The sequence below is a fragment of the Mercenaria mercenaria genome, chromosome 4 (genome assembly GCF_021730395.1).
Source record: "Mercenaria mercenaria strain notata chromosome 4, MADL_Memer_1, whole genome shotgun sequence".
In the NCBI taxonomy this organism is placed as follows: domain Eukaryota; kingdom Metazoa; phylum Mollusca; class Bivalvia; order Venerida; family Veneridae; genus Mercenaria; species Mercenaria mercenaria.
The window spans coordinates 94,782,264-94,892,960 of NC_069364.1; the positions used below are offsets into that span (position 1 = coordinate 94,782,264).

Below are 110,697 nucleotides of genomic sequence, written 5' to 3' on the forward strand. Positions count from 1 at the left end.
AAGGCAGTCGGATTTAGACAAAGAGAGCCATTTAAATTTAGTTACTACCATATTTTATTGTAAATATACGAAAAGCAAAACTATTGAAAATCCAATGTCCCATGTTGATCTTCCGCGATCGCTATAAACACTGTCAAAATAATGTTATGGCAATTTTAAACACAAATTTCATAATAAAATTTAACGAAACCGAGAAAAAGGCCGACGTGAAAGTATTGGAAATCGTCCGATGTGTGACAAATGAAAATGCGAGTTGTCAAAACACTTTCAATAAATATTAGAATTCGGTATCAAATTTACGGAAATCTAAAATCATCAAGTTACATCGCGCGACCCTTTCGAGTGTAATATTTGATCAATGAACAGTGTAAACAGAAATGAACGGATGCCCAATTTTTTCATTATACATATTTTTTTGTTTTCCGTTTTACAGGAGTGTATGAACTTGTTTGATCGCGTGCGGACTGAAAAGAAATTATTTTGACTAGGAACGCATAATTAAAATAGAAACGTAACGCAATGTAGTAATTTTCGTGTTAAAATATTTGTTTGGTCAAATTACTATTCAAAAGAAGTAAAACAAATTTATTCACTGCTTCCTTTGATTTTTATTTTAGAGAAATAAGTACATACAAATAAAATTTCATAACTGTTGAGCAAAAACAATTTTTAAAATTAAAACGTTGACAGTTCAAACTTTACTTGATTTCAGAAACAATATACGATAGAATAAAAACAGACTGATTTTGAAGCAAAAAGTATAAAAAGTAGCAATTAAAGCAGAGAATAATAAAATAAACCTTGATCTGATAAGCCCTGGATATCACAATGAGAATTTATAGGACTAGCAAGTGAATAAAAAAATTAACTTTTTCAAAATTTCGAGCCCATACAGGGATGTTTAAGCAATAAAAAAGTGAATTCTTAATGGGAAGTAGGATATTAGACTATGTAGTGCTATCATGTTTGTGCTTCCATGTAGTTATTGCGGAGTTCAAGGGGACAAACAGGGCCGAGGAACAAGGTCAGTACACATTTGTTTAAATGATAATAATAATAATAATCTTCATCATCATCGTCATCATCACTATCATGTCGTTGTTGTCGTAATTGCGATCGTTGTCGTCGTGGTCATCATCATTATCATTATCATCATCGTTGTCGTTATTTCTTCGTAATCATCATGGTAACAATTATGATTAAAATAATAATAATAATTAATAATGATAAGACCATCTTCGTCGTCGACATTATCATCATCACCATCATCATCATCATCATCATCGCAGCCACCATAAACATCATACTCTTCATATTAATTACTGTTGTTGTTGTCGTCGTTAGCCTTTCGTGTACTAAAATGTTCAAAAGTGTAGCGTATAACGCAAAAGATATTCAAAGCTTGCATCTTTTTCATTTTATTAACAAGTATTAAAATAAACCTACACAGGGGTCAGTATATAGGTTTATATAATTTCTAAATACAAGAAAACGCAAGCTTTATGATTAACCTTGAAAGCAATATCATATTTTTCTAAAGTATCTTTTCGCTTTTATTGCTTAATTGAGATTGTTTGGCCATTTTAGAAGACTAAAATGGATGTTGTTCAATGAGCTGGCAGCGAAAATCAAGAAAAATAAACAAAAGTATCAAATAAGTTACATTCTTACTATCTTCACATTAAATAGTCTGCAAACAAAAGTAAAGTGGAAGCTGTACGTTACGTCAAAATGAACAATCAGAACACCATACTCGTAAGAGCTGTTAACATGCACCCTGTGCAAAATTTGCGTAGGGCATACTTTGCGCAAATAGCTGGGTCTAGCGCGTGTTAATCACATTTGCGCGTACGCGAATTTTGCGATGGTGTGTTTTTGTCATGTGAACCAAAAATAAAAATATACCGTGCGCATAATTTACGTTTAGAAATTTTATTTGGGATTCAGTTTTAATACATTCGATTTAAAAAGAACTTTATAATATTGAAAATTCTACTATAGAACATGTTATCATTTTATTGTTTTACTTCCATTTATTGAAACAAAAAATGATAAAAATTTGAAGTCTAGCTTCACGTGTAGTCTTGTCAAATTAACTCAATCAAATGATACTGAAGAGAACAGTTATATATGTTTAAATTACATATTAGGACTATTCAGCTGATTTTTTTCAAATTTTTAAAAAGAATTTAGGATCTTCGGTATTTGCTTTGTAGGGTTGGGTTGCCTGGAACGCAGGTTTTTAAAAAGCCTAATTTAAAATGATATACCACACCACACCATTCACTTGGAAATCAGTTTTATTAAAAGACTGTTTTAAAACTAAACGTTTGTTTAATGTGACGTTTATCTGCCAGCCAATAGGTACGGAAGTTTAAAGATGACCCTTTACATAAGTTATGTCGATTAACTGCAAAATTTCTGTCTGAATAACCAGCTTTATGTTAATAGTACTCGTGGCATTATTATTAAGTCAGGAGGCTTCAATGTTACCTATTTTTACTTGTTGTTTCCATCTCCATGGCAACAATATCAATATCATCATCCTGTCACTCGTTTTCTGTTCAACTTGACCCCACCCTCCCCTGTCGTAACTTTTGTAAATGAAAATCAGATAAAAGAAAAAAAACACAACAACGAAAATTGTCCTTACAGGAGTGCCTAATTTTCCCCGTTTATTGATATAATTGATGCAAAAAGTCATTTTTAAATTATCCTTCATTTTTCATTTTTCTTTTTGACTGGTTTTCTAATTTACCTTAAACGAAGCTTTCTATGTACAGAAAATACAATATGTCAAAATAAAATGTTAATTGGTAAAATTGGGAGTTATTATGTAAAACACACTTTGTTTAACAATATACTTTTTTACAATTGACATACCACATACAAAAGGTCTGGGTGGATTAAACATACAAGAATAAGTCGGTTCGTCCTAACCACTTTAGACTGAAAGGGGCATGCGTGACAAAGCAATAGCTGACAGACAGACAAAACAGTTGTTTGGAAGAATCTGTTTTTAAATAGATTTAAACAGATTTATTTTAAACTACCCTATTAAAATTTGCTACCTGAAGTAAATACCGTCTAAATAAACTTTTTTTTTTATCTTTCTCGATAATCCAGTCAGTGAGGATTTCCTAGTATAACGTATAGTTTTGGAATGGATTTATGTTAGTTTCGGTTTGGCTAAATATTTGCATGTAGTTTGGGCATGACTTTTTTTTATTTGCAAAGATCTTGACAGCATCAATTCATTCTGTATGCCCTTAGTCTGCAAAATGTCCTGTTACTATAAGACCGATCACATTTTAGGAAAGTTTATAATTGAAACAGTCGGCAAAACTAGCGCACATTATCATATTTTTAAACAGATAAAATCTGCGGATCAAATAAGTCACAGTTTACAAAATTTTGCGGTCGAATCACTTTCATATCGAAGAAAGATCGCCACACGCCCTTTTCCTAATTATGGTCTAAAGTACAAAGCAATACACAAAAAAGCATGATATGTATAGTATACATTCTATTCGAAACGACCGTAACATCTGCCGAAGTTCAGTCAGCCTTTTTCATATTTTTTTGAACGGAACCTTTTTTTCTCTTTTTAGGATTTATCAGGGTTTTTTGTTTTACTGCAGTGATTATCAAACTTTGAAATTAATTCAGTAAAGAAAAAAAAATAATGATAACAACGATTTTTCCGACACTGTTTCTGACCAGTGGCTTTTAAATGCATTTAGTTTTTTTCCGTAATTACAACTTCTTGGTGATGAAGTTATTATACCGTTACTATAGTACAAGTCTTTGGCTGATCTCATACATTTGATTTAACCCATTGCAACCATAATGCTTTTGAAATTTACTGCTGTTTTGTACTTTTTAAACCGAAGAATGGTTAATAACAGCAGTCCTTTAAGAAAGAAACATGATTCTCTTTTATTAACGAAGCTATTGTTGAAACTAAGGTCTCTCAAATTTCTTTTTCGCTTGATAAAGTTAAAAGAAACTGAGTCCTGTTTAAACAACTATCGTTACACTGAATATGTCTCCAAAAGGTACGGTGGCATATTTAGAACTTGAAGAAAAATAGAATAATTAACGTAACTGATGTTTTGCAAATGTTAAATTCTTAAACTTGATATTTTTGACATTTAGCTGTGCGCTTAAGTCGAGCTTGACAGAAGTCGGAGGCAGTGTGTTACTTTGTCTTCTTTATATTTAATAAGTTTCTTGAATGTTATTTAAGAAATAATGTATAGAAAAACTGTGTTTTAACGTTATTAATACACGGAAAGAGGTTATACGTTCGCGGAATAATTTCACGAGGGCGTAGCACGAGTGAATTATTCTGGCGGCGTATTACCGATTTTGAGTGTATTAATTCAAGTAAAACACGATTTTGCTGTATATTATTTCGATTCTGATATGCTCTTAATCTAAAACAGTAGATAAGATATAGCAGCGCTCTTTCCTTGTCGCAACAAAAACATTGACGTCATCGCACGTTAAGGAGGTAGGTTACCTTTATATTTGTATGTGCGCATGTCCAACCGGAAGCTAGCGTGACGATTTACGACGACGTTTACGACAAACTAAATGTCTTTGTATATTCATTCTTCTGAAAACAAATCATAGACCTGTCTTCGATCTGACGCTTTATGGTTTAATAATGCAGAAATAATGAATAAATTGCCGCAGAAACGCTTCAAAACAATGTTGCCTTAAAATGACGTCATTGACGTCATGACGTTACGTGTCAGTTACCGCGCAAAATTAACAGCTTTTATCTTGAAAGTACGTAATTCTGTGCATTTTCTTTATTCAAACTATTTTCAAATAACCATTATTTGCTGAAATATTTTTTATGAGTCTTTTGCTCTGAATAATAATCAATATTTTGCTTCTTTTATGTAGTTGTATTGAAATGTTATGCGGAATGTAAGAAAATGGATGATGGTAACAAATGTTATTTGGAATATAGTTGGGTGAGAGGTTACTTGTTACGGCCATTTTCAAATAAAAATCTAGCAGTTTGATTTGTAATACCTATTTTACAGGTTCCGTTGATAATTTGTTACTTATATACTAAAACTAAGATCTAAAATTGTTCAAATTTCAGTAGAAAATTGTGGTTTCTTGAATTGAATTGATGTTACCATGGAAACGAAGCCCGTGACCTATGTATCTGAATGTAAAATTCAAAAGCGTTGACACTAGTCTATTTAAGAAACACAGCTTCGGCTTTTTATTTTCATTTCAACAATATCCATGAGAATAATAGTAGCATGCTGAACGATTTTTCCATGAAAAATGCCAGACGAGGGGTACTGCTGTAAGTATTCTAAGCTTAGACATTTGTTTGAATAAATGCAGATAACACGAAAATATAACTTACGTTAGAAATAATATGTTTTAAAGCTACATCAACTAGAAAGATAATCTTATTCAATATTATTTTATAAGAAATTACGACAAAAAGCAAGATATAAGCCATTTTAAACATCTCTGTTGCCATGGTTACTTTAAACTTTAAGAAAAATAGTGTACCATGTATAGTGCTTGGTATTTTGCTAATAATATTACCCAAATATTCCATGTTGGTCATTAACAGAATGGCACTGAAGCCGTCGAAAACCCTATTTTTATACATAGTTGTTTAAAACTGAGAGAAAATGCGTTACCATGGAAACACGAGCCCCGCGACATATACATTTTAAGCTTATCTTAGAAAGCTAACGTGCATACTAGTAAAATTATAGATTATGTTGACTTCTACGGATATCAATGAAACTAAAATACACCGAAAAGTGTTAAATATCCGTATTTTCCTTCTTCTTTCAATACGAAATACCTTTGGATGGTCATGTTCTTCAAACCCGGATAAAAAATGAACTTGAAGGGACAGAGACAAACGAAACTGAGATTTTAGCAGTTAAAACTTCATATTACACGAAATACAAAAAGATGCTGCGGTTCAACTAATCTGAATTTACCCTTGTAACAAGGTAACCTACCTCCTTAACGTGACGTTATTTTAGCGTAAGCGTGTTTTAACTGAAACAACGTATTAGAATGTTGCTTAATTACAATATATTGCTCGAAACCACGACATTAGATAAGACTTTGATATAGAAAACAAAAAGACAAGGTTTGTCAGAATTATTTTGTTGATCATACAGGCATGGCTCGAAATGCCAAATTTGCTATTCGCCATGATTACTACTTAAAGCATTATTTATTAGTTTTTTTTTCTAATTTGTCGAATTTGATTTAAACCTCAATTTCATAGCATCATGATATATACAATGAAAATGGTAAGGATTTTGCTGGACCGATTTTTAAAATTTAATCTCTCAAAGAACCACAGTTCGAAGTTGATTACATGACACTTGTTCAGAATTATTTCGCCTGCAACTTTATTGCTATTATATTTAAAAATAAATTAAACTTCAAGTCTTCCAAGTCCGCAGAAAAAAATACGTAAAAGCGTTACTTCCGGTGTAATAAAACACATTTTTTTTTCAGTTTGTATAGCAGTAATTCGGTCAAAGATGTGCTTCCGTTGTGTAGTCGAAAAAAATCCCTAATAAATAGATCCTAATTTTTACATTTTCGCACATTTGCGCGTAAACCGGGGCCAAAAAGGCATTATTTCACTCTTGGAATGTATTCTACATAAAATAAGACACCTTTTCATGCTTATATTCGCATGTTTTCGAGTTGTTTACTTGAAAGCAAAAGTAGGGTGTTTATTCTGCGGACCGCTTTCTGAAATGAGTCAAGATGAGGGTGACTTGCATTTCACTGCATATTATTCAACATCCCCTTTTCTTTTCGTTTTCTTGGAGCAAACATATGGATATCCTGTGGAAAACAGGTCTACGACGGAGTGAAAAATTAGAAACTCGGAAGTAGCTGAATTTTATATTAAACAAAGAACAATTTCTTTTATTGGTATATAGCTTCGAGGATTTTAGACAGAAGAAAATTGAAGAAAATGATTGCGGACACGCAGATATTTTGTTAAGATACACCTGGTTTACAACAATTAATTTGATACACTTTTTCTCTAAGAAAATGGTGAAATATACAAAATTCTGTAGACGCATGTATGTAAAACATTGGGATACATGTTGGACATTTTTGCGTAACTTATCTTACTGCAGTGCGCCCCGCCCCAATCATCAGCACAAACGCACATAAAAAGACATGATTTAGTTTACAGAAGAGCGGAAGGTGACTGTTTGAAGACTTCTAAAAGTTCAAACATGATAAAATTGGTGTACAAATATTTGTATTTCCGAATTAAATTACATGTATAGATTTTCTATATTTCTAGTAACTCGCGCAATTTCAGTCAATTCCTGGCCTCTTCAAATGTATACAACAAAAATGTAATTAAATCGTTCCCATTTTACAATGTGAAATTAAACGTCAATGGGGTAATCAGCTAAACATAGATCCCGCTATTTGTTTTCTATTGTAAAGGAATGTAACGTTTTAAAGTAAACTGATAACATTCCATAATAATAACTGCAAACTACATTGATCATATTGCTATTACATTTACGCCATCTCAATAGTATGGGAAAATATCACTATAATTTAAGTTCACCTCATGCCGTAGATATTTTACTTTAGTTGTGAGGATAGGTCTGAGCTTACTAACATTTCAAAAATTTCTTTTGCGTTTTAATTAGGACAGCATAATTACTTTAAAACCGAAACTTGCTATTTTAGGGCAGTACAATAGAATGATGTAGTTAAACAGAAGTACAAAGTACAAATGTCCAATAGGTAAAGCCGCGCCCTCTTAAACCGAACCATTCAGTTTTGCACATATACAAAGCAAAGAACAAATAGGGGCTTCACCTTGGAACGGTCAGCGGTAAAACACAACTGGGGAGATTACTTTGTGTGTACCAAACCTCTCTCATACCACAGATGGAAGTAACGTATCTAGGATACAGTATGGGTCTTTTTGGCATTTTTTTTCTCAGAAAACATTGTCATTATAATAAATTTAAGTGTATATGGCTCATGGACCCGGCATACAGTATCCTAGATACGAAACTTTCGCCTGTGTCTCATACATCCCATTATTTTCCAAATGAATTAGGATAAAACACGATCAGCAGGGTATATGTATGGATGAGTGCGCACAAAATGCATAGAAAACAACAACAAAGAATGAGGGAAAAACGAAACAAATAATTAATGACAGTTGCGTTCAGATGCAATAATTAAAAATATTCACTAGTGTACTCTCCAAATTTACAGGGCAGTTCAAATAGAAGTCGTCACTCATATCACATATAAATTACTTAACAGGTAGTCACAAAAGGCACGGTATGTGAAACACAGTCGAAACCTTCATGACTTTTCAGTGTTTGATCTTTGCAAAGTGACAGCATAGTATAAGACAAGACAAGACAAGACAAGACAAGACAAGACATGACAAGACAATTTTATTGCAAATCATATAGGCTTAAAAGCCCATCACGACATAAATATTACATAATACAAGACATACAGCAAACAGTGGTGAACATCACGATATAATAGTTACTGATAAAGAATTATATAACATGAAGACGAGCGACATAGAAGACAAAATCACAACCAAAATACACACACAAACAAACAAACAAAAACGGAGAAGGTCATCATGTACATGTACTATTATATTTTATGCAATAAGTACCGTCAATGTTTCACAAAAGCATAGATTACCGCTCCTGGTTACATAGGCAGTTCTGCCATATAGGATTCTCTTCAAACTGTGAAATATTTAAAGGTAGTCTTTTATATTCAGGGCCAATTGTATGGAATTGTTTGCTAATAGAAATCAAAACCTCATTTTTAATTTCCATGTTTTAAATTTAACTGTATAAAATGGATCGATGGATGAATGCATTTTAATGCTAACTACATTTCATGTCTTTTGTTTTATGCATGTATAATTTCTTTGATTTCTGTTAAATATGTATTACTAGGATCATAATACTGTTCATTCCAGTCCTAAGAGGGCCCCATGGAAGATTAGCTTTGCTAAATGGTTCTAGTCCTAAGAGGGCCCCATGGAAGATTAGCTTTGTTAAATGGTTCTAGTCCAAAGAGGGCCCCATGGAAGATTAGCTTTGTTAAATTGTTCTAGTCTAAGAGGGCCCCATGGAAGATTAGCTTTGCTAAATGGGTTACCCTCTATAAATAAGAAATTTACTTACTTACTTATTTACTTACTTACTTACTTCTTAAATGGCTAAATTACTTTTAATCGAACATATATTATTCGTAATGATAAGGGAAAGAGAGAGAGAGAGAGAGAGAGAGAGAGAGAGAGAGAAAGAAACACCTGGGTTCTATTTTCTGAAAATGTTAATTTCAACTTTCGTTTACATTTTCGCAAAACGTTTTGGAGCCATTTTTCTTTCATAAAAAGACTGAATTATAGATCGCTATAATGAAACACGCCGCCACACGCTTCCATATTTGTTTATAGAATTTTAGGAAATGCGATAATTCTGCTCACGCCCACGCGAAAAGCATTTTTAAACGTGTTGTTCAATGAGAAATTTTACATTAACGGTGTAGTTATTCTTAAATTCCATTTTTTTTTTTGGTGGAAGAAATTAGTTTTTCCAAATGTATCTGGTGTCATATTTTGGGAAGAAATATAATAAAAAAGAAACATGAAATATCTGTTTCGCGTTCGATTATTTTGAACCATTTAAAAATGCGACACACGAGCAGAGTGTTGTCTTATCTATGTCTAAAACTTATTTTGGCGTTTGAATAGTTTAAGGAATTCATTTTTTTTTGCGATGTTCGAAACAGTCTTTTCTTTAAGTCCGTTCGTTTAGAATTCAGTTACATATCATTGAATTGCGGTCAATGTAACTGATATCCTCACCTTTTTATTTGAAGTGGTAGACTACTTTAGCGACTATCCTGTTATTTGCGGCGTTCAAGTTCTACAAATGTACACTCATGATAAGGTCACGAAGGTATTTTGGTGGTCAAATTCAATACTTAAATAGTGTAAGTGTCATGTCTAAATACTAGCCGTGCGATGCAACAGTAGATATATTAACTAAGTAAATATTTCAGATTCTTTTATTAATTTACATTACATCAATTTATTTACATGTATAATATTTGCACCGCACATTTTCGACTCTTTAGCTCCCTTAATATAAAAGCGAAACCCTACGGAGCTTTTAATAAGAACAATATTCAAACAGTCGTAGTTATTAACCTTGGGCGGTGACTTCTGAGGATAAAGCCACAATTTCAAGCATCAATTTAAATATCTTTTGACATCTTTCCTTATGATGGGTGTCGTCACGGTTTACCGTTTCCGTAATATGAAACTAAAATATCTGAGATGGAAACAAACAATTGACTGAAGCATTTTAAAACATTATGTGCTTTGAGGGACAGCCTGGCCAATCAGACTTCATTTATATAGATGACTTTTCAGATTGAAGACTCCCTATAGGTAAGACACACATTAACGAACGCAAGAATAAATGAATATTTTTTCATGCGCAGCATCTCATCTCTTAATATCGTTAACGAAGTTTTGAACGCGACGGCACATATTAATTAATATGATTTCTTGCATACCAGACGGGGATTTCCGGTATTTTTACCGGTGCTGGAAAAATCCATCTTACACCGTGTAAGATGACTCACGTGCTTTAAATGACGTATTACGAACTACATATATGTAGAAGATTTATGTAGTTATTTATACTTTATTTCGAAAAACGGAATAAAAATCCAATACCTTGACAGTTCCTCTTTGTTCCTGATAGTATATTTCTCGATTCGAAATACGTTATTTTATCAAATATTCATAACGTTACGCTGGAACTGATAAAACAAAACCGGAACTAAACATTGTTGTTTGTCTTTGAAACGTCATGACGTCTTTCCTTTTTACGGACGTTGATTTCCCGCGCTTTGTTTAAATACACTGCTATAAGAAATAGTTCTAAAAAGAAAGCCGTTCGACTGATTTTATTTTTATTATTATATCTTGATATCGGTATGCAAGAAAAAGATTCTGTCACTGGTTATAGGTGCAGATGGAAATATCCGGCTCTCGGGTAACTGTTTAGGCGGTAACTCGGTAGGAACCTCTTTACCGCCTAAACAGTTACCCTCGAGGCCGGAAATTCCCATCTGCACATATAACCAGTGAAAGAATCTTATAATCTCAAAAGAAATCATACATCCTATCAATTTTACTCCTGATATGAAATTTACATGTAGATATGGGAACTATTGACGTTTGGGGTTCTATTGAGGCTCCTGAAATGACGCAATTTGTACTACGGGTTCATGTTTTTTTAGGCCTTTCAAGCCGCTTTCAGTTTCTATAATCTTAATTATTAATACATGTCCTTAAATTTCGAATGCTTAAAATGTATGGATAGTTACAGATATTATTCTGTAAACGTATAAAATGGACTAAAACATGTTACGGCATTACAGATGATAGTCCTGTAGTTTGTGGACTTGTGTGAGAAATCTGTAAGAAAGACAGAATGATTTATTAAAGAAAAAGCGAAAGATGTCTCTGTTAGAACCACAATTTCATATGTATGTAACGTCCAGTCAGATGGGATAGAAATGTTGAGTTACAGAAAACGAACGAGTTATCTGTCATTTCCTTACAAGAACTTGGCTTCTAAGATCATTTTTTTTCCCCAATAATGTTTGGCAATAACCTTGTGTCATGTGTTTGCCTCTAACATGCCATAAAATATCACAGTTTTGCAAAAATATTGACCGCGATTTATTACTCTGTGCTGTAATTATACTAAGAGTTCAGATTAAACTTAACTTTTCATGGTAGAGTCTATTTTACATCCCATTTCGACCCTGGACGGGGGTGGGGACGGGAGGCGTAATTACAAGGTTACAAGGGGCTCTGAGGGCATGCCCACTTGGATGAATCTTTTGTTTTGAAAATATATACTGTTATTCCTCAAACTTAATATTTGATGTAATGTCATCTCTTAGAACAACAACAAAAAAAAAAAAAAAAAAAAAAGAAAAAAAGAAAAAAAAGAAAAGTGATTTCACCAAACCATAAACATTCACATTCCGGATCTTCCATACATTTTTAAAATTGAACTATCCATCTACTTATTAATCTAATTCATTAATAAACTGAGTCGTAATATGACAAAGGTCATTTGTTATTTTGAATACAGAAGTAGGACCGAAATGAACAAAGGCCGAAATGTCTCTAGTTACTTAACTCTGAGCCCTCGCAAATATTATTGAAACCAGTAAGAAACTTTAAGGTTCAACATTTGTTTTTATTGATATTTTGTTGACCATATTGTTTTATGGAATAAATTTACTACCTTTAAATTGTTACACAGGCAATAATTGAGACAAGGCTATTTTTTTGCTTTACTTTTCAGTCTGTTTGTTAATGATTTAGGGCCACTGATTGGTGTATCTGTTAGGAGCGAAAAGATATAATTTCAGCTTATGGCAGATGGTACTTCTTTTTCGTTAGAAAATGGGAAAGATTTAGAGTTCATGCTGAATATGTTTAATAACAATAGTATGGCTGTGGATTCATGTAAAGGTTTAATAACAATAGCATGGCTGTGGATTCATGTAAAGGTTTAATAACAATAGCATGGCTGTGGATTCATGTAAAGGTTTAATAACAATAGTATGGCTGTGGATTCATGTAAAGGTTTAATAACAATAGTAGGGCTGTGGATTCATGTAAAGGTTTAATAACAATAGTAGGGCTGTGGATTCATGTAAAGGTCACATTGCCCATTTTAGACGAGTCAGTCATCAAAACTCCTTTCAATGACAAAAGAAAAATCTCGAAATCTCTGCATTTTGCTTAGTATTACTTATACTTTCTTTGGTATCATATCTCCTTGTTTATGCAAAATATTACCAAGTTTGAAGCAGTTAACACTTGAACGTACGACTATAGCCATTTTGTACGCGGATTTGATCACAGTTGGCAAGATAAATTACAAAAATTATCTTCTGCCTTCTTAGTCAAACTATTTGATTATAAAAGAAATACGCCTGGATTTAAAGGCACCAATTAAGGTAGTAATATACATATCTGGAGCTGCAGTGTGGTTATCTACTACTGAAAAGTTAACTTTATCTTTTTTTTTTTTTTTTTTTTTTTTTTTTTTTTTTTTTTTTTTGTTATCAGGGGAAGTAAATCACCTGTAACTTCTTCATTTGAATTATGAAAGTTACTTCCCTTGCCTAAGTCATAATTTATACGAACGAAAGTTGAGCATTCTGTTCTACAGATTCTCCATTTTTCTTTTGATTGGTAACCCAACTCTGTAATATATCTACAGTATTGCAGATAATGTAGTCATATTTGGTAATTTAAGTGTATATAGTTTGAGAGGATGGTGCTAATCAGTTTATGCCTGATCTGATCAGGGGTAATAATTGATATTTTACATCCAGTCTTTAAGTTGTGCATTTTTGTGCCAATTTTGCAATCACTTTTTTATGTAAATTTCTTATGGCAGTTTTTAGGCTTGCTCGGGTTAGATAGTTAAGTCAGGATTAGCACCATCAGCTCAAGTTTTTAAACTTAATTACTAGAGCAATTGTATATCATAGGTTTACTAAATATGTGAATATTGATAGTCTCTTATAATTCTGCTGAAGAATGGTCTTGCAAATTTTTTTAAAGTGTATAAACTATGGGTTTTTTTATGATTGTATAATGTATGCAAGAATGAGACTTTAATAAAGAATATATATATATAATTAAGCAACGTTTAAGAATGAGTCTCGTACGATTCGCCATAACATAAGTCTTGCGGTTACCTGCGCGTGTTCAAACATTATGATCTTTTTCTCAACATTATTCTAGAATCCGAGAAGCCTGCTGTATCATTGATAGAACGCTGTACTTAAATGCAACATGGCTTATGCAAACTCCTACACTGCTGATAAACCTTGCTCAAATAGCTAAAAAAAATCTGGAAAGCGGAAAACAACTTTTGTACAAACATAAAAGTCCGCAAATTTATGGTGAATTAATAATTCTCCCATATCTTATTTCTAGGCCAGCACAATAAATAGATAAATAAATAGTTCACGTGATAGCAGATGCAGCATCAAAAATTGTTTTTAAATGTGGGAAGCATCACTTAATTTCCTTTGTAAGCTGTACAATAGTCAGAAAAAATAAAGTTTCTTATGTTCTACTACGGTTTCAAAAATATATATGAGCCGTGCCATGAGAAAACCAACATAGTGGGTTTGCGACCAGCATGGATCCAGACCAGCCTGCGCATCCGCGCAGTCTGGTCAGGATCCATGCTGTTCGCTACAGTTTCTCGATTCAATAGGCTTTAAAGCGAACAGCATGAGCCTGACCAACTGCGCGATGCGCAGGCTGGTCTGGATCCATGCTGGTCGCAAACCCATTATGTTGGTTTTCTCATGGCTCGGCTCATATATACAGTACATTGTATATTCCGTATTTCTTCAGCTGTGACATGACAGATATTGTTGTTTTTATCTCCATGGTAACAATATCAATATCATTCGCATGTCACCTATTTCCGGGGTGAATTTGCCCCTTCAAATGACAATCAGATAAAAGTATAGAAAGAAACAAAAACCGTAACAACGTAAGTCATTCGGACAGAATGGGTAGGCAGAATTTTAATCAAACCTTTGATCGCTATAATTTGAGTTCTTTTCACTTAAGAGTTTTTCTTTCTGTAGGAATTTTTAATTTACCATAAAAACAATGTTTTCTATGCGAAGAAAATACAATACGTCCAAACTGAAATCTTAATTGTTAAATTAGAAGCGATTAGTACTTCAAACGTTGTTTAAGCATTATCAGTTTTACAACTGTCATACCATACAAAAGATCTTGGTGGGTTCACTTTAATGTGTCTGCATGTGCTATTATGTAATGCATGATAAAATAAGTCCTTGGCTGATAGCAATCTGTGAGCAAATCATTTATTTCAATTATCTTTTTTTTCTGTCAATTATTTCCTTAAATGTAAATATGGTATCTATGTAAATCTTGACTTGTTTGTTTTGGTCTTTGATAATCTGATCATTCATCATAGGTTATCATAGTCCCATTACTTATTAACGCAACCATTATTGAATTCAAAGTCTCAACTATCTTTAAAATATCGTTTCAAACGGGTTAAGTGGAGAAAACTTTTTTTACTAGAGGAGAACTATCAAATTTCTAAATGATATACATATATACCACGTAGAGATACAGCTGCTTTACTTTGAATAATTTAATTAAACCCGGTTTTATTTAAACAAATGGCGAAATAATAAAAAAAATCAATAGATCTGTAAAAGATTTGCTGTGTGTTGAAATGTTTCCGTAACTAGTCTGACAACATCCTCTTCTCACTGCACACACTGAGCCTCCACGGCCGAGTGGTAAAAGTCGCCGACTTCGATTTGTCCCTCACCGATGGGGGTTCGAGCCTCACACGGGGCGTTGAATTAATGTTAGGAAGCCATCCAGCTGGCTTAAGATAGTGTCTGTGTGTGTGTGTAAGGGTGTGTGTGTGTGGGGGGGGGGGGGGGGGGGGGGGTAACGTCTTTTTCAACAATTTTTCAGTCATATAAACGACGGTGTCTACTTGTAGCAGTGAGCACAATGCCCAACTTCATGGTGCTGCCTCACTGGAATATCACGCCGTAGACACGTGGCATGATACCCCACCCAGTCACATTATACTGACACCGGGCTGACCAGTCCTAGCACTACCCTCTTAATGCTGAGCGCCAAGCGAGAGTAGAATACGCTTATCTAGTACACACATATTTTACAACTGTCACTTTCTGTAATGACGACGCTGGCCCCGCGGAGATCGAGCCACACGACCTCCCGCACTTGAAGCGGACGCTCTACCACTAGGCTACCGAGGCGGTTGGCTTACGGAAGGCTGGTGGTTCTACTCAGGTGCTCGCCCATGATGAAATGCACGGACGGGCAATTGAGGTTATCCTTCACCATCAAAGCTGGAAAATCGACATATGACCTAGATTTGTGTCAGTGCGACGTTAAACCCAACAAAAACAAAACTAAAATCAGTATATACAGAGAAGAACTCCAAATTCTCTTTCTAACAGAGTTGCGAAGTCATTGAGCTAGTTTAATTTACAGAACATCAGAGAGCTAGAAGTGAACGATTCGAGAAATTTACAACAGTTCAAACATCATGAAAGCTGGAGCAAATATTTGGTTTCCAAATTTAATTTAATGTATAGATTTTTTCATATTTCTAACTCGCACTGTTCAATCGATACGTAGCCACTCATACTTATCTAAATTACGTTGAGAATCAAGAAGTTCAATGCGTTAATTGGCTGAATCCCACTACTTGTTATCTGTTGTTAAGTAAAGTAACGTTTTAATTAATAGCGGTAATTTTAATCTAAAACAATTATAATCGTAAAACCACGAACGTACAAAGAGGTTTCTATATTTGAACATCATCCTTACAACACCATCTTAAACTTTTATTGCAAAAATGTCGTTGCAGTTAAGGAAACCCATGCTAATTTTCCTGAAGGTACATTTTGTCATATCTAGACTTATTACGTAAACTTACTTGCATTGCAATGCTTGTATTATTCGTTCATGCTTTCGCAGCTTCCTATAGCATGCTGATTAAGTTCAGCACAATAAGATGGAGACATATTTCGTACAGCAAATACAATACTTGACCCACAATCCTACATGCTACCAGCAAAGATAACGTTATATTTTTATTGATTATTATCCCCCGCCGATGAAATCGGGAGGGGGGTATTGAAATAGCGTTGTCCGTCCGTCAGTCCGTCCGTCCGTCCGCAGCCATTTCTCAGTAACTACTTGGTAGAATTTCATGAAACTTGAAATAAACATGAATCAACATACTGCGATGATGCCCGTCAAGTTTTTTTTATTGGTCAATTTCCCTCAGAGTTATTGCCCTTGATTTAATAAAAAATGTCCGTCTGCAGCTATTTCTCAGTAACTAACAGGTAGAATTTCATCAAATTTGAAATAGACATGAACCAAGATACTGTGCTGATGCCCGTCAAGTTTTTTTTTTGATAGGTCAATTTCCGTCAGAGTTATTGCCCTTGATTTAATGAAAAATGTCCGTCTGCAGCCATTTCTCAGTAACTAGCAGGTAGAATTTCATCAAACTTGAAACAGACATGAACCAAGATACTGCGACGATGCCCTTCAAGGTTTTTTTCGATTGGTCAATTTTCCATATAGTTATTGCCCTTTAATTGTTTAAAAATCCACAGATCTGTACATAACAAACCAACCAATTGGAAGAATTTCATTAAACTTCTTTCATTCTTTTCCATGAACATTTATTATAAACATGTGATGTTGTGTACCTACACCTGGTCACCACCTTACCTTGGTCCCCCCAACCCCCCCTCCCCCACCCACATTTTTTTTTTATTTATTTTTTTTAATTTTTCATTTTTCATTTTCTATCAATATTTATAATCAACATGTAAACTGTTGTATCCTCCCCCCCCCCCCCCCCCAACCAGCCCCACCCAAACAAACCATTCATTTTCTTTTAATTTGATTTTGACTAATGAAATTATTTGCTTCTTGGTAACATTCTTAACTTTTTGCTGGATATATTTTTTGCCGTTCCTCAACTCTGACCCTTTCGGCGGGGGATTCCAATTCATCGAATTTGCTTGTTTTCAATGTGTTGGCAAGTAATTAGAGCAAAGGCAAAGTAAGACCATTAATCGAAAGAAAGGATCACTGTGGGACATCTCTGGGAAGTTAAGAAACCCATGTAGGTGTCGATAAAAATATACTCGACAGGTGAATCCCTAATATGCGTAGTGGCGTCAAAAACACGAAATATATTCACAAAAATGCTCGTGCGAAATATATAAAAAACTAACATGAAGTTGCGTTTTTAAATTTTGTAGATATTTAATAAACCTGAAGTAATTTCATAATATAACTGAACACGAACTCTTAACATTTAGGAATCGCCGGAAAAACGTTACTTTTAAAGAAAAGTTTCTACCTATAAATAGCCTACATGTTCTTTATTGCAATGTCAGTCTTTCTCTGTTGGTGTTTGCTAGGTCACCGGTGCGTTTATGTGCAGCATTTTCTTTTCAAATGTATATTGTGTCGTATGTTACGGAGAAATATAACAACTTTACGCATGCGATGTTCCCTCAAGAACGCTATTTCACACAAGACCCGTTTACCATGACCTCACACATAATGTTAAACATCGACTGTCTTGGTGTAAAGTTCAATTAATTTAAGGGTCTGTTTGATCGTAAACCAACCATACCTTTCATGATCCCGTCACTCCTCATCTATGTCCAATGTGATACTTATGTCTCGCTTTTGTAATCAAGAGGATAGTCTATTGTTACGACTATCCTATAATTTACCGCTTAAAAGAACTGCAAATATGTACAGATCATATGTCACGAAGGTGTTTGGCAAACACCTATTTTGTTCAAATACCTACTTTATGTTTTGAAAATCATTATAAGTCAATATTCAAATAGTATCACTGATATATCCAAATACTAGCAAGGCGGTGCAGCATTAGATATACCAAGTGAGCAAATATTTTAGATTTTATTACTAATTAAATTTACATCAGCATATTTACATATATAATATTAGCACTGCCCATTCTTGACTTATTAGTTCACTTCAAACGTACAAAGTAAAACGCTACCAAGTCTGTATGAAAACAGTCGTTGTTATTAACATAACACTTCTGAATTTGGGCGGTTATAAGCCAAATTTCAACCTTTTAAAAGGCAAATTTCGACATAATATGACTGAGTTCTGTAGCGGAGAAAATGCCAGACAATGTGCGACAGAGTACTCTTTAGATTACAAGTTCGTTTAGACTTATAAACGATATAATTCGTTCTACACAACTCAACCGGGTACAAACTGTTACGTATTTCAGTGCTCGGAGTAAGTCATGCAGATCGGCATTTTTCACTGTATCCATTTATGAGTTCAAATTATCACTTTTAGGTATATTAACTTCGCATAATAACCACTTGAATTTTAGTGCGAAATAAATAGTAAGAAATGTCATTAATGTTTTTGTGCCTTTTACACTTAATAAAGCTTCCGTTCATCAAAATCCTTGGCGGCTGAGGTCTCTCTACTGTATGGGGAACCACTGCTTAAGAGGTTGGCTGGTTCCCTTGCTGACAATATGTTTTAAAAAAGACTTTTTTTTGAAAAAAAAGTTTTTCCTTACTATTGCAGTTACCTGCACAATGAACGAGATACAAATAAGTATGGTAGGCGACAAAACGAAATGTGCTATAAAGCGGCACGTGTGCCAGCGCGACATAACAAATGTGCCCTAAATAAGTCTAGGCTTAACTGTTGAAGAAAAGGTGTTTGATTATCTCCCCTTAATGAATCGGCACTATTTGCCAAAGATCTGGAATCCACGATATTTTGTGTAAAACTGAATGATGCCATTTAGTGTCGTTAGTACAGATGTTCGCGATTGTCAGCGACTGGGCGAGTTAATATCCCAGTAACTACAACTGATACTGAACAAAAATTCACACAGTTCTTCATCATGTTGACGTATATTCAATGAATAATGACAGGGACTGACAGCGAGTTAGTAGCCTATCTTAAGGACACGTCACGGCTGAGATAGTTTAGCATTATTACAATACACAGTCGGTATTGAAATTGTGTTTCCAATACATGTGCTCATTAGATAAATCCTCAATATCTATGTGAAAATAAGGGATGTGTTTTGTATGATTGCAACACTGTGAGTTGCTCTAATTACTGACAAATGACTGAAACAATAGGAATTCGTACGAGAGATGGATAGACAAAACGAAAGTGAGGTAACAGTATATTCATTTATTGTTTTAATGTATGAGTTGTAAGCTACAATAAATTTATGAAAATCAAACTGGAAGTTTTAGTGTGTACCTTACTTTACATTCCACATTCATAGCTCTATTTGTGCTTGAAATTGCTTTGTTGAGCTCACCGACGTCACATATGAATGTCTATTGTTTTAGTTTATTGTCTGTTATAAAGGTATCAAATCTCAATATTAAGATATAAGAATTGTTCCTTTCTGGTAGACAAAGGAAACTATTTGGTTGAATCATAATATAACGGTTTTTGGAAAGAACTGAATATTCTTTGGTTTTTGTTATTCACCGGAAATTCAAAACGTGACATCACCTTAACAACTACACATATCATAACTTTAAATGAAACTTCACACATTTGTTCGCAATGATGATACCAAATGAATGACGTATAGGTTCCACAACACATGGTCCGAGGGTCAACACCCTTGACTTGTCAACCCAGATGTTTAGGGTTCGAATCCCGGTCCAGGTACTGGAAATTTCTGAGATGCTCTTGGGTGTCTCCCACCTAAGAGACCAGTGCTTGTTCTTCTCCGGAAAGATAGCTTTGCATGTATCGGTCTTTTCGCAAAGAGCTGGTCTAAATTAGCTGGACAGGCCTGTATGTAAAGTTTTACACTCTCTGTTTTGGGAGCTTTCTCTTCCTCTTTTCTTCTGGTCCAATCGCTACACGTGTCTGTGCTAGTAGAGGATGAATTTGGCTGCCTTTAAAAGCGCCTTTGAACGAGTACTTAGTATATGATGAAAAAAGGGCTCTTGAATACATTTTGTTATTTTGTTATTCATATCTAGAAGTCGAGGGGGAATATAGAAATGCTTGTGAGTCCATCTGTCTGTCTGCTCCCAACACACCAACTAACGGAAAAGCGAATGAATATTGTTTATTGTAATTTTAATTACTTTTGTTCCTTGATATTTTCACTGAGTATCCTACCAACGTTACTTCCCCAAATTTCCACCATATCCCGCCCCCTAATTCTTTTACTTTTAGTTTGATGCGTTTCTTCTTGATATTATCTGTTAGTATCCCGTCCCCCACCTCCCCCACTAAAAATCTTTTACATATAGTTTCATGTGTTTCTTGATAATGTCTCTTAATATCCATTCACTTCACCCCACATTACTCCCTCCGTAATTTTGTTGTTTTGGCTTCAGTTTAGCTTTTTAGTATCTTCATACTGTTAATGTTACTCGTTGTATCCATTTGCCGCCCATCCCCAATACACTTATGCATACCACCCCTCCCCTTTCCTTCCCCCAACAAATACAACACTTCTTGGTTTCTGTCACTTTTGTTTCATGGTATAGATCCGTGTTGCTTGTAATAAACTTTCACCCCACCTCCCTGCACTCATGCTTATCCCCGGCGAAGAGGGTATGATAATGGTTTCTAACTGTCCATCCATCGTTCATGCATCTGTTTGTGCGTTTATAGTATTTTTGTACGAAGCATCGGTCTAAAACCGACTTTGTTTAAACTTCAAATAATGATAGAGGATGTTGAGAGGAAGGGTTGTCCATAAATCATAACATTACCTTACTTACGTTTTGAATTGTCTCCCTTTATTTGATTTATTCCGGGGCATAATTCCAAAACTAGCAGAGGGATTTTATTAAAATGAGAGATGTTATTGCGTGATAGTGCACTGTACAAGAAATACAACTCTATAATGCTCTGTATTGCGGACTGTTTTTAGCTCACCTGAGCAATGCTCAGGTGAGTTTTTCTGATCGCTCGATGTCCGGCGTCCGTCGTCTGTCTGTCGTCTATCTGTCTGTCAACATTTAGCTTGTGTATGCGATAGAGGCTGTATTTTTCAACTGATCTTCATGAAGATTGGTCAGAATGATTACCTTGATGAAATCTAGGCCGAGTTCGAAAATTGGTTATCTGGGTTCAAAAACTAGGTCACTAGGTCAAAACAAAGAAAAACCTTGTGTATGCGATAGGGACTGTTTTTTTCAACTGATCTTCATGAAATTTGGTCAGATTGATTACCTTGATAAAATCTAGGCCGAGTTTGAAAGTGGGTCATCTGGGGTCAAAAACTAAGTCACTAGGTCAAATCAAAGAAAAACCTTGTGTATGCGATAGAGGCTGTATTTGTCAATTAATCTTCATGAATTTTGGTCAGAATGATTTCCTTGATGAAATCTAGGCCGAGTTCAAAAATGGGTCATCTGGGGTCAAAAACTAGGTCACTAGGTCAAATCAAAGAAAAACCTTGCGTATGCGATAGAGGCTGTATTTTTCTATTAATCTTTATGAATTTTGGTCAGAATGATTAATTTGATGACATCTAGGCCGAGCACGAAAACGGGTTATCTGGGGGTCAAAAACTAGGTCACTAGGTCAAATTAAAGAAAAACCTTGTGTATGCGATAGAGGCTGTATTTTTCAATTAATCTTCATGAATTTTGGTCAGAATGATTTCCTTGATGAAATCTAGATAAAGCTCGAATATGGGTCCTCTGGGATCAAAAAATAGGTCACTAGGTCAAATCAAAGGAAAAGCTTGTATATGCAATAGAGGCTGTATTTTTCAATTGATCTTCCTGAAATTAAGTCCAACATGATAACCTTAATGAAATATAGGCCGAGTTTGAAAATGGGTCATCTTGGGTCAAAAAGTAGGTCACTAGGTCAAATCAAAGAAAAACCTTGTGTATGCGATAGAGGCTGTATTTTTCAACTGATCTTCATGAAATTTGGTCAGAATGATAGTCTTGATGAAATCTAGGTCAAGTTCGAATATGGGTCTCGTACTCTGGGGTCAAAAATTAGGTCACAGGTCGAATCACAGAGAATACTTATTTAAACTCAAGATTTTTGCTCCAATTTTAATGATAATTGGTCAGAATATTTTTTTCCATGAAATCACTAGGTCAGACATGTTTACACTGTTATGGTGTGTTTCTCAGGTGAGCGACCTAGGGCCATCTTGGCCCTCTTGTTATTATATCCATCCATTTGATTCACTTGTAGCACTTTTGTCAGGAGCATAACTGGTGACACACATTGATAGAGGGCAGCGTACACAAATTACAACTCATTATCTTGCTTATGTTTTTGAATTATCTCCCCCTCATTAAATCTACTTTTCCAGATATAACTCATTAAATGCTAAAGGGAGTTTTCCTAACTGCATATTAAGGTGGAAGGCATTGGAAAAATGCAGTGTACAAGAATCTTTTGTACGTTTTGAATTATATCCCTTTATCTAATTTACTCTAAACACTTTTGTTAGTAACTTTTGATTCCAAAATTATGAAAAGCAATCTACATATATATTTTCATAAAACGACAGAAGACTGTAAGAGGACGAGCAGTATGCAAGAAACAACTCTATATTGCTTACTGTTTGAAATACCTCCCAATAGTAAATATACTTAAAATATTTGAAGTTTAATTTCATGAGCATAGCGAAAAACAGTTAAAGAACTGCAGTTTGTAAAAACCATAACACTTCCGTACATGTACACATTAAATGATAACACTCTTTCTCCTCTTTATTTACCTGTATACCTTCACCCATTTTACAGCCCAACCCCCATTTAAGTATTTCATTTTGATATATTTTTATTTTCACGTTATTGTATTTGTCAGTACTGTTTCTCATTCAACCGCTCAATCCCCAACATCACACACTCAAACAAACCCAGAATGTGCTCTTATTAAACATCTCATCTTTGTTTCGAGCGCCGTTGTTTGCAAACATCTCTTTTTATGACTATTTAGCTCTACAATCATAAGCGAAACTCGTTTGTCCGTTTTATGAAAAAAATGGCATGGTCTTAACTCTTGGAGAGTTTTTTAATTTAAAAATTAGTAAAACAACTAATTTTAATATTTTTCCATAATATATAGTCAGTCAGTAATTAAGTTTCAAAGGTTTCTTAACAAATATAGGATTAAATTCCCGATACCTAAATAATTTCTCTTTTATTGTTGTTGTACAATCGGGTGGCCAGTGCCGTTAATAAAGTTATGCTTTAGTTATTCAATTTGCTGGATTTAATTTAATACCAATACAATCATATTATTTAACAAGTTTATTTCTAATTTGTAGAATCCTACATCGTTCAAAAAGTGTGGAAAAATCGACGATTGCTAGAAACGAGCACCATCTCAAATACATCTCAGGATGGCTCATCGACCCCGAGCGAAACATCAACTGCGGACATACCTACAACAACATACATTATATCAACGACAGAAACAGCAACAACTACAAGCCTGACATCAACAGTAGACAAACCAATAACAACAGACATAATATCGACTACAGACAGAGTTACCATAACAGAGATTGGATCAACAGAAGTAAAATCAACCAGTGGCTCATCAACGACAACAGATTTACAGACAACACCACCTGTGATGTACACAACAACACCACAGTTTGTGTATAGCAATCCAACTCAATCAGCTACATTAATATCATCTATAACGTCTGAAATTACAACTATAGAGACACCGTTAACAAAAACATCAACATCCGAAGCTACAGATAGTGCAACAACTCCCATTTCTTCACCAGCAGTTTCAACTACAGATACTATTAGCTCTAACAGCGAGTCGACAACAGCTCCAGCAGCATCAACCACTGAGGAGGCTACCACGATATCTTCAACTACTGAAACAACGACGAGAATTACTTCTGAGAAACCAACATCTCAACCGAGTACCTCCTCGTCTACGCAGGAACTAACAACAAGCGATGGTTCAACTACTGAAGTGTCGACAAATGCTGCATCGACACTTTCGACGTCAGCGACTCTTACTACAGAGGCAACGAGTTCCACAACAACCTCTGATATAACGACAGAAGTCACAACCACATCGGCCACAACCACTGATATAACGACAGAAGGGACAACCACACCGGCCACAACCACTGCCACTGTTTCAGGTACTGGGGCTGGAAGCCCTACCAGTGAGTTGTCAACAACTAAAGCAGCATCAACAACTGAGGAATCTACCACAATACCTTCAACTACTGAAACAACGACTGGAATTACTCCTGAGGAACCAACATCTCAACCGGGTATCTCCTCGTCAACGCAGGAACCAACAACAAGCGATGGTTCAACTACTGAACCGTCGACAAGTGGTGCATCGACACTTTCGACGTCAGCGACTCTTACTACAGAGCCAACGAGTTCCACAACAACCTCTGATATAACGACAGAAGTCACAACCATCATCGGCACAACATGATATAACGACAGAAGGACAAACAACACCGGCCACAATCACTGCAACTGTTTCAGGTACTCGACTGGAAGCCCAAACCAGTGAGTGTCCACAACTAAAGCAGCATCAACCACTGAGGAATCTACCACAATACCTTCAACTACTGAAACAACGACTGGAATTACTCCTGAGGAACCAACGTACCAACCGAGTACCTCCTCCTCAACGCAGGAACAACAACAACGATGGTTCAACTACTGAACGTCGACAAGTGTGCATCGACACTTTCGACGTCAGCGACTCTTACTACAGAGCCAACGAGTTCCACAACAACCTCTGATATAACGACAGAAGTCACAACACACGCACACCACGATAACACAGAAGGAACCAACCGCACAACCACTCCCACTGTTTCAAGTACTGCTGCTGGAAGCCCTACCAGTGAGTTGTCACAACTAAAGCAGCATCAACACTGAGGAATCTACCACAATACCTTCAACTACTGAAACAACGACTGGAATTACTCCTGAGGAACCAACATCCAACCGAGTACTCCTCGTCAACGCAGGAACCAACAACAAGCGATGGTTCAACTAACTGAACCGTCGACAAGTGGTGCATCGACACTTTCGACGTCAGCGACTCTTACTACAGAGCCAACGATTCCCAACAACCTCTGATAAACGACAGAAGTCACAACCTACGCCAAACAACCATTGATATAACGACAGAAGGGACCACCACACCGGCCACAACAACTGCAACTGTTTCAAGTACAGCTACTGGAAGCCCTACCAGTGAGTTGTCCACAACTAAAGCAGCATCAACCACTGAGGAATCTACCACAATACCTTCAACTACTGAAACAACGACTGGAATTACTTCCTGAGGAACCAACATCCAACCGAGTACCTCCTCTCAACGCAGGAACAACAACAAGCGATGGTTCAACTACTGAAGCCGTCGACAAGTGGTGCATCGACACTTTCGACGTCAGCGACTCTTACTACAGAGCCAACGACTTCAACAACAACCTCAGATATAACGACAGAAGTCAAAACCCCATCGGCCACAACCACTGATATAACGACAGAAGGACACCACACCGGCCACAACCACTGCACTGTTTCAGTACTGCTGCTGGAAGCCTACCAGTGAGTTGTCACAACTAAAGCAGCATCAACCACTGAGGAATCTACCACATACCTTCAACTACTGAAACAACGACTGGAATTACTCCTGAGGAACCAACATCCAACCGAGTACCTCCTCGTCAACGCAGGAACCAACAACAAGCGATGTTCAACTACGAACCGTCGACAAGTGGCATCGACACTTTCGACGTCAGCGACTCTTACTACAGAGCAACGAGTTCCACAACAACTCTGATATAACGACAGAAGTCACAACCACACGCAACAACCATGATATAACACAGAAGGGACCACCACACCGGCCACAACCACTGCAACTGTTTCAAGTACGCTCTGGAAGCCCTACCAGTGAGTTGTCCACAACTAAAGCAGCATCAACCACTGAGGAATCTACCACAATACCTTCACACTGAAACAACGACTGGAATTACTCCTGAGGAACCAACATCCAACCGAGTACCTCCTCTCAACGCAGGAACCAACAACAAGCGATGGTTCAACTACTGAACGTCGACAAGTGGTGCATCGACACTTTCGACGTCAGCGACTCTTACTACAGAGCCAACGAGTTCCACAACAACTCTGATATAACGACAGAAGTCACAACCTTCGCAACAACCACTGATATAACGACAGAAGGCAACCACACCGCCACAACCACTGCAACTGTTTTCAGTACTGCTACTGGAAGCCCAACCAGTGAGTCGTCCACAACTATAGCAGCATCAACCACTGAGGAATCTACCACAATACCTTCAACTACTGAAACAACGACGGGAATTACTTCTGAGGAACCAAGATCTCAACCGAGTACCTCCTCGTCAACGCAGGAACTACCAACAAGCGATGATTCAACTACTGAAGCGTCGACAAATGCTGCATCAACACTTTCGACGTCAGCGACTCTCACTACAGAGCCAACGAGTTCCACAACAACCTCTGATATAACGACAGAAGTCACAACCACATCGGCCACAACCACTGATATAACGACAGAAGGGAGAACCACACCGGCCACAACCACTGCAACTGTTTCAAGTAGTGCTGCTGGAAGCCCTACCAGTGAGTTGTCTACAACTAAAGCAGCATCAACAACTGAGGAATCTACCACAATACCTTCAACTACTGAAACAACGACTGGAATTACTCCTGAGGAAACAACATCTCAACCGAGTATCTCCTCGTCAACGCAGGAACCAACAACAAGCGATGGTTCAACTACTGAACCGTCGACAAGTGGTGCATCGACACTTTCGACGTCAGCGACTCTTACTACAGAGCCAACGACTTCTTCAACAACCTCTGATATAACGACAGAAGTCACAACCTCATCGGCAACAACCACTGATATAACGACAGAAGGTAAAACAACACCGGCCACAACCACTGCAACTGTTTCAAGTACTGCTACTGGTAGCCCTACCAGTGAGATGTCCAAAACTAAAGCAGAATCAACCACTGAAGAATCTACCACAATACCTTCAACTACTGAAACAACGACTGGAATTACTCCTGAGGAACCAACATCCCAACCGAGTACCTCCTCGTCAACGCAGGAACGAACAACAAGCAATGGTTCAACTACTGAACCGTCGACAAGTGGTGCTTCGACACTTTCGACGTCAGCGAGTCTTACTACAGAGCCAATGACTTCCACAACAACCTCTGATATAACGACAGAAGTCACAACCACAGCCGCAACAACCACTGATATAACGACAGAAGGGAAAACCACACCGGCCACAACCACTGCAACTGTTTTAAGTACTGCTACTGGAAGCCCTACCAGTGTGTTGTCCACAACTAAGGCAGCATCAACCACTGAGGAATCTCCCACAATAAATTCAACTACTGAAACAACGATTGGAATTACACCTGAGGAACCAATATCCCAACCGAGTACCTCCTCCTCAGCGCAGGAACCAACAACAAGCGATGGTTCAACAACTGAACCGTCGACAAGTGGTGGATCGACACTTTCGACGTCAGCGACTCTTACTACAGAGGCAACGAATTCCGCAACAACCTCCATATCCGCAACAACCACTCATATAACGACAGAAGGGACAACCACACCGGCCACAACCACTGCAACTGTTTCAAGTACTGCTACTGGAAGCTCAACCAGTGAGTTGTCCACAACTATAGCAGCATCAACCACTGAGGAATCTACCACAATACCCTCAACTACTGAAACAACGACGGGAATTACTTCTGAGGAACCAAGATCTCAACCGAGTACCCCTCGTCAACGCAGGAACTACAACAAGCGATGTTCAACTACTGAAGTTCGACAAATGCTGCATCAACACTTTCGACGTCAGCGACTCTACTACAGAGCAACGTTCACAACAACCTCTGATATAACGACAGAAGTCACAACCCCATCGGCCACAACCACTGATATAACGACAGAAGGAACCACCACACCGGCCACAACCACTGCCACTGTTTCAAGTATGCTGCTGGAAGCCCTACCAGTGAGTTGTCTACAACTAAAGCAGCATCAACACTGAGGAATCTACCAAATACCTTCAACTACTGAAACAACGACTGGAATTACTCCTGAGGAACCAACATCCAACCGAGTACTCCTCGTCAACGCAGGAACCAACAACAAGCGATGGTTCAACTACTGAACCGTGACAAGTGTTGCATCGACACTTTCGACGTCAGCGACTCTTACTACAGAGCCAGACTTCTCAACAACCTCTGATATAACGACAGAAGTCACAACCACCGCAACAACCATTGATATAACAACAGAAGGACACACACCGGCCACAACCACTGCAACTGTTCAAGTACTGCTACTGGAGCCCTACCAGTGAGTGTCCACAACTAAAGCAGATCAACCACTGAGAATCTACCACAATCCTTCAACTCTGAAACAACGACTGGAATTACTCCTGAGGAACAACATCCAACCGAGTACCTCCTCTCAACGCAGGAACAACAACAAGCATGGTTCAACTACTGAACCGTCGACAAGTGGTGCATCGACACTTTCGACGTCAGCGACTCTTACTACAGAGCCAAGAGTTCCACAACAAGCTCTGATATAACGACAGAAGTCACAACCATTTCCGCAACAACCACTGATATAACGACAGAAGGGACAACCACACCGGCCACAACCACTGCAACTATTTTCAGTACTGCTACTGGAAGCCCAACCAGTGAGTCGTCCACAACTATAGCAGCATCAACCACTGAGGAATCTACCACAATACCTTCAACTACTGAAACAACGACGAATTACTCTAGAACCAAATCCAACCGAGTACCTCCTCGTCAACGCAGGAACACAACAAGCGATGTTCAACACTGAACGTCGACAATGTGCATCACACTTTCGACGTCAGCGACTCTACTACAGAGCCAACGATTCCAAAACCCAACCTCCAACATCGGCACAACCACTGATATAACGACAGAAGGGAAACCACACCGGCCACAACCACTGCAACTGTTTCAAGTATGCTCTGGAAGCCACCAGTGAGTTGTCACAACTAAGCAGCATCAACACTGAGGAATCTACCACAATACCTCAACTACTGAAACAACGACTGGAATTACTCTGAGGAAACAACATCTCAACCGAGTACCCTCGTCAACGCAGGAACAACAACAAGCGATGTTCAACTACTGAACCTCGACAATGTGCATCGACACTTTCGACGTCAGCGACTCTTACTACAGAGCCAACGACTTCTCAACAACCTCTGATATAACGACAGAAGTCACAACCCATCGGCAACAACCACTGATATAACGACAGAAGGAAACAACACGGCCACAACCACTGCACTGTTTCAAGTACAGCTACTGGAAGCCCTACCAGTGAGTTGTCCACAACTAAGCAGCATCAACCACTAGGAATCTACCAAATACCTTCAACTACTGAAACAACGACTGGAATTACTCCTGAGGAACCAACATCCCACCGAGTACCTCCCTCAACGCAGGAACCAAAACAACAAGCGATGGTTCAACTACTGAACCGTCGACAAGTGGTGCATCGACACTTTCGACGTCAGCGACTCTTACTACAGAGCCAACGAGTTCCACAACAACCTCTGATATAACGACAGAAGTCACAACCACATCCGCAACAACCACTGATATAACGACAGAAGGGACAACCACACCGGCCACAACCACTGCAACTGTTTCAAGTACTGCTACTGGAAGCCCTACCAGTGAGTTGTCCACAACTAAAGCAGCATCAACCACATGAGGAATCTACCACAATACCTTCAACTACTGAAACAACGACGGAATTACTCCTGAGGAACCAACATCCCAACCGAGTTACTTCCTCCTCAACGCAGGAACAAACAACAAGCGATGGTTCAACTACTGAACCGTCGACAAGTGGTGCATGACACTTTCGACGTCAGCGACTCTTACTACAGAGCCAACGAGTTCCACAACAACCTCTGATATAACGACAGAAGTCACAACCACATCGGGAACAACCACTGATATAACGACAGAAGGGACCACCACACGGCCACAACCACTGCAACTGTTTCAAGTATCTGCTACTGAAGCCCTACCAGTGATTGTCCACAACTAAAGCAGCATCAACCACTGAGGAATCTACCACAATACCTTCAACTACTGAAACAACGACTGGAATTACTCCTGAGGAACCAACATCCCAACCGAGTACCTCCTCGTCAACGCAGGAACCAACAACAAGCGATGGTTCAACTACTGAACCGTCGACAAGTGGTGCATCGACACTTTCGACGTCAGCGACTCTTACTACAGAGCCAACGAGTTCCACAACAACCTCTGATATAACGACAGAAGTCACAACCACACGCCCACAACCACTGATATAACGACAGAAGGACAACCACACCGGCCACAACCACTGCAACTGTTCAAGTACTGTACTGTAAACCCTACCAGTGAGTTGTCAACAACTAAAGCAGCGATCAACCACTGAAGGAATCTACCACAATACCTTCAACTACTGAAACAACGACTGGAATTACTCCTGAGGAACCAACATCCCAACCGAGTACCTCCTCCTCAACGCAGGAACCAACAACAAGCGATGGTTCAACAACTGAACCGTCGACAAGTGGTGCATCGACACTTTCGACGTCAGCGACTCTTACTACAGAGCCAACGAGTTCCACAACAACCTCTGATATAACGACAGAAGTCACAACCACATCGGCCACAACCACTGATATAACGACAGAAGGGAAAACCACACCGGCCACAACCACTGCAACTGTTTCAAGTACTGCTACTGGAAGCTCAACCAGTCAGTCGTCCACAACTATAGCAGCATCAACCACTGAGGAATCTACCACAATACCTTCAACTACTGAAACAACGACGGGAATTTCTTCTGAGGAACCAACATCTCAACCGAGTACCTCCTCGTCAACGCAGGAACCAACAACAAGCGATGGTCAACACTGAACCGTCGACAAGTGTGCATTGACACTTCCCGACGTCAGCGACTCTTACTACAGAGCCAACGATTCAACAACAACCTCTGATATAACGACAGAAGTCACAACCACATCGGCCACAAACACTGATATAACGACAGAAGGGACAACCACACCGGCCACAACCACTGCCACTGTTTCAAGTACTGCTGCTGGAAGCCCTACCAGTGAGTTGTCCACAACTAAAGCAGCATCAACCACTGAGGAATCTACCACAATACCTTCAACTACTGAAACAACGACTGGAATTACTCCTGAGGAACCAACATCCCAACCGAGTACCTCCTCCTCAACGCAGGAACAAACAACAAGCGATGGTTCAACTACTGAACCGTCGACAAGTGGTGCATCGACACTTTCGACGTCAGCGACTCTTACTACAGAGCCAACGAGTTCCACAACAACCTCTGATATAACGACAGAAGTCACAACCACATCGGCAACAACCACTGATATAACGACAGAAGGGACAACCACACCGGCCACAACCACTGCAACTGTTTCAAGTACTGCTACTGGAAGCCCTACCAGTGAGTTGTCCACAACTAAAGCAGCATCAACCACTGAGGAATCTACCACAATACCTTCAACTACTGAAACAACGACTGGAATTACTCCTGAGGAACCAACATCCCAACCGAGTACCTCCTCCTCAACGCAGGAACAACAACAAGCGATGGTTCAACTACTGAACGTCGACAATGGTGCATCACACTTTCGACGTCAGCGACTCTTACTACAGAGCCAACGAGTTCCACAACAACCTCTGATATAACGACAGAAGTCACAACCACATCCGCAACAACCACTGATATAACGACAGAAGGGACAACCACACCGGCCACAACCACTGCAACTGTTTCAAGTACTGCTACTGGAAGCCCTACCAGTGAGTTGTCCACAACTAAAGCAGCATCAACCACTGAGGAATCTACCACAATACCTTCAACTACTGAAACAACGACTGGAATTACTCCTGAGGAACCAACATCCCAACCGAGTACCTCCTCCTCAACGCAGGAACAAACAACAAGCGATGGTTCAACTACTGAACCGTCGACAAGTGGTGCATCGACACTTTCGACGTCAGCGACTCTTACTACAGAGCCAACGAGTTCCACAACAACCTCTGATATAACGACAGAAGTCACAACCACATCGGCCACAACCACTGATATAACGACAGAAGGGACAACCACACCGGCCACAACCACTGCAACTGTTTCAAGTACTGCTCCTACAAGCTCAACCAGTGAGTTGTCCACAACTGAAGCAGCATCAACCACTAAGGAATCTACCACAATACCTTCAACTACTGAAACAACGACGGGAATTACTCCTAAGGAACCTACATCCCAACCGAGTACCTCCTCTTCAACGCAGGAACAAACAACAAGCGATGGTTCAACTACTGAACCGTCGACAAGTGGTGCATTGACACTTTCGACGTCAGCGACTCTTACTACAGAGCCAACGAGTTCAACAACAACCTCTGATATAACGACAGAAGTCACAACCACATCGGGAACAACCACTGATATAACGACAGAAGGGACAACCACACCGGCCACAACCACTGCAACTGTTTCAAGTACTGCTGCTGGAAGCCCTACCAGTGAGTTGTCTACAACTAAAGCAGCATCAACCACTGAGGAATCTACCACAATACCTTCAACTACTGAAACAACGACGGGAATTACTCCTGAGGAACCAACATCCCAACCGAGTACTTCCTCCTCAACGCAGGAACAAACAACAAGCGATGGTTCAACTACTGAACCGTCGACAAGTGGTGCATTGACAGTTTCGACGTCAGCGACTCTTACTACAGAGCCAACGAGTTCCACAACAACCTCTGATATAACGACAGAAGTCAGAACCACATCGGCCACAACCACTGATATAACGACAGAAGGGACCACCACACCGGCCACAACCACTGCAACTGTTTCAAGTACTGCTACTGGAAGCCCTACCAGTGAGTTGTCCACAACTAAAGCAGCATCAACCACTGAGGAATCTACCACAATACCTTCAACTACTGAAACAACGACTGGAATTACTCCTGAGGAACCAACATCCCAACCTAGTTTCTCCTCGTCAACGCAGGAACCAACAACAAGCGATGGTTCAACTACTGAACCGTCGACAAGTGGTGCATCGACACTTTCGACGTCAGCGACTCTTACTACAGAGCCAACGAGTTCCGCAACGACCTCTGATATAACGACAGAAGTCACAACCACAGCCGCAACATCCACTGATATAACGACAGAAGGGACAACCACACCGGCCACAACCACTGCAACTCTTTCAAGTACTGCTACTGTAAACCCTACCAGTGAGTTGTCCACAACTAAAGCAGCATCAACCACTGAGGAATCTACCACAATACCTTCAACTACTGAAACAACGACTGGAATTACTCCTGAGGAACCAACATCCCAACCGAGTACCTCCTCTTCAACGCAGGAACCAACAACAAGCGATGGTTCAACAACTGAACCGTCGACAAGTGGTGCATCGACACTTTCGACGTCAGCGACTCTTACTACAGAGCCAACGAGTTCCACAACAACCTCTGATATAACGACAGAAGTCACAACCACATCGGCCACAACCACTGATATAACGACAGAAGGGACAACCACACCGGCCACAACCACTGCAACTGTTTCAAGTACTGCTACTGAAACTCAACCAGTAGTCGTCCACAACTAAAGCAGCATCAACCACTGAGGAACTACACAATACCTCACTACTGAAACAACGCGATTTCCTGAGAACCACATCAACCGAGTACCTCCTCTCAACGCAGACACAACAAGCATGTCAACTACTGAACTCGACATGTCACCTCGACTCCACTCTCTACAGCCAAGTCACAACAACTCTGATATAACGACAGAGTCACACCCATCGACACACTGATATAACGACAGAAGGGACAACCACCGGCCACAACCACTGCCTTTTCAAGTATCTCTAACCACCTTGTCCAATAAGCGCATCAACCACAGGAATCTACACAATACCTACTACTGAAACAACGACGAATTCTCCTAGGAACATCCAACCGAGTACCTCTCAACGCAGAACAACAACAGCGATGTTCAACATGAACCGTCGACAATGGTCATTGCCTTTCGACTCCGACTCTACTACAACCACGATTCAACAACACCTCTATAACGACAGAATCACACCATCGACAACCACATAACGACAGAAGGACAACCACACGCCACAACACTGCAACTGTTCAGACTGCCAACACATGAGTTGTCACAACTAGCGCATCACCACAAGAATCTACACAATACTTAACACTGAACACGACGATTACCCTAGAACAACTCCAACCGATACTCCCTCACCAGAACAACACAAGCGATGGTTCAACTACTGACCGTCGACAAGTGTGCTACATTTCGCTCCGACTCTTACTACAAGCCAACGATTCCACAACACCCTGATATAACGAAGAAGTCCAACCACATCGCAACACCATGATATAACACAAAGGACACACACGCCACAACACTGCAATGTTTCAGTACGCTACTGGAAGCTACCATGATTCCAAACTAAAGCAGCATCACCACAGAATCTACCACAAACCTTCACTACGAAACACCGAATACCTAGGAACCAACATCCCAACCGATACTCCTCTCAACGCAGAACAACAAACGATGGTCAACACTGAACCGTCGACAGTGTGACGACATTCGACGTCACGACTCTACTACGACACGAGTCCCACACCTCGATATAACGCAGAAGTCACAACCACGCCAACACTGATATAACACAGAGGACAACCCACGCCACAACACTGCAACTTAGTACTTACGAACCACCAGAGTCCACAACTAAGCAGCACAACCTAGAATCTACCACAAACCTTCACACTAACACAGAATTACTCTGAGGACAACACAACGATACCTCTCTCAACCAGAACACAACGAGTTCAACACTGAACGTCGACATGTGCATCACTTCGACTCAGCGACTCTTACACAGAGCACGATTCCCAACAACTCGAATAACGACAAAGTCACAACCACATCGCCACACCACGAATAACGACAGAAGAACCACACCGCACACACGCACTTTTCAATTGCCGGAAGCCCAGTGTGTCACACTAGCACATCAACATGAGATACACATACTCACACTGAACAACGACGAATCTGAGACAACATCAACCGGTACCTCCTCTCAACGCAGACAACAACAAGAGCAACAATAACGCGACATGTGATACATTCGACTCAGCGACTCTTACTACGACCAACGATCACACACCTTGATAAACGCGAGTCAACCACATCGCCACACACTGTAACGACGAGACACCACACGCCACAACCACTGCACTGTTTCAGTATGCTCTGAACCACCATGATTGTCCACTAGCCATCAACACGAGAATCTACACAATACCTTCAACTACTGAAACAACGACGGATCTCCTGAGGAACCAACATCCCAACATCTCCTCCACGCAGGAACACAACACGATGGTCAACACTGAACCGTCGACAATGGTGCATGACCTCGACTCAGCGACTCTTATACGAGCAACGATTCAACCTCGATAACGACGAAGCACAACCACACGAACACACTATATAACACAGAGGACAACCACGCACAACCACGCAACTTCAAGACGCTACTAACCACATGGTTCCACAACAAGCAGCATCAACCACTAGGAATCACCACAATACCTTCAACTACTGAAACAACGATGGAATTACTCCGAGAACCAACTCCAACCGATACACCCTCAACGCAGAACAACAAAACTGATGTTCAACACTAACCGTCACAATTCGACGAACTTCACACCTCGCAACTCTAACTCACAGAGCCAACGATTCCACAACAACCACTGATAATAACGACAGAAGTCACAACCATCACGCTACAACACTGTATAAACACAGAAGGAACCACACCGGCCACAACACTGCAACTGAATTCAATACCTTACTGAATGCCAACCAGGATTCTCCTACAACTAACACATCAACCACTGAACGAGACAATACACAGCTTCAACTACTGAAACAACGACGGAATTATCTGATGACCAACATCTAACCGAGTACTCCCTCGTCAATCCAGAACCAACAAAAGCATGGTCAACAACTGAACGCACAATGTGATCAACACTCGACGTCAGCGACTCTTACACAGAGCAACGAGTCACACAACCTCAGATATAACGACAGAATCAACCACATCACCTGACAACCATGATTAACGACGAAGGACAACACACCGGCCACAACCACTGCAACGTTTATATCTTCTGAAAGCTAAACCAAGGATGTTTCAAACTAAACAGCATAAGCCTGGAGAATCTACCACAAACCTTCACTACTGAAACAACGACTGGAATTTCCTGAGGAACCAAATCCAACCAGTAACCCTCCGCAAGCAGGAAAACAACAAGCAATGGATTCCAACTACGAACCTCGACAAGCTGCTTTCAGCACTTCTGAAGCACACTTTATCACAGCCAACGATCAACACAACTCTAATAAACGTACACGAACACACGGCAATTACCAAACCTGATATAACCACAGAAGGACACCACACCGGCCACAACCACTGCATGTTTCAAGTACTCTGAACTGACCCAAGTGATTGTCTCACTAAGCACTTAACCAAGGAATCTACCACAAACCTCAACTATGAAAACGATGAATTACTCCTGAGAACCAACTCCAACCGAACCTCCTCCTAACGCAGGAACAAACAACAAGCCGAGTCAACTACTGAACGTCGCAAGATGTGCATGACACTTTCACGTCAGCGACTTTATACAGACCACGATTCACAACAACCTCTAATACGACAGAACACAACCACATCCGGAACAACCATGATATAACACAGAAGGACCACCACACGGCCACAACACTGCAAACTGTTTCAGTACATGCTACTGAAGCCTACCATGAGTTGTCCACAACGAAGCAGCACAACAACCTGGAATTACCACAATACTTTCAACTACTGAACAACGATGGAATACCTGAGGAACCAACCAACCAGACCTCCTCCTCAACGCAGGAACCAACAACAGCGATGTTAACACTAAACCCGACAAGTGGTGCATCGAACTTTCACGTCAACAACTCTTACTACAAGCTACGAGATTCCACAACAACCTCGATATAACTACAGAAGTCACAACCACACGCATCACCAGTATAACGACAGAAGGGCACACACCGGCCCAACACTCAACGTTATAAGTACAACTCTGAAGACCACCAGTGAGTCGTCCACAACTAAACACATCAACCACGAGGAATCTACCACAAACCTTCAACTACTGAAACACGACGGATTACTCTGAGACCAACCCAACCGAGTACCTCCTCAACGCAGAAACCACAACAACATGATTCAACACTGAACCGACAAGTGTGATCGAGACACTTCGACGTCAGCACTCTTACTACAGAGCCAACAGTCCACTCAACTCTGATATACGACAGAAGTCACAACCATTCACGCACAACCACAGATTAACGACCAGAAGGACAAACCACAACGGCACACCACATGCCACTGTTTAAGACGTGCTGGAAGCCACACCACATGAGTTTCAATAAGCAGCATCAACCACGAGAATCTACCACAATACCTTCAACTATCGAAACAAACCACTGGAATTACATCGAGGAATCCAACATCCCAACCGAGTACCCCTCTCAACGCAGGAACCACAACGATGTCAACTACTGAACGCGACAAGTGTGCATCAACTTTCGACGTCAGCGGACTTACTAACAGAAAACGATTCCACAACAACCTCTGATATACAAACAGAATCACAAACAATCGGCAAACACTATAACGACAGAAGCAACCAACACCGGCCACAAACCACTACAACGTTCAAGACTGCTACTGGAACCTACCATGATTGTCCACAACTAAAGAGCATCAACCTTGAGAGATCTACACATACGTACAACACTAAACAACACTGAATATAACCAGGAACCAACATCCCAACCGATACCCTCTCAACGCAGGAACCAACAACAGCGAGGTTCAACACTGAACCGTCGACAAGTGCTGACACACTTCGACGTCACGACTCTACTACAGAGAACAGAGTTCAACAACAACCTATATAAGCAGAAGCACAACAAATCGGCCACAACACTCTAAACGACAGAAGGACCCCAACCGGCCACAACAACTGCAAGTTTTCAATAACTGCACTGAAGCCCACCAGAGTCGTCACACAACAGCACAATCAACCACTGATACCACAAACCGTCAACTACGAAACAACGACGGAATTACTCGAGGAACCAACATCCAACCAGTCCCTCGTCAACGCAGGAACTAACACAAGCGATGGCCCAACACTGAACCGTCGACAAATGAGCATCACACTTTCGACGTCAGCGACTCTTACTACAGAGCAACGAGTTCCACAACAACCTCTGATAAACGACAGAAGTCACAACCACACCGCAACAACCACTGATATAACGAGAGAAGGGACAACCACACCGGCCACAACCACTGCAACTGTTTCAAGTACTGCTACTGGAAACCCTACAAGTGAGTTGTCCACAACTAAAGCAGCATCAACCACTGAGGAATCTACCACAATACCTTCAACTACTGAAACAACGACTGGAATTATACCTGAGGAACCAACATCTCCAACCGAGTACCTCCTCTCAACGCAGAACCAACAACAAGCGATGGTTCAACAACTGAACCGTCGACAATGTGCATCACACTTTCGACGTCAGCGACTCTTACTACAGAGCTAACGAGTTTCACAACAACCTCTGATATAACGCAGAAGTCACAACCACACGGCCACAACCACTGATATAACGAGAGAAGGGACAAAAACACCGGCCACAACCACTGCAACTGTTTCAAGTACTGCTACTGAAAGCCCTACCAGTGCCACAACTATAGCAGCATCAACCACTGAGGAATCTACCACAATACCTTCAACTACTGAAACAACGACGGGAATTTCTTCTGAGGAACCAACATCTCAACCTAGTTTCTCCTCGTCAACGCAGGAACTAACAACAAGCGATGGCTCAACTACTGAACCGTCGACAAATGCTGCTATCAACACTTCGACGTCAGCGACTCTTACTACAGAGCAACGACTTCCACAACAACCTCTGATATAACGACAGAATCACAACCACATCGGCCACAACCATGATATAACGACAGAAGGACAACCACACCGGCCACAACACTGCACGTTTCAAGTACTGCTCTGGAAGCCCTACCAGTGAGTTTTCTACAACTAAAGCTGCATCAACCACTGAGGAATCTATCACATTAACTTCAACTACTGAAACAACGGCTAGAATTACTCCTGAGGAACCAACATTCCAACCGAGTACCTCCTCCTCAACGCAGGAACGAACAACAAGCGATGGTTCAACTAATGAACCGTCGACAAGTGGTTCATCGACATTTTCGACGTCAGCGAATCTTACTGCAGAGCCAACGAGTTCAACAACAACCTCTGATATAACGACAGAAGTCACAACCACATCGGCCACAACCACTGATATAACGACAGAAGGGACAACCACACCGGCCACAACAACTGCAACTGTTTCAAGTACTGCTGCTGCAAGCCCTAAAGGTGAGTTGTCCACTACTAAAGCAGCATCAACCACTGAGGAATCTACCACAATACCTTCAACTACTGAAACAACGACGGGAATTACTCCTGAGGAGCCAACATCTCAACCGAGTACTCCTCGTCAACGCAGGAACTAACAACAAGCGATGGTTCAACTACTGAACGTCGACAAGTGTCATCGACACTTTCAACGTCACGATTTACTACAGAGCCAACGACTCTCAACAACACTCTGATATAACGACAGAAGTCACAACCACATCGGCCACAACCACTGATATAACGACCGAAGGTAAAACAACACCGGCCACAACCACGGTAACATTTTCAAGTACAGCTACTGGAAGCTCAGCCAGTGAGTCGTCCACATCTAGAGCAGCATCAACCACTGAGGAATCTACCACAATACCTTCAACTACTGAAACAACGACTGGAATTACTCCTGAGGAATCAACATCTCAACCGAGTACCTCTTTGTCAACGCAAGAACCAACAACAAGCGATGGTTCAACTACTGAACCTTCGACAAGTGGTGGATCGACACTTTCGACGTCAGCGACTCTTACTACAGAGCCAACGAGTTCCACAGCAACCTCTGATATAACGACAGAAGTTCACAACCAATCCGCACAACCACTATATAACGACGAAGGACAACCACAACCGACCACAACCACTGCAACTGTTTCAAGTACAGCTACTGGAAGCCCACAGTGAGTTGTCCACAACTAAGGCAGCATCAACCACTGAGGAATCTACCACAATACCTTCAACTACTGAAACAACAACGGGAATTACTCCTGAGGAACTAACATCCCAACCGAGTACCTCCTCGTCAACGCAGGAACGAACAACAAGCGATGGTTCAACTAATGAAATATCGACAAGTGGTGCATCGACACTTTCGACGTCAGCGACTCTTACTACAGAGCCAACGAGTTCCACAACAACCTCTGATATAACGACAGAAGTCACAACCACAGCCGCAACAACCACTGATATAACAACAGAAGGGACAACCACACCGGCCACAACCACTGCAACTGTTTCAAGTATTGCTACTGGAAGCCCTACCAGTGCGTTGTCCACAACTAAAGCAGCATCAACCACTGAGGAATCTACCACGATTCCTTCAACTACTGAAACAACGACGGGAATTACTTCTGAGGAACCAACATCTCAACCGAGTACCTCCTCCACAACGCAGGAACCATCAACAAGCGATGGTTCAACTACTGAACCGTTGACAAGTGGTGGATCGACACTTTCGACGTCAGCGACTCTTACTACAGAGCCAACGAGTTCCACAACAACCTCTGATATAACTCAAGCATTATCGACTACAACTGAACTGCCATCAATTACAACTGGAGATCCATCTACTGTTGAAATATCATCTACTACAGCTTCAATAACATCAACTACAACTACCCTACCAGCAACTACAAGTAAAGCTCCAAGTACAACTGAAACACCATCTTCTACATTGTCAGCAACTACAACTGTCTTACCAGCAACTACAACTGAAGTTTCATCGACTCTGACTGAAGGACCGTCGACTTCAACTGAAATACCATCTACTACAGACGTAGCAACGTCAACTGGAACAAAGGCGTCATCAACTACATCTTCCCTACCAGCAACTACAACTGACTCACCATCAACTACAACTTCCATACCAGCAACTACAACTGACTCACCATCAACTACAACTTCCATACCAGCAACTACAACTGACTCACCATCAACTACAACTTCCATACCAGCAACTACAACTGACTCACCATCAACTACAACTTCCATACCAGCAACTACAACTGACTCACCATCAACTACAACTTCCCTGTCCTCAACAGCAACAGACTCACCATCAACTACATCTTCCCTACCAGCAACTACAACTGACTCACCATCAACTACAACTTCCATACCAGCAACTACAACTGACTCACCATCAACTACAACTTCTATACCAGCAACTACAACTGACTCACCACCAACTACAACTTCCATACCAGCAGCTACAAGTGACTCACCATCTACTACAACTTCCCTGTCAGCAACAACAACAGACTTACCTAAATCTACAACTTTCCTTCCAGGAACTTCAACAGTGGCACCAGCAACCACAACTTTTAGTGCTACATCAGAACCGCCGAGCACTCAGTTGTCAACATCTAATGTGACAACTGGAACAACAACCCAGTCAGTTACGTCCGTCGTTTCACTTATATCTGACTTTAACAAATCTAATGACGAAAACTCTCTTTCGGGTAAGTTTTAATGTAATAATTATTATTATTATTCGATATACAAGTCATTTTCCAAGATATATTGATGCTAGGAAGTGTAGCTTTTTTTAAAATTTTGATCTTTTAGCCACATAATTGTTGTTGCGTCCGTGAAGTCCGCTGGCATTGTGGCAATCACTTTTCATTTAGATCTTTCAGCCACTGTAGTTGTTATTTCTTGGAGTATTTGTGCGTATAGACCACAAATGATTTATGTGACAGTCATTTTAAGTTTTGATATCTTTCAGCCACACTATTATTGTTTCTGTTGAGACTACTTGCAAATATATTTTTCTCCGACAGTCATTTTAAATTTTGGTATATTTCAGCCACACAAGGTTTTGTTATTTTTGTTGAGACTGCTTGCGCATAGACCACAAATTGTGATATATTTCAGCCACACTAGTTGTTATTTCTGTGGAGTCTACTTGCGCATAGACTATTATGATACAGTCATGTTAAACCTTGATCTTTCAACAACACCAGTTATTGTTATTTCTGTGGAGTCTACATGCGCATAAACAATTATGTTACAGTTATTTTAAATTTGACCTTTTATCCGCACCAGTTATTGTTATTTCTGTGGAGTTTACATGCGCATAGATTATTATGTTACAGTCATTTTATATTTTGATCTTTCAGCCACACCAGTTATTGTTATTTCTGTGGAGTCTACATGCGCATAGACTATTATGTTACAGTCATTTTAAATTTTGATCTTTCAACCACACCAGTTATTGTTATTTCTGTGGAGTCTACTTGCGCATAGGTTATTATTTGTTATTATTACATGAGTACCTATAAATAGTAACAAATTTGTGCTGAAAATTCTCCCATTATCGCACTGCGTTATTTTCATATTATCACATTATCATAATAAGCCCCGGGGCCATTATCGATAATGGCCCTGGCGTTAGCGCGGGAAATTAACGTCTGTAAACAGAAATGACATCATAGCGTTTCATGGAGGTAAAACAGCGAATATTTCCGTTTTATTTTATCATCTTGAGCGTAATATCGTGTATTCTTCGTGAAATAACGTATTTTTATCCCTAAATTATGCAATAAGCAAGAAAGTACAACTATCCAGATATTTGATTTTATACAGTAAATAGACTCTTGTACAAATAATATAGAAACTGAAAAGCTGAAATTTATTGTGCCAGAAGCTGCAAGTACCCATAAAAATTACACAAAAAAACATTTCTTACTATATTATAGGTAAACATGTAATAAACAGGTAAATACATGGGAGAGCGGTGCCTTTGAGTGATAATGGCCCTGGAAGAAGATAATAGCCCTCGGGCTAAAGCCCTCGGGCTATTATCACCTTGCCAGGGCCATTATCACTCAAAAGCACCGCTCTCCCATTTATTAACCTATACGTCATTTTAAATTTTGATCTTTCAACAACACCAGTTATTGTTATTTCTGTGGAGTTTACATGCGCAAGATTATTATTTTACAGTCATTTTATATTTGATCTTTCAACCACACCAGTTATTGTTATTTCTGTGGAGTCTACATGCGCATAGACTATTATGTTACAGTCATTTTATATTTTGATCTTTCAACCACACCAGTTATTGTTATTTCTGTGGAGTCTACTTGCGCATAGGTTATTATTTGTTAGTCACGTTTTATTTTGATCTTTCAGCCACACTAGTTGTGATTATTTCTGTTGGATCTACTGGCGCTGTGACTATTGTAGCAGTCACTATTTTAGTCTATTGGTACAAGATGAAATTTCTCAACAAAGTCCGAAATGTAAGTTTCATTTTTTTTACAAATATGTGTATGATGCTACAGAATCATTGGTTGCAAAGCTTAAAAGGCCTTGTCGTGTTGCTACTGGTTAAGGTGTTTACAATCTAGAGTTTCAAGTCTTCTTTACAGAAGAATTTCGCCGAATCTCGTAGTATTGGAATTCAGTGTGTTTAGCACCTAAAAAACTATTGTCATAAGCCGTTGTCGTATGTAATAATATCAAAATATTATTAAGAGATAAAGAACAAAGTTGTCCTCTAGACAGGTTGTCTACTAGAGATTTTTTAGAAACCCATGCCAGGACATTACAGTATTAAATTGTTTGAAATAAAAAACGGTAATGTCTAGATCTATAATGAAAATTAATCGTAAATTAATGTAAATAGTACTTAGGTTGCTCTTTTATTACCACGACAACCAAAGATGTTCGTGCATTTTTTTTCTTGCTTGCTGAAATGGTCACGAAATGACCTAAACTTGTTCATGTCTTTTTTAGCTTAACGACAATCTTGAAATGACCGTTGCTTTGCACGATTTTTATTTATCAATTTTTATTTTGGTAAAACAAAAAGTTATGCTTATTTCGCAAGAAATGACAGAAACGAACTTGATTTGATATGCAAATTGTTTAGCAAAAAATAAAAAAATGAGCAAATAAATTGCCACTTTACAAACTTAACATCTATTAATTCGATTCTGTGTTTTCACTACAATTTGTCTGAAGCTATTTTCATTGGCTATCCAGTTGGTTAAAGGTCCAATACTAAGGAAAGTGAACATTTTAATTTCTTTTAAAAAGCACAGAAACTTTTTCATTTTATTGGAAAATGAAAGTTGGTATGTAGAAATTCGAAATAAATCGCAGTATATGTACAATTATTTTTCTATGAAGAATGGAGAAAGTTAAAAAGACCTGGGGGTCATTTTGTCGATTCATTGAAATTTCAACATAATACACATACATTTCTTTGAGTTCCAAAGACCTTCTGTAAATTTTGACCTGCCAATCTTCATTATTTAGTGTCTTGCAGAAGTCTATGCACTGGCTATGAAAAAAATTGCCAACTCACTTTCCCTTAGTAATGGACCTTTAAAAAACGAATGTATAAATACAAACAGAGTAATTTGCTGAAGCCATAAAATGTTTGAATCTAAATTTTCATTTTCAGAAAATAATGACACGTTTGGACAACACTATTAAATGTAAATAAAACATAACTCCATATTTGCTAACTGAGTACCGACCCGTAAACCGTTATTTCTTATAAGTACATGGAAAGACAAAAGAGAAGTTTGTTAAGATCAGGCATTTCTGATATTCCCATTACAGATAAATATCAACAATGCTGACCATGCTAGTGTAGAATCCGGTAGCAGGGCGTCATCTGCGTCTTCCCGAAGAGAGGCGTGGTCCCCAGACTCATGTGTAAGACAGAGCACCGCATGGGTGGAATATCCTACTTCAAGTAACTGCTGAAATTAAGGCTCAAGACGATCTCATAATTGTTCACGTACACTCTAGAATATCTTGTTGCGTCCCTTTCATGACAAGCAGCAACTAGCGGCAAACACGTACGACCGCATAGATCTTCTGTCTTGGGTGTAGCTTTGCTTTACAGAGTGGAAAACTCGACGGTTGTAGTTCATTTCTTTCGAGTATATTTTGCAACTTAGCGCAATTGCTTTTAATTTTAGATAATTAAGATACTTAAGAAATAGAGAGTTTTTACCAGAATGATAAGTGTGTTCAGAGTAGATAGTATGTAAAGATACCCTAAGCAAATAGAAAACGAGCTAGCCTCAGAAATGGATGTTCAGTGTTATAAGTTGGTATTAGATATCTTAGCTAATGCGAGAAATGTGTTAGAAAGAGTGTTTCGAATCAGACATTTGTAATGATACACGATAAGAGAGTTTGTATCTTGGATAAGAGAGTTTGTATTCAGTATTAGATAGTCAGTATTAGATACCTTAAGCTTTTGAAAGAATGAGAGATTTTGTATATCAGAAAGGTATGTGAATTCAATATAAGATATTTATTAACACACAACTTAAGAGAGGGCTTGTGTTGAGTCAGATATTGATTATTAGACGCACTGAGCAAATGAAAGAAAGAAAGATTGTGTTCATTGTTAGATATCTGAATCGAGACCTTTATCAGAAAGATGTTGTTCGGTGTTTGATATTCATTTATACTTTGAGTGTGTTCTGTAGTTGCTTCAGTCTGTGCTGGCATAGATATTTAGCTATAACACACTGCTTTGAACGTTGATTAAATCTGGAATATTCATACCAAATTATTTCGCTGTCATTTTCGAATATTAATATCGGACAAGAACGAAAAGATTTATTTATAACATATATATTTCTTCTGTCTTGATAATTTTCGTATTGGAAGAGATCCATAAACGACACAAAATCTTATTACTTTGGGAAATAATTGACGGTCTTCGTGTCCGAATGGTTAAGGTCGCTGACTTCATATCCCTTGCCCCTCATTGATGTGGGTTCGAGTCTCACTCGGGGCATTGAACTCGTCATGTGAGGAAGTCATCCAGCTGGCTTATGGAAGGTCGGTGGTCCTACCCAGGTGCCCGCTCGTAATGAAATAATGCACGGAGGGGCACCTGGGGTCTTCCTTCACCATCAAAGCTGAAAAGTCGCCATATGACCTATAATTGTGTCGGTGCGACGTTAAACCAAACAAAAAAACTTTTGGAAATAAAGGTTGCAAAATGATACAAATATTTCCTCCCAGTTCATTTGTTTCTCATGTGAACGATACTCTAAAGCATATAGTTTTCGGAATTATAAGATGAAAAAATGGGTTTAATGTTGAAGAAGTTTAGAGCTCATTGTTGTTTGATTTATAAGGAATAACTTACGTTTTTAGTTACTTGTTGTTGTTGTTTTTATCTTGTAATATTTATAACATAGCAAGATATTGTTATTTGTTTTCAAAATATAAAATGTTTTTATCGTATACAGCGAACAGCCGTCCATTCTGATGATATGCATTTAAAAGCTTTAACTGCATACCAGGTGCTCAGATTTGAAATTCTGCTTTTTTATAGAATTTGTTATAATTTCTAACTGTTCCGTATAAAGTAAAATTACGCAACACTGTATACTGGCAGAGTTTGCCTCATTGCATTGTTAAATGAGTGTGCACCTTTATGTCTGTATGACACTATTTAAACACATGTATATTATCGTGCGTAACGCTTTTCACGAAAAGTCATTGGTTGGTCATTTTGAGCATCAATTATGATAAAAAGTTTGTTTTATTAGGTTTTTTATCACGCTTAAATTCACATGCACACTGACTCATCCACTTTGATACAATAGTAAAAATCAAAACACATTTGCGTATATTATATTGGTGTAGTTACTATGATATTGATTTCTCTGATTGCATAGAGACCGTTATTCAACATTTGTTCAGCCGCGCCAACAGAAAGTTCTGAAAATGCAACAAAAATTAGAATAAAACGTGTGTCTGCTTTTTGTTTTAACTGATGTGCCTCTTGCTATATATATTTATGTTTATAATACAACTGTGACTTTATACATGTCTCATAATATAGTTATGATATCTTGCTATGACATTGATTTATTAATGTTGATCATATAAAAAGGCCATTTGACAATATATTTTTGCAAGACAGAATAAATCTCATAATACACTGCTGTAAAAGGCCTTACATGTGTGCACCTCAAACCAGTCATATGTATTTTGTTTTACAATTTCCGTCCTTGCTTGCTTTATAGCGCTGCAAACCGTCCAGGTATTATTTTACATGTAATTTGCAAATAAGTTTTGATGAAATGTTATAAACAGTCTGTTCTGGGTAACTCCGTGGTTAATGCTATTTATAGATAGAAATATAATATATAACAATTGCACTTTATATAGAAATAATAAATCACCCAGCTCTGATATCACTATACTTAGACTTCTTTTTGTCTATGATTTATATAAACGGTGCTTTAAAAGTGAAAAAGTGTCAATATAGTGTATCAATAGCAAATGAATGAGATTATTTTATGAGCTAAGATACTTACATATCAAAATAGGTATCGAAGTCTCTCTAGCTCCAAATGTTATCACTTCATTTCTGATTATCTTGCAAAACAACGGAAACAACCTTTCGTTGAAATATATACCGGAATCGGAAATGTTATCCCAAAATGGACTGAATCTATAAATAGTTACAATATGCTTATAGTAAAAGATTGTGATTATTATGACGATGTGATATTGTGTTGATCACAAATAAAGTAACTGTGATAAGTCAGACGGTGTTCTTTTATCTTTACATTTCCTTTGCTTTCAGGAAACATCCGGGTACTTTATACATTCAGATTAAAGGAGTTTTTCATATAAGAGTGATAAATTTTATCGTTCTTTTTATAATATATGGAACTCTACGACACTTCACTCCATTTGTCAAGAACAGCGCGACAAAACTGTACGTTTAATCATATAAAATATGTTAAGTTTCATAAGTTCAAGTTATAGGAACATACATCATTTTTGCTTTGAAAAATAATTCTTAGGTATAAATCTCAAAGGTGAAGATAGAAAAAGGTCAAATTTTCAAAATGTAAAAAATGCTTCATATGCGAGATTATCAAGGTCATTGCTGCTGGAGTTACGTATAAGCATAAATAATTCTACTCGCATAATCAACAACTCTACGTACTTTATATTATTTTCTAAAGCCCGCAAGTGTCATCAGCAATAGGAAAATGACATTTAATAAGTTTAACATCTCACTGGTATGTGTTTACCTATATACATGTACGATTATAACGAAAATGTCGAAATCACCGTAATACGGTGAATAATTCGATGACTGGATATAATATGATAATCTATTTTGCAGCATTTATCATCAAAATATTTGAATGGTGAAATTTGTTGGTTCTAGAATAATTATACATAAATCGAGGTCCCAATTAGATGCTTTTGAACAAACCACCGGGAGCTTCTGAAATTCGAGCATCTTCTGTGTATTGCATTATCCTCAAAAAATCTAAAATGACAAACAGTATTCTGGTCTTGTTGTCGATATCATATAGGATGACAGATAAAACTGGACTGGTCGACAAAAAATTAAGAGTGAACATGAGAACAAAAAAACAAATTAAGCGATATTATTGAGTGGGGCATTGGCATAATTAATATAGGCAAGGGCGTCATATCTGTAGCTATGTCTCATGCTTACATGCCTACCGAGAAAAAGAATCATTTAATTTCGTAAGTACAAAATTTCGTTGTTTTGACCAAAACAGTTATGGCTATACCTTTGGGATATGAATTCGTGGAACAAAAGAACCCAGTTGGGGAATCACCTTGAATTGTTCAGTGGAAGATTAAACATGCTAACTGTGCATAAAGCCACACTCTTTTTTCTCACCATTTTCCAAACAATTTGTCACTGTACACAAATTTTGTCCCCGCCAGGTGAATCCCGAACAAACGCAATGGTAACAAATGATTCGATATATAAAACACAAAGACAATTTTCATGTAAGTATAATATAATAAAAACAAGCGAACCAAGTAAGCATGCACTCATACCTTTTCAAAAGCAGCTTAGACCTGTAGTGGGCTTTATATCATCACCTGTCCAGCCAGAAACAATCAGCGTTGCGTTAAACTGTAAAAGCGCCGAAAACCAAACGCGCTGTATGTCTCAAAGTCGGGCCGTAACCACTTTTAATGAAATGAGCCGTGCCATGAGAAAACCAACATGCTGTTCACTTTCAAAGCATATAGCAATTAGAGAAACCGTTAGCGAACAGCATGGATCCTGACCAGACGGCGCGGATGCGCAGGCTGGTCTGGATCCTTGCTGGTCGCAAACCCACTATGTTTGTTTTCTCATGGCACGGCTCAAATTTGTTTTAAGGATTACCATAACCGTAAACGGCATCCTCATAAAAGTAAGGTAGTGATAAACCTTGTCGCAGAAATTTGTTTAGATTTCTATTGTCGCCTTACCCTTTAAGTTCTGATAAAAAAAATTAACAAAATGTCGTAAAATAATTGTTGCTACATTCAAAAACTTTAGGTACCAAAGTAGAAATATTATTAAAAGGTGCACGCATTTTTAGTTTCAATTTCAAGTAAAAATATTGCAAATTCTAAAGAACGGCCAAATAATGTGCTAGCCTCAAGAATTTTATAGTTGGACACCACGATTGAAGTCGAGCTGGCTATTTGTGCTAGACAGAGGTCTACAGGAATATTATGGGACCCCCACAGAAAAACTGTAGTAGAGCTCTCCACAGAAAAACTGTGGAAAAACAACCCATAAACTTGTGGAAGAACGCTCCACAGAAAAACTGCTGAAAAACATCCCCATAAAATTGCGGAAGAACGCTCCACAAAAAAACTGCTGAAAAACATTCCTATAAATTTGTGGAAGAACGTTCCACAGAAAAATTGTGAGCACATTTGGGAAAACATAAGTAATGCCATTAAACACATTAGCAGATAATGAACTGACAGAAGAAAACAATAAAATTACGAAAAGTAGCATTAAACTTGCGTTTTCTTGAATAAGATACGGCTTAATGTAAGCCACAATGCCAGCTTCCTGCGTTGCTAAGCGACTTTGCACCATGTCGATAAAGATGAAGAAAACGCAAAAAAATCTCTTAGACAAAAACATTGATAAAAAGAGTTATAGCTACATTTACATGGATTTACTCAGCAGACTTACTTGATAAAGTATTTACCACATCATATGCGTTCGTAATTTAAAAACAGAAAAGTAAAATAAAGGAATAAAGGAATAAAGGAGTGTTAACGTAAGTCACGAAAACTGAATACATTTGACAGTGATCATATATACGGCTTCAAAAGTGAAAGACGGGTAAAAATGCTGGTATAATGTGTAATGTGTGGTTGTCGTCTTGTGAATATAACCTGAGACAAAGTCAACTTCATGCTTTGTTGCCACCCAGTAAAAGCTGCAGAACAGAACGAAGAACGAGTCAAAGGAATACAATTACAATATAATATGCTTATAAAAGGATTTTTGTCCGGGCTGAAGGGGGATGGTGGTAGGGGAGGGGGAACTTCTTTACACACAGTGTGGGTAAAATTACCCAGTTGGAAAAAAAAGCAAGAAGAAAACAACAACAAAAAACATCAACAACGTTTAACAGAGTACATCATGGAAAATAAGTTCGTGAAGGTAACACTTATCATAAAAATGGCATATGAGATTAGCTTCAAACCATTTTGGATATTTTTAATTTTGCATGCTCATGAATACTCTAGTAATTAAACAGATTAAAATTTGATAAACACTTTTACAATATACGTCGCCCAGTTAGCTCAGACAGTGTAAGAATAGTAAAACATGAAATACGATGAAATTTTATCTAGTATTGGTGAATTCGGACTTTACCAAAAGGGAATACTTGCATTGTTGTGTTTCCCGTCCCTCAGCATCGGAAGTTTTTGCATGATGTTGATTGCAGTTCTGTTTACACCTAATCACAGGTAATTCTTATAGAATCGTAAAACATACGACAATAATCCTCAAAAATAAAAGAAAGCTTTAATAACTGATTAGATAATCAATAAATTCACATAATGTAAAAGGTAAAAAGATTACAATTGAATTACGTACTGTTTACATACGATTAGGTAATTAATAAATTCACATAATGTAAAAGGTAAAAAGATTACAATTTAATTACGTACTGTAATTTACATACGAAAAGCTTATGAAAATATTTGTATATAACAACGTAACACTTTCCAACTTGTGATCATATCAAATGTGTTTTATGTGGTTGCGTCCTAGTTTAAACTCCGATGAAGATAGCTTGACCCGAAGATAAGTCAGGAGTCAGATGCATTTGTTTTCAACTTGCTACGTGTCCCTATCGTTTAATGGGTAATGTGTTTCGATTTATATGTTGGTTGTGTAGCTCCCTGCCACCTCCCTTTTACGTCCCGTTTTGCATAACTCCCTTTGTAGCCCCATCCCTTCTCCAAACATTTTTAAAATCAATTTCATGGCTATTTGAATCACTCCGTCTCCGACTTTTACCTCTACAGGCTTTGTGGATGACCTATTTTGCGGTATGCGGCTCTGGCTGTGTGTACTGTGCGCTAAATGCCCATAGTTTTAATTGGAGTCAACTAAGATAGTCCTTTAACCCTCGTAGCCATTTGGACTGCCTAGGAAAATTTATTGGGAATCTTACAATATTTTGACCTATGGCATTAAACTCTGACCATATATGATTTTGAATGAGGCTTGACCTTAGTCGTCACGGTATATGGGTTTCTCTTTTCCACTGAGAGTTAAGTATGTTTTATTACAACGAGACATGAGGTCATGTGGACACAACTTCTTAACCTTTATCCTGCTGGTGGCAAATGATTTTGCCTTGGCGGCCAGTGCAGTCTTATCATGGTCTGCACTTTCAGAGAACACCCCTTTGAATAATAAGTGGTATTGTCCAAACTGAATGATGGAACAGTCTATTTTAGAAAATTAGCAGGGTAAAGGTTAAACAATGCTGATCTCGGCCACTGATAGGTAGCAAATACGTATATTTTCGCCAAAATGGTAAAGCTTCGGAATTCACCACGAAAGCTCGGCCGGAAAAATGTGTTCTTAGATAAATTCTTGAACCATTTCAGTATAATAATATCTTCAATTGAACAGTCTTCAATAATCGGATATTATTATTTGAATAGCAAACTTTAAACAAGACGGATAACAATGGTTGGATAGCAATGGTAGGTTAGCGAAAGAAAGGAAGTATATCCTATCATCGAACAATCGCTATCCTACCGTACTACTACCATGCTACTGTTCAGCCATCACGCTTTGGGTGATGACAGGACATAAATAATATGACTTTGTAGTTAGTAGATCAAATCTATAAGAAGTTGGTTGAAACCAAAAGACCAAAATACCAAATGTAAGGATGTATTTTGGGACTGTGTCAACATTGTTTTATAACATTGGAGTCACTTTTAATGTATGTAAATATAGCTTATAAGAATGAGAATCATAAAACAATACATTTTTTTTTTATTTTCTTGTGGATACGCAAAAAAAACCCGTCTCTGCCTAATGTCATCAGTGCTATATAATGGTTGTACGTCAATGTATTATAACGTCACATCACGTTTTGTAATTTACAATTATTTACGGACCACTTACCACGACACTTTGGTGCCGTAACTAGTTTTTACAATTTCAGAGTAAACATAAACTTACCAAGAAAGTGTATCGTGAAAGCATCTTTTTGTTTTATTTTCTTATAGATGCAAGATTCCGTCTTTGCCCAATGACACATACGCGATTCAAAATCCACATCATGCCCAACTTGTCAACGAGACAATACCGCCATCCAATGACCCGACACTTGTGTACGACAAATGCCACATATATAATACTACAGGAATCTCATTTGATCCAGACTACCAACAAGCCAATACCAGCAAAACTGAGTGCAATAAATGGGTGTATGACCAAACTGTATTTACCAACACATTCACTTCGCAGGTAGTACGACATAAAAATAATATTTATCTATTTAATTTAACAGAAAACATTTTGTCTGTAGTCAATGGAAGTTTGCACTGACTGACAAACGACATTTGTTTTATTTTATGAACAACTTTCATCGAATATCAAGTCTTTTGTAAATTACTTAGGACCGCTTGTTAAAATGAGCGTTTAAGTCATCTATGACGCTAAGGTTTAATCTAAAGATAGGGACTGGATCAATTTACCGACTTGTTTGGACTTTTGGCTACAACATACTTAGGGAATCGTTAAATTACGTTTTCGCATCATTTGTCCTGTTGAAGGATCTGTGATATATCTCCAGCCCGCCCCCACTGGAAGAGACATATTGTTTTTGCCCCGTCCATCCGTCACCGTCACACTCGATTTCCGATCGATAACTGGAGAATCATTTCATCAAGAACCTTCAAACTTCATAAGGTGAAAGGGCTTACGGAGTAGATGACCGCAGTTGTTTTCATCAAAGTTCAAGCTCACAGAGGCCTGAACATGGAAAACAGTTTCCGATCCATAACTTGAGAACCACTTGACCCAGAACGTTGAAACTCCACGGGATGATTGGACACGCCTAGTAGATGACCCCTATTGATCTTTGTGCCATTTTTTTAGCAGTCAAGGTCACAGGGGCCAGAACATGGAAAACCGTTTCCAATCCATAACTTGAGAACCACTTGTCCCAGAACATTGAAACCTCAAGGGGTGATGGAGTAGATGATCCCTATTGCATTTCAGCCACTGAGCCAACCACCAGTGTCTCTTTGACTTTCGCTTCTGTCCCCTATTGACTTCTTACGTATTACTACTATGCTTTGGGGGAGACATGTGCTTTTCTACAAAAGCATCTTCCAGTTTCCATATTGTCTATAATTCTTACTTAGAATGTACTATTGAAATTATCGTCAGCTGAATTATTCATTCTCTATGATATCTTGCTTTTTTTCTTATATTTATTAACCAACAGTTACATGACTTTCGATTTTTAAAAATAATCTTTATTCGTACACGTGCATTTGTTTTTGCTTGATAAGCGATTAAGCCTGATAAGAATTGTTGCAAATACCACTAACTCAAGTTTTGTACACCCTCTTTCTGATTTTGATTCATATTAAATCGAATTTCAGCTTAATCTTGTCTGCGGAGATTCACTTAAAACCTCTCATATAATGATGATCTTCTACTTCGGCTTTCTTGTTGGTGATATAATCCTAAGTATGTTATCTGACTCGTAAGTATTATTGTAGTATTTATCAAGCACCTCGTCACTGTTACTCTTTAAATAAGTTTCATATGATATTTCTTCTTCAGTGTCATACTGGTTTCTTTCAGCATTACCTGATAGGCAAACACCAAATTTAGTCTGACTAGAAAAAAAAATTAACACAGATGACTAAATGTAATTTAGTAATTGTTCCTACTACATTTTTACACTTCATTATTGAATTGCCTGCTTACACCTAAAGCATTACATAAATGATTTTTGAAAGATTTTTTTTCAAATATCAAAGGTATCTACTATTTAAAGATTGTTTATTTTTAGCCAGTGATTAATGTTTTGAATGTATTTCAGAAAAGGCCGAAAGAAGACAATATACCTCGCTATGTTTATTACACTGGTAACTTCCATATCAGTAACGTTTGCACCGGAGTTCTATTCCTTCACTATACTCATGTTTGTGGTAGGAGGAAGTGCTCATGGGGCCTTCCTATCTATATCAGTTTTTTTGTAATTCTCTTTTGTAATAGATTTCTATTGTGAAATGTTAATTTCTTTGCCCTGTATAGATTCAGAGTAGTAATTTCACATAAGTTCCCCTTTGTTCATTGTTTTATTAACTTCCTTTAAGTGCTGTATCCGCAGACGTAGAAGTATCAATGACTCCATGACATTATTCCTGCTTCTTGTTATTAACCACAAGTTTCCCGTAGCTAGATATCAAATTGTTTTGTTTTACAAACAAAAAAAAAAAAAAAAACACAACATATTGCGAAAATGTTGACTAAAATATTCTCCGATGTGTACTTAATGCTTACACAACAAGGGTCGTAGGAGATTTATCAATGCATTAGCAAGTTATCCGATAAGCATGTATATTATATGACAATATATTGAGTATACGGACTATTTGCTGGCAGTCTGACTATTGACACGTCATATATACCGACCGTCAAAAGTCATACTCAGGGTTAAAAACCAAACGCCATGCCATTGTTTATTTTAATCACAAAATTTGTATACTCTTTTTTTCTCAACCCAAGGTAACCGCGAGTGTTAAAAATAAATTTAAAACCACATTAAATCATGCAATTCATTGCGTTATAAGGTCACACTGACTCATGGATAGTCGTACATGTATACACTTAGATATGAATTTTGAAATAAATAGGATATATGGCGACTCTCCGGCTCTTAATGGTGCAGGAATATCCCAGTTGCTTCTTCGGGAATTATTTCAGGCATGGGCTGGTACTCAGATAGAACCACCGACCCTGTCAACAACCCTAACCAATCGGCAACGGATGCTTTCTGTAGGAAGATCCTTTCGAAAAAGACCGCAACCAAGCAAAATAATAGCAGACTCGGGTTTGACGGTGTCTATTCACGAATGGCAATGAAAAGCGCCATACCTTTCAAATCTCCTAGCACCCGCTTTATAAATACTTGAATGGTCTCCATCAACAAAAAGGACATACTTTAACGTTTTCAACATCATTAATGTTATTTTATGAACTGAGTAGACTTCGATAATAGTGAACTAACGAAAACAAATCTAGAATGGTTACAAGTAATCAACTCTCAATTTCTAAACTTACCATGTCATCAAATTACCTCGCTTTTCATTAGATAAGATACAGATTTGGGGATATCATATCTTTATAATGACTACAGACAAAGAAAAAAAAACCCATTTCATTTACAAATCAAACCTTTTGACGATAGAGAACACCAATATCGGTTGCAACGGTAAAATTAGGTCTAAAAGTAGAGCGGAATTTTTTAAGGTTAGTATTGCAAAAAAAAAAAAAAAAAAAAAAACAACCCTGATCTTTCGAGTCGTGTGATTATTTCAAATAAATTTTGATTACTACATCCATATGATTTATGTACACTATCTGCAGACTGATGTTAAGATGTGAATTAGTAAACTACCGCTTTGTTCGTTAGTAATGGTAAACAATGAAGTTTTAGCTGTACCTTGTTTGTTTTACAGTTACATGTTACATTTGAACTTATTTCTTGGATCGACTTTGACTCCCTCAACCTTAGTTTGTTATTCTACACTGTTCTTGTAGATAACATCTTTTTACATACATAATTAATTAGATTTTTTCTTATACATATCAAATAAAATTTCAGTCCTCAGGAAAACACAGCAGTAAACTTCTTAGCATTTTGACTATAACTAATTTACTAAATGTTATTGTTTATTTTTCAATTCCCTGTTAGTATGATAGGTAAAGCGCTAGCAGTTGAAAATTAATGTTCTGGTTAAAGGCTCGACGTCTGACGATTGAATTTGTTATACTTTTTATGTCTGCACAGGGTTTTTACTGACTTTTGTTATCCCCTATATTATATTCTCATATGCTAGGTACGGAAATGGTAGGACCTTCCAAGAGGCTTTGGGCGATTATGATAACACAGATAACTGTTTGTAGTGGCGGTTGTTACGTGGCTGTTGCAGCCTTTGCTGGATGATCGTGGACAGTATTAAACCTTTCTTGTGCCATACCTTGTGTAATTTACCTGTCTTACTGGTGGTAAGAGTTGTTGTCTGTGGCACTTAGATTTATCTTTGTCCGTACGTTTGTCCATCCGAATATATATCTCAAAAAGTATTTCATATAAAGTCAACATCATGAAATTGTTATTCAGGATGTGAAATTGCACACTTTGGATGTTTTAGGGGATTTAACCCAGCAAGAACACAGTTATGACCATTTACAAAACATATGAATAAAGATCCCAAAAGTTTGTGTCTCCCGTACATAAAAAAGTATTTGGCGCAGGGTCATGAAACCTATACTTTTTATTCAACTTGTAAAGTTGTACAGCAGCCTCCATGACAGAGTGTTGCAGTTGTGTAGAGGCCTCTGTGGCAGAGTGTGGTAAAGGTCGCAAGCTTTGAATCACTTGTAACTCATCGATATGGATCCGAACCCTCGCTTGGGGAGTAGAATTTCTTCATATGAGGAAGTCATCAAGCTGACTTATGGAAGGCCAGTGGTTCTACTCGGGTACCCACTTGTGCAAGAATCAATGCAAGAAGGGGCACTTGGGGTCTTTCTCCGCCATCAGAAAGCTGGAAAATTCGACATATGACCTTAATTTTGTCGGTGTGACACTAACCCTACCCCAACCCCTAAAATGTACAAAAGTTAAGTTGTGCACCTATGGTTTGGTTTAGGATTTCACTCCGCTAGACCAATTATGATTTTACTCCAACACATAAGTCAAGGGCATAAAAGTTTATGTCCCACGTATTGTTAACAAGGTTAACAAGTGGCTGTACAGTTACAGTATGTGGGGGAACCAGTGTCCTATGGACACATACATCTAGTTTTGTCTTTCTGATGTTAGCTTTGGTTGTTGTTTTATATAACCATTGTAATGCCATGTTCAGTACAAAAATAAACATTTTGTTAAAATGGCAAATGTTTTTGATAATCATCCACAGTGATTGCTTTCGTTAATTATTAAAGTTATCTTCCCAAAGTCCAGTTTTTCACTCGTCATATTGATCTTTTTGCATACTCTTATGACGACAGATAGCCTTACATGAATCATAATAATATTTCATTTACATAATGTTTTTTTCGAACATGGTTTCCATTTTGCAGGCCATCTTAGATTTTGTGGCTAACGGTCAAGTAAATTGATGATTAGCGTTTCCTTTTACCTTATACACCAATGTCAAACACTTTGTAAAGAAGAATATCAGATCACTCGGACAATAGTTATATAAGCATAGCCAATTAGACCAAGAAATGATATTGTTTCCGATGTAGATAACTAAGTATTTGAAAATAGTAACCATACCAAAGTATCAAAAACTGTAATATGTTTGTATTTTCTTATCCTGAAAAACACCAAACCATTTTTACCGAAAAGCATTTTGTTTGTTGTATTTATACCATTCTTACGACTCGATCTTGATTTTCTGAACAGGCTAATTCCAGAATCACCTAGATGGCTTATCAGTAAGGAAAGGGAGAGAGAAGCTGAAGTAATTATCCGGAAGACAGCAAAGGTTAACAAAACACAGGTACCTGAGAACATGCATTTTACAAAGGGTGACATCCCACGCCAGCCAGAGGGGAAACTGTGGCATGTATTTGTCAGTCCAATTCTGCTTAGACGCACCTTGATTCTAGCGTTTAATTGGTAAGACTATAATGAAAGTGGAAAACCTGCCCATATACGAAGGTTCAACTTGATTAAACCTTGGTATATTAGAAATCAAGAATGAATGTATCAGTTATATTAAATACAATTTAGAATAAAGAGTGCTTTATTCTGAAACGCCGTGAATGAATCCAGTTTTTAAAAATGAGAAATATCGTTCTCCTTTCTTTTCATTTTGTTTCGCAGAGTTATTCAGACTTAAAATTGAATGCAATATAACTACATACTAATATAGAGCAAGTGACATTTATAAGAATTTGGAAACTCGTTGAAGAATCTTATAATACGAATGCTAGCATCAAACTGCAAGAGGTAAATTTGTTTGTGCAGGATGATTGTGTCTATGACATATTACGGGGTCACGATGAACGCGGCGAACATGGGTGGACACTTCTTTCTGAACTTCTTTCTCATGGGATTGGTGGAAATACCAGGGGTTATCCTCTGTATAGTTATCCTCGACAAACTAGGTCGGCGGTGGTCGAATGCCGGCACTATGATTTTAGGTGGAATAGCATGTCTTGCGACCATACCCACTGTTGTACTTGGAGGAGACGGTACTTGTTTTTGTTTAGTTTGATTTCCCGACGTTTTGCAATAGAATTTAGTTTAAAAGTTATGCTTGGCGCTAGTTATTCTTTCCGGTGCTACTGTATTTTGTACTGTTTGACCTGTTTTTCGAAAGTAGTAGATAACTTTCCAAAATGAATACATTTCAAGAGTTGCAAAACTTGTTGCTTCGGACGTACGCTTAGCCATGAGAAAGCGCACATCGCTAGTAGTTAAACACTGTATCTGTAGCGTTTTGTGCAACAATAAGTTATAATTAGTTACTTAGAATTCGTCATGTTATTTGAATTTTAAATGTATTACCGTCGTATATTTCAAATATTTTCAGTTGCCTGTGCTCAATAACGTGGTTCATTTTATTATAGAACTATGTAATTTGCGTTCCTAAGCAATTATAAATGTTAATTTCATCTGGTAAGAGACTTTTACCAGAACTTTTATTAGAATAAGGAAGCGGTTTTTTAGGGAATGTTGGGGCATGCTCCTTGATTTCTTTTTGCCTTTTTCGGCCATGCATTTTGACTAGGAGAAATGTGTATCATAATGGTTTTAAAAAGTAAAAATAATTATAAATATCTTACTCAGCCAGTCTTATAATATACATGTATATGATAAAAGGCACATTACTGTAGGAAATATCTAATCGGATATACATGTATAAGGAATGCCCCGGTAGTTAAAATGTAACAAAAATGTTTTAAAAATGTATATATTATTAGGTTCTGAGGTTAAAAGTCTTATATCATCACCCGGAACTACGTCAAAAACACTTTCCAAATTCTCTTTTAGAGCTCCAGCCGCTGATAATCACTTTAGCGTTAATTGGAAAGGCTGCAGCAACGGCAGCATTTGCTACTATTTATATGTTCACCGCAGAATTGGTACCAACTATTGTTAGAAACTCATCAATGGGCACGTGCTCATGTGCTGCACGAGTTGGCGCAATGATAGCACCATATATCGCCAAATCCGTAAGTTGGTCAAGTGTCATTTTTGGTTTGTAAAATTGTTTGAAGTAAATATTATGAAACATGTAAATATATTTAGGTACCTAAAAAAGAAGCGGTATTAAAAGCTGATATGGTGATGTGAAAATGACTATGAAAGTGCATTTTGAACCCAAGCCGTGTTCGAGCCGATAAAAATAATACATTTATATCCATTATGCTTTACGAAACCAAGGAAACGTTTATTTAGATAACTGTTAAATGAAAATCACTCTTATTTAGATTTTAGTCCATCAAAACAATATATCCGAGAGTGTATAGGCGATGTGTAACATATGACTTTGATTGAGCAACAATGTCTCTGCCCATTTTACACTGATACTTGGACTTCTCTTAAGTGATTCAAATTCCAATGGTATTACCGGAGGGACCGCAGTAATCAAAGTTGTGCAAATAACGTTAACGCCTTATATTTGTTGTCATTAACGAATTCAAACATACAATCTCATCATGCAGATACATATCACTCAATAATAATATAGGAGATTAAGAATTGTAAAATGTTACACCATTAGTGCGTGATTAACCCGCAAAACGCCATGTTCATTATTACGTTCTGGCATCAACCGTTTTCGTTTCAACAGTGTATCTTCTTTTAATCGAAGTGATGTAAATGAAATTTCAGGGAGAAATGATTGGAGGTAACTTTGGGATGATTGAGCCATTGGTCGTGTTTGGAGCTCTTTCCATTCTAGCTGGACTACTTTTGTTGCTTTTGCCAGAAACGTTGAATAAAAAACTTCCAGATACCATTGCAGAGGGTGAACAATTCGGCAGGTATGATATACATATCACAACTCAGCATTTATTGCTGGAGATGGTCGACACGAAAAGCATGATAATTTTGTGACTTGTCTAGCTTGAAAGAAGTACTCTTTTTAAAATGCGTACGTAGTTTAAACTGTGGTTTTTCTAAATGACATTTATGAATAGATATTTATAAAATGCCGGTTGATGTGTACAAAATTATTTATTACACCAGATCTGTATAAACCCATTTTTTATGATAAACACGGTCAAAGGTGCTTTGACATATTAAGGCACCCACTCAAGGCTCCAATTCAGTCTCTACCAGTACAGGCGGAGAGTGATCTGACCAGAGGGACATGACGACGAGAGATCACCCGCCCCCCCCCCCTCCCTCACCTCCAAAAAAAAAGAGAGAAATATAAGATATAAGCATGTCCGGCTAACTTAGCGTAGCTATTTTTGAATTAACTGCAACGTGTCCAGTGTATAGAACCGATACAAGGGAAGTCTTCTTTCATGGGAAGAACCAGTACTGGCATCTTAGCTGGATGTGAGACATTTAAGTGTCCTGGACCGGGAATCGAACCCGGACATTTAGATTGAAAGAGAGGAATATAACCAGAAGACCAGCACCCCGCCAATCAGAATACTGCAAAAACAGGTAGTTATTTAAAAGTAAAGATACGTTTTGTTCATGGCTTTTACCTGTTTTGAAATATATGACTAAATAAAAACGATTAGTAAGATATATTCTTATACTATTGCATCATTATTTCAGAATTACTGAGCTGACGGAAATGGAGGTGCCTCTGGCGAAGAATTTGTAGTTAATTAATACATACGAATGTACCGATTGCGTCCAAAATGCATTCTGTATAATGGCATAGTTAATTGTTAATGGTTGTATATCTAGCAACTAGTTTATTGAACAATAACACATATGTAGTCATGTCTTGTACAGTTTCTTAGGAAAACAAGAAATATCTTTAAAAAAGATGGTCTGCGAATTGTAATAAGACAAGAAGTATAAGGTTTTCATATCATTTGTGGTATTCTATCATCTATCTAACATTTTGCAAATATCGAAACTAAGCACGACACTTTAACAATTTAAATGGCTCTCTTTTAAATTTTCTTAAAGGTTTCGTGGGGGTGCAATTTTGTTTCGTTTTTTTTCTACGACGAATAATTACGGCAGTAAATTGATTTTCAGCAGGTTTTTTTAAATTATATTTATAAAACTTACTTATCATTTTAGATATATCAATATTCTTGATAAATATTCTGAGCGAAACATAGCTTTAAAACTGTTAACAGCGTCATTAAGGATAAACGATTTGTCTGACATTTCACTCTCTTCCAATCAGACAGAGTGTTGCATAAATCTTTAATTTTGATAAATTATCTATAATGCTTTATCAAGTAATCTGATTTGCAAACTTAAGTCACGTGACATGGGTTAGTCGTTCTTAGGCGACGTTTGCCGAAAAAGAGTTATATACACTTCTCGGTGCTATAGAGAGTGTAAAACTACTAATGTTAGAAACTATTACTGTCTAACGTATAACTTTTCTTTATGAACCAAGTCCAACAGAAAGTAATATGATCTGGTTCGTTTGAAATTAGCTATACACTAAATGTGTATTTAACGTTTCCTATCAAAATATTATTTGGCTATATTTAAATATACCTTTCACCGACTTACCAAAATGGTGTCTGAAGCATAAAATAAGAATAAATGCCACGATCCAAGAACAGCGACCACCACAAACCGTAACCCTGTATATGTTATGTATTGTATTGAGGGCCTCAATATTACGATGTAGTTAGTTTTGTCTCAACTCTGAAAATTAAATCCATGTTAGATAGTATACTTAACAAGTGTTTTATATTAGACCAAACGCCAATCTTACTGTCCAAAACAGATGATCTCCATGTTATGAAAGTCACACTAACTGGATTCATTTATTTCATGCAGATACTGTTCTAAATACGTTAAATTGACATATTTATAATTTGTTTGTTAGCCTAGAGTTAAGCGCCGCAAATCAGAGGTAGAGGACGAAAGATTTTTAACCAAACCATCATGGAGAAAATACGCATCGCCCGGGGATCTCAGTCACGTCCCTGCGATCCTTAGATCTGCGCTCTCACTATTGAGCTAAACGGGCAGGTCCGTTGTACTTCTATATCATGTTGCAAGATAAATTGTATTAAGCTGACAGATAAGTACTCCTGAGTTTACACAGTTCAAAAGTGACGTCGGTAGCTTAGTCGGTGCATTGTCCTTATTTGTCTTGAAACAGAGTCGACATTGTTCTCTATGTAACATGCCGTTCAGGGACATGCCGTTCAACATGCCGTTCGGTAACATACCGTTCAACATGCCGTTCAGTGACATGCCGTTCAACATGCCGTTCGGTAACATACCGTTCAACACGCAATTCGGTAACATGCCGTTCAACATGCCGTTCGGTAACATACAGTTCAACATGCCGTTCAGTAACATGCCGTTTAACACGCCGTTCGGTAATATACCGTTCAACATGCCGTTCAGTAACATGCCGTTTAACACGCCGTTCGGTAACATACCGTTCAACATGCCGTTCAGTAACATGTCGTTTATTAATAAGCCGTTCATTAATAAGCCGTTCTGTTAAACAATAGTCCGATAACAATAACATTGAACTGTCATCAAAGAATTTAAAGGATGCATCGTTGTTAGGCTAAAATTGCATTTACCAAATTAAACTATGTGACGTACATGATATTTACCAAAGAAACAATAGTACAGTAACTATAACAGTACTACAAGGTGTGACACAGCGAAATGGCGATCGACTTAAGGTAGTTCTGCACGTTTGAAAAACCGGAAGTGATGGCGTAACGTCACTTATCCGGAAAACGTAGAATAATGCCTGGATTCGGCGTACGGAAACGAAAATCAGTTTATGAATTAAGGGCAACCTGTGAATAAATGTATTAAAATGGCACTGTTACTTTCTTTCTAAAGTTAAAATATGATATTAAATATAACACGTTAAATAATTCAAAATAATGTCTTAAAATTAGCTTGAAATAGGCGGTTCACTTTAATCGTAGCCAAATATCTCAAAAATAAGCACACGGACCTATACATTTTATTTCACCATATTATAGGCCATATATTTAATTATGACTGTGAGAAGTTTCATTAAAATCTACATTGTAGAAATATTTCTATTCGCGAAAATGTTTTGAAAATTGCGTTTTTCCCATAGACTCCCATTATGAAAACTTGCGTGAGGTCGAAATTTTTCAAATCAGTCTAGCAAAAACTCAAGCACACGGACCTATACATTTTATTTCACCATATTATAGGCCATATATTTAATTATGACTGTGAGAAGTTTCATTAAAATCTACATTGTAGAAATATTTCTATTCGCGAAAATGTTTTGAAAATTGCGTTTTTCCCATAGACTCCCATTATGAAAACTTGCGTGAGGTCGAAATTTTTCAAATCAGTCTAGCAAAAACTCAAGCACACGACCCTATCTTTTTCATTTGCTCAATTTTCTCAGTATATTCCGAAGTTTTGAAAAATCAGAGTTTAATCAAATTCTACATTGTAGAAAAAATTTCGATCCTAACGTGCAGAACTACCTTAAAAGAAGTATACTTATATAACAGGTACCCCTTGCATAGGATCCTTGTTTGATAAAAAAGCCAAACACTATTTTACGGTTTAAGATTTTTGTGGAACTACCTTATTTAAAGAATTTGACAACCCGGTTTTGTTAATTGACTAAAATTTAAAATGGATATTTAATGATATAATAGAACCGAGCCAAGATTTTCTTCGGAAAACAAATTTTCGCAATGACGTATGTTTTCAATTATTTATACCATATATGTGAAAAAACAAATTTTCGTATTGACGTATGTTTTCAATTATTTATACCATATATGTGAAAAATTAATATCCTCAGTTGGTACTATAAATGACTATACCTTTTAAGTCACGGACTAAGCCTCTGTATGAATTCAAATCAGGATTGTCTTAAAACACAAAGCAGATGAAATTAAAATAATTAATTCAAAGGATAAAGTAAATTAAGTTCTGTTTTAAGGTGGATGCAGAGAAAAATAGTCCTTTGTTAAAACGGGCACTTCTTAAGATTTAAAGAATATCTCTATGGTTTAAGCAATACCTTCCCACATCATGTTCGTATATAGAAATATTAGCCAATTATCTTTATCTCCGGGAAAATATAAAAAGACATCCAATAAAATATGAAAATGAATAATTATTTTCCTCTAGGTTATAAAAAGAAATCCAATGGTATACGAAAATGTATAATTATTTTTCCCAAGGGTAGTGAACGGCGTTTCTAGGTTTAATAAAAAGCATTTGTGGCGGCAAGTGGTGCTGCATTTGGCTAAAAACTGAAACTGCAACATTTTCATTTTTGTCGTGTTGGGCAATCTTTGGAACACTTTTTCTAATATCTTTTTAAACAAACATAAATGTTTATACCTTGTCTGACGTAACGGATGTCTGTTTAAGTAAGTAATTTTCAATTAATCTTTATAGCTTTGATTGCTGAATATTGCATATTTCAAAAGTCTATCTACATTTTAATATAATGTCAATACGAGAAAAAAAAACGTGATTCTTACTACTGTTAAAAGCGTTCTGCATATAGTCGAGGGCATGTTTAAAGTATTTAAAGCAATCGACATTTTGGATTCAATTTGTAAGATGATATTTGAATTGCACAGAGAATAATAAACTCGTATAGAAATTTTGTTATCAAAAATCATTTCCTGTCACTGTAAATTTATAGACAATCTATTTGTATTCAAACTAAATTTTTAAAAGGTTTATTAAATGGCTTACCACGATATCACACGATGCTTGTTTTAATGTTTTATTGAAATAGGCTACTACCCGACCCGCATGTTCACCGTTCAGTCCTTTTACACTTGGAAGCTACGTTTTCGTCGTTGGCCAGTTTGATAACTCCACGATCAGCACAGGGACCGAACTACACTGACACTTGTCTATGCTTTGACCCGTTTCGTAGGACTTTTAATTGTGTGTATTTGGGCAATGAGTGCCGGCGTATTTGATTCGTTTTTCAAGAGCATTATTTTGTGTTTTAGTTTTTATTTTCAGTTTTTGACTTCGGAAAACTTTTGGGGCTAAGAGTAAAATATGTGCCCTGCCAGTAACCTGTTTAAACTCCCACTGGCCGTTCCAAGAATATACGTTCTTGCAACTTGGCAATTCAAAGAAATAAGTATTTCTCTGAATATTTTAAATTTAATCTTATCAAGTTGATTAATGTAAATACTTATCTTGTTTACAGTGTTAATTGTTTATTTGTTCAATTATTTCTTTCAAGTTCGAGATAATATGTAACATGCTAGAGATAGCATAACTTCGAAACTTCACCGGAGACATCTCAGAATGTGATTGAAGAACAAGATTAACATGCCTACACTTCTTATATATATACATGTAGGTAAGTATGATAGCTGTTATACGTTTTATTTTCTTTTGTCATAATTAATTTGTTTACCATAATCAATTTGCTTGTCATAATTTGTTTTCTGAAAATACCATACACCTTTCCAAAGTCATTGCATTTTAGATATTTCTAATCTTTTTGGGAAGGTTTAATAATTTTACAACATGTTATATGGCACATTTATATAGGTTTTGGTTTGGAAACTGAGAGCCATAAAAAGTAATAAAATACATTTATTTCATTTTAATGATGTTTTTTCTGGTGCATTGTAGAATTTTTTTAAATGTTTTTAGAGGTTTATTTAAATTTATGTTATATTTGTAACCATCAGTGTTCCAACAGTGAATTTTCATTTTACGATTTTCGCTGGTACGGATCTGCTTGAAACTAACTAATATGGAAAATTCTTTCCAGAATATACTTAAATGAAATATTTAGTGACATTTTCTTTCATTTGTCAAGCATTATGTATAGTAAACAGTTATTATAAGAACCACATAAAATGTTATTACCAGAATATAGGAAAATTACTTTTAGAACATAAAACCTGGTACGTTAAGACTGTGTGAGTTAATGACTGAAAAAAGGGTTTTGTTAAACCTTTCTTTTCGCCAAAACATTGCATCCAGTGTTCACTCGATGAGGAAAAAATGCATTTATTTCATGTGCTAAAGCAAACAATATTATCTTTCAAACTACTTTTATGTTTTAAGTTCATTAAGCTTTATCCGTAGTAATTGATCATTCAGTATTACAACAATATAGTGAGTTGATAGGATATTAAAAAGTTCAAAGGTTAAAACTTTTATATTCTACCCGTAAAATAAATATTGAATATGCTGGCCTAATGTATCAATTTATATTATTATATAAAAGAATTTCATTTTGTTTTCAGGTTAAACGCTGTTCACGTCATTCTAGATTTACAGGTTTTTTACATTTCTTAATCAAAATCATTCCAGATTCAAAATCCACTGGTAATATATTTAGTTAACTTTAGTCCAAACTTTACTAAGAAAAGAGAAAAAGATAAACAATTATATTTGCTTTTCATATTGAAAGGAAGTACCCGAAAAAAAACTTTACATTGTAATAAAACAACGTATAGAATTATATGTAGGATTTTCCATATAAAAAAGTAATAGTAAAATATAAAACAGCCTTTCGGCAAATTGTTTTGTCCGAAAGTGCCTAAAACATAAGACAAATATAATTTGCTAGTCATATTTAAGGGAAAATATACATTCAAATAGGGACTGATTTCATTCCTTATATCACCTAAGAAGTATGAATGGGTAACTTAGACGAGTACGTTGAGTACAGAGTTTCTTTGTACATTTTACGAATAGTTCCCCCGCTTTTGCTCGTCTTTGGTACAGCTGGGAATGTTACTTCTATAGTAATATTGATGCAGCGTAAAAACCGTATCTCTTCGACAGCGAGATTTCTGACAGCTCTTGCCGTATGTGATACTTTGTCACTTTTGGTGACCGTATCTAGAAACTGGCCGATCGTGATGTTTGATGTTTCGATTGCACATACCTCTCCAATTGCATGCAAGTGTTACGGCTTTTTGGTTTATTTTTCGTCTGAAACGTCATCATGGTTTATTGTTGCCATAACTGTCGAACGATTTGTCTGCATATTCTGCCCACATAGAACGAAACAGATTTGTTCATTGCAACGATCAAACACTGTCATCATGTGTATTTTCACGGCGCTTTTTCTTTTCAATGTACATCTTCTCTTCGGAATGAGTATCGGCGAAAATAGCAAATGTTATCCTACGGGAGATATGTATGCTGAATTTTACTTTAAAATATGGCCCATTGTAAAAATTAGTGTAGCCAGCATTATCCCTTTCTTAATCGTCTTCGTGGGGAACACTTCTATCATGATTAAAATGCGCAGGAGAGAAAGGAGTTTTAGAAACCAAAACGTGAAAAGTTCCCGTTTAATGGTTACTCTAGTACTGTTGAACGTTGTGTTTCTCGTGTGTATTACACCAATGGCACTTTTCATGTTGTTCTTAGGTAAAAGGTACCTAAATTTAGGCGACACGCACGAGGACGCTGTCGTGCTATTACTCTGGTCGGTCGTTAATGTGTTGTATTTCACAAACAATGCTGTTAATTTCTTACTGTACTTTCTCAGTGGCTCTAGATTCAGAAAGGAGGTAAGAAATCTTTGTTGCGTAAAGAGTTGGTGCCATAGTGCTGCTACTGACAGTACTGCACAAAAGCAAACTGGAAACAAGTAACGTACCTCCAAAACCTATCTAAAGATAATACGTCTACTTAGTGTTCATACACGTTGTGTTGTTGACAGTTAATTGCGAACTTGTCTCATATCAGACAACCCTCTCTTCAATTGCCTTTGACAGTACATAATTACTTCTACCTCTGCGTGTCATAAGCCTCGGTGACCGACTGCCGTTAAGGCTGTTGTGGATTTCAATCCCCAGAAGAGTCACAATTTTTAAAAACTTTTTATTATCTTTTATTTGATTGTTTTTTAGCATGTATATACATTCCAAAGCCAAGGTTAAAAAATTTAGTTGCCTGGTGGTTTATCTTTGAAAAGAAGACTTGAGTCGGTTGCATTTAGCCTATGTATGTTTTCTAATATAGAGTTTATTCGAAACTTTCAAAACATTTTGGTTGTGAAAGTATTTCTGTAATATGTTATAATAAATTCATTTTAACGACAAAATTCATTTGAAGATACTGCCATCGCAAATTGTAATGGTTACGCGTGCGTGTTTATTTTTATAACAGAAAAGGACAATCATCTAACTACATTATAAGGTATCTGTCAACATTTACTTTGTCTATGAATAATTGATATAAAATATATTGTCTCCAATTGGTGGTTTTGAACTACGGGTCTGGATGATTGGTGAAAATTTCTCATTATTGGAAAATATCATGTATCTACATATGTGATTTTAATATATATACATACAGTTTTAAAGGATTTTAAATATCGTTTGTTATGGAAGGAAGACATAAACACTTTACAGGATTCAATCAATACGACCGCCGTATATATTGCAAAAAAGGCGGTTTTAAACAGTCAAAACTTTTACAAAAAAAATGACAAACGGTTCATGAGCGAATAATTAGCCACATCTGTCAGTTTTGTACATAATGTAATACCTCTAGTCCTCTGTTGTTTCAAAGCACTGAAATTTGGTTAAAATGATCTTTTTTGATATTGAAGTTTAGTCATATTATGAACATAAGAACGTGATATTTTGTTTCTAAACTATTTTAAAATGCCAAATCCGAGTCGGGAATTTAACCAGGGTCGCCGCGGTAAAAAACATTTTCCTGCGGTTTGATTTAATCATATTTTATTGCTCTTTGATATATTATTACAATTACAATTCAAACATACATAATCAAAGGGCAAAAGGGTCGGACAACAAGTTCTGACAACATTAGAGACTGTCCTTCCCTTAAGCTTTAGTTAGAAAAAAACGAACACAGAAAATAACAACATATACACTCGAGCAATAATATACTACAGATGGCGGATGTACAAGTGTTTATAAGAGAAAAAAGTAATGAAGATGAGAGCACTTAATCCTGATGAAAAAAGAAAAAAAAAAGAAAAAAGAACACAGAAGAATAATACAAAGAAAAAAAAACTTTCGATGTGATGGCAGTCTCTCTGTCTGTCTGCGACTGTCACGAGATGTTAAACGTTTATATAATTTGAACAATGGTGGATTAATCTAGTCAGATATTAGTAAGATGTTGTTTGGTCTGTTGTTAATATTATGTATTATTTAAACCTTTCTGTATGTTTTATAAACTTTTGCACTTCGTTGAATATCTGTGAATTTACCTCCATTGTTAAATCTTCTTTACCAAATAATAATGCGTTAGTATTTAGGGGATGATAGGGGCGTGTGGATGTAAATAATTGGTGTCTTTGATCTCCGAAACGATTGCATTTAAAAAAGAAATGCTCAGCATCTTCAGTGCCATAGCCACATTCACACTGAGCTGAATCTCTTAAATGATTTTTTAAAAGATCACCATTTAAACTACTACACCTGTTTCTAATTCTGGCGTGATAAACAGACAATGTCCTTACACCAAATAGGTAAAACAAAGGAACTTGTGGAGGTTTAAATTTTTCTTTGAGACTTGTTTTAAAAGCGTTTAAAGTGGACGATTCTCGAATATTAATTTCTAGATTGTTCCAAGCAGAAATAGCAGATGGTATAAATGATTTGGAAAATATTTCTGTTCTTCTTGCAACTGTAACATAATTATTATCGTTTCTTAAGTTATAAGGAGTAGTTTCTGAAACTTCATGTGGAAAGAGAGTATTAAGATAGTCTGGTAAATCGGCGTGTTTTGCTTTATACATTATAGTAAGTTTTTGAATCAACCGACGGTCTGATAATGATACCCATCCTATTTCTTGTAGTAACCTTTCGATCGAAACGGACTTTGTTAAACCTGTAACTAACCTTGCAGCTTCGTACTGTAATTTTTCAATATTTTCCTTTTCGTATTCGGTACAACTATCCCAAATTACACTGGCATACTCTAATATAGGCCGCATATACGAAATGTAAATTTGATTTAAAGTTTTCCTGTTTAATTTAAATTTTAACAATCGCATTGATCCCAATATTTTTGAGGCAGATTTAGTTATATTTGAAATATGTTCATGCCAAGTACCGTCATCACTTAATGTAAGACCAAGATGTTTATGGTGTTGAGTAAAATCTAACTGAACACTATCGAAATACAAAATAGGTTTAGGATTATTAGTAAAAGAGCAGTAAAGAACTTCTGTCTTATTTGGGTTAAATGTAACTAACCACTGTTTTGCCCATTCTGATATCCGTTTGAGGTCTTCATTGAGAGTTAATTCTATATAGTTTGAGTCACAACTAGTTACAGATAAGGAACTGTCATCAGCAAAAAGACGCGTTAAACTTTCAAGGTTTTCAGCTATATCATTAACGTATATCAAAAATAAAAGAGGACCTAACACTGACCCTTGAGGGACGCCAGCATTTGCATATTTAACATCAGAATACGAGCAACCAACAAAAACTTTCTGACTTCTGGATTCAAGATAACTTTTAAACCATTCATATAAAATGTCGTTACTTCCATATTGCCGCAATTTAAATAGTAGCCCCTTGTGCCAAACTCTGTCGAATGCTTTTGAAATATCACAAAAAACTATGCATGTTGATTTTTTATCACCAAATGATTTACAAATCTGATGGTATATGTCAATTAATTGATAGACAGTGGAATGACCCGGAATAAAACCTGATTGATATTTATATAAAAGATTATTACTATACATGTGATTATAAACGTGTTTAAAGGGAATTCCTATAGTTTTTTATGCGCATCTTTCTGCGCAGCCGACACTTTCTACGGAAAACTGAACTGAAGTCAACATTTTTTGAAACATGTTACAGACAATCTTAAATATGAGGAATCTTGAATGAAATAACATTTTTTATAAGTTTTATCAGTAATCAAATGTTGATACTGGTTTATGTTGTATTGACAAGTATCATGCCTGACAGATATCTTGCTATTTTTGTGGTTGTGTTTTCACATCGCATTTTAGTACAAAGACAGTGTTGTTCATATAATGTAAGATAATTGACTTAGTACTGATAAGACAATATCACCTTTCAGATTATTTAGTATTCAATTATAGAAAGAATTAAGAATTTTTAAAACTTTTTTTAACTCCTAGCACACATACATGTAATAAATTTGGCCAGGTTCGCGCCACTTTCCGTCCGAACAGGTGTTGTATTCTAGCGGTCTTAACATAAAATTTAGCCTGGTGACCCATACATTTTTAGCCATTTTTATGCTCACAATACAATTATCTATACACAAGAAAAAAAGGAAAAAATTCTATGAAAGAGTTTTTTCAAAATTTAAAAAAATATTCTTCACTATGGGTATTTTTCGTTGAAAAAAGTTCACAAAAGTAAATATGAAACAATATTTTTTTTTCATTTGTACCCATTATTGTAAGGATAAAGTATTACAAATATGACTATATTATCAAATGAGTATATAATAAAATCTGTAAAAAGAAAAAAAAACTTATTGTGCTGTCTTGATGTATATTTTGGTTGGTATTAATAAAAAAGCAGAAAATTATGAAAATGTTGAAAAATCGCTGGCAGTTTCAGCAACAGTGGGTGTGTTCAAAGCAATTTGTCACAAAAACAAGCCTGGTGACCTATTGTTTTTATTTGTTCATTGTTTTCAGCACAAAATTTCCTATCATATATGTGAATTAAAAAAAATTCTATGAAAGGAAAAAAACTATTGGAATTCTCTTTAAATACAACTCTTTCCATTACTTTACCAACACAACTTATTAATGAAATCGGTCTGTAGTTAGAAGAAAGGTCACGGTCACCCTTTTTGTACAATGGCATTACAAAAGCTGTTTTCCAACAATTTGGGTAAGAGCATTCATGTATAGAACGATTGAAAATAATACACAGTGGTTTACAAACACTTGCAGCTGTCTCTTTAAGCATACGGTGACTTATTTCGTCTGGTCCACTAGCCTTCTTTATTATTAAATTAAGCAATATATCACTTATCTCTTGTTCACTAATTAGTATATTACTTAATGCTGCATTCGTTTTCATAGAAAATGGTGGTAAAAAAGCTTGTGAGTCATCAATGGTAGAAACGGAAATGAAATAATTGTTTAACTCAATTGCCTTTTCCGTATCAGAGAAAGCATAAGAATTGTCATCTTTTTTTAAAGGAGGAATAAAGTCGCACTTTATATTATCTTTAACCAGCATTTTAACAATTTTCCAGTATTGACGTGGGTTATTAGCACATATATCATTCATAGTAAATTCTAAAGTGTTAAAGAAAACTTGTTTTGCGTGTTTCTTTTGATTATTTACCTTATTTTTTAACTGTTTATACAAATTCCAGTCAGACATTTTATTAGATTTAATTGCACATGTTTTTTGTCTGTCGCGTTTGCGGGAAGTTCTTCTTATTGTAGAATCGTACCACGGTCTGTCATTAGGTCTTATTGTAACTTCTTTTCTAGGTATGCATTCTTTTGCTAGATTGATAAAGTTTTGAACAAATAAATCACATACTTCATCGATTGTTCCATTATTTAAAAATGACCAGTCATATGAGTTAACAAGTTCATTTAAACGTACAAAATCTGCTCTATTGTAATTCCAAACCCACCTTTTGTATGTACTTGATTTTGCTAAATCAAATTTAATGTAAATGTAAGTTGCATAGTGATCACTTATATCTTTCGGTGTTTCATATACACTTGAATTATAAGAAATAATTTCACTTGAAGTTACTATAGGGTCAAGGAGAGTGGAAGAATTATTTGATACACGGGTCGGTTTGTTTATAGCATTCGTCATATCATAGATTGTCATGAGGTCGCGTAGTTTGTGATTGGACAAATTGAGTTGGTCTTCGTTTACATCACCTAACAATACAATATATTTAGATATTTCATAAGCTTTTTCAAGACAAGTATAAAGTTTTGTCCAAAATTCTACTGTTGAGTTTGGTGGGCGATACACAGTACCTACAATAATTATTTTATCCTGCGGTCTTGACCAATACACCAAGGAGAAATACGTACTTAACGGTCGTTAAATACATAGTTTACCTTCGGTACATTGTTACAAACGCTTTTCAATTTTTTAATGGAAAATGAGTAAAGTCAACATATTCTTATGCGTTTTCATAACTAATAATCTGTCAGTAACTAAGTTTTAAGGCCTTCTTAATCTGTTATCTTGAAAAAATTCTTTTTTATGTTGTCGTACGATCTGGAGGTCAGTGCCTTTAAAGCATTTTACTTCTTTTTATGAAAAGCAAATATATAGTTACAAAATTACGAACTTGTGCATGCAATAAATGTCATAAATAAGCATGAAAGTTAACAAGAACGTAAATTCAATGAGATAATTACTGTGCATCACTGCGTTTGAGGCCCTTGTGGAATGTGGGTTTGGTTGCCTATCTATTAAACAGGTAAGTGGGACTTTAGATATTAAGGCATAATAATAAAACTGCTATACTGTTAGTGAAAACTAATGTCTTTGCTGCTGGTACCTTACATTGCACTTCACTCAACTTCTGTGTGGCGGCCGCAAAATGTCTCATTTTTACAGTCCATCGTGATCATGAAGTCCATTCAGTATCTGTGTACGAGAAGTTTGCTTAAATCCAAAGATAGGGGAGTGAGTGCGGTTGTACTTTCCATTACTTCTCATTAGATTCAATCAAACCGAGTCTGCTGTTATTTTGCTGTGTTGCATTTTATGCTTTTAAAAGGATCTTCTTATAGATTTTATTCTTATCAGTCCCTTATTTGATGCAGCTTTAACTATTAATAAATTCTTGTAAAATACATTTATCCTAACAAGAAAAATGACAATCACTTTATAGATAAAGGCATTACGGCCCTTTAAGTATTTAGAAGTATATTCATACAATCATCTAAGTATGGTCAAACCACATAGTCTGATATCTATACATATTTAACTATGACAACCAAATAATTTTAGCCTTTGAGAGATATAGTGAGTATTTAGACCCATCTTCTCAATAGGTAAGAAATGTAGACGTTAAAAAGTCTTCTTATTTTTGTCTTTAACCCTTATCATGCTGGACACGATTCATTTTGCTTTTGTGACCAGTGTAGATCTGCACTGTTCGCCATTCTGTCAGTATCTTTTTGGTATTTTGGTATGCACCCCGTTTAACAGTTAATGTTACTGTCCAAATTGAAAGATGGACAAGTTTATTATAGAAATTTAGCTGCGTAAGGGTTAAAGAAATCGGTCAGACGTAAAATTCAGAACCTGGTTCTGTTTCACAGAAGTTCATAAGTATTGTCCTAAATTCTCTTCTAAGTATGAACTTCTTTCATAGGGTCTCACTTACATCGTTGCAAAAATGATGTCTTAAATTCAACGTAATTACACAACTACCTAATATTTTTGTCCTACTCATGTTCTCGGAATAGCCGAATAGTTTTGTCCTGGGCCATTTATTTATAACTTCTGTTTTTGCTTTTTTTATAGGTACTAAGTACAGAATTATTTACGTCATGGCCCGGAAATGTGAGAAAGGGGATGCATCCGAAATAAATGATGTTTAAGTTTATTTAAGTGGTCATCGGTAAATCTGAGAGCGACATATCGAGGAGGACACCATTGGTTATTCTGAAGAGCGACTTTTCGAGAGGACGCCATCGGTTAATATTCAAACGAGGGACTTATCGGGGAGAACGTAATAGGTTACTCTGATGGGCGACTTCTGAAAGGGTACGTTAGTCAAGGAAGTTGTTAAAAAAAGTAAAGGTTCTTTTTTGTGTGCAAGGGCCTCTTATCTGCAAAAACAAAACAAAAGAAAGAAAGAAATAAGAAACAACCGTTAACGGTTAAACTAAGTAGACCTTTTAATTATGCAATACGGTTAATAAATAAGTAAATCACTCCAGAACAAACCGAGACAACTTCTCAAAAGTTAACATGTTCATTGCCGGAACACTTTTCAGCCATTTCAATTTGTGTTCGAGTACAGAAATGTGTAAATATTCACAAGCGTTTTTGAAAGGAGTGGGGTACTCGTTATCTGTGCAATACATTTTTAGCAATTATTGTTATTCTGTAGTAAATGACACATTTGTGTATCGAAATCAGAATATTTCACTTTGTAACATTATGTTGAAATTATATACCAAACATCAGGCTTGTTTCAATTTTTAAATTTGCGTAATTAGTTCCGTATTTTATCATCTCATTTATTCTTTCTCGCTTTTCAAGGTCTGAAAACGTGAATGATAATATATATATTGTGATTTATATGTATCTACTGTGTTATCCCTCTTTGTTTGAAAGCAGTAAACTTTACGAAGAAAATCATGTTCTTGCAGTAACGTCTTAACCTAGCATCTAAGCAGTAATTATCAATAAACAGGATGTTTCTGAAATTATGAAAAATGTTTATTCAAGGATGAGGATGTATTTCTCATCATAAAGAATAATGTACTTATTTGATCAATATCTCCTATAATTAATTTCCATGTCCAGTCAGGGACACGTGGCCGTCCATGAAAACCTCAGAACGGTAGCATGTATTATTACAAAATTGTACAACTGTATGAAAGGTAAACAATACATAGCGTTTCCTTACAAATCTTCTGCTTGATCCTCCTAGTCCTTAAAACGGAAGTGAAGCTTTGCTTATATACTACATCATTCCAAATGTGTCTGTAGGTGTGGTAGTGGGACGATTTGAAATATCTTAAATAACGCCATCTCTATAGCCAAAATGTTGTTTTCCCATTGTAAAAATCAGACAGAATTATAATTTTGAAAAAAAAAACATGTTTAGATATTTTACAAAGATATGTTGCATTTACATGTATACTAAGATATCCTAAAAGTTTGATAACAATCCATTCACAAATTAAGACATTTTTTTTAAGTAGTGACAACAATGGCGAAATCGTTTTATGACGATTTTAAAACTAATCAAGATATTTTGAAACTGTAAAAAGTTCCTATAACTACTTTCGGAGTTCTTTTCAATGATTTATTCTATTAACCGCATTGTTCATATCTAAAGAAAATTCAGGGAAAAAAACAATGTTACGGAAAAGATGTATCAAACAGTTAAGGACGCATGCGGCATACAGTGTCATGTTAGAAACAGAATTATGAAAATAAAAACACTCAAAGGTCACCGTGCTTGTTGAGGAGTTGTCTGCCCTTGAATATGCAAAAGAATCCAGTTTTAAGGACAGATAACTCCTGAACAAGCACAAAGACCTATGATTGTTTTTGCATTTTTTCTGTTTCTAACATGAAACTGTGTTCATATACAAAGTTTGAACAAATTCTCTTATTGGGAAAGTTTTGCTCCATCTCTCATACACGAAACTGCAGCATAATTAGTATCCGAAAAAAAGCTTTTGCTCCGACAACGGTCGCTGAAATAGATCTTTGTTTTGTCCTCCAGACGTCGATGTTATATATCTTGACAATCTAGCTCAACCATGACGAAAGGGTAATACTAAAAGTAGAAAGAAGAAGTATCTTAAAAAAAGATTCACGGCCGCATTAGTCAATACACACTTTAAGCTACGAAACTTGCATGCACTCTGCACTTTTACACACAATCGGGTATTTATAAAGCAAAACAAAATGTAGTTTTTAAAGTAAAATTTTCACGATTTTTATGTAGAACATATTTTACAGAACACATATTTTACATCATAATTATATTAATCATAATCTAGGAAACTTTGACAAATACATAAGACTAAAAAGGAGGGGCCGAAAAGTAGGGGTTGAAATGACAATTTTTGAAATCGTAAAGGGATACGAAATGACAAAAATAGGGACGAGTTGACTTGGGGACGAGTTGACTAGGGGACGAGTTGACTGTAAATGTATTTATCAAGCCAGTTTACAACAAAATGTAAGCTAAATCCACAAAATGTTATTTTTTTTTGTTCTAAGATTATGGACACGTCATTGAAATATTTGAACCTATGAGGTTACGCTTTTATAGTCCAAGTTCATCGGATGATTTAATGCCTCACGTTCATAAGCTTTTAATGATTTTATCGCAACAGCCTAGTCTTTTTACATTTACATCTAAAGGTCTGACATCCAGAGGTACACTTACAAGCAATAAACTCCACGCAGACTCGAGGAATGACGTAGAATGGGCTTTAGTGTACCATTGGTCATTTTTCATCCAATGTCGGTAGGTGCGACAGGTCAGAAGTGGGATTTGCTTGATTCGATACCAGAGCTTTATATGAGCTCTTCTGGTGTTAAATGAGCTTGCATCACTGGTCAGGGCATGTGTTCAGTACATGTAGACCTGCCAAACATAACATTTCGAGCACTGTCAGTACAAATAATAGTTTGACTATACATTTTGCAAATCATGAATATTCACAGATTTTCAGTATTTTATCAGATAGATGTCCATGTAAAAATTTGAATGCCGATTTTTTTCTAGAGATTTTAATGTGTGTCACTACCATTAAATGCATGAAAGGCAAGTACATGTCTATACAACTCTTCAGATCTAACACTTTGTTGACATGAATGTACTTTCATTTTTTTGCTAGTCCAGTCGTCATCCATTGCAAAAAAAAAAAAGAAAGAAAAACACACCCACAAAAACACCCCACTAGCGTTACAGTTTAATCGTTTACTGCAGTGAACAGCATCGAGAATGATTTAGCTTTTAGATTCAGACCGGACAGTCCTTCCAGAGAGAACAAAGCAGTCTTTAAATTAAGTTTTACATGTACCAATGCAAAGAGGTCGGCCGTCAATGGAACACCATTGTACCATTGTACAATGTACCATTATCATAATGGGCATCACGAAGGATAGATACAGCACAAATACGCTTTATATTCTGCAATAATAATGATGATTAAATAAAAAAAATTATTATCCAATAAAGTGATCATAATAGGATATGATAATATGTTGTAGATAGTGTTCTTTTCATTACAGGCATGCTGATTAAGTTTAAATGGTCCTCAATACTGAAATAATATTTTATAAAACAAAAATCGAAGAAGATTGTTTTTTTCTGACAATACAAAATGCAACATAACAATTCAAACTAATATATCAGTGTCATTTTTCCATGTTATAAATGACCTTCAATACCATTTTATTTCTCAAAGAAATGTCTTAAATTTCCCCTTTTTGAACTCCCGAAAGTACACATTTATTGTCTTTAATATATTTTATAGGTTGATATTTACTCAGTTATGTTCTTAATATGAACTTAGATATTAAAACATCCCCATAAATAAATATTTTATTATAAAGAGATATAAATAGGTATATATTTTAAAAAAAGTAATCATTTTGCACCCCCACACCATTTTGCCCCTTTTAGAGGCATTTGCCAGATGGCCAACATTTTTTTTTTCAAATTCAGCATACCCAAAATATGATAAAAAGTATGTTGGCCCAAACACTAAAAAAATGCTTGTAATTTCTTAAATAAGCATATTTATTTTATGCTTACTGGTGAAATACTGAAAAATATCAGTGAGATATTTCTCTATATCACTGTAGTGCTCGCGTGCGGTCTGGTACGGCCTACGGGGCGATAGCCTGAACCCGGAACACAGCAAGAGTGATTTCCCTTGGCACGGGCAGCACGAAAAGACATTGCTGGAGTTGCTAGTCAATATTATTTGGCTATTGTCCCGAACAGCATAAAGTACAGACAGATTCCACCTGGTAAGTTTCCCACAGTTACAACGTTGGTGGCAGCGGTTCATTTTGAGCCCATATTTCGCCGACCAATAACTCGCTACCGAACTTCTATTTTTAGGCTTGGCCAACTTGCCAGTCTAAAAACGGTTGTGACTTGTATTGGAAAAGGGACCGGGTGATATAGGTTGAATAATTGAAAAAATATTCAACATTTCCAGACAGTTTGTTGGGACTTATACCATCGGAAATCCCTATAGTTGGCATTGTAGTTTACCTTTGTAGAAGCTTTAGGATCCTTAAAAGAATTTTTTTGGATCATTCTGGAATTGAAATAATTAAATTTATTTCTGATTTTGTTGTTGTTATTTTGATTTTTATCAAAGATGTCACAACAAAAGAGTCCAGAAGGTAAGTCAGTTACATCTGGTATTAGTGCACAAGTGGTTTCAATTAATTTTGCTACCCTTGAGCAATTGAGAATGATACCTGGCATTAATACAAAGATTGCAGGTGCAATTTTGTCGGTGCGTGAGGCAACAGGGAACATAACCCCGGAAGTCTTGTCCGTGTTGTGTCGTAAGAAATTTACAGAGTCTGAGCTGGGTCGAATTGATTTTACCCAGAATAAACTATGGCCACTTAAAGACAGTGATAAGGAGCCTGAGGCTAGAAAAAAGCCCTGTGCTTGGTCACATGTTAAGACCGGAGATACTCTAGCTAGGCCTGGGGACTTGATCACCCCTAGACCAAGAATGCATGTTGTATCTTCTGGTATGCACAGGCCATTATTGAAAACTCCAGCTGAATTCCTTGGGACACCAGCATCGGGCAGGAATAAGGTATCGTTACCAGAAACGAAACTGAATTTCAACCTTGGTGAAGGTAGCACTCCTTTTGGTGATGATGGTAATGTCAATGCAAGTAGACCATCATCAGATGGGGGAGTGGGAGCCGACTATAGTCAGCTGGCAAAGAAATTAAGTTCTTTGCAAAAGCATTTGGCATTTGATGGTAAGGGCAACTGGGAAGCTTTTGATTTAAAGTTTTCCAGATATGCTGAGACACGCGGATGGTCAGATGCTGAGAAATTTGAGGGCTTCTGCTGGTGTCTTACTGGCAAAGCTATGGACTATTATGTACTGATACATGATAGTGGTGAGGTGAACTCTTACCAGGGTTTACATAGTAAGCTTGAGGCGCGGTTTGGTGTGCACGAGTTGCCAGCTGCGCCTCAATTGCAATTTCAGCAGACTTGTCGGGAAGAGGGCGAGTCGTTAGATGATTTTGCAGACCGGCTTTTGACACTTGCAGCAAGAGCGTTCAGAGGCCTGCCAGATTCATTTGTGACTAATCAAGTCATAAGTCGTTTCTGTCAGGGCCTGTTAGATAAGGATGCAGGCAATCATGTGTTTATGCTTGATCCTACGAGTATCCAACAGGCCAAGCAGGTAGTCCGTAAATACCGACAGGCACACATGGCTATATTTGGTATGTCAAAGCACCAACCTAAGTTGTTCGAAGAGGAGGAATGGTGCGAAGAAAAGGAACATGTTTTTGCAGTGGGAGAAATGACCGGTAGCACACAAGGGGCACCGGATAATAGGACTGTCATGGAGGCACTTAAGCAATTAGAGCTTAAATTTGAAGGAGTCATGACAGTCAGATTCAGTAGAGGTGGATCTGGTGAACTACCATAGAGGCTTTGTAAAAGCAGAATCTGTTTTATGCTTTGACAGGCAAACATCAGTTTGTGTGGCGGGGAGAGTGGGTCAGAGCTTTTGAAGTTTTGATAAGAGGCTCTGATACAACCGCCTGGGTTAGCCTTGCTGATGGGAGTGGATGAGTTTATGCTTTACACCAATGCATTGAATAAATACATAAGTGCATGGGTACCATAGGTCCAGGGCGGCAAGGAGAATGTCATTGCATATGGTAATTATGGTAGTTATGTTCTTATTTGGTAGACTTTATTGTACGGAATGACCACTCAAGTTTGAGGTGGTTCATCGGGTTCCAAGAACCTCAAGGTTAACTGGTGAGACGGTTGCCGGAGGAGCTGTCTCGGTTTAATATTGTACTGCAGCACGGGGTAGGTCGTGAGCATGATAAAGCTGAGGCAATGTCTTGAATGCCGGTTGGAGGCATTGAAATGAGTATCATGCTGGGACACGACTGGAGCAGTTACCTTGTGGCAGGTGTAATTACTGTTAAGAAGACAACGAAAGTTGGAGTCCTTTAACCTTGTAGACGACGCAGTGCCGTTGGTCATAGGGGACACCGAAGCTTCCATCATAGAGCGTTTGAGGGACCTAGGACCAACAAGGGCATGGGTACGACTGTCTACGGGTTTTTTGATGTAGGCGACGCAGTGCCGTTGGTAAAAGGGTTACCTCGAGTTTACATCACAGAGCATCCGGGGAACCTGAGACCAACATTGGCATGGGTACGACTGTCTACGGATATCAGGATGGAACCACAGATGACACCGAGGGTAAGAGTGGCAAGCCAGTCCTTGCAACAGTAGTCTCAGATGCGGGATGACCCTTCTGGGAAAAGTAGCCAGCCAGATGAAGTAATTTTTGGTGCTGGTATAGATTTAGACTACTCCGAGGGAGTAAGCTCCTTTGTGGTAGATATGTTTAAGGATGCTGTTGTAAGCATGAACATGGACCACAAGGAAGGTTGAGACCTAGGCTGTTTAGAACCTCGGTAATACAGTCACGTCTGGACAGTCAGGTTCAGTGCCTACTGTAGGACGACCAAGTTCACAGTCTAAGGTCCTTTCCCCCGGAAAGGACAAACTAAAGACTTGCCGTGCTTAAGGGTGCGACAGGTACCTCTGACTCTACAAAGGGTCTGGGGTCTAGCCTTCAGAGTTCGATCTCGGTACCGGATCTAGGACCTCTGAGGAATAAAACTGGACTGTGTAGTTGGTGGTTCTCGGTGGAGCTGAGTAAAGTGTTGAAACCGGATTAGAGATTGCTGTTTGTTTTGGATTGGTAACGAGGTAGGACAGATCAGGCATGGTCCGATCTGTTTCGTGCCAGTCAAGCGGCTGAGTCAAATCGGTGAAACATGGAACAATTTCTTCTGTTAGATTGTGGTTTATGTTAGTGTGACTAAGGTCAAGATGACATACATCTTGGTTTGCTGGAAAGTCTGAAGGAGGAAGCTATTGAACTCCGTCAAAGCTTTCCTTCTTTGGGACATCGGACTAAGAAACAGATTAGTCCGATGAAGCCTCGTCCAAGAGACCCTTGACGAGAAACGTATGGCCTCACACAGTTTTACTAGGATAGGCAGGCACCGCAAGGGCCCCCTCACAGAGGAGACTTGAGCTCTGCTTGGACTAGCAGTAAGGTTACCTAGGCCCCCCTCTGTTAGGCAAAAACTCAGGTAGAGGCAACTGTGTGAGGTAAGGGTCAGCCGCCTGTTTGACTAAGGGTTGTTTTATGGTAAGTGTTCGGCTGCTGACCATTCTTGGAGTACGAACAGTTCTTATGATAGCATTGACTATCTATAGAAGAACTGAGTCTGTTTAGGCCATATGGGCTGATACCGGTGCACTATGGATGCGGAGATCCGTGGCCGCCGGTAGCGGTGGTATTGTGGCTGAAGTGACACAATACTAGTACTGGTTAAACCCAGGAACATCTCATATTTATGAGCAAGAGACCATGGTATACTTCCATGATCTAAGGGACCATGGTATTCTTCCATGGTCTAAGACACCATGGTCTACTTCCATGGTGTAGGGACTACCTCCTTTCAATAGGACGGGGAGGAGTGTAGTGCTCGCGTACGGTCTGGTACGGCGTACGGGGTGATAGCCTGAACCCGGAACACAGCAAGAGTGATTTCCCTTGGCGCGGGCAGCACGAAAAGACATTGCTGGAGTTGCTAGACAATATTATTTGGCTATTGTCCCGAACAGCATAAAGTACAGACTGAATCCACCTGGTAAGTTTCCCACAGTTACAATATCACTCACAGTGCCGAACTTCTTTTTTTTTCAGATAAAATTATCTCCCTTGAAATATATTCTATAATTAACTCCCTTTGTTGCCTTTATAATTGCTGGTATCCTATTATTATCATAACATTCAAACCATACAGGAGACATGTACAGCTAGATAGTCCTATATAGGGCAAGCTAGCTATAACTAACTTTACAAAGAAATAACAGTAGTAATGCTCTAGAAAGTTTACCTTGGTTGCTTGGCCTTGCCGTTAAATTAGGTAGCTATTGATACGTCTTTCTTTCACTTTACATCAGTTCCTCACTATCGTATGGTAGATTTTACTGGCGACAGCACATTTAGTTGGTTGTTGTTTTAGTTTATTATCACAAGACATCAACTCAACCTTACGTAATATGCCAGCATTTTAGTCGAAATTCTTCCCCACCCAGCCAGTTGTGTTCCAAATTCCATCCCTATTCGTTATGCTATACAGCTCCTAGCTAGACCAATATTTCCATTAAATCCATGATGATATTTAATTCTGCAGCTTGATTTTCCAAGGACTTTCGGATATTCCCCAGTTGTTTACGTTTTTCGAGTTGTTTTTTAATCTGACCTACAGCTTCCGGTTATTCAACGAACTGACGGCATTGACCGAAAAGTTGCTTACCGGTACTTAACTTTTGTCTGTTGGCCGCAGATTGTGCGTTTTTAACAAAATATTTTAAATGTAGTTTTTGTTTTCAAAAACAAAATGGCGTCGTTTGATTTAACGGACCTAATCACCAATATTCGATATTAATGTGCCTGAGTGTCCATGGTAATTTAGCGGAGGCATCATATGTAACACGGTAGCCTAAATAAATCCTAATATCATCATAAAGTATTGGTCTTATTTGAACATGTAAGCATGTAATAAACAGAAAATTCGTTGATATTCACCAATTAGCATAAAATAAAAAGAAAATTTATTTGTTTGCAGTGTTTCAATTGTCTCCCTTATCGGTGAAGATATATTTCGATATCACACTGCAAACAAACAAATATCCTCTATGTCTGCCAAATCGGACCAGACTATAACCCGAAATCATAAGATATGACACAACAATAAACAATACAAAGCGCATTGAAAAATAATAGAAATGATATGACTCAAAATTAACATTTAAAGAGGTACGCCTCCGTATCGTAAGCGTCTAAACGTCGTAATCATTGTTAAAACTATTTTGACACTGGTATTAATCAAAAGACGCTCAAATGCCACTCTAACATCAGTGAAGATATTGCATTTGTAGTATAATACACTTATTCCGCCATAGGGTTTAAGAGTACAATCATAATAAAGTAACTATTTTATCTAACATAGTGAATCAATCCAATTCATATAAATAAATACTATAAAGTGGTCTAATATTTTGAAGAATCTGAAAAGATCAATGCTGTACTCGTACCTATCTTATCTAATGAATTTATCTTTAAAGAAGTCAGTTGACGAAAAACTGATAATTAAACCGATGGTAAAATTAAGGAAAAGGAAAGAATCATTCATTTATATAATCTAACTTATATCCAGCGTTTGCAGGTATAAGAATTACTAGACAAATATGTAGACAACGAAACAATATTGCGTTCAATAGTTCAAACAAGGATAATATAAGTGGAAACAAATCAAACTCATGAACAAGGAACTGCGTTTTCAAAACGCAAAATCATGTCCCCGAGTGTATGACCAAAGATGCTGTTTTTTTAGGTTTAATTAAGGAGGTAGGTTACCTTTATATTTGTATGTGCGCATGTCCAACCGGAAGCTAACGTGACGATTTACGACGACGTTTACGACAAACTAAATGTGTTTGTATATTCATTCTTCTGAAAACAAATCATAGACCTGTCTTCGATCTGACACTTTATGGTTTAATAATGCAGAAATAATGAATAAATTGCCGCAGAAACGCTTCAAAACAATGTTGCCTTAAAATGACGTCATTGACGTCATGACGTTACGTGTCAGTTACCGCGCAAAATTAATAGCTTTTATCTTGAAAGTACGTAATTCTGTGCATTTTCTTTATTCAAACTATTTTCAAATAACCATTATTTGCTGAAATATTTTTATGAGTCTTTTGCTCTGAATAATAATCAATATTTTGCTTCTTTTATGTAGTTATATTGAAATTTTATGCGGAATGTAAGAAAATGGATGATGGTAACCAATGTTATTTGGAATATAGTTGGGTGAGAGGTTACTTCAAATAAAAAAATCTAGCAGTTTGATTTGTAATACCTATTTTTCAGGTTCCGTTGATAATTTGTTACTTATATACTAAAACTAAGATCTAAAATTGTTCAAATTTCAGTAGAAAATTGTGGTTTCTTGAATTGAATTGATGTTACCATGGAAACGAAGCCCGTGACCTATGTATCTAAATGTAAAATTCAAAAGCGTTGACACAAGTCTATTTAAGAAACACAGCTTCGGCTTTTTGTTTTCATTTCAACAATATCCACGAGAATAATAGTAGCATGCTGAACGATTTTTCCATGAACAATGCCAGACGAGGGGTACTGCTGTAAGTATTCTAAGCTTAGAAATTTGTTTGAATAAATGCAGATAACACGAAAATATAACCAGGGGTGGTATAGTACGTCATCAACAGGTGCGCGCAACACTTCCCGATGCGGCTTTTTTATGTCAAAACACCTCGATTCGGTGAGTAAACTTACGATTATTTCATTGGTAACGAATAGATTTGGAAATGACATATAGTCTAAAGTACCCGCATGTGTCTCTAGTTTATCACTGACGTTTGCATTTTTCAAGAAGTCTTACGTTTAAGAGAACATTCGAGCACAATGCACTTCATGGAAACACTTCCCCATTCGCCACAACCATATTACATCGCATAAAAAGAGTTTTCTTGCATTTCTAACGACTAAATGCCTTGACGCGGTGTTCTTTTATGGCAAACAGAGGTCAGTGATACCTTAATTAATTATTGCAATCTATAGTTTCAAAGAATCAGTAATATAAAATTTCGCCTTCCCGATTCACCAGGTAAAACGATGCACTTCCCGCTCACCGCCCGTGTGGCATCGTGTTATATGAGCCCTTCAATTTATTTTGACGCATGGTACTTCGGTTGCCATACTAGCAAAACTAGTATTAAGCAATGAACGTTTATGTCAGTAAAAACAGTGTTTAATTTACCTCTAAGGGCTATATTATGACAGATTTACTCTTTCTTTTTCAGATCACAAAAGAAACACCGGAGATATTCTGTTATCAGAATTAAATTATGAAGCTAAACATTTGGGGTTTTAGCAGTATGATATCCGTAGACAGATGAACATAAACTGCATATAGTAATTCATGCATTTTTTGGGAATAAATGACACGTAAAAAAAAACAGAATTGTAGAAAGAACAATACCCCTTGTTGTGGATGTTTGTGAAAAACGTCAGAAATGAAGACCACAAAAGTAGTCGTTGTTTGAGGCTCACTCACTGGCAATATGTGCAGACACCGTTTAAAACAGCTCACTGTTATGTGTGACCACTACCATACAATAACTAGCCATGGACAGCTTTTGTAGACGGAATTTAATATGATTTTGCGTGACCAAACAATTGTGAATTTTTATTGAAACATGTTTTGTTTTGTCTGTCTGTGTTGAAGTCACAGAGTCTTGTCAGTGCCTCTCCTTTCTTCTAAATAACATTTGACAGATTTTGATGAAAGGCAACAGCAGTATTAAACTTTGTATGAAATGTAGTTGACACTAATGCTCATACGGGTAAAACACAACAATGTAAATATTCTTGTTATCTCTATGTTTCGGTCAATAAACGTTCACAGATTATACTACATTGCCACTTTTCAATTTTTGTGTGTTTTTAATGAAATTTCTGAGTTATAATTAGCGTAGTTGCGCAAAACCTCAACATTTACCATTTAATGGTTTCAAGACCTATTATATTCTGATTTTTGTTGATCTCCACTTCATGTCTTTCTGTGGTGTCTGACTATTTCCAATTGTTGAGAAATGTGAACATAGAGATGTACACTTCTTCTTGATCGAAGAAAAATTAAAGCATACATTGTGGAAAGAATGTGTCAGATATTCGATCTTAATGAAACTTAAGGTGAATTTCATTTTTTTAAATGTTGAGTTATAAAGAATTACGTCCAAAGTTAATGAAACGTTATCATTATACTCGTATTTATAAGTGTGTATAAAATTTAGAATTGCATACAATCTACTTTCGTTGATTTGTGTAAATATATAACATAGCTGATAAAAAGAAGATGTTGCTATGTCTTGAGAGTGTGTGGTGCGTATTGTTTAATGTCACAACGGCTTCCACTGTGTAAGGGTTTAAATAAAAATCAGTAAAATTTCCTGTTTTAAATAATCTTTTATACAGCAACATTTTCAACAACTAAACAGTTTAAGAAAAGCAAAATATTTACATTGCAAGTAAAATTGTTCTACCACTGTTCAAGCTCACTTCGAGTTTTAAACATGTAATTGGGTGCACTAAGATTTGCAAGCAAAATCTGAACATTAGTCAAATGTTAAATCCTGAACCGTTATCTAGTGAGATTCAATTGATGTCCCATTCTACTGCGTGGTAATTATAATTCGGTTGCAGTCACTCATGGTCTTTCCCTACGCACATCTAAAACTCTTTAATAAGAACATTTCGTTGGCGCAATACAGTAATTTCTCATTTTTCCCGAGCAATTGTGATGATCACGTGACCCTGAAACGTTAAACAAATTAAATAGTACATATCATTAAAGACTAAACTGCATTGGTGCGACTTTATACCTTAAAAATATATCAAAAGGTTGCTCCTTTAAAAACAGCACATGATAATAATTTAACTGTATAATTTTGCTTTACTTAGCATAATTATCAATGCATATTCTTATTTGTCTCATCGAGTCTTGCCTTGTACTCAAGTTCGGAATCAAAGCCATCATACTCGACTATTTTCGATGACACGCCATATATAGTTATCATGAAAAACAAATTAGAGTAACAAGTTAACTAATGGTTTCCAAAATACTTTCTATTTATATTATCATGTGTCGAAGTGCCTATCTAACTATACCCCTTGTTAAGGTTTATCTACTGTAACATTATTGAAATTAAATCAGTTACTTATATCCATACCTTCAAGCAGCAACCGACAGTCGTGACAAAGTTTGGTACGGAGACCTAGTTGAGCGTTGAAATCCTTGTCTGGGGTAATTCCGTTAGAGGATGTTCTCCACTTCTCAAATATTATGTCGTACAGCTTTTGGAAAATATAATGCGTCAAATATGTCTTGCATGCCGATCACTCAGCAATCCTTTTTAACATATAATGACAATTCCATTGATGCAGACTAGAAGTTTTGTTTCCTTTTTCATTTTTCATGTACCTAAAATAACAAACATAAGGACATGATAGAACATAATTATATCATACATATGCACGTTTATAGTATACAACATATGTTCAAGCTATGCCTCGTTCTTTTAATATTATCTTCAAATGCTTAAATGAAGTTTACGGACCATCTAGTGCAAGCACTCTTACAATCAGTTTTCGAATTAATAGAACTTCCAGGCAAGTGTGATCACATTTACATGAGCACCAGCCCGATGTTAGTCATGCCGGAAATTGGACCGGGAAGGACATCAATTCAGTTGGTGAACCGGGAAGGCGAAATTTTAGTTTACTGATTTTTCGGAAAGTTTAGATTCTAATGACTAATCAAGGTATCACTGACATCTGTTTATCCATAAAAGAACACCCGTCAATGCTTGGATTTATCAGAAATGCATGTAAACTCTTGTTATGCGACATAATATGATGTGGTGAATAGGGAAGTGTTTCCATGAAGTGCATTGTGCACGAATGTTCTCTTAAACGGAAGGCTTTCTTGAAAAATGCAAACGTAAATGATAAACTAGACGCATGTGCGGGTACTTTCGACTATATGTCATTTCCGAATCTATTAGTTATCAATGTAATAATCGCAAGTTTACTCACCGAATCGAGATGTTTTGACACAAAAAAGCCGCATCGGGAAGTGTTGCGCGCACCTGTTGATGACGTACTATACCACCCCTGATAACTTACGTTAGAAATAATATGTTTTAAAGCTACATCAGCTAGAAAGATAATCTCATTCATTATTATTTTATAAGAAATTACGACAAAAAGCAAAATATAAGCCATTTTAAACATCTCTGTTGCCATGGTTACTTTAAACTTCAAGGAAAATAGGGTACCATGTATAGTGCTTGGTATTTTGCTAATAATATTACCCAAAAATTCCATGTTGGTCATTAACAGAATGGCACTGAAGCCGTCGAAAACCCCTATTTTTATACATAGTTGTTTAAAAATGAGAGAAAATGCGTTACCATGGAAACACGAGCCCCGCGACATATACATTTTAAGCTTATATTAGAAAGCTAACGGGCAAACTAGTACAATTATAGATTATGCTGACTTCTACGGATATCAGTGAAACTAAAATACACTGAAAAGTGTTAAATATCCGTATTTTCCTTCTTCTTTCAATATGAAATACCTTTGGAGGGTCATGTTCTTCAAACCTGGATAAAAATTGAACTTGAAGGGACAGAGACAAACGAAACTGAGATTTTAGCAGTTAAAACTTCATATTACACGAAATACAAAAAGATGCTGCGGTTCAATTAATTTGAATTTACCCTTGTAACAAGGTAACCTACCTCCTTAAGGTTAAGGTAATTTATATGTAGATCAGTTTGTAGGTCTTGCCAGAAGGATTGTTGGGTGTGAGTATGAACTGAATCGGGTCATTAATGTGGTCTGTGAGTAGCCTAGTTCATACGGACGGATGAAGGTCATGGTCATTTATATATGCAGGCCAATTTGTAGGTCTTGCCGCAAGGCTTATTAAGTGTGATTTTGAACTAAATTTGGTCATTTATGTGGGCTGTAGGACCAAATATTGTTTTTTAAAGATTCAAATTTGAAGGTGAAGGTCATAGGAGGTCCAGGTCATTTATATATGTCAGTATGAAGGTCTTGCCACAAGGTTTGTTTATTATGAGTATCGGAACCAAATGGGGCCATTTATGTAGGCTGTAGGACCAAAAATGTTGTTTATTAAGGTTTTAAGTTTGAAGATGAAGGTCATTTGAGGCCCAAGGTCATTCGGTCAGTATGAAGGTCTTGCCACATCGGGCCATTAATGTAGGCTGTAGGCAATTTGGTTCGTACGGACGGACAATCGGACAAACGGATGGACGGTCATTTCAATCGCTATAAGCCCGGTGGCATTAAAAGCAATAAGACTGTTTAGTCGCTCAATACATAATCATTTTTATACTTTTCATCCGGCTTGCAGAAGGTTTGTGGTTCTTCCCTGGTGCCCGCCCGTGCGCAACATATATGAATACTATTGTTGTAAATTTAGCAGCTAGTCTTATTAAAGTTGATTTATTAATTGATTCTACTGATGTGAAACATTGGCCTCTGCTACTAGAGATGTCATTCACCAGTTACCTTCATAAATTGCTTGGGACTGGAGTGTGTATCATTTTATCAAGGTATGTTGTCATCATGTACCATCGTAAACATGTCTGGTTTGTTAGAGTTAGAGGTGGCTCCATATTTGGGATGGTAACATCAGTCAACGGTTATCCTCATAAATATTAGGGGTAATCTTTGTCTTTCATCACTATGATACACTCCAAATATGGGAGGGTACCTGCTTTTGTATATAAACCTAGGTCAGAACTAGGGAGGGGGTTTTTCTTTACTTTTGGCTCGGACTTTGAAAATGACAGATCATAGAAACAAGAAATGAAATATTTTACAGTTATAATATTAAGTGACTTTAGACCAGAGGAATGAGAGAATTATAATTATGACGACTTTATTTTCCATCTTAGACAAAATCTCATAATAAACTAACATTGAAAACTGGATTTAAAGTGTATTTTATCAATGGAGTATAAACCCCCACACCCGAACCTACGTTTTTCAACACTGGTGGCAGCAACGGAAATGGACTTATACACGTGCTTATAAGAAATTTGGACATATATTTCTATTCAAATATTTGTGGTGACAATTAAGTGATAATCATGGGACCTAAAAAGCAACACGAAAAAGATTCTGTCACAACTGAAGACGATGATAGTCATGAACAATTATTAGCTGAAGTTGAACTTTTGAGACAAAAACTTAAATCGGCAGAAGTTGATAACTTGACCTTAAGTGAGAGACTACGCAAAAATGAACAGGAAAGTACTTTACAAAGAGATGAATTAGTACGCAGTTACCAACAACGAATCAATGACATTTCTATGGAAAAAGACAATCAGATAAGAAATTTAGTCAATGAAAGGGACACAGCTTCGAATGAAAACAGCAATACATCAAGACAGCAAAATCAACAGACAGGCCGTGATAAATACGAGGTTCCTCTACCAAGGCAAATTATCTTTGCTGGCAAATCATCCTGGGAGAGTTTCATTCACCCATTTGAAGCTATGGTTGATGCGTGCAAGTGGGACAATAGTGAACGTTTGTTCCGCCTTAAGAACAGTTTACGCGGTGATGCTGCGGAATACGCTTTCAAACAGCTGGGAGCTGACGAATTGTCAAATTATGCAAAGATGAAATCATCCATGGCGATGCGATTTCAGGAAAAGCGCTCCACTTCCTCCTATCTGGCTGAATTAGAAAACCGGAAATACAACAGGGAAAAAGAATCATTGGCTGAATATGTGGCAGAGGTTAAGAGGTTGGTAATAAAAGGTTACCCCACAGCGAACAACGAGACGAGGGAAACGATAAACCTTCGGCACTTTCTTAAGGGACTTCAGGATTCTCAGGCGGCTTTGTTCATTGGGATGCAGGATCCAAAAACTATCAATCAGGCAAGAGAATTGCTCGACAACTATTCAAGCATCAGAGATGACGTGAGAGGGGCGAGAATTAGGAACATTGACACGGGCAGGGAACCTTACGTAACAGAAGCAAGACTGCAAGAATTTGGTAGAGATCTGAAATCCAACATAGGCAAAAAGATCGATCATCTCGCGAACCAATTGAATGTTAAAAGTAGTAGATCAGCCTCGGATCGTAAAGTAAATCAGCGCCCAAGAAAAGATGTGCAGTGTTTTAGATGCCAGCAGTTCGGTCACTATGCGGACGAGTGTAAGGCAAACCTTCAGGAGGGTAACAAGTCGGAAAACTAGCTTCGACCAAGCCTAACGGCCCAGACTTGGTCAATAACAGTGAAGTTGAATTTAAGACTATTAAGTGTAGGAGTGCTAATACGGATGGTGTTTCCATTATATTGCCTGTAAATATTTTTCAAACTGTGCGCGCGAACTTAGTCATAGATACTGGTGCCTGTACTACAATTTTTTCTACTGCATTATATCATAGAATACCAGAGGATGTGCGACCTGAGTTGTGTAAAGTTGACCCTTCAATACATCTTGAAGTTGCGGATGATGGTTTATTAGCCACAAATGGACAATGTGAATTTTCATTTAGTGCATCGGGTCAAACTTTTAATTACACTGTATTAATTGCACCTATTCATGAAGATGGACTAATTGGATTAGACTTCTTGTATGAAAATGATTACCAACTTAGTGCTAAAAAGGGATTAAAATTGAATGGGAAAATGTGTAGAACTCTAGTTGAAAAAGTTCCCTTGAGGGCAGTCAGAGTGACCACAAGGTCAAGAGTAACAATTCCAGCGAATTCAGAAACAGTAATACCTGGGGAGGCTATAAATTTCGGTGCAGTTAATTCATCATTGGGCATCATTTACCCTTCAGGGAATAAACAACCGGCTAACAATGTTTTGATGGGAAGTGTGCTCATTGCTCCAAAGAGAATTCAGGGTGATTCAATTCCCATTAGACTAGTTAACACCTCTGACAGAAAAGTGAAATTATCAAAAGGGTCATTATTGGGATATTTGCATGAAACTAAACAGGAGGATTTATTGAGAGAAAATGTAGATTTAAATGACTGTGAAATATTGGAGAATAATATCAAAACAAGTGAAAATGACATTAAGTATGACATGACTACATGGAGTAGTGGGTTAAGGACCTGTACCATGATCCTCTGCAAATCTGAATGAGTCACAAAAGAAGCATTGAAGTGTCTATTGGAGAAACATAAAAATGCTTTTTCCAGTTCCTCCACAGATTTAGGGCGTACTTCATTAGTGCGACATACAATTGAGGTGGCAGAAAATGTCGACCTGTAAAAATACCACCTAGACGGGTGCCAAAAGCGTTCGAAGGCCAAGAAGAAAAAATTATTCAACAACAACTTGAAATGGGAATAATTGAAGAAAGTAAGAGTCCATGGTCTGCACCTTTATTGCTTTGTAAGGAAAAAGGACCCGCAGGCAGGATGCGTGTCGTTGTGGATTATAGGGGTTTAAATGATCTAAATAAAAAATGTGCCTATCCATTGCCGAAATTGACAGTTGTTTAGAAAGTTTGGAGGAAATAATTATTACAGTTCATTAGATCTTTTGTCAGGATTTTACCAAATAGAATTGGATGAGAGAGATCGTGAAAAGACTGCATTTGGCACCAGCAGGGCGGTCTGTATCAATACGTTACTATGCCGCAGGGCCTTACTGGGGCTCCACATACATTTCAGCGGTGTATGGAATTAGTGTTTAAAACTTACAGTGGAGGACAATGATTATTTACATGGATGATATTTGTACTTTTGCTGAAACTTTTGATCAGGCATTGTTTAGGTTAGATGAAATTTTAACCAGATTGGAGAAAATAACTTGAAATTAAAACCAAGCAAGTGCAATCTACTCCAAAGGCGCATAAATATATTAGGTCACACAATTGACAGTTCTGGAATACGTCCTTCAGAAGAGAAAGTTAAAAGCTGTGAAAGAGTGGCCTGTGCCACGGAATTTAACTGAACTCAAAAGTTTTTTAGGTTTTTGTAGTTATTACAGACGTTTTATCAAGGGATTTAGTGCTAGGGCGTCACCACTTAATCGCTTAACAGAGGCCGGTCGAGCGTTTATCTGGGGACCAGAACAGGATAGTGCTTTTATGGACTTAAAAACTGCATTGACAGGCGAAGAAGTGTTAGCATATCCAAAAGAGGAAGGCTTATTCATAGTGGATACTGATAGTAGCAATTTCTCATGCGGGGGTTGCTTGTCGCAAATGCAATGGTCAGATACAGCTCAGGATTATGTTGAAAAACCAATTATGTTTGCGAGTAAATCATTTGACAAAACACAGCGACGTTATTGTGCCACAAGAAGGGAGCTGTTGGGTGTAGTGACATTTATAACCCAGTTTAGACACTTTCTGTTAGGTAGAGAATTTTTATTAAGGACTGACTGTTCCAGTTTAAGGTGGTTAATGTCGTTTAAGTCACCTACTGATCAAATGGCGCGCTGGCTAGAGGTTTTGTCACAGTATAACTTTAAAATCGAGTCAGACTTGTTTGAAGAAACACGATTCCTGGTCAGATTTTGCACAATTCAATGACGTTGTTCCATTATTCGATAAAAACTTGAATATTGGGAATCAGAGTAGGCCAGTCATATTACGAGTGAAGGCTCAAAATAGTGGATTTTGGAGCAGTATTTTTGTGCTCATGCAGCTGCAAATCATGAAGTTGATAGGTTGTTTCAATACACTTTTTCATGGATTAAAACAGACTGGGAAGTACTTCCGAAATCGCGTTCAACGACTTCGATTCCAAAATAGTCTGGATTTAAATGGTGTACAAAGTGGAAATAGCTTCAACTTTGGTGACAATAACGAGGAGGTGTTGAACAAAGACGTAAATTCTATACTGGATGAACATGTTGCATTATCCGAGGATGCAGCGCAAACATCTAACTTAAGTTGTCTCAAACAGTTTAACACAGTTAATTGTTCACCTGTCAAAATGGCCAAATTACAGAGAGCAGACCCAGATTTAGGAATTGTGATACAGTGGCTTGAAGAAAACAGACGACCCCTGAGAGATAAGGTAGCTGGGAATTCACCAAGTGTGCGGAATTATTGGCTAAATTATGACCTGTTAACTCTGATTGATGGAGTGTTATTTAAAAAGTACATTGTCAGTGCGAAGAACCATCGGCTTTTGTTGATAGTGCCTAGAGTACTATATAAGGAACTTTTGGTATCTTGTCATGATTAATTACTGGAGCACATTTAGGAATTTCAAAGACATATTCAAAATTACATCTCAAATATCACTGGTATAAAATGAAGGAATACGTCCAGTTGCATATCAAAAGTTGTGAAAGTGTGCATTCCGAAAAAAGGCCGAAAAACAATACCGAGGCACCATTAACAGAGTACACAGTTGGCCATCCTATGGATCGTATACAAACGGACATAATGGGGCCACTTAATGAGACGAATCTGGAAATCGGTATATTATCGTGGTCATTGATGGATTTACCAAGTGGGCTGAGTGTTACGCAACCAGAGATCAGCTAGCAAGTACCGTTGCTCATAAGATCGTATATGAATTTTTGTCCAGATATGGTATGTGTTTGGACATACATTCTGATCAAGGGACAAATTACCAATCCAAGTTGTTCAGTGAAGTCTGTCGGATTTTGGAAATTAATCAAACGAGGACTAGTGGATATAGGCCAATGGCAAATGGTGGACCAGAGAGATTCAATCAAATTTTGCAAAATATGATATCTACTTATGTAAACTCCAATCAAACAAACTGGGATGAAAATCTTAATTTAATCACCTCTGCATACAGAGGATGTGTCCACCAGGCGACCGGATTCACGCCAAATTATTTAATGATGGGACGTGAAGCTATTATCCCGGTTGACATTTCACTTGGCTGCATTACAGAGAACAAGATAAATTCAGTGGACTATGCCATTCAACTACAAGAGAAGTTGACAGAGGCGCATCAGATAGCACGAACTAATTTGCAAAAGAATGCTGTCAGACAGAAGCGTGATTATGACACCCGGATTTCAAAAACACATTTTAGTAAAGGACAGTTAGTTTTGTGCTTAGAGAAGTCTAGACATAAAGGAATCAGCAAGAAAATTGACCCTAATATTTGGAAGGGGCCTTATGTTATTACAAGGAAGATCACAGACCTTTTGTATGAGATAAGACTTTCCCCAAATGGCAAATCAAGAATAGTGCATCATGACAGATTGAAACCGTTTCATGGAAATAAAACGACCCATTGGCAATCAAACATGGTGAAGTCTAAGGAAAATAAACATAAATCAAAAACGAAAGGGTTCCAGCAAACTTCCAAATCCTACCTGGACAGTACCAGTCAACAAGTGAGGAGAAGTTCAAGGAACAGGACTCAATACAGACCATACCAACATGGTACACAATAGTAATAAATATTAAAAGTGTTAATTGTCCTTCATCGTGAGAGTACTTCAAAGGCTAAGTGTTGGGTATATATAAGGGACTTGCACATTTGGGCAATCATTTCTAGACATTTAGCATTTCTGAAAACACCAAAATATTGAAAAATTTAACCAGGATTTTAAATTTTAATGAACACGTGCACAAGCTGCAATAGGAATTTTTCTTTTCGTTCGGGATTAACCAGGCATAAAAGGCAGTGTTCATACGTCATGAATGACAATATTTTTGAGAATCTCACAGGGGGGGACAGAAAAGAAGTTGCATCGTCCAGGATTCGTGCCAATTTCTCCAACACCCACCGGAGCAGTACCACAACCACCATACATGATGTACCTACCACCTCCAGGACATACAACATTAAAATCCGCTAGCATGCACTTCCAGCAACCATCAATTGGAAATGTGGACATACCAAGTGCGCCTCTTGAAACAATGCCAGCAAATGCCAAGCGGCCAAGGTCAATGCCAGAAAATGAGGACATTTCTTCTATGTTACACAGACTAACCGAACACCCAGTAAGCATAGACAGGAAGCTTGACACTATGTCAAGAGACATACACGTCATAGCCCAGAATGTACAGGGGAAGGATATACCCACAGATCTACTTTCTGAGCTGGATTGTCTCCGGCAGAAAATTCTGGATTTTAAGAAATGACTTTGTATCAAGGTCACTTTTGGACTTACTTCAAATTCCTTCTGGATTTTAAGTGCTAACTAATATTCATCCCGGATTATAAGTGTGTAATTATTAATTTTCATTCTTTGTATGGAATTTAATTAGTGGCTGCATTGGTAATAATAATCCCATTCAGCCTAAGTGTATACAAATGATTTATTATTCTTATATTGGATTTAATTAGTGGCTGCATTGGTAATAATAATCCCATTCAGCCTTGGTGTATTCAAATGGATTTATTTGTGGGTTTCATTTTCAGATATGAAAATTTGTGCCATTTAGTAAAATCATATGTTGTATAATTAGATGCTCTTGGCACACAGGACTTAAAACTTTGGTAGAGACGACTACCATATAGCCATATAAAATCAAACATTGTGCCTATTCCCTTTTTTTCTAATTAATTTAAATAAATTAAAGGCACCAGGACTTACATTAGTAAATGGTAAAGACGACTACCATATCAATGAAATTAATCAAAATTGTGCCTATTTCTATCATCATACTGTGTTAATGTTAAAATAAATAAAGGCACCAGGACTTAGTGTGAGTGAAATAAACATTGTGTGAATGTACTTACAAATATATATTCACCTTATTAGATGAACTGTATTCAACACTGGATTTTATTTTACATGTGTTTTACTAGGACAGATGGCGATTTTTTTTACACTTTTAATGTTTCATACACACATTAGTATAATAGTCATTTTACATGTATACTACTTTGAGAAGTATTTAGTCACATAGTTCTTCCGAACTATAATCATGAGTTTTATTAAAACATAGAGTATATAGCATGTTTGCTACTATACATGACACTTAATCATTTATATTGAGGAGCAATTTCAATGATATAAAAGTTTAGGTATTCATATTCTTATGTTATCTTCACATAGTTTTGAGAGTAAGAGTCTGGCTCAGTAGTCACTTATATTTTAATGTTAAAACTTAATTGGGGACAATTAAGAAGCTAAGGGTGGGGGAGTGTTGTAAATTTAGCAGCTAGTCTTATTAAAGTTGATTTATTAATTGATTCTACTGATGTGAAACATTGGCCTCTGCTACTAGAGATGTCATTCACCAGTTACCTTCATAAATTGCTTGGGACTGGAGTGTGTATCATTTTATCAAGGTATGTTGTCATCATGTACCATCGTAAACATATCTGGTTTGTTAGAGTTAGAGGCGGCTCCATATTTGGGATGGTAACATCAGTCAACGGTTATCCTCATAAATATTAGGGGTAATCTTTGTCTTTCATCACTATGATACACTCCAAATATGGGAGGGTACCTGCTTTTGTATATAAACCTAGGTCAGAACTAGGGAGGGGGTTTTTCTTTACTTTTGGCTCGGACTTTGAAAATGACAGATCATAGAAACAAGAAATGAAATATTTTACAGTTATAATATTAAGTGACTTTAGACCAGAGGAATGAGAGAATTATAATTATGACGACTTTATTTTCCATCTTAGACAAAATCTCATAATAAACTAACATTGAAAACTGGATTTAAAGTGTATTTTATCAATGGAGTATAAACCCCCACACCCGAACCTACGTTTTTCAACACTATATTCAAAGTTCTAGTGAATGATTAAATAACATTCTTTTTTTTATAACACAGCAAAACATTTACTTCTTCAAATTTAAATTTTCAAGAGGAAATATCTTTTAAAAATACCTGTACCATATACACTCCCACAAGGAATTAAAGCAAATGTCGTGTGCCATTTGTTAAATCCTTTCTGTTAAATTGATAGATTGTCTTTCGTAGGCAGTTCGTGGTAAATGAGGAAAACAAGTCAGCTGTTTGTCATAGTCGCTGAGTAATTACTATATACTTATTGTAGTTATTTCTGAAGACTTGTCACTTGAGCGCCATTACGTTATTAGTGCTGCAAGTTCAGGAAGTTTTTAAACAAAATGAAATGGATTACTGAAATGGTCTACTGTAGCTTATCATATAAGGGCTGAAATAACAGTTGAAAACCGAGAATTTTCTCTTCCAAAAATATTTTCTACTAGGTGACCTGTAACCGAGACGATTCGCAAAAAAAACCCGGAAAAACTCGTCACCAAATCATAACATAAAAATATATGGATATCATGACTTTTATTCGTCATACAACCGAGGCATCTTATGATTTTACTATACGCATTTAAGGTAAAATATCGTTATGAATACAGCTTTGAAGCACTAAACAATTATTAAATAAAAAAACTACAACTTTGTCTTGACGGAATTCATACAAAAAGTTTAAAAAAGTATTGCTATTCGGGCTTTGGCATTTTTATGTCCCAAAGTACCACTTACGCCCAAATCAAGTTAAATTTTGCAACCTTTGACAAGATAAAACGGTAGTAAGTCCTATAAATAAACACGGAAAGCCACAACATCAAGACCTACCTAGACATTTATCGTCATCAAACCGATACTTTGCTCGTCGTTCAACCATTCCTCATGTTACCACCCCTGTGAGTATGCCACTGAATTGTGCATTTTGTCTCCATGTTCCAAGTGCAATGACCGAGTTACAAACATTATTATATTGACCGATGTGGTACGCATTTTCCGTACTTTTATCATTCACAAATGTGAGTTGATCCTCACGCGGAGTGACATTTTTATGGTGAAGTCTTTCAGATAGATATTTCCAGATAGATTTATTTCTGTACAAGATGTTGTATGCATGGAAACATATTATAACATACAGAACACGATAAGTTACATCACAACAGTGCGTTATGCACAAAGGATAACACAAAAAGGGATATAATAATCCCTTATTTCAATTCAAACTCCTACGTAGCGGCAAGGGAGATCACTGCGTATGAGTTGACCCTACAAATGGTCTGACATAGAAAAATAAATATATATTATGTTTCAAGATATCATCAATTGCAAATACGGACATTTAAATGGGTGGGATGACATATAAACTGGCTTAAGACTAAAATAAATCAGAATCGCCGGAATTAAGATTGACTGGAAAATGTTAATAGGACTGCTTACACCAAACAAACAGGAAGTGACTACTCAGTGAAGTAGTCCAAAATGTAGTTCCATGCTGTTGATGAAATCTGGTATAATGAGTCATGTGAGGATGTGACACTTATATTTTTGGCTTAGTTTTATTGCTTATTGTATTGAGAAAAGATCTAGACCATTTTTATTGTGATTTCCAGGTATAAGTTTTATTCTTTGAGAAAATGTCTACGCGTGATGCTAAACGGCTATTTTCATGGGAGCATTTTTATAGGGTGATGTTTCTCAGAACAGATTATTTTTCTTATATGTAACATAACATGTCAATATTTTTCTATTTTTGATAAGAAGACATGTCATACTAAATGACCATGTGGTTTTCATATCATTGAAATGCACTAAGTACTGAAAATGAGGTCTGAATATTTTTTTTTGTTTATATGAAATAGAGAAGGAACTGAATTAGTAGAATGTAACCTAGAAGTTGAGCAGGGGTAAAAATTGAAACTTGTTTAGATGTGGCTGTAAATGGGTTAGTTTGGTCATATTATGATAGAAAATGACAATTTCAGTGCCATTTTGCAGGGAAAGTGTAGAAAAACTAAAAATATTTCAATTTCACTGTTTAGGGTGTATTTTTTTCTAAAAATGCATATTTACTGACTAAATATTGCTAAACTTTAGGTGTCAGGGATGAGATTGGGTATATTTTACAGGGACAGTATTTGATTTTAGAGCAGTTTATGGTAAAAATTGATAAAATATGGCAAAAATAAGCCCCAGCAAGGAAAAGTGGTCATAAATTATGTCGCGACAGCTTTTTTGAAGGAAATTTGGCGCGCTAGCAAACATTACTGAAAAAGCCGTAAAACCTTGAAAATTGATTCAATCAAACTGAAACTGGCATTTTTATACGTTACCCTCCTTAAAACTGAAGCTTCACATAAAAAAATATCCACTCAGGTATTTTTTCATACATTTAGGTTACTGGTACAATTTAAGTGAAAATAACACTTTTAGAGCATAGAAAGTTTTCCTTTAATAGCACCGTCCAGTGTTTCATAAATGTATTAACTTGTTAAGAAATTAACGAAGAAGTTGTACCACTGCATGAGCGGAAAACAAATAAAGAGTATAGCACATATGAAAAAGTGCCCTAAATTGATAAATATTCTGTGAACTTTCAAGGCCTTAATGTTGATTATTCTCTGGCAAACTGTACCACAAAGAACCTTAAACTTTAGTTACGGTACAGAACTGGCTGGGACAGAGCGCTCTTTCATGCATGATGGAGCCACGTCGGAACTGGTTTTAAAAACACGACTAACAAATGCAAGGGAAATATTCTTTACCCATATGGGTCCAAAATAAATCTAATTAGATTATTTTGAGTGACCTGTAACTTGATGCTAGTGTAAAAGAAAATAAAAATACATGTTTGTATATAAAAATAGCGTTATATTTCTTCTACAGCAGAAAACATCGTACCTTCTAGATCTTATCCCATCTGTAGTGTGCCGATTTTTACTTAGCCTGGCTCCTTGGCTGCATGGTTATTTTTTTATATAAATACTGCAAGCAAAATAAGAAAATCTTTAGCCTCTAAAATAGCACATTTTATCTGATGGCTGAACCATACAGCCTGGTGAAAGTTGGCCAAAGTAACCCTTGATGACCCCTGTAAACTGTTAACTACTCAGAACCCTATAAATTGTAAGGCAATTAACTATCCTACCTAATGACAAGTTCTCCTTACCAATTTGATAAGGGTCATACGAGAAAACATCCAAGATGTTGTTATTTTCTGGAAAAGTATAATATTGAGCCCATTCATGATTCAAAAGTTTAATAGTAAATGTAAGTGTGAAAATATTGTATGTGGATAATTAGTTGGAATTAACTTAAACTCAGGATCTTTTTTATGAATTTAAGGTTTTATTAATTGTTAATTTGGGAATTCCCACCTAAAGAAAGTGTTATGGTAAAATTAACCCTTACATCAAAAAAAAAAAAAAAAAAAAAAAAATAAATGTGTTCTATGTGCAGAAATGAAAGAAAACGGAAAAGAAAGACAGCGCTTGTTTCATGGTCAAGAAAAAACAGACTTGTGGTACATAATTGAGCGAGTTTGGGTATTAATATTTCGAAAGATGAGTCAACGAAATTTGCTGTAGAAATTGTGTTAATGACTCAACTACGTATGACTCGCGCGTTGCATATCCGATAGTATTTTTTTCGGCGAACGCCGTCTAAGAACGAATTCGTACCTATGCCACGTGACTTTAGTTTGCAAATCAAACTACTTGATAACGCATTATAGATAATTTATCAAAATGGAAGATTTATGCAACACCCTGCCTGATTGGACGAGAGTGTCAATTTCTTTCACTCTGTTGATTGTGCTACGCTGAGTGAAATGTAGACAAAGCGTTTATCCTAAACGACACTGTTTACAGTTTGTTTTAAAGCTAACTTTTGCTCAGTATATTTAGCAAGAATATTGATATATCTCAAAATGATAAGTAAGTTTAATAAATATGATAAAAACCTGTTCAAATACCAACATATATCAAATTAAAGAAAGAGCTGAATACGGTCTGCGTATCACATGAATAAGGATGTGATAAGAGTCTTTTATGTAGACAAGTGCTTTTTAAAAGATTTTCCTTGTTACAATTGTCGTCTGTATATGAAAATGTTTCTTACTTTTGTGACTTATTCAGATTGCATATAAAAATGAGTACTTGTTTGCTTTGATATATTTGTTATAAATTATTTAACTGATTTATTATATATGAATAATTTTCTTTGGTATGGTATGCAAATATTGAACTCAGTTGAAATCTGTTTCATTATATATATATGCTATATAATGACTGAATCTCATTACACTGAAGTGAAGGTACGCTGCATACAGTTATCTATGTGATATGTCTACGGTCAAACTTTGCTTATAAAACAGAAATACTGAAATAATTACAATTGCATGTTTGCTTGACTTTCACTTTTTTATAGGTGTGACGTCATTGTCCAAAGATTCATGAATAGCGAATATGCTATTTGTTAAAGCGGGATCAGTTGGCCTATTTTAGAAATAAATAAAAATAATAAATAAAAAAATCTTTTAATTGATTTTTTTCTCATGTATTCTAATCAAACTTAATTTGTAGCATCTTTATTAGGCCCGCAGCCAACTTTGTTCAGCTGGGACATTTGACCCCTTTTAGGGGCTGCTAGAGCTAAAACTAGAAATGCCTTTATACAGCGTCTCATGAACAGCTTGGTGGATCTTTGTCATACTTGGTCTGGAGCATCATTAAAAGGTCCTCTTCCAAATTTATTTATATAGGAACTTGGGCCCTATTAGGGACCACTATAGCTAAAAGTAGATATGCCTTTCTTCGCATTAACCACTAAAATGTAATGGATTTTTTATCAAAATCGATGTGTAACAATATCGTAAGGTCTCCTGCTATTTTGTTACAAATGGGGATAGAAACCAATTTAGCTAAAAATATAAACACGTTTAATGACCTCTTCTCATGAACCGCTTCATGAATCTTCATCAAACTACTGCTGTAATTATTCGTCTAAGGATAAACAAAACAAAATTGCAACCCTACGAAACCTTTGCGAAAAATTAAAAGAGAACCATTTAAATTGTAAAAGTGCGGTGTTTAGTTTTGCAATTTGAAAAATGTTAGATGAAAGATGAATGTTAGATGAAAAATTCATAAACTTCTTTCCTCATTACAATTCGCCGACCATCATTTTTAAAGATATTTCTTGTTAAAATGTACATTTATATGGGGCATATATTGGAAAATTGTGAAAAGATTTAAATAAACAAATAACTGAAATAGCAAGAGCTGCCCGTAAGACAACCAATGCTCGACTATTCAAAGTATTGTCCCAGAAGCAGGAAAATGCTACCCTTAATGTCAGAATATATTTAGAGTTTCAATCCTGTATCGACATCATTTTTGGAGTGTTCGGAGCCAGGGGCAATAAAAGTCAATGTAGAAACAACCTGCTGGAGTTACTTCCCTCTTAATGAATAAACATACATATGTAGAACAAACATTGGGACGGGAGCCAGTCTAATTGTTACTATTTATGCTTTTTACAGTACCATAGATCTATACTTACCCGGAACATTTGTCGTATAGAAAGCCACGTATTCATATAAAACATAACACAGAAAAATCGGACACTTTAACTGCCACTAGCACACAACTCGCAAAATTAAACGATTTTAAGAATAATTAACGTTTTAATTACAACAAACATTCGTGGTGCATGAAATCACAAAACACTGTTCAAGTTCTCTTCATTTAATTAAAATATGTAACCCTGTAACCCTAGTATCTACTATTATCAGACACAAATCTTTCAGCATATTCACTGTGTATGACAGGTAACCGTTCAAGCCGATTGTATCCGACGAAAATGCTTTGAGGACTCTTACTGTCGACGATGTTGAATATAACACGTTTTCCCAGTCAATTACCTTTTTTTTAAATTCATTTTGTTTACTAGTACCCGGTGCAGATTTAGTCATGGAAATTACTGCAACATCGGAACAATTTTCTTTCTGCCACAAACACGTATTGCCGGTTGTACACTCTAGTAGTACTGCAAGCTGCATTGACCGGAAAGTGTGTATCAAATCCAGTAATATTAATTAGCACTGGCGGTATGAGTGAGTCATATCTAGGGCATCTGTGTACCGCTTTGTTGCCTAACACATAAGGCCATACCAAATTGATTAATAGTTCTTCGGAAAATTTTCAAAAAAAATAGGAGCGGGCGAGCGAAATTTTTATTTTATTTTTTTTTTCTCAATTTTGATTTTTTCAGAGGCCGGTAGATTTTACATGGAGCGAGCGGGTTTTTTTTATTTTTTTCCCCCAGCTTGGACCTTTGAGGAGGCGGTTATGATTATACATAAAGTTAACATTTCTTTAGAAATAACACAGAAATCAAACATTTACAGTGTGGGTATCACAGTATATAGCTTTTCTATATGTTTGAAAAGACTACATGAATGATTTTGCAAACAAATTCTTGCCAAAATTCACTGAATCACTTTTTTTTATTTTGTAATTATAATTACTAAGGGATGAGTGTCTTATTTTTAATTTTGATTTTTCTATATTAATCTGAAGGCGTGACTATTTAACGGCACATGATGAGGAATGTTTAAGACAAAACAGGCACATGTGTGGAATAACATTTCTTCTGAAACACAGTTAGATGGCTTTGACACATGAACAAATTTGTGCCCCTAGTGGAACTCCAACCCATAGAGGTGAGGGGAAGTAATAAACCACTTGACCAGTGAGACCAAAGGGAGTTGGGCAGACAGATGCTTTGACATTGCTCAAATCCCTTTGGAATAATTTCTTAACAGATCAGGCTAGCTTAAGTTTTTGTGGTAGAGATTCATTTCAGGCAAAAATGATAACAGACGGTCAAAGAATGATCCCAATATGGCCACCCTTAAAAGTGGTTTGTTGTGCTTTGACTGAACTAGAAATTTAGAGTTGGGGAGGTCTGTTTTTTTTTTCAGTTTTTTTCGTTCAATCAATTTACAGCCAATTAATATATCGTGGCGTCATGTGTATTTTCATATCAACACTACTTATTCGAAAAGCTAAACAATTTTTAAATTGACAAAATGCGTTTTGATAGAATATCTGACTGCTGTACTAAAAAAGTTACGTTCAAAAAGATTTGGGCCGAGACAATGTGATAGGTCGGTCAGGATCTGTGAACAAATATTTTTTTAAGATAGTAGTTGGCCTCAGCTTTGGGCTCTAGATATAACATGCTGAACTAAACAACTGATAACAAATGGTTTGAAAACTTTATATCTGAACAATATTTCCAAATACTTTTAACTGCATCCCCGTGCACGTCTTACAAGTCGGGCTTCGTTCTTTTCACTGTAGATTCTATTGAACAAAAGTAGAATTTTTTTTTATTATGTGCCTACTTCATTACCGGCACATCGAAGGCCATGTGTGGCACTAGCACAGACACTCCACATTTAAAACAAATGATGAACAACACCATAATTCCTGACTTTTTGAGTTTGGGACATCAGCTACATGTATTACGGACGTATGAAATCCGATCAATATCACTTTGACGCATTAAAACGGCGATAAAACCTGTTTTGCCGTTATTATTCCGGACCGCGTAATCGGAAAAAAATTTTTTTTTTCGGAGATTTTTATGTACGTGCGGGCGGGTGATTTTTATTTTTTTTTTCTCGGGAATGAAATTATTGATGCGGTAGTTCCGACGAACGACATATCAATTTGGTATGGCCTAACTGCAACTAATACAGGTCACTTTCACCTTACTATGAATGTCGGCTAAGAATATTCAGTGTGATTCAGATATGTTGTGGGCTTTCATCAATACATAAAAAGAAATGTTAAATGTAAATTTTGTGTGATCGACAGTGATATCAAAGGGATTTTTATTTCATCTTATCTTTAATTCCATTGAAATTCGGATATAACAAGTATTTCAGTATTAATTTTATGTTTTACACAAGACAAGGGATATATAGTTAATACAGCGACGTTAAGATCTAAACCTACTGTTTTAATTTATTAAGAAATAATTTATAGCAAAAGAGTGCTTTAACACTATTTATGCACGATTTGATTGATCACAACCCTAGTGGCGCAGTCCGAGTGAAATTATTTGTACGACGTATTACCACCCGAGTGTATAAATAGTGTTAAAACACGGTTTTGCTATAAATTATTTCAATTCTAATATGCCCTTAATCTAAAACAATAGATAAAATATACATGCAGTAGCGCTCTTTCTTGGTCGCAACAAAAGCACGTTAACGTGACGTCATTCTAGCGTAAAAGTGTTTTAACAGAGAAAAGCATATTAGAATATAACTTCGATTATTATCATGCGTTTCATATTGACCGTGTAATAGACCCATGGTTGGTCGTGATATAGGCTAGCTCCTAGACTATGATATATTACCTTTTTATTTTTTTAAAAAATAGATTTATTGTGAATAAAGCCAGTCTAGATCCTATGTCCAATATCAGATTTTAGGGGTGTGATCAATCAATGTCAATTCAGTTGTCTGGGAAAATCTCTATAATAGACTGGCATTTGTCACTATTTCGTAAAATTAAAGAAAAGTTACAAAAGTTGAATTTTTGTGACAAAGTCTAATCATCAGTCTAGTGGCTAGTCTAGTCGTGATAATGCACGTGAAAAATCGCCTTGCGCGGACTGCGGACTCAAGCTAACGGCTTGTAAATTATAATGCCAACAGAACAAGTTATTGTGTTTCAAGTGCACGCTGGCTTTGTACATAAAATTCTCCCGGTTTCATAAGAGATATTTCAGGAATATTGAAAAGTTTACTAGTTTAGAAATTCATGTTTTCATAAACAAACACATTCTTGAAGCTAGGCTATGTTATAGCTGAAATGACTTTGAAATCGTTTTTTTCGTCTAAGTACATACTCTCACTAGAGTCACAATACTGCCGTTTGATTTAGGCGAGTGTTAAAAATCAGTATTTAAAGATTTTATTACATTTCGTTACGAATTCAGTTTTTTTTTGTGGTTTGTTGTCCTTTTGTGAATAAGAATATAACCAGAACTTTCACAAATTTACACTCACCCCAAATATATTGCCATTTATGGCGTAAAATGATAGGTTAAGAATATATGTTTTCAATTATTATCGAAACTTTGATATCAGGCAGAGAATTAAAGAAATTTAATTAAAAATTATTCAGTTTGTACGAATTTCAAATTTGTCGATTTCATGGGCTGGTTTACCCTACCCACTTTCAGAGCTTTTGCCGCAACAAATATTCTGTCCAGAAATAGTCTGGCTACCGACTAGATAATCTTTTTTAATTGTTTTAATCATTTTTCTTATAATTATTCTGACCGACTTTTCTTGGCTCTGATTATCAGTGTTTTGAGAAGAAACTGAAAACAGACTAGAGATCTAGGTCTAGCCCAGAAACTGTAAACATAGTTATTTCTGTTTCTATGTGAGTGTTTAGAAAGCACGAAACATATTTATGGAAGTTTATTAATAAACTGAAAAGCAATAATAAATGAAAATGAATGTTTAAAAAAGGACTAGATTTCTAACCATTTTTTTTTTCAGTCAAAACTTAAAGATTTTTTTTAATTTTAGAAAAAAAACCCAATGTGTTTCTACTAGATCTAACTTGCAAAAAACAAAAGTTAGTTAGTATGCACATGGTTTAAAGAAAGGTAGTTTTAAATTACTGGTGGCTATTTTAAATTTTCTCGAGTCGCACAATGATGCGACACCCTCGATTTTCTTGCTCCTTAAATGTTCAATCATTTCTAGTGAAATTTTTGTACGGACCTCCGCCCACGTAACATCACACGCAGCAACATGACGTCATTGCATCACCTTGACGTCACAGCGTTCATGTAAGAAAAAGTTACTAAATTGTACGATATTCATAGATTTCTTTTCTTCTTTTTTCTTTTAATAGAAACTATGAAGATGAGTAGATTTTATGTTCTTACAGTAGAGCTAGATCTAATTATTTACGCCTGATGTCGTCGGGTGATGTGTTCTATCCTTAAGGTGGAGTTTGGCGGCCTCCCCCGATATTATTTAGATTCGTATCATACGTATGGCGAGACATGCTGGACCTAGATCTATATCTAATTAATTTATACATGTAGATACATTTTATGTTATAACAGCAAATTGAAAATGGCAATAGATCTACTAGGAGACACCAGATTATATTATTTTCTCAATAATGACGTTATCGCCACACGTAACCTACGTCTCACAGTTTTCAGTAAATCTACCAAGCCAAAAAAGTTATGTTAGTTCTAGCGTACAGTACCAGAATCCGAGCCGGACTCACATTTTCAGTTGAAAATCAAAGTCCTC

The 110,697-nt window shown here is 36.8% G+C and overlaps 5 protein-coding genes across 5 annotated transcripts; all 5 read left to right on the forward strand.

The window, feature by feature from the left end:
• Positions 1–343: 343 nt before the first annotated feature.
• On the forward strand, positions 344–29,650 carry LOC123553093 (mucin-17-like). The gene is made up of 6 exons (XM_053542347.1): positions 344–1,024; positions 24,036–25,159; positions 25,897–26,218; positions 26,410–26,667; positions 26,758–28,799; positions 29,312–29,650. Exons 1-6 carry the CDS (start codon positions 928–930, stop codon positions 29,648–29,650), a joined length of 4,182 nt encoding a protein of 1,393 aa, XP_053398322.1. The 5' UTR covers positions 344–927.
• Positions 29,651–29,659: 9 nt separating this feature from the next.
• On the forward strand, positions 29,660–34,520 carry LOC128556708 (mucin-5AC-like). The gene is made up of 4 exons (XM_053542348.1): positions 29,660–29,817; positions 31,263–31,733; positions 31,821–32,478; positions 32,520–34,520. Exons 1-4 carry the CDS (start codon positions 29,660–29,662, stop codon positions 34,518–34,520), a joined length of 3,288 nt encoding a protein of 1,095 aa, XP_053398323.1.
• Positions 34,521–35,793: 1,273 nt separating this feature from the next.
• On the forward strand, positions 35,794–48,841 carry LOC123553094 (mucin-5AC-like). Its single transcript, XM_053542349.1, has 9 exons — positions 35,794–36,019; positions 37,174–37,368; positions 37,765–37,941; positions 38,985–39,565; positions 40,062–40,596; positions 40,733–40,951; positions 41,178–42,758; positions 44,434–44,543; positions 45,874–48,841. Exons 1-9 carry the CDS (start codon positions 35,794–35,796, stop codon positions 46,018–46,020), a joined length of 3,771 nt encoding a protein of 1,256 aa, XP_053398324.1. The 3' UTR covers positions 46,021–48,841.
• Positions 48,842–51,863: 3,022 nt separating this feature from the next.
• Positions 51,864–65,445, forward strand: LOC123552477 (organic cation transporter protein-like). The gene is made up of 9 exons (XM_053542350.1): positions 51,864–52,065; positions 53,854–54,094; positions 55,240–55,343; positions 55,686–55,841; positions 59,286–59,501; positions 59,853–60,079; positions 60,882–61,063; positions 61,725–61,876; positions 62,628–65,445. Exons 1-9 carry the CDS (start codon positions 51,923–51,925, stop codon positions 62,674–62,676), a joined length of 1,470 nt encoding a protein of 489 aa, XP_053398325.1. The 5' UTR covers positions 51,864–51,922; the 3' UTR covers positions 62,677–65,445.
• A 65-nt stretch (positions 65,446–65,510) lies between these two features.
• Positions 65,511–71,699, forward strand: LOC128556538 (probable G-protein coupled receptor B0563.6). The gene is made up of 2 exons (XM_053541990.1): positions 65,511–65,948; positions 67,554–71,699. Exon 2 carries the CDS (start codon positions 68,657–68,659, stop codon positions 69,623–69,625), a length of 969 nt encoding a protein of 322 aa, XP_053397965.1. The 5' UTR covers positions 65,511–65,948; positions 67,554–68,656; the 3' UTR covers positions 69,626–71,699.
• The last annotated feature ends 38,998 nt before the right edge of the window (positions 71,700–110,697 follow it).

Excerpts from the sequence above, each read along its gene's own strand:
- LOC123553093 (XM_053542347.1), top strand. The coding sequence starts at position 928 with ATGGGAAGTAGGATATTAGACTATGTAGTGCTATCATGTTTGTGCTTC. Across the intron at positions 25,160-25,896 it reads CCTCTGATATAACGACAGAA|AAGGGACCACCACACCGGCC; the intron begins GTCACAACCATC and ends ATATAACGACAG. Across the intron at positions 28,800-29,311 it reads TGCTGCTGGAAGCCCTACCA|TGGTGCATCGACACTTTCGA; the intron begins GTGAGTTGTCTA and ends ACCGTCGACAAG.
- LOC128556708 (XM_053542348.1), top strand. The coding sequence starts at position 29,660 with ATGTGCATCACACTTTCGACGTCAGCGACTCTACTACAGAGCCAACGA. Across the intron at positions 29,818-31,262 it reads GTATGCTCTGGAAGCCACCA|CAGCGATCAACCACTGAAGG; the intron begins GTGAGTTGTCAC and ends CAACAACTAAAG. Across the intron at positions 31,734-31,820 it reads CCGAGTACCTCCTCGTCAAC|AGCCAACGATTCAACAACAA; the intron begins GCAGGAACCAAC and ends CTCTTACTACAG.
- LOC123552477 (XM_053542350.1), top strand. The coding sequence starts at position 51,923 with ATGAAATACGATGAAATTTTATCTAGTATTGGTGAATTCGGACTTTAC. Across the intron at positions 54,095-55,239 it reads CCAACACATTCACTTCGCAG|CTTAATCTTGTCTGCGGAGA; the intron begins GTAGTACGACAT and ends ATCGAATTTCAG. Across the intron at positions 55,842-59,285 it reads CTATCTATATCAGTTTTTTT|GCTAATTCCAGAATCACCTA; the intron begins GTAATTCTCTTT and ends TTTTCTGAACAG.
- LOC128556538 (XM_053541990.1), top strand. The coding sequence starts at position 68,657 with ATGGGTAACTTAGACGAGTACGTTGAGTACAGAGTTTCTTTGTACATT.
- LOC123553094 (XM_053542349.1), top strand. The coding sequence starts at position 35,794 with ATGTGCATCACTTCGACTCAGCGACTCTTACACAGAGCACGATTCCCA. Across the intron at positions 39,566-40,061 it reads AGAACCAACAACAAGCGATG|AAGGACAACCACACCGGCCA; the intron begins GTTCAACAACTG and ends ATATAACGACAG. Across the intron at positions 44,544-45,873 it reads TTCTCAACAAAGTCCGAAAT|ATAAATATCAACAATGCTGA; the intron begins GTAAGTTTCATT and ends TTCCCATTACAG.